This window comes from Phragmites australis, chromosome 21 (assembly GCF_958298935.1).
Source record: "Phragmites australis chromosome 21, lpPhrAust1.1, whole genome shotgun sequence".
Taxonomy (NCBI): Eukaryota; Viridiplantae; Streptophyta; class Magnoliopsida; order Poales; family Poaceae; genus Phragmites; species Phragmites australis.
The window spans coordinates 3093730-3235040 of record NC_084941.1 but is presented as its reverse complement, the minus strand read 5'-3'; the positions used below and the strand labels follow the sequence as shown (position 1 = coordinate 3235040).

At 44.0% G+C, this 141311-nt stretch overlaps 13 protein-coding genes, 2 long non-coding RNA genes and 1 pseudogene across 17 annotated transcripts; 7 read left to right on the top strand and 9 right to left on the bottom strand.

Annotated features, from left to right (window-relative positions):
* Positions 1–4037: 4037 nt before the first annotated feature.
* On the bottom strand, positions 4038–6085 carry LOC133903689 (AAA-ATPase At2g46620-like). The gene has a single exon (XM_062345129.1). The coding sequence runs from the start codon at positions 5702–5704 to the stop codon at positions 4199–4201; it is 1506 nt and encodes a 501-aa protein (XP_062201113.1). The 5' UTR covers positions 5705–6085; the 3' UTR covers positions 4038–4198.
* Positions 6086–21932: 15847 nt separating this feature from the next.
* On the top strand, positions 21933–25543 carry LOC133904094 (uncharacterized). Its single transcript, XM_062345577.1, has 8 exons — positions 21933–22274; positions 22415–22559; positions 22652–22820; positions 23531–23801; positions 24113–24375; positions 24463–24678; positions 24855–24966; positions 25073–25543. The coding sequence occupies exons 1-8, from the start codon at positions 22124–22126 to the stop codon at positions 25114–25116; spliced, it is 1371 nt and encodes a 456-aa protein (XP_062201561.1). The 5' UTR covers positions 21933–22123; the 3' UTR covers positions 25117–25543.
* A 977-nt stretch (positions 25544–26520) lies between these two features.
* LOC133902890 (mitochondrial import inner membrane translocase subunit TIM23-2-like) lies at positions 26521–27380 on the bottom strand. Its single transcript, XM_062344213.1, has one exon. The coding sequence runs from the start codon at positions 27240–27242 to the stop codon at positions 26661–26663; it is 582 nt and encodes a 193-aa protein (XP_062200197.1). The 5' UTR covers positions 27243–27380; the 3' UTR covers positions 26521–26660.
* A 1073-nt stretch (positions 27381–28453) lies between these two features.
* Positions 28454–29882, top strand: LOC133904013 (uncharacterized). Its single transcript, XM_062345501.1, has one exon. It carries the CDS (start codon positions 28564–28566, stop codon positions 29785–29787), a length of 1224 nt encoding a protein of 407 aa, XP_062201485.1. The 5' UTR covers positions 28454–28563; the 3' UTR covers positions 29788–29882.
* Positions 29883–36396: 6514 nt separating this feature from the next.
* Positions 36397–39614, bottom strand: LOC133903663 (plant UBX domain-containing protein 10-like). The gene is made up of 4 exons (XM_062345098.1): positions 38631–39614; positions 37631–37801; positions 37132–37335; positions 36397–36780 (listed from the first exon to the last, which is right to left on the bottom strand). The coding sequence occupies exons 1-4, from the start codon at positions 39462–39464 to the stop codon at positions 36553–36555; spliced, it is 1437 nt and encodes a 478-aa protein (XP_062201082.1). The 5' UTR covers positions 39465–39614; the 3' UTR covers positions 36397–36552.
* Positions 39615–54496: 14882 nt separating this feature from the next.
* LOC133904029 (5-oxoprolinase 1-like) lies at positions 54497–58639 on the bottom strand (annotated as a pseudogene).
* A 2049-nt stretch (positions 58640–60688) lies between these two features.
* Positions 60689–65712, bottom strand: LOC133904142 (probable trehalase). The gene is made up of 11 exons (XM_062345649.1): positions 64966–65712; positions 64246–64365; positions 63913–64028; positions 63722–63822; positions 63511–63620; positions 63224–63296; positions 62845–63012; positions 62661–62748; positions 61609–61726; positions 61286–61499; positions 60689–61054 (listed from the first exon to the last, which is right to left on the bottom strand). Exons 1-11 carry the CDS (start codon positions 65544–65546, stop codon positions 60956–60958), a joined length of 1788 nt encoding a protein of 595 aa, XP_062201633.1. The 5' UTR covers positions 65547–65712; the 3' UTR covers positions 60689–60955.
* Positions 65713–67823: 2111 nt separating this feature from the next.
* Positions 67824–69560, bottom strand: LOC133903281 (actin-depolymerizing factor 10-like). The gene is made up of 3 exons (XM_062344583.1): positions 69272–69560; positions 68755–69023; positions 67824–67994 (listed from the first exon to the last, which is right to left on the bottom strand). The coding sequence occupies exons 1-3, from the start codon at positions 69314–69316 to the stop codon at positions 67838–67840; spliced, it is 471 nt and encodes a 156-aa protein (XP_062200567.1). The 5' UTR covers positions 69317–69560; the 3' UTR covers positions 67824–67837.
* Positions 69561–70669: 1109 nt separating this feature from the next.
* Positions 70670–77642, top strand: LOC133903280 (mitochondrial inner membrane protein OXA1-like). The gene is made up of 9 exons (XM_062344582.1): positions 70670–71195; positions 71286–71376; positions 72730–72771; positions 72882–72940; positions 73358–73433; positions 73530–73661; positions 74085–74192; positions 76881–76935; positions 77036–77642. Exons 1-9 carry the CDS (start codon positions 70777–70779, stop codon positions 77281–77283), a joined length of 1230 nt encoding a protein of 409 aa, XP_062200566.1. The 5' UTR covers positions 70670–70776; the 3' UTR covers positions 77284–77642.
* Positions 77643–87589: 9947 nt separating this feature from the next.
* Positions 87590–89757, top strand: LOC133903279 (uncharacterized). The gene is made up of 4 exons (XM_062344581.1): positions 87590–88168; positions 88540–88751; positions 88877–89144; positions 89233–89757. Exons 1-4 carry the CDS (start codon positions 87833–87835, stop codon positions 89512–89514), a joined length of 1098 nt encoding a protein of 365 aa, XP_062200565.1. The 5' UTR covers positions 87590–87832; the 3' UTR covers positions 89515–89757.
* Positions 89758–91562: 1805 nt separating this feature from the next.
* On the top strand, positions 91563–93964 carry LOC133903344 (uncharacterized). The gene is made up of 5 exons (XM_062344669.1): positions 91563–91847; positions 91979–92244; positions 92759–92970; positions 93101–93368; positions 93479–93964. Exons 1-5 carry the CDS (start codon positions 91826–91828, stop codon positions 93776–93778), a joined length of 1068 nt encoding a protein of 355 aa, XP_062200653.1. The 5' UTR covers positions 91563–91825; the 3' UTR covers positions 93779–93964.
* Positions 93911–98381, bottom strand: LOC133903343 (probable E3 ubiquitin-protein ligase XBOS33). Its single transcript, XM_062344668.1, has 10 exons — positions 97996–98381; positions 97855–97914; positions 97381–97452; positions 97077–97285; positions 96847–97007; positions 96697–96755; positions 96538–96584; positions 96296–96439; positions 95560–95651; positions 93911–94827 (listed from the first exon to the last, which is right to left on the bottom strand). The coding sequence occupies exons 1-10, from the start codon at positions 98170–98172 to the stop codon at positions 94286–94288; spliced, it is 1563 nt and encodes a 520-aa protein (XP_062200652.1). The 5' UTR covers positions 98173–98381; the 3' UTR covers positions 93911–94285.
* A 1759-nt stretch (positions 98382–100140) lies between these two features.
* Positions 100141–101712, top strand: LOC133903671 (uncharacterized). Its single transcript, XR_009907322.1, has 2 exons — positions 100141–101290; positions 101394–101712. It is a non-coding gene; the product is annotated as an uncharacterized LOC133903671 (long non-coding RNA).
* A 2565-nt stretch (positions 101713–104277) lies between these two features.
* Positions 104278–108660, bottom strand: LOC133903322 (shaggy-related protein kinase alpha-like). Of its 3 annotated transcripts, none has more exons than XM_062344635.1 (13): positions 108260–108660; positions 107392–107649; positions 107218–107310; positions 106841–106897; positions 106467–106739; positions 106298–106372; positions 106032–106088; positions 105820–105960; positions 105513–105563; positions 105337–105432; positions 105171–105254; positions 104793–104895; positions 104278–104710 (listed from the first exon to the last, which is right to left on the bottom strand). In XM_062344635.1, the coding sequence occupies exons 1-13, from the start codon at positions 108317–108319 to the stop codon at positions 104649–104651; spliced, it is 1410 nt and encodes a 469-aa protein (XP_062200619.1). In that variant the 5' UTR covers positions 108320–108660; the 3' UTR covers positions 104278–104648. The 3 variants fall into 3 exon arrangements, with proteins under 3 accessions (XP_062200619.1, XP_062200618.1, XP_062200620.1); XM_062344634.1 differs by having other exon boundaries at positions 106841–106900; positions 108260–108659; XM_062344636.1 differs by having other exon boundaries at positions 106841–106900; positions 108124–108262.
* Positions 108661–111934: 3274 nt separating this feature from the next.
* Positions 111935–115404, top strand: LOC133903695 (uncharacterized). Its single transcript, XR_009907328.1, has 3 exons — positions 111935–112833; positions 113054–113126; positions 114363–115404. It is a non-coding gene; the product is annotated as an uncharacterized LOC133903695 (long non-coding RNA).
* Positions 115405–116233: 829 nt separating this feature from the next.
* LOC133903694 (uncharacterized) lies at positions 116234–117259 on the bottom strand. Its single transcript, XM_062345135.1, has one exon. The coding sequence runs from the start codon at positions 117121–117123 to the stop codon at positions 116701–116703; it is 423 nt and encodes a 140-aa protein (XP_062201119.1). The 5' UTR covers positions 117124–117259; the 3' UTR covers positions 116234–116700.
* Between the last annotated feature and the right edge of the window lie 24052 nt (positions 117260–141311).

The window sequence follows — 141311 nt, the reverse complement described above, 5'->3', positions numbered from 1 at the left end:
ACGCTGTCCGACTGCTAACCCGGTCCCTTTTGTAAGCAGAAGCAGGGACCCCGTCACGGAATCGGAATCCGAGCTTGCTTCAGACAGCGGTGGCCTTTGTCTGCACATCATGGCAAGGGTTCCCCAAAAGGCAAGCACTGGACTTTCTCTTGTTATTCGTCTCGGGTAAGGGAAGGCCGTAGCCTAAAATTCCTTGCTTTCAACGGCACAGACATGTCGGCATTGTACCACTCCCTCCGTTCACGTTATTTTGTTTCCAAAAAGTAAAATTTTATAAGTTTAACTGAAAAATAATCAAAATATACAAAATTTATTTTAATAAATTTGTATTTTAAAGTATTTTTATTATGATATTGATTTTATAGTAATTGATAATATATTAAAAAAATAACCGTTGAACTTTACTTTTTAATGAATTTTTAAAACAGATTATGACCGTTTGTACCGTGCTTGTTTTGTGCCTTGTTCATGATATGGTCTGTCCAGGATTAATCACTGATAATGATTTTGGGGTATGCTGAAAAGTGGATACGTAAACCGTGTTTTAAAAATTGATTTGTGCGCATACGATGGATTTATGGACACATGTAGTTATACAGGTTCAGTGCTTTCGGAGAATAATAGCTCTACGTCATGTGTGTTGTGTTATGGAGGATCTCAATTGGTTATAGAGGTAGTTTTAACTGGTTGTCAAACTTGATCTATCTTATCCTACAAAAAAGGTCCTTAGGCCATCTCCAGCAGATGTGGTAAATTTGCAGATTCGGGCGCTACAGTGATTTGCGGTGCACTGTTCATGTACTGTAGTAACTCCAGCAGAATTGGCACCGGTGCTACAGTGTTGCGGAGATAGAAAGCGGGACTGCAAATTTGCGGAGCTACTGTAGCACCCACAACACTGTAGCAGTACTGTGGCGACAGTGCTAAAAGAGACTGACAGTGGGCCCGGAGGGAGGAAACGATGCCTGTTACTGTAGCGGTACTGTTCGCAGAGGCTAACAGCGGGTCCGGAGAGAGAAAAAGAGGAGTAGAAGGTAGAAAATAGGGTAGCTGCTGTAGATGAAAAAATAAGGGATGCTGTAATAGTGATATGGGATGCTGTAATAGTGTTTTAGAGGATGAAAATTTGAGGTAGCTGCTGGAGATGGCCTTATTCCTTTATATAGTTGGAAAGAGAAGAACTTGCATGTGGGTTCAAACAAAAAACACCTGCTCATCCTAATATCTAACTAAAGTCATCATTACGGAGGACAATGTGTGTCCACTTGCTCGGAGGGCTCAGTATATCCCATCGTCATGCGGCGTTGTGCTAGTATGCAAAGTCTCACTTCGCACCATTCAATGCTACAGGATGAGATAATGCCCCTTTATGCCTCCACAACATTTAATGCTATGAGATGGGACAATATCCCTCTACGTCGTCCATAACTTCGTCCACTGGAGTTGATGCCTAGTGAAGAAAAACACTTAAGTGAATGTTTATAAATACGATTGGATAGGTGATGTCAGATCCGGTACTGCAACTAGTGAGACTAGTCACGAGTTTATGCAATGGTGCAGAGAGACTGGTCGTGTATACCTTATACTGGTCGCCAGAACCATACCTTGATCAAGTGTCTGATCAGTTCTATTATATCTCTCGCAAGACCCGTTTACCATAATATCATTTTCGATAATATCATTTACTCAATACACCGATATAGCCGTCTTGACACGACTGCGATAGTACACGTAGCTCGCTGATGAGTTCAGGTGTGAGGTGTGCTGCAGCGGTACTCTTATCTTCGAATAACGCAGCAAACGTCGAATTCTGGTGATACACTACTGCCACAATTCAAAGGTCGACGCCATGGCAACCTAATGGTTTCTTAGCCGTTTAAACCACACGGAGAATTGAAACAGCTATCAGAAAGTAGTACAACCTATTCTTTTCTCCCTTCTCTCATCTCTCTGCCTCTCTCTTTTGAAACTAATCATTTCTTCTTTTGTTAATTTCATGGGAGGGAAGTTCTTTTAAAATTCTTGGCCAGGCTCACGCTCATTAAGAAAGAAATAAGCACTCGAGTTCGAGCCCAAGTGAACGGAATGCTCGAAGGCATCTATTAACAAACCAAACCCGTGCTTGATTGCTCACCGACGTCGAACCGGACCTGTCGCCGGAGCGTTAGCTCGGTCTCCGGAGAGGGAAGTTTAAATTTGACATAAATTAGGACATATTCCCATAATGGGATGCGGCAATGAAGGACGATGTGCACGCATCGATCCTGTGAACCTCTCATCCTTTGCCAACCTCCATACAGTTCATCGACCAAGCTGGAACAACTGAAGGACACCTGTGCTGCTGTGCAGTGGCAGCCCCTTCCTAACTCACACACCTTGGATCTAGCTGTGCTCTGCTGTGCACAATCGTGTGAGTGAAATCATAAAAATTCCTCCAAACGGCATAGATATGCATAATGCAACAACAACAATACAATACTGAAACTGAAAGGCAGGACAGGACAGAAGTGCCCAGCACAATCATGAAATCTGGAGGTTCGCCAATGGCTGTACCTGTGCGCGCGCTTACCCATCATTAGCTCGCAAAACAATGCCCCTAATCATCATCATTAGCTGCTAAAATGGAAACACCTAATGAACATTCCCCCATTTCCATATATTTGTCCACATTCACCATTACACACAGACCAAAGATATCCAAAATCAATGCAAAAGATAGCAACAAATCTACCACAATTAGATGCCCACCCCACATGTAAACATATCCTAAGTGACTTACATGCATTGGTTTTTTCACTTTAAAAGTCATACTTTGCATTTAAAGTCTATTGGAATCAAGAGATCAACTATTATCATAAAGTTGGTGAACAAATATTGTGAAACGGATATTTTCGAGGTTATGAACAATCATAGTGAAGTGTAGAGAGCACATTGTTTTCTTGATCGCATTGTTTAACAAGCGCCTTTCACAGCTTAAGCCCATGCATATTTTAAGTTCTGAAGTATAAACAAACGCAATCTAATACCTGAAAGTGGTGTGATGGCGAGATTGCAACAGCAGACCCTGGATAATCAAATCGCAATGGAGATTTGGTTGGGGTTTGTATTATCAATTCTTTTCCTTTATGTAATCAATCATGATAACTCGATACAAACAAAGGGAATTAACAAGACCATGGCCCACTGCCAGCGGCTCATACATAGTAGGTAGCAAAGGAATCGGCGACGATTGTCTCGAGGCCGTCGCCGCCGGGCAGGCGGCCTGCCAGTGAGGGGGCTAGGGCCGCCAGCGTTGGTCCGGCTTAGAACTAAACACGGGCTTGATGACAACGATCTGGTACTGAACCACGCCGGACATAGCGGATTTGGAACTTAGGGTATGTTTGGCACAGTATAAATCTTTAGAGCTAGAGTTGTTGGTAAATTAAGCATCCGTGATTGAGTTATTTGTATTTGGACTAAAAAACATAGGTTTAAACTAATTTATTTTGTCCTATAAACCCTAAAACATGCATAGGTATCGGATGTAAAGTTCTACGAAACAGAGCCTCCCATTACAGCTCCTAATCAACGAAGCTCCTATGAACACTAGCACTTCCATGTTTTTTCAGTTGCAATTTGTCGTGCTCTGAGACCATGAGCAACTGAGAATTTTTTTTATTGCAAACGCTAAATTTGAACACTCAAAGTATGTCTTAAAGTTTTCTAAAACAATCCCTTTCCCAAACAGTCCCGTAAGAACGAGGGGTGTTTCATCCGAAAAGTTCCAATGTAATACCCTTATTACCATAAGAGAAGGTTTACTTCTGACGATTGGATGCCATGGACTCTCATATCTCACCGTAATTAGCCATATGTGAATCTTAGCTTTGAACATTGTGATAATCGAGTATGTCACCTCCATCAACATCGTGAACAGTTTTTTCTTGGATGAACAATTCATATTCTTCTTTTTTCCAATGTTACTGGACTTCTTTTTTTTTTTTGTCGAAGAGCAGTATTTGCCCATCCTACCAGATTTTTACAGGTTCCCCAACTTTCAGATGAGAAGAAATCTCCTACTACCAGATTACAATGTACAAGCCCCAAGTTTCAGATGAACAGAAAAATGCATCTAAAATTAAAAGATGAACAGAAAAATAAAAATCTTGATCAGAAGTGGAAAAAAAAGGCCAAAATGCATCCTTTAATTAAATAATCACCGGTCCTTCTCGGAGCTGGCGTCTTCGCTGCCCCGCCCGTTCGGCGACGCTGCGTCGTCCACCGGCACGACGCCGATGTCCTTGCGGCTCCTATACTTGATCAGCCCGTAGAGCTTCTTGAACTCCCTGATCGGCGCGTCCTTGGCGAACCCAGCCCCACCCCGTGGCGACTGGCTCGCCGCGCTGGCCTCCGACGCCGCCGCGCTGGCGTCGTTCAGATGCCCGGACCATCTCGAGGTCAGCCTGGGCGGCCGCGCAACGTGCTGCAGCGCGCTGATGACGGTGCGGAGCGCTCGGCTCGGGGACCCGCGGTTGGCGAGCATTATCTCCCCGAGCTCCGCGGGGCTGAGGCGCGCGCCTGCGTGGAAGCCTTCCTCCACCTGCGGGTACAGCTTGTGGTCCTTGAGCCCCAGGTAGTTGCTGGCCAGCGCCTTGAACCCCTCGAAATCGCACATGGTGAAGTGGATGTGCACGTCCAGCCGCCCCGGCCGCAGCACGGCCGGGTCCACGCCGTCCTTGCCGCCGCTCATGGTGAACACCATCACGCGCTCCTCGCCGCAGCACGAGGACAGCCCGTCCATGAAGCTGAGCATACTGGCCGTCCTCACCGCCGCTGTCTCCCCGTCACCGCCGCGCAGGTACCGGTCGAGGTCCTCCACGAGGATGAGCGACCGCGGGGTGGTGTCCAGCAGCAGCGCGCGGAGGTCGTCGCAGCCGCCGCGGGACAGGTCGATGTCGTAGATGTCATACCCCAAGAACCTCGCCATCGCCGCGGCGAAGGTGGACTTGCCGGTGCCGGGAGGACCGTAGAGCAGGTAGCTCCGGCGCCACACCCGGCCGAGGCGGTGGTAGTACGCGTGGCCCTTGAGGAAGCTCTCCAGGTCGGCGCGGACGCGGGCTTTGAGCTCCGGGTCCATCGCCACCGTGTCGATCGTTGCCGGGTGGGTGAATGGCGCCGATGCCCACCGCTGCGCGCCATCTCCGGCGCCGGTGTTGGCGTACAGCCTCAGCTCCCGCCGGCGCATCTCCATCTCGTCGGCGACGGACTCGAGGTGCTGCAGGTATGGTCGCAGCACGCGGGTCCGGTCGTGGCGGCGCACGCGCAGGACCAGGCGGTCGGCGCCGGCGTTGGTCCACGCGAGGCGCGCGCCGAGGAACGCGTCGCGCGCGGTGTGGCCCGGCCCCAGCTGCAGCGAGAAGTCGTTGCTCTTGGCCGCCGACGACAGCACGCAGGCGGCGTCCGCGTCCTCCAGCGACGGCAGCGACGCCACGTACGCCACCGCCTTCCTGAACAGCGGGTTCTCCGCGCCGTCGCCACCGAGCCGCGGCACCTCGTAGTACTGGTACGCCTGCGCCCACTCGTCCGCCCACCGCCACACCCGCCGCGCCGCGTGCGCCGCCGACTTGTACGACAGCACCAGCCGCAGCACCACCATCGTCATCGCCCCGTACACCACCACCCCGGCCGCGCCGCCCCACCCGCCGCCGTCGCCCAGCGCCATCGCGGCGGCGCCTCCCCTCCCTACCTACCCAGAGAATGCAGAAGCCGCCGCCGTGCGGTTGCGCGCCTTGATCCGGTCGCCCGTCCGTCTGTTCCGGCGAGAGGAGACGAGAATGAAGAGGAGGGGAGGGAGAGATCGGCGTGTTGGTGTGGGGTTTTAAGGGAGCCCAAGCCCGAGACGGCGTTCCTCGGGAGGAAGGGGGACTTCGTTTTGGTTGGGATGGGTGGGTGCTGCGTGGCGTGCGCGGGTCAAAGAAGGCGGGGGATTAAGAAGAGCAGACGGGTAGCATAGCAACGCAGCAGGCGTAGCCGAGGAGGATTCCTGCAGTCTCGGTCGATATCCCCTCGCGTCGCCTTTTCGCTGGTTCGAAATCGGTGCGAGTCCGCGTCCAGGTTCAGGAGGCGATCGGTGGTGGGTGGAACAGACAAGCCCGCCGAACAGGTAAAGTGGTTGATGAGTTCGTTCCTGAATCGTTACGTGCGGACGCCGAAAATAATTGAGTTTCTTTTTTCCTTAAGGATACATCGCGTATGCGTGTGTTTCTTAGTCTAACTCAAATTAATCTTAAACACTATAACTATAACTACTAAGAAAAAACCCATATGAGTACCCGTGTGTGAGTACCCATGTCGAGCTTCGCTCGAAAGTGGGCGGGCTCAGGTGCACTACAGCATCTTTGTCATCTGAGCTAGCGCTCGATCTTATAATTGAGTTTCTTTCTATAAATAGGAAAGTCGGTGTTGAGTGGTGAAGATTGAAGAAGATTGTAGGAGGATCAAACTAAGGAAGAAGATTGTAGGGGCCAAGCTTAGAGAAGATTGCAGGAAGGACACTGTTCCTAGGTAGGAGGGCCAGAGGGCAGGGGGCCACGGCCCACCTTGGTCTCCAAGAAGCTCCGCTCTTGTCGGTGTTCACGAGCGGTGTTATGTTTGTAACTCAACAATGATAGATGCAGAGGAGTAGAGCAGCTCATCCAACTCTCTTCTTTCTCTTCTTCTTATATCTTCTTTTTCCCTCTCCCTCGTGTATAAAATAAAATATTTGAGAGATTTCTATTCGCTACGAAGCAACAGCACTCCGCCCCTAAACTCGGGTACTCCGCACCGCACTAGTGTGGGCTATGGATTCGATGAGCCATGTGCTAGTTTAGTTAGGCCGTCTCCAACAGGCACCGTATCAAGTGGTATAGTACCCAATATGGTGCCCGTCCATCCACAATCGCTCTCCGATGGAGCCGTTTTCGAGTGCTATAGTGATGTGGTGAGAATCACTGTAGCACTTGAAAACGGCAAATTTGTCACACGTTTGGAGCTCCCTCAACACTATAGCAAGAAGATATCTATAGGCTCGAAGCGAAGAGAGAATAATGAAAGATAGTAAATAGAGTAGCTGCTGGAGATGAAAAAAAATAGAGGATATTAATAGTATTAAGGGATGCTGTAATAGTATTATAAGGAATGAATTTTTAAAGTATCTACTGGGTGTACTCTTAAGGACAGGTTCAACAACTACCGCAAAAGGGAGCCGCATCACTGTGCCGCTACTTTTGCCGATCGCTGCTAGTGACACTGTAGCAATGGCGGATGGCAAATTTAGGAGGAAATTAGTTAAAGTTAGAAAATAGAGTATCAATTACAGATGAAAAAAAAAATAAAGATACTGCAATAGAGTTATGGAATATTATAATTATATTATAAGACATAGATTTTTAAGTTTCTGATATAGATATTTTAAAAAAAGTCCATACCTTAGGGCAAGTATGGTATGTGCCTTTCCATTTCGGTTGCTGGTCGAATCATATCACATCGAATCGACAGTAGCAGCCGTTCCTGGGACAAATCGTATCTCTGCTCTTAATCTGGCAAATGTCCATCACAACTCTGCTGTATTTGGCTGTATGTCATACGACACCTTAGCTTTTTTTTTTTTTTTTTTTTGCTTGCGAGGAGGTACCTTTCCTTTGATACCAGTCCTTTTGGAAGGGCGTTTACAGAAGCTACCGAATAGTACTCGTGATGATTAGGACGCGTACCGCATCATATCTAACCTGTCAGATTGTTCCATATCGTTGCGTTGTGGACACCTGTTCAATTTTTTTTCTTAAAAAATGAATTACAACAGTAATCTAGTTTTTTAATTAAATCTGCAGCATTGTATTTACCTGCTGATATACCAGGCAACCAAGAATAATTGTGCCTAGTTTCCAGGGCATGATTATTTGAGTTTCTGCTTTTTAGTTTTTCTGAAAAGCTGTGCTTTTATTTTTTCTGAAAAGTTACTTTTGAAAATAGCATGTTGGTTTTTACAATAAATTTTTAGCTTCTTAGCATATAATTTCTCAGAAAATACTCTCTCAGCGAGCTTCTCAGTTTTAATTTATTTTCATCAGAAGCAAACTTCTGGCTTCTGCAGAAACCACTTCTCCAGAACCTCGTTTATTCTGACAGCAGCAGAAACAGAACCAAAAACAGAAAACAAACAGGACCCTAGTCATATACTGCTGCGCCGATTCAGTACTGTACTGCACCAGTTGTGATCTCCAATGACTAGTGTGATCCACACCTCTCTTCATCTCTTGCAGCCCTGAAAAGCTAAATTGGCGATTACCACGCTTGACTTTGTTCCGCACAATGTTTAAAGCAAAGTGGTGATAAAAATAGTCATATAGCTGTAACAGGTCTCTGCTTATCATTCCGCAAATTAACATTCTTCTTTTCTAATAAAGGAATGCCTTATTATTTCAGCCTCTACACAAGTTATACACACAACTATCTATTATTACATAGTTTCTTTGCAGAATAAGGAACATTCTTCTGCCAGATTCTTTGGGTATAGACTAGACAACAAGAGATTATTTACGTTAATGGCATGGGCTGGTGACTGCAAATAATGGACATCAAAACAGACGTCAAACTCCAGTCTGAAAAAAACAAACTTCAAACAAGTTCACCTGCTCAACTGCCAGTTTGTAATTTCGCTGCTGATTCCCTTTGTCATGACCACGTCGTTGTCTTCGTTCAAAAGGGGGGAAAACACGTCGTTCTCCGATCATCTCTAGTGGGCTTACAGTAGCTCGTATTTTCAATTCTTTTGCAAAAGAGATTACAAGAAGGAGCATATGCCTTGATAAACTTCTATTTCAGTAGCTGTGCTGGAAAAACATATTGTAGAAGGTTATGTCAACACATTGACAGCAAGTTATGGAGAGTTTGCTAAAAGGAATTTTGGCGTCAAACTACGTATCCATTATTCTAAAAACATTTTCAAAAACAAACACTTAGCGCCTGTAGGGCAAATTTTCTTTGAACTATCTCCTCTGTTCGATGCGCCTCCCGACCTTATTAGACCGTGACAATAGTCGCAGTTCATCGGCAACAAATATCAAAAGAAATGTCATTCGAGTGGTTTTCCTAGTCAGGGACGAACTTTTCTTTTGCCATTCTTTAAAAACTAAGTACATGCTAGCTTGATCAGCACACTCAAAATTGGTGGTTGAACTGTGGCTACCCAATGTTACCCGTACTACATGTTGAATACGGAAACTCTCCAAATCAACGTGGTCAATTTGCATTGCGCTATCCATAAACTAAGTCTTAGTTTGGGATGGTTATCGAAGGTTGTTGTACCTCCTATCTATTAAAAATTAAATCTTAAGTTTGCTTATTGTGTATTTTATTAAGATGTTTTTTTTTCCAGTGACAACCATATTTGATCTTAACGTTCATCTACTAGTGTATTGCGCCGTTGGTACCTCAACCGAACGGTGTCGCCAACTTGTTTCTTCCCGAGGAAGAACTGATGTGATATGGCGACGTTGTTTGGAGGAGGCATGGCACGCGATTAAAGTGGTCAAGCGTGACTGGTGTTAGGTATGAGCTGAGGCTCCCTTCTGGGCTTGTTAATACCTAGTCAGTCTTGGCTCTAACTCGCGCCGTGACATGGTGTACCCACACCGAACCACAGCATTATCCAATTGTCGAGTCCCCATCACACCACGTTACTGTGGCGCCTTGTGTTGGTCAAGGAGGATCAGAGTTATCCTCGTGCGGTTTAAGGTTAAACTGATGCGTGTTGGGCACTAGTGCAGCCGAGAAGGAAGCAACCGCGAAAACGCAAGCCCTTTCTCCCTGGTCGCTGAGGAAGCACCACTGTAGATCCATAGCGTGGTGGGTGTATAGAAAAGGTAACTCCATAGAAGGTACAGACACGGACTATCTTATCATTTATTCTTTCTATCTTATACTTATCTAATCGTTTATCATTGAATTTCTTATTTATCTTATAATTTTTTATCTATCTTTTTTAGTATGAATTTTAATATAAATAAATATCGTTATAAAGTTTGTATTCACATAGTCTGGTGGAATTCTTCGCTGGCGCCCTGCGCTGGTCAATCAATCCCGCGCGCAAGCGGAGGCGCTCAACAGGAGATGGGGGCCCTGGGGTTTGGACGGCGCGGCGCGGCCGAACCGAGGCCCGAGCCGGCGGATCCCCGCGTTCGCTCGGCGGCACCGCGCGTGGCGTACGCGTCCAGTCCCGTTGCGGCACCGCCGCTGCCACGTCCGGATTGCCGGTCGCTTTCTGGGTTTTCCGCGGTTGGCAGAGCGGCTCGGTCGTTTCGGTTGTTCGTTCCTTCGTTCCATTGCGCTCGATTTGCATCGTGTTTATCTGTCAACGCAAGTGTCAAATTTCTCAACCAAAAAAAATCAGCTTAAACAAATGGCAACAAAAAACTATAGTTCTGTGGAGAAACAGGTTCAGAATTCTAGTGGTTTGCTTTCTTCGAGCAAGCTCTTCATGGTGACCATAGAAGCTCATGTCGCCATCCGGTGACAAAGGTGTGAAGAGGGGATATCTAATCTTACCCGCACCGAAATCCCCAGAATATAATCTGCGTTCTGGAAAGATCCGGCCGCGCCATTGACGTCGCAGTTTTTAGTACGAAAACGATGAACAGCTCGTATACCTATCAAGCCGAGCAAACGATCAATGGGACTCGGAGGGTAAACTCAATCTTTTGCCCAAGTGAAACAGAATGTGTATTGTCAATCCCGATAAATGCACAATTTGAAGACATGCCTGCATGGCACTCCAATGTTAAGGGCTTGTTCTTTGTTAAATCAGTTTATAAATTGGAAATCCAATTGTGGGATAAACTTTTGCAGAGAGATTCTATGACTTCGAAGGGAGATAAAAGTACCTAATCAATTTGGACAAAAAATATGGGATATGCAAGTGCCAAACAAAATAAAGATGTTTCCATGCTAACACGATATGTCTAATATGCTGCAAATTGGATGAAGATGGGTCATCTTTTCTTAAAATGCAAATGGGTGAAAGAAGCATGGAGAAGAGAAAATATGGAGGAAGTTTGACTAAAACTGCTAGATTGTGAATCAGCGAAAGAAATGTTTAGAATTTTATGGACTCTAGAGCCAGCAATACAGATGAAAACTTGCACTCTGTTGTGGGTCTTGTGGTCGGCAAGAAACAAAATAAACTTGAGAGAGAGTACTAGAGAAATAATGATGCAGTCAACCATCGTATTGCCTACCTCTTGTTAGATTTTAACCAGCTGAAAAAGAAAGTTCTGAGCCCAACCGAGAAGCCAAAAGCACCATGAAAAGCACCACTTATCAGGCGCTGAAAGTAAATATTGATAGCTCCTTTAATGAGGAAAACAAATCAGGAGGATGGGGCTTTGTAGTACGTGATGAGATGGGCGAGATTCAAGTAGCTGATGCAGGAAAAATCAAAAGAATTGGCAATGCTTTCCATGCGGAACTGAAAGAAGTGATGATAGCTCTCCGTCAGGCGACTATCTGTGGTATGACAAGAATTATTCTTGAGTCTGATGCGTCGAATCTCATTGCTGCTATGAAGGAAACTAGTTTTGATCTTTCTTCTCTTGGTGTTTTGGCGATGGAAGCGCGAAGTTTGCTACCGATACACTTCACGGAAGTCAGGTATTGTACTGTACCCGTGATTATAACTCAGTATCAGATGCTTTAGCAAAGTATGATGCTAGTCTAGTTGAGGATTATCCTCATCTATGGCTCAATCATTTCCCATATTTTATAACCAGTCCTGTGGCCAGCGATTTAGCTGAGCCTAGGATGTAATAGAATCTATTTTCCACTTAAAAAAAGCCGAGCAATCAAACAGTTTCCAGGTTAGAGAGGCCGACAGACAAGTTCTTATCGAGCTACTACTGAGGACAAGAATATTCTTGTGTCTTGGATTCTGAGATGCATTAGCGATTTGGCATCAAATATATACTGATTTTGATCCCTGTTTTAAAGAAAAAACACCCATTCAGTGACGCTTGTTTGATCAGCTCATGGATTACACTGGGAACGTAAGGTTGTTGATGACAAAATCAACAGAAAAACGGTTGATTCTTATGCGTGCACTGACTAATAATGTGCCGAAAGCTCAAACTTTTGAGGAATTATATGCTTACAACTTAACCAAACCAGTACTTTCTCATATTCCTTTGCCATCTTTTGCTGCCTCATACTAAGTAGTTTTACTAAGCTACGGCGAAATGCTGTGCTATTTCTGTTCATACCAGGGACTTCATAAGCTACGGTCGGGAAACTTTGATGCTAATTTCTTAATGCAGAAGAAATTTTGCAGTTGGTTTTTGTTGCAACACGGATTGTTATTCCGAAATCAGCTCGTTGTGATTTTGTTCATGTCGATTGTACTAGATTTGGAAAAGTGTATGTCTAGCATCGATTCCCATTTGCACTAATGCAGGACCACACGTCTAGCTTTCCGCTGGTTTCTCCAGCAAAACAGAGCAAGCTTTGCAGCTGGAATTGCACTTGGACACACAGGAAAAGCGTCAAATGCACCGGAGCTTTTCCTAACCTAAGATTTTCTCATAGGGTGATATTGTACGCTGCAACAGCTGAACACAGTAGCTTAAAGGAATACACTTGGCAGACTGAATCCAAAATGGCCGTCCACTGACGAGCTTTTTGAAAGATGGCATACCCGTGAGCTTTGACAAGAATATATTCGCGTTCGGGAACCTAGAAACCGTCCTGTTGAGCCACGCACGGTCCAGAATTGTTAAGAAGAAAAGGGGACACACTTAATTGCCTTGGCTCGACGACCTAACATGATGTGTGAAGGATCGTCAACATTTGCACAGCATTGTTTCAATGAAAGCATGGTAATTTTCTGCAGTAATTTCACTTCAAAAGCAGACCTTTTTAACTTTAGATGTTACTTAGTCATTGGATCCGCCTATGTACGGGTGTCAGTCAGGAGCTGCGGGAGGTGGCCGATGTGCATGACGTTGGGCAGGCAGGCGCGCGAGCAAGAGGCGAAACGCGGAAGCAGGATTTTCGTGAGCGGAACATATGCGAATGGAGTAGTAGAGATTGAGTGGTATAAGGTAGGTAATTTCTGCGAAGTTTAGAGGTAGTCTGTAGGACTAAAGGTAGGATATACTGTCTGGTGCGAGAATCACTACGTATTTTTTACGTAATAAAGAAGAAAATGACAAATTTCTCATCACGGGAAGGAAAGAGCCGGCCAAATTGAAGAAATATTGGCCATCGTGACTAATACAAAGTGGACGAAGTCCTCAACTACAAAACACGCAAAACTTCCTAATGAAAAATTTAAATCACTGATCGGTGATCAGCGACAGAAGAAAAATGTGACCACGCGTAGAGAAAATAGGGACCGCATTCGATCATGTGTACCATACTCTCGTCATCAGAGGCTCGTAGCAACGCCTGATAGACGCGGCAGACAACATTAGCTGTTAGGAGTCGGCAGTGAGCTTTTGCTTATTCTTCATCTTGCTTTTATTCTGTTCACCATGACCAGTGAGCAGCTTAGTGTAGTATATTCTAAAGAAGCCTTTCGGCAGAAGAGCAGAGAGATGCCTTCTCCGGAAATGGCTTCAGGCAAACGCAAGGGATACCAGAGGCAAAGCTGCAAAAGCCTTTCAGCTAGGAACAGAACGATGGTGTCAGTAGCAGGCAGGAAAATGGTAGAAGTTAGCACTTAATCCATCAGAGGTAAGCAGGTCATAAGCTATTCTGGATAAGCATCAAATGACAGATGAAAAAAAAAAAGGTAAAGAACAAAAAGTTCATACGATGGCATTGCATAGTCGCATGTGCTAATTCGGATCAGTTCAGGAGGAGCTGCGTCATGCATGAGACCTAACCGCACAAACGCCGCTGTGGAACAGTATAGGTTTGTGACGCTGATGCAACACAGGGCGTCGTTACTTTCTTGTAAAGGGAGCTCGTCGTGTTTGTGTTGGCCAATGTCACATGGTTACTTCCAAGCCTTTATCCGGATGTGCTCACCTGAATGAGACATCCAAAAATGTTGAAGACTGAGAATGGCTGGTAGTGGTGAGTGCGAGATGGATTGGGGGGTCTTTGTGCAGAAAAGTTTTCGGCTTGCCTACCGTAAAAGTCTCTAGGAGCAAAATTCCAAATGAGAGTTTTGTGCTGTTGCCACTATTCTATTGTTTGATTTAATCCAAAGCAGAGTTCATGTGTTCTCACTCTGTCTGTCTCCTTTTTTTAGAAACTGCGGCAGGAGCTCTGCCGTTTTTATTAGACTAGAAGTAAAATTAGTTCAGAAAAAGGAGAAACACGGAAAAACTCGAAGAGAGGGGAAAGATCGACAGGTCCCTCCCAAAGAAAGGCCAGCGAACTCAAATTAGAAAGCTACTAAATGTGGCCTGAAGGAAGTCTACTGGGGAGGCGTCCTACGCTGAGAAGGTTCCCAGCAGAAACGGCAGCCATAAATAGCACCCAGGAGTGACATGAAAATCCACAAGCAGCAGCCAGTAGCGACCTGAAAATCCACCTCAACCTAGCAACAAAGCCCTTCGGAACTCTTCAAGTTGATCCAAAGTGCTTTGAGCCACTTGCGGTGCGTCTGAAGATTTGTTTTGGAAGATTCTTCGATTTCTCAAATGTTTCACCAAAAGGTTATAACCACGCCATTGAAGTCTCTTCGCAGCTGCTTGTCAATGTTCTTTGATGCTGCCTTCCTCCATCCGTTCAAGGTCTGGAACTGAGAGAACGGTGGCATTCCAATTAAATTTAGTCTTTGAGAGATAAGCCTCCACACCTCCTTGGTAAAAATGCAATCTTTACATAGGTGTACAGATGTTTCATCTTCTTGATTGCATAGAGTGCATGTATGATTCCGGAGCCAACCTCTTTTTGCCAAGTTGTCTGTAGTAAGAATTTTGTTTCGCAAAAGTATACATGAGAAGAGTTTGCATTTTTGTTGAGTTTTGGCCTTCCACACTTGTTGCATGTTGTTTTTTTTATAGCCCCACAAACTGAATTTTGTATGCACTCTGAGCAGAGTATCTTCCATTTGTCGTCCATCTCCAGGTTAAGGAGTCTTTTATACCTGGCCATAGCATCACGTCACGGAGCTCTGTCCACAAGCTGACAATCTGGTGAAGCTCTTAATCACTCCTTATAGGCTCAAGATAACCAATCCATCGTTGATCCGCAAGGCCATCCTTGACTGAAAAGTTTTTCCTTCTAGATTTTGCATAGATAAGTGGCGCGATGTTTCTTGGTGCCTTTCCTTGGAGCCAGCTTGAGTGCCAGAAGCTCACTTTTACACCATCGCCAATAGCTACTATGGTTGATGCGTGAAAAAGGTCTTTGTCTCCATGATCACAAGGCACTGGAAGGTCCTTCCACAGTTTATCTTCATCTTGCCATTCATACCAAAGCCATCGTAACCTGAGGGCTCTTGAAAATCATTGCATATCTTGCATGCCTAACCCTCCAAGATCCTTTGGCTTAGTGACGGTCTCCCATCTTACCAGACAGTGGCCTCCTGCAACCTTGTCTGGTTCCTCCCCTCGCTAGAGAAAACTGCACCTCAAACGGTCAGTTTTCTTTGAAATCCTTTTTTGAGAGGCAAGACAGTAAGGTGATATGTTGGTTGTGCTGACAGCACAAATTTAACAGAGTTTCATGGCCTGATAGGGAAAAGAACTTCCCTTACCAACCTGGCAGCTTATTGCTTAATTTGTCAAGGAGAGGTTGTACATCAATTCTTTTGAGTGTTCTTGTATGGATCAGAAGGCCAAGGTATTTGCATAGGAAGGCCTCTACCTTGCTAGGAAAACCTTGTAAAATGGTTTCTAAGGGGAGCTCGCGGCTTTGGATAGGATAAATCTATGTTTCACTTAGGTTTGTCCCAAGTCTGGAGCATTTTCCAAATATGTCCAAGATCAGTAGTATAGCTTCCAACTCCTTTCAATCAGGGTTCGCGAAGAGGGCGGCATCATCGGCATATAGGGAGTATCTGAGCTTTGCCTGTCTTAGGAGTAGAGGTTTAAGAATTTGGACTTGCTTCACTTTGGCGATCATCCGTTGCAGTGTGTCAATAGTCAAAATAGAGCATCGGTGATAAAGGATCTCCTTGTCGGAGGCCACGAGCATGTTTGATCAGTGGCCTCAGGATTCCATTTAGTAGGATCCTCGATGAAGAAGTGGCAAGAAATGCCGAAATCCAGTTTATCCATTGCCTTCCCAAACCAAAGTTATGTAAAACATCAATCAAGTAAGTCCAACTCACTGAATTGAATGCCTTCAAAATATCCAGCTTAATAAACAACGTTGGGCGTTTTCTTCTGTGCAACTCCTTAATCACACTGTTCACATACATGTAGTTGTTATGGATTGTGCGTTTCTTTATAAATTTACTTTGGGCTCTCAACACCAGAACATCGAGGTACCGTGCTAACCTATTGGCTAGCATCTTGGTTATTATCTTCGACAGACTGCTAACAAGACTGATCGGTCGATAGTTTGAAACCTTTGTTGGTTACGATTTCTTAGGAAGGAGTATGACATTTGCAGTGTTCACCAAATGCAGCTTGTTGGATGAGAACGTGTTAGCAGCATCTACAAGGTCTTCACGAATTACATTCCATCATTTTTTGTAGAAAATGCCAATATACCCATCGGGGCCTGGGGCTTTTCAGGGTGAGATGAGATTATTGTATCAAGAAGCTCTTGTTCACTTAAAGGTGTCTCTAAACTGGACAGATCGCTTCTTTGGTAACCAAGTGCAGTCCAATATAAGGCTAAATACCTCGGTTTGTTGGTGCCAGCTGATTAACAAAGTGGAGATGTATAACGGTTTCTTTGTCTTTGTGCGTTATAGCAACTCTATCAACTGTGTGGAGTGCCTGAATGTATTTCTTGCGTTTTCTAGCATTTGCCTTAATGTGAAAGAATTTTGTGTTTGCATCTAATTTCTTTATGTGAACCCATCTGGAATGGTGTCTGGCCCTAGTCTTCTCCAAATCCGCGAGGCCCGTAAGCTTCGTTTTGAGATTCTTCTTGAGCTCCAACTCATCTTCATAAAGGTTTTGGTCTTCCTGCGCTGCATCCAGCCTGAGGATCACCTCTCGTGCAATTGCCATCCTTAGCTTAAGATCTCCTATATTTTTCTTTTTCCATATTGTTAACACCTTGGCCATCCTGTTTAGCTTGACATGGAATCTTAGAATTGCATCGTAGACCAGCACCAGCTTAGCCAGGCCTCTTGAACAATCTCAAGAAACCCAAGTATGTTGACCCAGAAGGACTCAAAACGAAAGATCGAAACTGTTGGGAGTAAGGATTCCCCAGTTAAGAAGAGTGTTGTGTGGTCTGATTCATTGGAGGAGAGCGCTTGCAAGTATGACGCAAAGAAACAAAGCTCCCACTCTGGGGTGGCTAGCATTATGTCAATCCTTGTCTGTGTTGCGCGAGCTTGGTCATTGCTCCAAGTGAACTTGCGGCCATGGAGTTCTAAGTCTCTAAGCTGAAGATCATCGATCAGCTTACGGAAGCGACACATCATTGACATGTTTATTTTCGTGTTGTTCTTATCAGCCGTGTTGCTTATGAGATTAAAATCCCCTACGATCAACCATTATGGCCGCATCAAGTTTTTTAGGAGAGAGAGTTCTCGCAAGAACTCGATCTTCTCATAGTCCGACTGAGGGCCATAGACAGAGGTGATGCTCCAAGCCACACTGTCAGCCAACATTGAAATGGTACCTGAGATGGTGTGGTTTGTGTGGTGTTGATCTATTAGTGTGAAGAATTTGTGGTTGCAGGCAAGCAGAATTCCCCTGCTAGCGCCCTGAGCTTGGAGTTCAGCAAAGTTATCACTGAAGTCTGGTCCCAGGGTCTCCACTATAAGCTGATTGTTCCAAGATTGCAGTTCAATTTCCTGAAGACAAACAATAGTTGCCCCGTGCAAGGTCACCAGGTTCTGGACGCTTGCTCTTTTGGTCCGAGCATTAAGCCCGCGAACATTCCAACATAATATGTTACAGTTTCATTGTGACATAGGCGATAAGCAAAACGACACTCGAGATAACATAGGTGGGGTAGCCGCTTGATGGAGCCGTCCTAAACACCAAAGCATGAATGACATCGCAGCATGGCGGGTAGCTGGTACACATCTTGTGAGCAGAAGTACAGACACAACGGCGACTTGGAAAGGGTCTAGATGAAGTGAAGAGCGAACACGACAACAACTGGGCGGGTATACTACAGATCAACAAGCATGACATGATGAATAACAGAGATTGGTGACTTGGACTTGAGTCGGCAAACTACATCACGCAATGTCGACCTCCCCTACCGGCGTCGAGGAAGGAGCGACCCTGCCATGGTTCATCTTCTTCTGCTTCTGGAGGCCTTTGTCCACCAGCTCCTGGATGACCTCAATCGCATATTTAGAAAGTGGTTGGGCAAAGCGCTGCATGTAATATGCGCGAAGGTCAGAGATAGATTGAACAGTAGGTGAAAGCGCCCCAAGTTTCCTTGCTAGAATGTCTTTGGCCATTTGCATATGGTCTTTCCCTGGCGTGGCTTTTCTTGCAAGACGATCACTTCTTCTATTGGATTGAGGTGATGCGGCCGTGACTAGGTTCACGGCCGGTGAGTTAAGGATAATATGTGAAGGCAGAGGCCGAGTAATGTTGTCGATGAAATTTTGTACCTCATATGTTTTTTGTTGCCTACTGTCTGGAGGCGTGTTGGTGTAGGTCGTCGGTAGATGCACTTCTTCAGCACGCTGTTCAGCGTCTGTCTGCTCTAACGTGGACTCCACCTGCGTCCCCGCGCAATCTTCGAAGTTTGCGATGGCACACAGAGTAGAGTCGTAGCATATGGGTATTAGGGTTTGTTGGTGTAGATCTTGCTGAACCGGGAGTTCGACTGTTGCAGAGTCGTCGTTGTCGCCGTTAACTTGGAAGCTTGTGCATTCTGTTGTTGGTTCATCTGGATCTGACCGTCAGTTACTTCTATCTTCTTTTCTCATTGTTAATGACGAATATAATTTTTTTGATGGAATGCAGTGCTGATGACGAATATTTGACTTCCTTGTTGGCACGCCCAAACATGTTCTGACTTCAGGAGATGCAGCCCAGCTCTTTGTGTCCCAAATTGACGAGCCAAGCCCATTTGGACCGAAGCACGGGGGCCGAATGCACGACATGCCATTCCATGCCTTTCTGATATTTCTACGCTGGGCCACGGCCCAATGCAAAGGAAAAAACTGGTTTCTTCTGCAAGCAGTGAACACTGTCCTTTGTAGAAGCGATACATCTCAAAAGGGATCTTTGTTTTTTTTGAAAAGGCGATAGAAAGGATGCAAATCAACCGGTGCACGTATAGGTTCTCTTACTGTAAAGCAAGTTGGTTTTTACAACTTTTTTCGGTAGGCCGATGTGCCGACTGCTCTTATGTGCATTGCACGCTTAGCAAGTCCAATCTGCCATGCCATGGCCCACAGGGACGAAGTCGTAGCCTCGGCTAAGTCCATTTCTAATCATATTTTTTTATTATTTTGTTCACTTTCTGATTCTACTTTTCGTTCTCGTTCCTTTTTATTTCCTCTCATCTTCAATACTTTTTTTAAAGGATTCTTGAAGGAAAAATAATATCCTTTCGTGAAGGGATTCTAGACCATGACATGAATCGGCTAGAGATGATCTAACGTGACGATGCGAGCTTTCTGGCATGGTTTGTTTCCTCTTAAGGTCAGATCTGTCGCGAAGCTCAATCGACGTGGCAAACGAAAGAGGAGGCAACTAGTAGTAGGGATTAAAATTTAATAAAATTTTATGCATTTTGAAAATTTTGAAAGAGGATGGAATATCTAATTTCGAAAAATGTAGGATTTACAGAGTAGAGAACGAAAAATGACGTAGAATTTCGGTCTTATTACCGATAAATGATAAAAAATATAAAATAAAATTGAAATCGCTGAGTGGTGGTACCAATGAGCTGTTTGGTGCAATGGCCGAAAAAGCAAATTCCGGACATTATATTCGATACCCATCTAACTACAACTACTGTATAAAGTGTTGCTTTGCGATTTTGGATGGGTTGAAAAAGCTTGATGTTGACGCGCTCCTCGAAGGTGGAGTAGGCGCTGATCGCCATGGCGAGCTCAAGAGTAGACAGAAGAAAAAGGATAAGAGCTCCATTTGACATTGCTGTTTATGCATTAAAACTCTTTGATGTGGAAATCAACGTGTCGCAGTCTCGCAGATTACTAACGGGATCAACTTAATGAGTGACTTTGCATCCGTTTTTTATAGTTAGAGGTATAAGCGAACGACTTTGAAGTCGAAGAATATTTCCTAAAACAAGCAACAATGGACGAGGTAAACATCAAATTGTTCTTTTACCCATCTCAATCATACAAAACCAGTAGAAAAACCATCATGGAAGAACAATCTCACAGAAAAACCACTAAAATTAGTAAACATTTGGAAACCAGCAAGAGCAGATTTTCGTCAAAAATTCCAAAGCAAATCATCAGCATGTACGAGCACCCACCCCGTGTGGACCAGCTAAATGTTTGGCACGCGCACATCATACCCAGTAGGGCTATCTACTGAGCCGAGCTCAAATGAGCATGTCATCTCAAGATTAAATTTGATAGAAATTCAAGTCAAGCTTGATCCAAACTAAAGATATGTTCGAGTCTATAATTATACTTGAGCTTGATTTGTTAGGATTTTGAGTTGAGCTACAATCGAGTCTAGAGTGAGTCGAGTTTGAGTAACTCACGAGTCTCAAGTTTTTTTATAGTTCTATCTATAATCTATATATGTATATAGTCACGTGACTTTAAGGTTAAACTGTTGAACATTGGGTTCGATGATGATGTTAATAAAATAAACTCGGCTAAAGTGAATGAACACCAACTTTACCTCAATGGACAACAGTTAGAGTCGGTGATAGATCCAAAACTAAAATGACCGGATATCCTATACATGTAACTATGTATGTTCGACTCATCCGAATATCCTATTTGTTCAGATAGTGAGTGTCACATAGGTCTAATATACATAATGGATCTCTAGAAAATGAAAACTACCCGGTGTCCTATACACCCCTAACTTTTACATAGCTCCGCCCCTGGTTAGAGTTAGCTGAGCTATTCGAGCACGATAAACTCGTGAGCTTATGGCTAGCTTTAAATTACTTATTAGAGTCTCAAGCCAAATTTAAATTAAAACTATAACCAGTCGAGTTCAAGTAGCCACGAGACTCCATTTTTTTTACCGTCCTAACCCCAATGCCCACTGCCTGTCTCCGCGGTTATTTATTTTTTTATTATTTTAGCCGATGGCAGCATCTCAAACGATAACACCCGAGCTGCTGTGTCAAAATGCCCCGTCTTCGTGCCAAAACTTCCCAAATGGCAAAAAAAAAAAAATTGGAAAAAACTTCCCAAATGGCAAAAATATAGGGCTGGATTGGATTGAAGCCGACTCGTCTTGCTAAAAAGTTAATATTAATATTGACTTCACTCCACATAGTCGTTCAGATGGGACGCTAAGAGCGGGCTCGTCCCCGCCCCGGCCCCCACACCCAGTTTATTTTCACGTCTGTATTGAGCAGATCTCATGTGACTAATTACTCCACTAGGGCAGGTATGGGCTAAACTAAATAGAACTTAAGGTTATCTTTAATAGATATTTTAAAATTTTATTCTTTATATTGCTATTATAACATCTCTAATATTATTATAGTATTTTTTTATTTTTTATTTTTAACTGTTACTTTATTTTCTATATTTTTATTTATATTTATATTTTCAGATCTACCATCATTTAATGATAAAGGAGGATGGAGGGTGAGCAAATTTGAGACACACCTCTCTCTCGGCATTCCTGTTACATCACTATAGCACTCGAAGCTGTCACGGACGGTCGCCGTATCGGCCACTGTATCAGTCGATACAGTCACCGCTGCCCGTCTCCGTGTCTCGGAACCAGAATCCCCTCGAAACGGAGAGAAGCCAGCCGAGCCAATCGTAAATCTCACCACCCTTTCCTCCCTTCCACCTCGCGATCTCTCCGCCCCGCCCCGCCCCGCCATGGAGGTGTTCTACTACCTCGTGTTCGGCGCCCTTGCCGCCGTCGTGGCGGCGCTGGAGCTCGGCAAGTCCGGCAAGGACAGCGTCACCACCTCCCCGGCTTTCAACTCCTTCAAGAACAACTACATCCTCGTCTACTCGCTCATGATGTGTACGCCCCCAGATTCCTCCCTCCCCAGCCTCAAACTCCCGTTGCGTTGCGGCGCTGCCTCCTCCAGATCTGGGGTGGCGGCGCAATGCTGGTGGGTCTGATGGTTTCTGATGGCGTTGTGCTGTGGCGAATGGTTGCAGCTGGGGACTGGCTGCAGGGGCCCTACGTGTACTACCTATACAGCCAGTACGGCTTCGACAAGGGCGACATCGGCCGCCTCTTCATCGCCGGGTTCGGGTCCTCCATGCTCTTCGGCACCATCGTCGGATCCCTCGCAGATAAGCAGTGCGTGCCCCCTTCCGTGATGGGTGAAGTGCGTTGATTTTGTTGTGTTTTGGTGGGTATGGTGACGAGGTTGGAGGGTTTTGGGTGTTCAGGGGGCGGAAGAGGGCGTGCGTCACCTACTGCATCAGTTACATCCTGAGCTGCATCACGAAGCACTCCCCCCAGTACAAGATTCTGATGATTGGGCGCGTGCTCGGAGGCATTGCTACATCGCTGCTCTTCTCGGCGTTTGAGTCGTGGCTCGTCGCAGAGCACAACAAGGTAGCTGCCCAGATCTATCTCCCCGTGATACATATACCTTGAAGATGTCTTGCTTTAGCTTTAACCCTAATGAACTCTCCTTTTGCCTCCTCTTTGGACTGTTTTGCTTTCGGTTATGTGTATATCTGTGGCCAGTAACCGGTATATAGGTTGACTGAAGCTAACTAAATATAATGTATTAGGGAGGCTTGACTGTTAGTACAAGATAGCTTATATATAAAATGACCTTTGATGTATACAAAATTGAAGATACCTGGATTAAAATACAATTACGATGATCTCGTGAAGTCGATGCATAATAGAACACAGGAAGTTCATCAGGATCTTAGACTTGCTGGCTCATCAGCAGTCCATTTTTGTTTGATTTCAAGCCCTTATGTTGGCAGATCTGGACTATCTGGTGTTCCCATGGCATGGCCAGAACAGGCCAGCAATTAAACTGTGGCCCAGTTCAATTTAATTTTTATCAGGACGATGGATGACCCTGCTGATAATTAGCCCATTTCTGTATAAATTAATGGATATGTACGGATATCACGAGAAGTTCATTTTCTGCATTTCAATGCACTGCACTGTTCTTTTTTATTACGGTCAACATTGTACTTTAAAAAAAAAATGATGAACTAATCACGGCATTATTTTTCAATACCTTCAGGGAGTTCCCTTTTATTATTGCTGACAATGTACAAATTTATGTTGTTATTGTACAGAGGGGATTTGATCCACAATGGTTGTCGATAACTTTCTCCAAGGCTATATTTCTTGGCAATGGTTTAGTTGCCATTGTCGCTGGGCTACTTGCAAATTTTCTTACTGATAACATGGGTTTTGGCCCTGTGGCTCCATTTGATGCTGCTGCTTGCTTCCTAGCAATAGGAATGGCAATTATCTTATCATCATGGAGTGAGAACTATGGAGATTCATCTGACAGCAAGGACTTGATGACCCAGTTCAAGGTTGCAGCTAAGGCCATCGCTTCAGGTAGATTTAGCCTGTCCTAGCATAGGAACTGGTGCAATAAATTTTTTGAACTTAACATGGACAATGAAAGTTTGCAATCAATGTGCTATAACTATAACTTATGCATCAGTCTCCTTGTACCGTTACTACTTTTATTTTTTACTATTACTAGTATCTTTATTATCATTATTGTTTTTTCATCATCTTTTTAGTTGGATCTTGTGGGTTTCATCTCTAGCCTACCCCAACTTGTTTGGGACAAAGGCTTTGTTGTTGTTGTTGTTGTTGTTGTTGTTGTATTGACAATGGAAGGACTTCTCATGAAATTTCAGATGAAAAGATTGCATTGCTTGGAGCTATACAGTCATTGTTTGAGGGTTCAATGTACACTTTCGTTTTCCTTTGGACTCCTGCTCTGAGCCCAAATGATGAAGATATTCCTCATGGCTTCATATTTGCTACATTCATGCTCTCCTCAATGTTGGGTAGCTCAATTGCTTCTCGTCTATTAGCTCGGAAGCTGAAGGTTGAAGGTTATATGCAGATTGTGTTTTTGTTATCAGCCTTTACTCTTTTCCTCCCAGTTGTCACCAATGTAAGTCTGTTGATTACAACCGCTTGTATTATCTCCTTCTCTCTCTCTAGAATTTGGACATTAATATTGCCTTGTTATGTTTGACAGTTTCTAGTACCTCCCTCCTCGGAGAAAGGTGGTAGCATTTCATTTGGAAGCTGTCTACAGCTTCTTGGTTTTTGTACATTTGAGTCATGTGTTGGCATATTCTGGCCATCAATCATGAAGATGAGATCTCAATTTATTCCTGAGGAGGCAAGAAGCACAATCATGAATTTCTTCCGCATACCACTCAACCTGTTTGTTTGTGTGGTACTCTACAATGTGAGCAACAAACAAACTGACAATTAATTTCCAGTTTTATGTGTTTTTATTTACTAACCATGAAGGAAGCCGTAAACTCATTCAGGCCAAACATTTGGAGAAATAAAAATTACACTAAAAGTTGTTATACTAACACGTCTTGTCCCAATAATATTTTTCTTACAAATGTTCTGCAGGTGAACGCATTCTCAATCACTGTCATGTTCGGCATGTGCTCCATTTTCCTTTTGATGGCAGCAATCTTGCAGAGGCGGCTAATGGTTGTCTCTGACCTTCACAGATCAACAAGTATGTTCATCTTGTTCTATTTTAATATAATAAAGATCATTTTTCCACCTTTGAATCAGAATGTAGGAATTCTCAATTGCTAACTATGGGATAAAATTTCCTGCAGAAGCAGTAGAGATGACTGTAGAAGATGAGCCACTGAACCCTTAGAAGGCACCAGGACCATAGAAGTGAATCGGACATCAAAACCGCCCCAATCCTTAAGTGGTTTCCACCAGGCTGCTGAATAAGATCGACATCAGCAGGTTGGAACAGACCTCAGTTTAGTCACTGTTTGTTGGGATGGTGTTCCCACAGTTTCCAGTTTTTGTCAGGACAGAGAACATGATCTAGCGAGTCTCGACTCTTGAGCTACACACAGCAAAGTAGATCTTGGCATAGCTTCCCTATTTTTTCTCTCCTTTTCCCCCTTTGTGTTTGCTGATAGGCTTGATATTTGTATTAAAATCCTAAAAGTGTCTTGGCAGAAGCCTGAGCCTGTATCCTCCGTTTTGGATGCAAACGCTGAGTAATGTAAGAAGACGATTGACTCCATCTTTGTGTCACTAATCAATGATCATCTCAAATTTTGCTGCTACGATTTGCTGATGAAACGTCTTCCACTGGTACGGTGGTTTCGTTTTTGAGCTCAGATCCTGTTTCTTTGAAGATACTTTCTAAGAGGTGCCGGTTGCTCATTGAATTTTGCATTGTTTTCTCTCTTTTTGGCACAAAATATACCCAAAATTCGTGGTAATACAAGAAATTTCTCATTTGGTTCAAGCAGCCTGTCGTTGAGCGCTGTAATTGCTTGCCTTGAATTGATCATGGATATAGTACGCATCAGGAAGTGCAGCCCGTAATTTCTTCGTGGCGCATGGATTTTATCAGCTGATAATGGTACGCACGGGAATGAAGATGCAGACGTCCAGCCTGCCTCCCGAGAGCCGTGTTCCATCTTTTAAAACCAAGTTAGTAAGTTCCATAGCCACAACATAAGAACAAATCTTCCATCTCTGAACTACCACACAGGCTCACGCGAAGAATGCAGGTACTGAACCTGGGGCTGGGGGGTTGCGAAGAATGCAGGCTCACAGTGGTTTTCATTGCACTTAAACAAAACTATTTGCAGGTACTTAAGTCGTGGAAATAGGATGCTTCTGTTCTTCTTTCGAAGACATTTGAGGCATAACTGTCGCGAACTCAAATTAGCTTAGCAGTTACAAACTCATTCATAATCGCAGTCTAAGACATTTGAGGTACAGCAATACCCCGATTCACATACTAATATCATCGGATGGCAGAGAAAGAACACACAGAAAACATATCAAATGATCAACCGATCTTTATTCGACACTGCACCTTTACCTCAACATAAAGCACAATGGCTACTTAAGCAGAACTAAACTGCATGACCAAGTATGTTTCACAAGTCAACATGGCCTCAGACTCAAGGATCAGCTCTTATTGCTCAGCAACACCAGCAAAATGCATGTTATTAATACATTAATCATGATGTTACATTGCAATGCAGGTCAAAATTCTCCATTTTGATCGTACACATATGCTTAAGTGACTAACGTACCATAGATTTATCATTTTGGAGAAGGGAAACCCCTTCCCAAATACAGAAGCTAACCTGGAGACCATCAGATAAACAAAAAAAAAAAAAAAATGGCGACGGATTGATTCCATGTGGCAGCGCAGAGACATGATCATATGGCAGGCACGTATCGCCTGGCCAGCTGCTTGCCTGCCATGGCGGCGCCAGCGAGGACCCCACCGACGGCGCCCGCGACGGCAGCGGACCGCGGCCCGTTGGTGGCGCGGAAGAGCGCGCCGGTGCCGAGCCCTGCGGCGACGCTGTTGATCCAGTCGTCGCGGTCGCGCGCGGCGACCATGGCGCTCTCCATCCCGGCGTACATCAGCCCGATGACGCCCAGTCTGTTGCCGAGGCGGCGGCCGGAGCTGCCGCAGGCGTTGAGCACGCGATTGGCGCGGATCTTGGCGGTCTCCCCGGGCTCCGCGCCCGCTGCGGCGTCGCGGAGGCCGAGCGCGGCGCCCCCCACGGCGCCCGAGAGGTACCCGATGCCCGTGTAGAAGGTGAGGTTCTCGCCCCACGACCGGCGCTGCGCTTCGGCCTCCTCCTGGAAGAGGAACTCCGGCGAGGTGGGGAGGTCGTAGAGGGTCTTGTAGGGGATGCTGAGGTCCTGGTACGGGTTGTACAGCCGGCGCCCGGCGGCGGAGGCGTCGGCGCGGTCGTCGGATCCCGACGCGAACAGCCTCGGGTCGGCCATAGCGGCGGCGGGGGCTAGGGTTTAGGGCGCGCACGGCGGCGGGAGGTCCGGGGGCCGGGAAACTGTGGAAGGAACTCGCTTTAGGTAGCCGCCTTTTGCGAAGACGTCCCTAGTGGGAGTGATATTGTATTGGCAGCATCTAGAACACTCCAGCTGGGCCTTTTCTGTAGTAGATATTTTTTGAATGGTTCGAGAAAGAGAGAGGATTTTTTGGATGGAAGTAAAAAAAAAAGGTGCTTATGCTCATCAAATCATGAAATCGGCGGAGAACATAATGACCGATGATCCTGACATCCTAAAAAAACGAAGATGCCGATCGTTTTACACGCAACAGATCATCACGTATTTAGTTGGGATAAACTCCCGCATTTCAAACACTATAATCGTTAAGTTTGTTCATATCGTGCTTAAAACACTATGTATCTTCCTCTTTATCCACGTTTGTTCCAAAGCGCTCTAGTCGGATTGGCCGCCTTGCAACTTGCAGAGTCGCAAGCGGATGAAATTATGAAAACCTAGAACTTTGCCCGATGGCAGTTAGCACGTCGCCACTAGGCCTGAGAATATGTCCGAGAGAATTTCTTTTTTTATGTTCCAACGATTTTTTTTTACAGTTATGTCATTAAAAAAAATTTAAAATTATTTTTTAGATGAATTTTTTTTTCGTGATTTCATTCGAAGTAAAGTTGTTAGAGATGAAAGAAAATAAAAAAAAATAAAAATAAAAATGAATAAAAAAATAAAATAAAGAAAATATAGTTAAAGATGTTCTTAGCATTTTACGGACCGAGCCAACAGAAAGCACCGAGAACTGGCCGACGTATACAGAACTCGGCCCTACTCGTAGACTGGAAAGGTCGCCGGTCACCACCAAGCAAACCGGCTTGTGCAACGTACATCGCCGTCCACGAATCCGTCGAGTCCCCGAGCTCCCAATCGCCGTCGCGCGTCACCGAGGACACGTCAAATTTACGTGGAAATCACACGCACGTTCCGCGAAACTCCCCTTGGAGACGACGACCTGCATATTAATTCACACCGCACAACGGCCAAGACAGGCAAGCAGCCGTATTGACGAACAGAAAAAATCCACATCCTTATCACAACCGTTCTATTTATTTGTATTAAAATTTATATTAAAGATGGTATGTGAAAATAAATTATTAAAAAATATAAAAGAATCAAAAAATAAATAAATATAGAAATCTACGATCAAAATAAATCTCGCGTGCGCAAAGCATAAGATAGTTGCATTTCTCTATGTTGACTTGCGCACTTGGCTTTCCCCCATTGTTTGCTTCCAAGGCAAGCAAGCAACCCCATGAAGAAGGCAGTCAATTCGTTCGTTAGCTCACCCCGGCGCATGGTGTACCGTATGGGCGGCATGGAGTGGTCGTCGCTGCCGGCCGACCTCCTGCTCGCCGTCTTCGCGCTCCTCCCCTCCGACGCCGACCGCATCCGTTTCCGCGCCGTCTGCGCAGGGTGGGCCGCCGCCGCCGCCGCCTGGCGCCCTCGCCCCTGGCTTGTCGGCTCCTGCACCGACCGCTCTGGCCGGGGCGCCCACGCCATGTCGTCCTTCTGGCTCTCCCCCAGTGGTAGCCTCGTGTCCTTCGCCGCCGCCGTGCCAGCGGGGCTCGAGTACCTCTCCTCGTCCAATGGGTACCTCGCGCTCTCGGACCCAAGGACCATCCCCAAGGCGATCGTGCTCGTCAACCCCGTCACCGGCAGGCGCGTCCCCCTCCCGCCCATCGGGTTCTTCAAGAAGTGGATCGACGTGACCACCGTCGTGCTGTCAGCCGACCCGGACACGGCCGTCGGCCGCTGGGCCGCGGTGGTCGTCGGGTTCCCGACGACCTGCCTCGCGTACTACAGCTCTGCCACCGGGGCGTGGACGCAGCTGGACTTCAGCGTGGCCGGCTACGCGGCCGTCGAGCACTACAGGGGGCGGTTCTACGTGGCCTTCAAGTCCCAGATCTGCGTCTGCGAGCTCGACGGTGACGCGCCTGCGGTCATCCCGCTCGAGCATGTTAACGCAGACGGCGACGACTCGGACGACGAGAAGGTCGCCCGCAGCGGCAGGCGCGTCGTCGAGACGCATCTGGTGGAGTGCGACGGCGAGCTGCTGCTCGTCTCGGTGCTCGACGACGTGGTGCACAACTCGGACGACGATATGGGCTTGGGCCTCGCCGTCGACGACGATGGCGACACCGGCGGCAGATGGTACGCGCCCGTGGTGGAGGTGCACGGGGTGGAGTGGCTGGGGGACGGGACGGTGCGGCTGGTGCGCAGGGTGGACCTCGGCTGGCACGCGCTGTTCCTGGGGCGGAACCGCGCGTTCGCGCTCTCGCCGGCGGAGTTCCCCGCGTGCCGCGCCAACTGCGTCTACCTCGTTGACCGGCAGGGCCACCCCAACGGGCTCGTCAAGGTGGTGGACATGGAGAGCCCGTGGGTGCGCAGCGAGGAGACGATCTTCCCAGTCGACGGCCGGCGAGAGTCCCCTGCGGCAGGGTGGGCGCGCCGTGGCTGGTTCTTCCCCAAATACTAGTCATTGTTCTTAGGGACCGTTTCCATCCATACGATCTGCATCGGACGGACGAGATTCTTTCTTCGACCTTTCAATCAATGTGCACTTTTCTTCTCCGTGATGGCAACGTCGCCCACCCTCTTCCTGCTGTCTCCCTCGGCTAGCTCGCCGTCACACTAAGATCCTGTTTGTTTCAATTTTGGATTGTTTCAACTTCGGATTCTGACTTTCAGTTTTTATAATTCGAAGTTGAAACAAACAGGCAGTTTTTTGTTATAGTTTTTTAAAATCTGCTGGTTGGATTGTGAGAATCTGAGAAGCTAGTTTTTCTCAGCTTTTGATAGATTGTGAAAGTCTATTTTACTAAACTGTTTATTAAATTTTTTTAAATCTATATTTTAAAAGCTTTTCACAATTCAACTTTTATAAACTATTTTTCAGAATCTCTAGTTGAAACAAACAGGTCCTAACCCCTTCGTTTTTTCTTTCCCACCACCGACGGGGTATTCGTTTTTTTTCGCCATTGATGATCTGTAGATTTAAGACGGTTTGTATGTCATACTCAACCGTAATTGTCATTTTTTTTTACGGTAGCAACTCAATGATTATCTCCGCCACCGACACCTCCCCGCGTGGGTGCAGTACATTTTCTCTCCGTGGAACGCGACGCTCTCGACGCTCCGAGCATTCAACATATCGTAGAATGTCCAGGCGGCCAAACGAAGAGCTCGTGCCAGTGAACTCTAGACTGAATCGCGATCGCCATACAGGCATCCATCCCGACAAGCGACAAGGCCATCGGGTCGCCGGAGAGGAAGACCTGGATCACGGAGTCTTGGCACGGGAGCTGCTCCACCAGATCTAGCATGCACCTGGCACCTTACGAGCCCTGAGCAATTTTGGCGTGTTTTTTTTACTGATTTTTTGGGGGATTTGTGATGGGGTTTCTGTGGATTTGGTTGTGCAACTGAAAATGCACTCATTCTTAAACGAAACTGGGTCCAAGTGACGGAGAGCAGATCAGCGCTGTTCGGGTGCGGCAACTACTCGTTGAACTTGAGCACGGCAGTAACTGTACCGGGTTACTGCTCTGCTCCACGTGGCTCAAAATTATTTTGTTTTTTTTACTTACTAGTTTCACGTAAGAGCGTTGCAACGGTATTATAAATTTATATTAAATAATATTGTAGACTGAATATCTGGTTCTTGTTGTCATATGTGGTACCCACAGATGTGAATCTTCTTGCACGGTAGCCCAAAGGCGAGTATGGTGATGGCCGAGGTGATGAGAGAGGACGTGGCGTCGGTGGCATCGGTATCGTGGCGCCACACGCAGACATGTTGCATGCCTAATTTGCATGGTGAACATGGTGTACATGCATTCAATTGTACATCTAATTTGCACACACATACACTCAAGTTTTAGAAAAACATAGAAATTATTAAAAGTTATTGTACATATGGGCTCTATTGGGCTCAATTTTCTTTTTCTTTTTTCCCTCCCTTTCTTTTCCCTTTTCCTCGGCCGGTCAAAATGAGCACTGCCCATTCTTTCCTCTCTATCTCCCTTCCTCCTCTCTCGGGCTGGCAGACCGAACGGGCCGACCCAATTCCCTCTCCCTCGTCCCCTCTCTCTCTCTCCTTCCCCCACCCGACCCTCTCTTCTCTCTCGTGCGGGCGGTAGCTAGGGTTGAGGGTGCCGGCGACGGTGCCATCGTTGACCGGGAGCAACAAGAGGGAGGTGAGCTGGCGGATAATAATCCTATGTTCTGTTTATTTTGTATCAATTTGAGCCTGTTAAAGTAAGTGTACCTAGTATAGATGGATCTAAATCTAGTCGGTGACTTCTTTCTTAATTTCTGTTGGCTTGTACGGGCTTGTAGAACTTGTATCGTTTGTGACGACTCGTTTTGGCTTGTCCTCCACAGGGCCATTTGGTTCTGTATATATATATAGGGGTATCGTACATCATCTGAACTCTTACTTCTTATTTTTGGAGATAGACATTCCCGGATATGGGATGCATTGGGTACCTGTGAGTAGTTTTCTTTCTTTCAAGGATCTCTTTTTTAAAGATAAAGATATGCTCTGAGGATTACGAAACATCATGAGATACATAGATATGATGACTATCAATTATTCATCGTCATAAATATTCCTAATCGAATATGACTCCAAAAAGCGTATGTCTTGTATTTGTTTCCCGTTGGTTTTTACCTCTATATTGGAATGTTTTTTCATGTTAAATCGTTGTCTCACGTGTCTAATTCCCTAACATTAAAATGTAGCTGTTCTTGATCACAGCTCAGAAGGGGTGATGAAGTTAAACTCACCACAGTATAACTCCAAGCAAACTAGAAATAGTTCCAGACTTATGTTATACAAGAAAAATCAAACATGAGACTATTGTACTAATGAAGCCTATGTTGAACTGGCCTGGGTTAGCGCATCTCCAGCGGCCTCGCTATCCTGCTTGCCATCATCATCTTTCTCACCATACCAAGAAAACAAGTCTCCAACAGTCTCGTTATCTCACTCGCCATCCCTATTCACTGGCCATCCAACTAGAATGGATCGGCAAATGTAGTGAGCGCTCCTCCCTTGCTATCGTGCCTTGCTGGGCTCCTGGACACGTCGGTGGGAGGAGAGAAGACAACAAGTTGACCAAATACTTCAAAACTACATTCCTTCTCTCCTCTTTCATAATTTCAAAAGTAATTTTATAGAGCTCCTAAAATCACGCTAATTTTTGTACTAATAGAATAAATAACAAAGTTAATTGGTTCCAACTAAAAATCACTTATAAATTTTAAATGAAAATTCTCCAAAATTGACTGTGTTTTACTTTGCTTGAATTTTTAAGCATAAATTTAATTCTCAAAATCAGGAAAAATCATGAATTTTCATCTAAACTAATGCATTAATTTATAGCCATTGCAAAGAAAAAATAACCGTTTTAAAAAACTAACCGTTACGAATAAAATATAGGTAAATAAGATATAGAGGGTGTGATTTAGCTAGTCTGCTGTAGTATGTAGAAATATAAAAAAATCTTTTTGCAGTAGATAGTCAAATAGAAATATAAAAGATGATATTTAGCTAGTGTGTTAGAGATGATTTTAATACCTGTCCCGGCTAGAGGCTCCTAGGCAACCCAACACACACTGATGATTTCCAGAGACGGGGAAAACCAATGAGATGGCCTTTTGACTGAGGGGACGGGAGCAATCAGAGGCGCTACAGTTTTGGGCTTGGGCGGCTTGGGCTTGCACGTGAAAGATTTTTCCTTGCAGTGCAACGACTCCAACTTTGACCAGGAAATTTCGAATGTGAGAGCTCGCGGTGGAAGAACAGAAGAGCATAGGAGATGGCCTTGACATAAGTCGTGGGCCTACGATTTGTAATTTAGGTGTACATATATGACGCTGCGGGCAGACGACGACTTGATCGAGGTTGAAGACGACAGAGCATAAGGTGCCGAAGAGCTTGGAGCTACGACAAAAGAACTAGATTCTGTTTAGCATAGCTTCAACTTTAAAAATTTATAGAGCTAAATATTTTTATATTTGTATGAGCTATATTGTTTTTATTTTAAACTAAAAATAGACTTAAATTACTTTATTTTAACCTACAATTTTAAAATCTGATGTGGAGTTAGAAGCCCTCCCCGATCCCCAATGTTGCACGCAAGTTGCTAGCGGCGGTCGTAGGCAAGGGAAAGAAACCGGGCAGGGGAGCAGGAGACCGGTGGAGGAGGCGCTAAGGGATGGAGCCAAGGAGGATGGCGACGTTGGAGGAGGTATGGGAGGGATTGGCCTGGGCGTAGGAAAATTGGTTTGCACGGGCAAATGCATCACATCGGCCCACGTACAGTGGGTAGCCATAGAGTTCCATCACTGTCTAAGGGCATCCCGTGAAGACGTTTTTTCAGTGCTACAGTGATTTACCGATCTCGCATTTGGCTCCCGCAGGAGCTGTATCGCTCTCTACAGTGATACAAACGAAGGTGAACAGTGATATGGAAGAAGTAAATTTGCTACTCCTCTCTACGTCCCTCAATACTATTCACAGAGTATGTCTATGGATTCGAGGAGAGTAACATAAGGTAAGAAATACGGTAACTGCTGGAGATAAAAAAAAAAAGATAATATAATAGTGTTAGTGGATACTGTAATAGTATTAGGATAAATTTTTAGAATATCTGCTGGAGATGAACTAACAGATCTCTAACTGCTGATCCGGTATCAAGTCCAATTTGTGTCGATATGATCCGTACTTGCTTTCTCAAAGCAAACTCAAATTACTCCTTCCTCTTTAACAGTCATGGGATACACTGAATGTCATTTCTTAGCAAAGATCTGCTCTGAATGTACATGATTGTGAGCACCTTACTATATCGTTATATGCTGAATGCATTCATTTCAGGTATGATATTTTTTATGCAAAGGCCAATCAGATCTGACGCAACACAAACACAAGTGTCCTGCCTTCCGATCTCGAGCAAAGAATTCCATGATAATAAACATTGTAGGCGCTCCTAGAATTGTGGTCATCAAAGGCAATGCTTTGGACCTCGAGCAAGGAATTAAGGAAGGAATTCCTTTAATCTAAACAGTGACTCAGAATCTCAAAAGGAAATTCCTTCCCGTAATAAATATATTGTGTGATGATGCAGCAACCTCCCCGGCCGGCTCCAAAGAGGTTAATGATGATGACCGAGACTCTGAGAGGGAGGAAGACCAAAGCTGAAAATGCCTTGATGTAGACTTAATGCTGGCTGTTGTGTGAACGTTTCGGTCTGTCTTTCGTCAGTTGGTTAATTTCTGCTTCTTAGTCCCTGTCATCTGCGTGTGTATGGGTCTAAACCGATGTCCTCCGTGGCGTCCGGTGTGAACATGCGCCGGCGTGATCCAGCGGCGGTTCCTGATGGGGATTGATTGGGGTTCCTTCTTTGTCGGCTTTAAAGGAAGTTTCGGGGAGACAGGCTGGCCCGACGAAGGAAGCGGGTGCGGGGCAGCGAGGCGGCAGAGGATGACTGGTGGGCCAGGGTGAGGCGAGGGAGCATGAAAATAGAGAGGTTAGCGCGATAGGGGTGGCGGGTGCGGATTCGGCAGCGGAGACACTATCGGAGACGGTTGGGGGCGGGCGGGAGGTGGTGGAGCTACGCAACATGGCAAGGCGGGGTGAGAGGTTGAAGACGACTGTGAGCCATTAGATGGGCATCTACCTGATTTTTTTTTTAATTTCAATCGTCTGAAATTTAGCATCTGCCTTGTTTTTTATGTGGTTGAAATGTTTGAAACTTATTCATTTTTATTTGATCCAAATCGAATTAAACTTGACTTTACCCTAATGTTGCCGCAGCCACCCCGCTGTGATCAGGGTCAGGGGAACCTCTGTCCGATACGTGGTGCTTGACCGAAATGTCAGGAAGAATCTGTTTGGTAGAACTCCTCTTAATCTAAATTTTCTGAGATAAGTCTCTGAGAACATGATTATGTGGCTTAAAGTGATTTGCTAGTGATTCTCTATGGTAAATTTTATGAAAATAGTGATTTTACAGGAGAAATAAATCAAAGAAAGCTGATTTTTACAGCTTCTAACATCTATTTCATTCTAAAAAATCACTCACGAACTCACTCTGAAAATTAAAAACTACAAACTACTACTTGACAGAGCTTCCATTAATTCTACTCTAAAGAGCAGATTTAGAAACTCTACCAAATAAACCCAAAATATCATTAGCAGATGGCAGCTTATAATCGAATCTATGTGAGTCCTACGTTTAAGAGCATAGCAAATTCCACACCCTCAGAGCACAACGGGTAGAGAAGCATCACCAAATAAGAATCTCTCCTTCTGCCACCTGTCCTTCCTCCTCCTCTATTCTTCTTCGTCTTCTTCCTTCCTCAACTCACCTCCATCTCCGCCCCCGATGACCACGTTATCAAGCTCCACGCGCACCGGCACCTCCCCCGCCCCCGCCCAACGGCCCATCCTCCCCACACACCGATCGACGCCACCAATGGCACCTGGCCACTTGCCTCGCCGCACGACCATTCTTCCACCCACCGCCCCACCTGCTCTACCCTTCACTAACCCCTCGCCAATGTGCAGTGCCGCCGCTGGGTCGACCAGCCAACCTCGGCTTACCTCTAAATCTGTGCGGCGGTGGTGAACCCCATCCCTAACCCAAACCCCTGTCCCTAACCAAAACTCTCATCCCTAACCCGGCCACGTGAGCTTGAGGATGGTGAAAGACGGCTCTCGGTCTCCCAAACGGCAGTGTAGATGGAGGGAAGGTGTCCGGAATCGGGAGGCAGAGTGAATGGATGGGGATGGAATGAAGAGATACGGAAGCAGTGCACCATATCCAACCTCGTGTCTATCTTCACATGCTTCTTCAGCACCGGAGCAATTAGGGATGGATGTAGAGCGATCTGTGCATCAACTCTAATTCAATTTAATCAACTAACAAGTCAATTTGACTAGTCAAAATAGTTAGTTAAGATGAACTAGAATGGATCCACATATCGATGTATGCTTATCTCTATCTCTAGAAGCAATCATCTAAACTTTTCGGTCTTGCATACCGCATAGTAACCTCCCATAACTACTACAAAACTTGGCTGTGTCCAACTGCTCTTGGTGAAGGTGAGTTTATTGACAGAATGGAGCACAAACGAAGCATGTTGTATCGTAATACAAAGTCATCCACTGGAGTTAAACGAACTGTGAAAGGGGCACCTATACTTGCAAGTTTCTTCAGAACTTGCAACAACATCATTATTCTATCTCTATAAACAGGCTTGCTTGCGGATGCAAACCTGCTTCCTCCAGCGTCAGGGAGTGCTTCTCTGGACCGTATGTGATCCGCGGGAAATTCGAAACTAAGCTGTACTTCTCTGCTTTCAAGCAATCCAAAGAATCGACGTAGTCATAGAGGGCAGTGATGGTGGAGGAACTGTGGAATCTTCGTTCTTTGCGCTCTCCAGCTGGAAATCTTATGAGAACCTGCAACATCATCAGCATGGCTCCCAGTTAGTTTCAATGAATTTGCACAGGGATGAGGGAAGGCCAATTACATAAACACATTATTACTACTAGCAACATGTAACTCCTGTTCAGAGAATGCAGGGTGGGTGTAGGTAGACATCAAATTCAGGCACTATGTGTTCGTATCTAGCCTTTCTTTTCAAAACTAACAAGCTTCCTACTTTGTTTACAATACAGCATAGCATGTATGGTATAAGAAACAGAAAAATTGATGGTACAACAGTGATACTTGTACATCAAATAGACAAGCAAACAATCCAGAATTGGACAAAGGTTGTTAAAAAGACAAGCAAAGAATGTTGAACATACTCGAGTAACATCAGGTCCTTTCTCAGGTTCAGCTCCAAGAGCCATGGCCTTCTCTTGCCTCCTCCTTGCAAGAGCAGCTTCTTTATCTGCTGCTTCTTGGGCTGCCCTCACTAGAGCTTCCTCTACTTCTTTGCGCTTTCTCTCAACCTCTGCAGCCTCTCTTTCGCGTCTTTCCAGTTCCTCTATCCTTTCACGTTCCCTAGCCTGGTAATTTCCGAAAAGAAAAGGTGTGAGAAGTTAGTGTTATCATAAAAATTACAATACTATCAGAAAATTTGGATGCATGTTTCTACACTCTGCCTGAGTTGGCACCTTAATTGATGTATAATGGAATAGTATACTGTGCACAAACACAATACTTGATGGTACAATTTCCTTCACTAGTGGAATGGTTGACCAACCCCACCTTACATTCCTTTCATTACATAGAGACGCATACCCTTCTACTGTCAAGTATCAGCAATATAAGGATGTACACTGACCACATAGATTAGGATACCTGATCAGCTTCAAGTGCATCTCTGTAAGCAGCATCTTGTTCCTCACGCAAGCGTTGATTGTTTAGTCTTTCTTCAGCTTCAAGCCTGGCAGCAACGAGTGATGTAGCACATTCTTCAACAACCCGTTGAAGAATTGTTATCATCCCTTCAGGTGATTTGGGCCCTTCAACCTTAGGAACGTGGAAATAAAATGCATGATCAATACTATTCAAATTTAAATGGCAAGAGAAGAAAAAATGGGAAATGCGCGATTGGAGTTGTTAAACCCCATGTTTAGTTTCTGGATATATGTCTGAGGGGTTTCAAGGTCAAGGAATTGAAACAAGTGAATGGGAATGGAGACTATTTTCCCTTGCCCGATCCCACCCCTTAACACCACTTTCGATACCCATTCCACAGAGCGCATGTAACCAAACATGCCATAGGTAAATGAAAAATCTTGAGAAGATTGCTTTATCATATACATGCATAACAAACAAAAGGGGCGGAATATAGAGCACTCTCTTATAGAGGGAACATTAAACTTGATCAGGTTTTTATCCTGAATAGTTAAGATAACATCTATTTAAAGAAACCAAACTGTAAAAATCCTAAATATAGTTATCACAACATAAACAATCCCAAACCAATCAACTTCACTATCTTGCAGGCGGCAACAACATTATCACATCTTACTACTATAACCAGCATTCTCACATATTACTAATTAGTAATTACTATAACCAGCATTGTAACATCTCACTATAAGCATAGAAATAGGCTAACTCCAGTAACCAATATGCATATTAAGTGTTCTGACTACAGAAAGGACAAAGCACTTTCAACTTTAATAGGATGATCTAATAATGGTAAGCATTGTCGATCTAAGTCCAGCAGATATAATGGTTATGTGCTAATCAACACAAACCCAAACCCCATATCTATGGAACACAGAGGCAAAATCCTAGATAAAGTTCAATTTATATTTGAGACCTATTGAGTGACACCACAACACCATACCTGCTGCAATAGCACGATTCTCTGGTTCGTAGATGCCATGACTACCGCACAAAACGGGAACCTCGACGCATTCAGGCCGTTACTCATCTTGAACCCTTCAGTCCTTCTGATGCTACCACCCCATGCAACAAAGTTCTCATCTATGAAGGCCGCGACAGGTTCAGCGCAGAGGCAGCCGCCGCAGAAGGCAGGGGTGTCCGGGTGGTCAGGTGAGTGGAGATACACGAATAGAAGCTTGTACTCGCGCTGCGCTCGCTGCAGCGCATCGGCGAAGCCCTCAGCCACGAAGCGCGGGACACGGCCGGCGCAGAACTCGCGCTCAAACTCCGCGACGAAGTCAGCCGCCTCGGCGGCGGAAGGCGATAGCTCCAGCAGCCGGTCGCCGCCGCTCTGCGACGCGAGGCCGAGGAGGGAGAGTGAGCGGGACAGCACGCCCCCGGCGACCCAAGCGCCGAGACGGAACGAGCCAGCGATGTGCCCGACCCCGCCCGAGACCACGTAGAACGGGAGCGTCACCAGCTTCCACGCGATCCCCGGGTGTTGCTGCTGCTGCTGCTGAGGCGGCGGAGGCGGCGCGACGAAATTGGCCGTGATGGAGGAGTCACCAGCTTCCACGCGATCCCCGGGTGCTGCTGCTGAGGTCAGCAGAGCGGACGGGACCGGATCGCTCGAGGAGGTGGAGACGGAAGGGGAGGACGGATTGGCCGTGATGGAGGAGACGGCGAGCTGCAGGTCCCAATTGTGCGCCGCGAGGATCTCGGTGCAGAGGTCCGGGTCCGATATGCCGGTGACGGCCTGTAAGTAGCTGACCTTGTCGTCGACGGTCTCGGCCATGGCGGCCGGCGGCGAGGCGGGGCTAGGGTTTGGGGAAGCCGGTGGGGGTAGTTAGGGGGAAGAGGCTAGAAGACGAGAGATGTGGTGGCCAGCGGGGAGGGAGACGGGTCAGTGCTGACGTCTTCTCTTCCTCTCTCGGGCGGACCTGATCTGATCCGTTCATTCTGATGACAGTTTTTTTTTTTTTTGAAAGTTCATTCTGATGACAGTTGAGAAGGCATTTTAATGTATTTTACTGTAGTCTTCTGTAGTTGCTAGTTGCAACTGCAGATGATCCCTATTGTTCTCGGTAGTCGCGATAAGGCAAAGTCGTCAACAAGACGGAACAGAACGGGACGTCACTACGGTATGCAGATATTTGTGCAAGCATTTACTGTACTGCACACGTCCGCACGAATAAGCCCAAGTTCTTTTTTTTCTTTTTACGGCCGTCGACAAGAAAACGAACGGAATTCTTAGAACAACGATAGATACTGGACTCGGTTATTCTAGCTTATTAGAGCATGTATGTCGAAGGGTGAACTCCTAAAGTAGAAATTCGGAGGGACTCCTTTGAGATTCGGTCGGGGATAATTTTGAATCTACTTGCGGGTGAAATAAATGGACGTAAATGCGATGGCAGGTGGGGTGGAATGATCGAATGCAGAATGCAGTAAATGCACTGGGGGTTTTAGACAGGTTCGAGCCGCACTGAGCGTAAAACCCTACTCCTGTGTGGATGCTATAAATGCACTGAGAATGTCTCTCGGGGATGTTGCTGGTTACAAGAATGTTTATCTATCCTAGAGCTTCGAGCTCCTTGTTCTTTGGTGGTCTCAGTTTCTGTGCTTGTACTAAGTGCTCCTCTGTCTTCGATCTTCGTTCGGAGAGAGAGAGTGTGTGAGAGTTTCCGATGTGTCCGGCTTTGGCCTCTGTCTTCTGTGCCTACCGGCTCCTCTTAAATACCCGTCAGCGGTAGCGTGCCCTGAAAGGGAGGGCACGAGTTCCAAGGCACCATAAATGCAGAAGCAGATGTCATGGGCTACTGCGCGAAGTGACGGCAGGGTTGAAAACGCGCCCCCCGCTCGGTCTCGGTCATCATGATGGCGTTTTGCAACGGGCGCCGTGAAGAGGGCCCACCGGGCAGCCACCGACCGGCCCGGCGTGCCCGCTCGGTCTTGTTCGCCTGCCACAGCAGGCCGGCAGGCGGAGCATCTCGGGCCTCGCGATGTTATCCCGAGGCGCGCCGGATGACGCGGGATGGGACCCGTGCATTAAATATCCCCATACTTCTCTGCCAAGCTGCAGCAGGGGTTGACACCAAGCATGGCAAGAGCGGTTAGAAGTGACATGCCACACGCCCTCTTAAATGCGGCATCGAGCCTGTTACTGGTTGACACCTCATCGCTGGGCCTCTGTGGGGGCCACCAGCGAAGGACTTCTGAGATCCCCGGGGAACCAAGTGCTCGGGGGCCACTGTTCACAGCCCCGAGCGATCTCTCCCGGATATGCCCCTTCTTGGTCCTCGGGGGACCGAGTGCTTGGAGGCCACAGCTCGCGACCCTGAGCACTCTCTTCCAGAACTTAGCTTCTTTTGGGTCTTCGGGGTACTCGGGCGCTTGAGGGTCGCTGCTCACGGCCCCAAGCACCCCTTTCTCGGAACTCGGCTTTCCTTGGTCGTCGGGGGACTCGAGTGCTCGGGGGCCACTGCTCGCAGCCCCGAGCACTCTCTTCCCGGCACTTGGTCTTCTCGGGTCATCGGAGAATTCGAGTACCCGGGAGCCACTGTTCATGATCCTGAACATCCTCTCTCGGGACTTAGTATTTTCACTCTTTGGGGAGATGATCCCCTGGGAGGTCGCCACGTGGCAACCTGCTGATCTGATCTCGGGACTCGGGATCCCTAGTTTCTATGTCACCGATAATGTATAATTGGTGCTTAAAAATGTGCTTATGAAAAAACTGAATTTTATTTCTCAACTATGTTGGCATAGGTATTTAAACGAAGGGTGATATGCTTATTTAAACACCGTTATTTATATTAATGCTAGCAGGATAATTATTCATATTTAACTACATGTAATATTTGTTTATGTAAAAAATATAATTTTTATATAGGTGTTTAACAATCTCTTTCTTTAAATATTTAGTATTGTTTTTACTCTTATCAAAGATAATTCGATCAGAAGATAAATACATATCGTTTCGAATATTGTTTCGACTCTAATACACGACTTTGACTACTAATCCAGTTTGCACGGCGAAACCGATTTGCAAAGAGGCACAGTGGTTCGTTGGCTCTGTTTCATGATCGTGTACCTGATGTCCTGCCGACATTTGGCCGATTTTTAACGGCTGAAGCTTGGCTTTCAGCATCAGAAAGCAGAGACCGCAAGTGTCACGACCTGCTGCGTGCTTGCTGTCTATAATCATCGCTCTTCTAGATTGTTCGTCAGTACTAGGACAGAGATTAACAATCATGAACACGTCTTCGTAAAACTGAAAAACTAGCCCTGCAAATGTATGAGGCCATAATTGCCATATGGCTCACAATGATGGACGAGAGACGGAAGTCACAGGAAATACTTGCAGAGTCTTACAATAATTAAGGATCTCTGGGTATAAATTTCTGGACTGCAGCATTTCCACCGTTGGAACTTGGAAAAAACATCGGTCTGCATCTTTACACAAAAACACGCATCATAACGTAAAAAAGCACAAAATATGATCAGTCAGGGTCACTTGTAACAGGATTTCGGAATTGTATTCAATTTTCTGTAGCATAATTAGAATTTATACATAAAAACACTGCATTTTAAGGTGAAGATCGTCTCGTTGGGTGCAGCCTGAGGGACACAAAGGCTACAGTGCGTCGTGTTCCAGCATTACCCTCATATGCCTACAGCTCCTCAATGAGAACCTTGGATTGTTGGTTGCTCTTTCTATCTGCCTTTCGGTTCCCACTGTTCAACTCTTCGAGAGATGCTTTCTGCACCTGTACGATGCGAGCTAAAGACGGCCAGGCCTCATTTGGCCACTCATGAACCCAAACAAGTCATGAAGTATAGCCGGGAAACCATAGGACAGGGCCGAGGCTTACACACGGCAGATGACCCTGGTCTCCGCGAACGACGGCGGCGACGACGACGCGGAGGAGGCCGACGACCCGACAGCCGCATGCCCGGAGACCGCGACTCCCCACTCCATCGCCGTCGCGCGGCGGCAGATCCCCTGCTCGCGCGTTTCCCACTCTCTCTCTCTCTCTCTCTCGGCGGTGTTCGCCTTCTGGGCGCATGCGGGCGCGGAGCTTTCCTTTCGTCGGGGCGAAGGGACACCGGAACCGGGTGGGAATGGGCTTGGAACTGGAACCGGGTAAGAATGGGCCTCGGGCCCATAGATGATGGCCCAACCAAACCATAGGATTGGTATTTGGGCTTGAAACTGGAATGGGCTGAAGCTGAACACCCAATCAAAGTAGGCCGTAGATGTTGAAGTGGCCAAGTTGGCTACTGTTTTCGTTGGGCTAGGCAGTATAGCTTGGTCCGTCGGATTTTCACGTTACGAATACCCGTTTTTTTTATTTTTATATATTTTAAATCAAAAAATTAAATATATACATTTATTTTAAAAATTTGAAAATCTCTATCCTCTGCTCAAAAATTACAGATCTAGACATACCTTCCAACGGGGCGATAGGTCGTCTGTCGCCCTACCAACAGATGACCTAAGTCTAAATCTGTATTTAAAAAAACATATATATTTATAATTTTTTGTTTAAAAATATAAAAATAAAAATTCATGAATACCCTATCGTTCCTTAAAATACCCTATCATGAACAGTTGAATGGCCAGCCATGTGTAGGGTTCCAGGACACTACGCAACCGAAGAATTAAAATAAAGATTTGTTTGGCAGAGCTCTAGCTCCAAGAATTTGTACTGATTGTCTATAATTTTAGAAATTTTTAGAGCTGAAGTTGTGAAGATTTAGAGGGTATTTAATTAAGATATCTTATTTTTTATTTTAGATTAAAAATAAATATTTAAACTACTTTATTTTATTCTACAAATTTTAAATTTTATATACCTATCAACCAGAATCTAATACTCAAGGAGGACAGATCTATGTGGGAGCACGGGACTCAAGCCTCCTAGCTTCACACGCACGTAGGAACCCTAAATCCTCTTTATTTTCTTTTTGCAAGAGAAAAATAAGAAGACAAGGGACAGGTGAAGGAGGAGGGAAGAGCAACTCCTCCTTGCTTCCCTGCCTCCGTCACTTGCAGTACCAGTGCGTACTACGCCATGGACCGGACACTGGTCGAGCCACCTGCCTTGCAGGTAGCTCCAAACCGAGTAGTACGTGAAGGTGCAGTTCAAAGCTACGGAACTAGGACGGACGTGATGTTTCTGAAATACTACAAAATTAACTAGCTGGCACCCGCGGGAGTCAAGATTCTAAATAGATATCTACTATGTATTATACATACTATATATTGTTAGTATATATCTAATATGAATATCAATATGTATCCATATTGTTATATGTATTATGTAACTATATTATATAGTACATATGCTATTATAGTTAACTCATATCATATATGTTAACTAATATGGGTTATATACTATATGTATAATACTGTATCAATATTATATAACAATATGTATATAAATATGGTAATATAGTAATATAGCATATGGTATATATGGATACTGAACCATATATATGTATACAACATATTACAAATATATGTAATTACATGGTATATACATATGTATCCATATATTATATACTAACAATATAGTATTCATATTATATGTGTAATTATATACATATGTATGGTGATGCATATGGATACCATATTTATGTGTATCCATATGTATATAATGTGGTAATCATTTATGTTATACATGGTAATGCATATGTTACTAATTTATTGTTATTATCCATATGGTATCCTATAATCATATATTACTACTTTATTATAATGATATGTATACATATGAACACCATATACATATATATTATTATGCAATATATATATCACATGAGTATATGGTAATATGTACACATTTGTATGTTACCATATGGTACATACATGTATACAAATGTTATCATATGTTATATGTACATATGTACAAACTATAATCAATGCACATATGTATACATTTTATATCGTGTTCTATACTATATGTTTGGATACATATATGCACATATTTATAGCTATATATGCTATATATGGCAATATGTAATAAATATATATATATATATATATATATATATATATATATATATATATATGCTATACACTATGGATACAATATATATATATGTTATACACATACATATAATATGCTAGATATAATAACCATATATTAGTTACATATTATATATTAATATATATGGTACTATATTATATGTTATATAGATGGAAGTTGTTTAAATTGGCTTGAAAGAACAATTTGAAACCATGAAGATTAGCATGCATAGAGTAAGAAGATCTACAGATTTGTAACACACATTAAAATATAAGGGAACTGTAGTCATATCCAATCAAATTATTTTTCAAATATTTTTTAGTAAAGAATGGATGAATATTTTGTGCTGTATTTTGGAAATATAGAACATATGTAGTATTGTTTGTCATAGAAAATACATAATGGTGGTTTCTTCATAGCCCATGGCCTCAAGAGCATGAATATAACAACATATATGTTAGTATACATATATACGCATATATAGCTATAAATATATGTTATATATGGTAATATGCAATATCCATGCATATATATTGTAGCGGTTATTGTAACAAGGTTACTGTAGCAGGTAATGTTTATATGACCAGTATAACAGTAAAGAGCACGTGTCGGTTTGTATGATGTGGGTAAAAGCTATAGATATAGTATGATTTCATAATCTATAATCTAATAAAAAGATTTTTTATAGAATTTAGATAGTGATAATTCACGTGAAAACAAACACGACCTTTCTTTTAGTAAAAGAAACAAACACGACCTTAATACGATACTAGGCTTTAAAGTGATGGTGCGGTGCAGAGGTGGGGCCACGGATCCCGGATGATTAGACGAGCCACCTGACCCCACCCAGCGAAATGTAATCACGCCCAGTGCCCGCGACGGCGACACGGGATCTCTCGCTCGTCCTGTCCCTGCCTCCCGCCGCAAACGCAACGAACCCGTGCCGTGCCGTGCCGCGAGAACGCCGCGGAATTTAACGAGACGAGACGAGACGGCGCCTCGCCTCACGGATGATGACACGGGGCCAGCGGGCCACGGCGGGCGCGATGGAGGCGGCGGCGGGGAGGCAGCCGACGGCGTCCGAGCGGCGGCGCATGTACCGCGACCTGGCGCTGTCGCTGCGGTGCGGACTCCGCGACGCGGCCGCGGGTTTCTCGTTCCTGCGCCTGCGCGGCCTCCGCGGGCTCCTCCGCGCCCTCCGCTCCGCCGCTGCCGACGACGACGCGGACGCCGGCGCGCGCCTCTTCCGCGACTCCCAGACCCTCCGCGACCTCCAAGGTTGCATCTTGCTGTCACGGTGACGGCCACTTCTCTGTTCCACTACTCCCTGTTCCCCTCGCTTGCTGAAGCAACGGTTTGTGGGTGGTGTGCAGTGGTGCCGGTGCTGTTCAAGCACAGCCTGCGCAAGGCGAACGGCGACGCGGTGATGACGGTGGGGCAGGTGCTGGGCATCGAGTCCGTCAAGCTCAAGAACCCGGCCACAGACTCCGAGGTCGTGCTCGCGCTCAGGGTGCTCGAAGGGTGCTGCCTCCTCTGCCCAGACTGCGCCGCCGCGGCGCACCGGTACAATGCTGTCACGGTACGAGCTAGCGATCGCCGCAGCACTGCATTGTTCATTTAGAGTTGTTGAGGCATGTCGTTGTTCATCTGGAATGCCATTGGTGTTAGTTGGAAATATTCATATCAGATATCACATAGGAGTATGTTTATTTAGACATGGCATTGTCTGAACTCTGAACAATACCAAATTTTCCATGTCTAAATGAGCATTAGTAATGGAGAGGTGGATCCAGCACGTCAGGTTCATGTCCCGGCATGTTTTCCCTCAGGGTTTAGGTGAATGTCAATACAGTCTTTAATGTTGGACCAGAAGCATTCCGTGGTCCTGGGCTCCAAGCAAGGCACTCAGGCAGGAGGCGTTCAGTTCAAGTTTCATGAGTCATGATTCCTTGCATAACCGGAACATTTACATGGGGTTAATTCATGTCACTATGGACAGAAAGAATCGTTCTTGCGATAACCGGAACATTCTTAGCATGGTTAGAGTTGGTTTTGGATTCCTTGAACACCAAAGTTCTGCTTCGTATGTTGCTGCTTGCTTTATTGCATGACATTTCTTAAAACTGCATAAATTGTTCTTATCATGGTCATCTCATCCTTGTTAGATAACTTACTCAGGTCATTTTGGATATGCTGATGACTCGGGGTATCCTTGAACAAAGAGCATGTTTGGACACTCTTTTAGCATTGTGTCATGTTCAAACAAGTGTACACCAGGCGCCGTAGGGCCCGTGACATGCGCCGAGCCCAGGAACGCGCTGCTGCACGCACGGCAAGCACGCAGGGCACGGCCTCCAGCAGTGGCTAGGAGGGAAAGTAGGAGATCTTTTAGCTATTTTGGTTAGTCCTTAATTAGTGGAGTTTGTTACTCTTTTTGTTGAGCCGGAGGCTATAGATATGCTGTAATCAAACGCTTGGCGATACAGGAAGACATTACCATCTAATCCTCTCTCTTCTTCTACTTAAGCCGGCGGCAGGGGGAAATAACCCACCGACGAAGAACGGCGGCAAGGGGGTATAACCCGACCGGCCATCACGGACAGCGGCTACGATCTACGTAGCCGAGGTCCTCCTACCCTCGGGCTCACTGCCCTTGACAACCTGGTATCTCAGTCTCGTCGATCCTCTTCCACCGCAGCCTCACCACCATTCCAGCCGCCGCCTCCATCTCCTTCCTCTTCGTCCACGGCAACGTCCGCACCGTCAACCATGGGCGATGGCGATCAACCAACCATGGCCGATGTGATGCAGATGCTCCAGTCCCTGACCACCGACATGTCGAAGATGCAGACCGACATGGCGGGCATGAAGGAGAAGGTCGGCTCGTCGACCGACTCCAGCACCCACCACGACGGCCAGCACCACACGGATCGCCCCCCGCGGTTCCAGAAGATGGACTTCCCGCGTTTCGACGGCAAGTCCGACCCACTGATTTTCATCAATCGGTGCGAGTCGTATTTCCGCCAGCAACGCACCATGCCGGAGGAGAAGGTGTGGATGGCGTCGTTCAACCTGGAGGATGTGGCCCAACTATGGTTCATCCAGCTTCAGGAGGACGAGGGCACGCCGCCATGGGGGCGCTTCAAGGAACTCCTAAACCTGCGTTTCGGCCCGGTGCTGCGGTCCGCCCCGCTGTTCGAGCTCTCCGAGTGCCGCCGCACGGGGACGGTCGAGGAGTACTCCAACCGCTTCCAGGCGCTTCTCCCTCGCGCGGGCCGGCTCGAGGAAGGCCAGCGGGTGCAGCTCTACACCGGCGGCTTGCTGCCCCCGCTCAGCCACCAGGTGCGCATCCACGCGCCGGAGACCCTCGCGGCAGCCATGAGTCTGGCACGGGCGTTGGAACTGGTCGAGCTCGACCGTCTCAACTCCACCCCCGGCAAGGCTGCGCAGCGCGCGCTCGGGCCACCGCCCGCTCAACGTCCAGGCGTCTTGGCGGCCCTCCCTGCGCCCATCCGGCCGGCGCCCGCGGTCCAGGCACTGCCAGCACCCCAGGCGCAGCCCCTGGCACTACCGGCGCTACCACCACCACCAAGCAGCGGGGGCAAGCGCCTCTCGACGGAGGAGCAGGCGGAACGGCGCCGCCTCGGCCTCTGTTATAACTGCAACGAGCCATACTCACGCGGCCACAACAGAGTCTGCCGCCGCATCTTCTACATCGACGGCGTCGAGCTGGCTGCGGACGAGCCCGCTGAGGAGGCACCCGTCTACTCCCTCCACGCCGTCGCCGGCGTTCCAGTGTGCGGTACTCTCCAACTCGAGGTGCAGGTGGGCGCGGCCACGTTGATCGCCCTCATCGACACGGGCTCCACCCACTGCTTCATCGGCGAGGTGGCCGCACAGCGGGCCGGCCTGGCCGTCGAGCCCCGGCCTCGGCTGACTGCGACCGTGGCCAACGGGGAACGGATCGCCTGCCCGGGCGTTCTGCGCCAGGCGCCCATCGTCATCGACAGCCGGCCGTTCGCGGTCGACTTGTACATCATGCCCCTGGCCGGCTATGACCTGGTGCTAGGCACTCAATGGCTGGCTACCTTGGGTGATATTGTCTGGAACGTGGCCGCCGGGACCATGGAGTTCAGGGTGGCGGACCAGCAGGTCTGCTGGCGCAGCGTCGCACCGCCAACACCGCCGTGCATCCACTCTGCCTCGGTGGCGGAGCCCCTCCTCGACGAGCTGCTTGCCTCCTTCGCCGACGTGTTCGCCGAGCCGAAGGGCCTGCCTCCCGCGCGTGGCCGAGCGCACCGCATTATCCTCAAGCCGGACACCGCACCAGTGGTAGTGCGGCCCTACAGATATCCGACCGCCCACAAGACTGAGCTGGAGAAGCAGTGCGAGACCATGATCGAGAATGGCATCGTCCGGCGCAGCGACTCCGCATTCTCCTCGCCGGTCCTTCTCGTCAAGAAACCGGACGGCTCGTGGAGATTCTGCGTCGACTACCGCGCCCTCAACGCGGTGACGGTCAAGGACGCGTTTCCGATCCCCGTCGTCGACGAGCTCTTGGATGAGCTCCATGGCGCCAAGTACTTCACCAAGCTCGACTTGCGCTCGGGATACCACCAAGTGCGCATGAGGCCGGAGGATGTTCACAAGACGGCGTTCCGTACACACGACGGCCTCTACGAATTCCTGGTGATGCCGTTCGGACTCTGCAACGCCCCGGCCACATTTCAGGCGCTCATGAACGACGTCTTGCGCCCATTTCTTCGCCGGTTTGTACTTGTTTTCTTTGACGACATCTTGATCTACAGCAAGTCATGGGCCGACCACCTGCGTCACCTCCGCGCCGTCCTCAGCGAGCTTCGTCGGCACACCCTCTTCGTCAAGCGCTCCAAGTGTGCGTTCGGGGTCACCTCTGTCGCCTACCTCGGCCACACGATCTCGGAGGCGGGGGTGGCCATGGACTCCGCCAAGGTGCAGGCCATTCACGACTGGCCGGTACCTCGCTCGGCGCGGGCGGTGCGCGGCTTCCTTGGGCTCGCGGGATACTACCGCAAGTTCATCCACAACTACGGCTCCATCGCCGCGCCGCTCACCGCGCTACTCAAGAAGGAGGGCTTCGCGTGGGGTCCTGAGGCTGCCTCGGCCTTCCTCGCCCTCAAGGAGGCGGTCACCTCGGCACCGGTGCTCGCTATGCCGGACTTCGACATGCCCTTTGTCGTCGAGTGCGACGCGTCGTCCCACGGGTTTGGTGCTGTCCTTATCCAGGAGGGGCATCCGATCGCCTTCTTCAGCCGACCGGTGGCACCTCGACATCAAGCCCTGGCAGCCTACGAGCGTGAGCTCATTGGCTTGGTCCAGGCGGTGCGCCACTGGCGGCCATACCTCTGGGGGCGCCGTTTCACCGTCAAGACGGATCACTACAGCTTAAAGTACCTGCTGGACCAGCGCTTGGCCACCATTCCGCAGCACCACTGGGTTGGCAAGCTGCTGGGCTTCGACTTCTCCGTCGAGTACAAGCCAGGCGCGACGAACGCCGTCGCCGACGCGCTGTCCAGGCGCGATACCGTGGAGGGAGAGCTCCTTGCCCTCTCTGCTCCGCGCTTCGACTTCATCGCCAAGCTCCGGCAGGCCCAGCTGGACCACCCGGCCCTTGTCGCTCTCCATGGCGAGATCACAGCGGGCACCCGACCAGCTCCCTGGGCGCTGGTGGACGGCATGGTGCAATTTTCCGGGCGGCTGTACATCCCGGCCGACTCCCCGCTGCTACAAGACATTGTGGGGGCCATACATGAGGACGGACACGAAGGCGTACAGCGGACGCTCCACCGGCTGCGCCGTGACTTCCATTTTCCTAACATGAAGCAAGTTGTGCAGGAACGGGTGCGCACGTGTGAAGTCTGCCAACGCTACAAGTCCGAGCACCAGCACCCGGCGGGTCTCCTTCTTCCACTGCCGGTTCCCCAGGGCGTGTGGACTGATGTCGCGCTAGACTTTGTGGAGGCGCTGCCACGGGTCCGCGGCAAGTCGGTGATCCTCACCGTGGTGGATCGGTTCAGCAAGTACTGCCATTTCATCCCATTGGCACACCCGTACTCCGCTGAATCCGTCGCCCAGGCTTTCTTCAACGACATTGTCCGCCTCCACGGTGTTCCACAGTCCATGGTCTCCGACCGGGACACGGTGTTCACGTCGACGTTCTGGCAGGAGTTGATGCGGCTAATGGGGACCAAACTGCAGATGACCACGGCGTTTCACCCCCAGTCCGACGGGCAGTCCGAGTCGGCCAACCGCGTCATCCTCATGTACCTGCGGTGCTTGGCAGGAGACAGGCCGCGCGAGTGGCTCCGGTGGCTCCCATGGGCGGAGTTCCTTTTCAACACGGCCTACCAGACGTCCCTGCGGGACACCCCCTTCCGCGTGGTCTACGGGCGTGATCCTCCTTCCATCCGGTCCTATGAACCCGGGGAAACCAGGGTGCCGGCCGTCGCCAAGAGCATGGAGGAGCGCGCGGAGTTCCTGGAGGACATCCGCTACCGTCTGGAGCAGGCACAGGCGTACCAAAAGCGCCACTACGACCGTGCGCACCGAGACGTCACCTATCAGGTCGGTGATTGGGCGCTGCTTCGCCTACGTCAGCGCGCGGCGTCGTCTCTTCCTCAGGCTGTGGGCGGCAAATTGAAGCCGCGCTTCTTCGGGCCGTACCGCGTCGTCGAACTCATCAACGAGGTCGCCGTCCGGCTGGAGCTTCCTCCCCGCGCCCGCATCCACAATGTATTCCATGTGGGGCTGCTCAAGAAGTATCAGGGGCCGCCGCCAACCGCGCCTCCACCATTGCCGCTCCTGCATCATGGCGCCATTAGCCCAGAACCCGAGCGCGCGGTGCGGTACCGCCTGGCTCGCGGCGTACATCAGGTGCTCATCCAATGGAAGGGCACGTCGGCAGCATCAGCAACCTGGGAAGACGTCGCGCCGTTCCGCACCAAGTTCCCCCACTTCCAGCTCGAGGACGAGCTGGCTCTCGACGGGGAGGGAGATGTCATGTTCAAACAAGTGTACACCAGGCGCCGTAGGGCCCGTGACATGCGCCGAGCCCAGGAACGCGCTGCTGCACGCACGGCAAGCACGCAGGGCACGGCCTCCAGCAGTGGCTAGGAGGGAAAGTAGGAGATCTTTTAGCTATTTTGGTTAGTCCTTAATTAGTGGAGTTTGTTACTCTTTTTGTTGAGCCGGAGGCTATAGATATGCTGTAATCAAACGCTTGGCGATACAGGAAGACATTACCATCTAATCCTCTCTCTTCTTCTACTTAAGCCGGCGGCAGGGGGAAATAACCCACCGACGAAGAACGGCGGCAAGGGGGTATAACCCGACCGGCCATCACGGACAGCGGCTACGATCTACGTAGCCGAGGTCCTCCTACCCTCGGGCTCACTGCCCTTGACACATTGCTGGTGGGTTGCACAGAAAATCTGATGGTAAGATCTGCTTGATGAACATGAATACCTTTTATTATTATTTTCTACAGCTTGTGTGCTGAATTTATCTGTCTGTAGCTCGCCTTTGATCTCTTATTGATCTCTTTGTAGGATTTCAAGGAACAAGAGGGGCTAAATAAAATTGCTGACCTTGTTAAGGACACAGATACGGATGACCATATAAGGTCTGTCCATACTCCAGAGTCCAGAGTCCAGACACATTTCATTGAGACTAACTTCTTTATCACCGTAAATTAATTCACTTGATATTTCTTTTTTCAGGTTAAGATGTGCAGAGTTTCTGCTTCTTTATTACTCTGGAAGTACAAGAGAAAATTATGGTGCAGCCTCCAAGTCCAATATGCAAGAAGATCTGAAAAAACTCTTCGGAGAAAAATGTGCATCCTTTATCTACTCAATGAACCTTTTCAACTCGACTCTAGATTCACAAGTGAGGCAATCTGAGCTACGCTTTCTTGCAGAGCATGTGTTGGATTACATGCAACCATACCAAAGAGGACCATCAATATGCTAGTGCCTCCACACCCACACACATGCAGTGATTTAGTGTTCGAAAACCGGGCTCAGATACTCCAAAAGTTTAGTCTATTGTTTCCTATTAATCTTGGTAATTATTAGTCGTGTGTTTTGTCTATGTTACTTCCCTTTGAGAGGATGCGATATCACCTCCACTCTGAGGATTCACCTGATGTAAAAACCATTGTACTGAGTAAACCAACTAAAAGGAAAAATGCATCAAGTTAACATATTTATGCTACTTATGTGCACATCTCAGTTGCTTTCTATTGTTCTATTTCTCATACCAATTTATTAGTCTTGATACCCGCCTTGAATTCTCCGTAGTTCATGATCGAGGCTCCTTCACAGGTTAGGCAACCTCTGTGCATGATATCTTCTGAGACTGCTCGGTCTGGTTTTGTAAAATTTTAACACCTCATGCATCCTATAATCAATCTGTTACATTGAAAGAAGAGAGTGCCAATCAGTTTGTACTATAATTTTTTAACACCTCATGCATCCAATGATTTTTCAGCAGTTGTCATGCCTACGGCAGTCTAAATGCAGTACTTGCCATTCATAAAAAAATCTTCTCTCTCTCTATATATACATATTGTATATCTATTACGTGCTTAGACGCAATGCAGTTTACTGTTGCGTCACCCTAATTACAACGCTAAAAATAGTATAGTTACGATCCACAAGATATATCAATTACTACTAATATGTATGGTCGTAACTATATTACTTATTCACCTTTGCGCACAAGCAGTAACTTGTTCACCTCTGCGCACAAGCAGTAACTTATTCACCTCTGCGCACACCCCCAGTTACGATCTCAAAAGCAGTATAGTTACGATTCACAAGATAGGTTAGTTGTGATTGTAACTCAACTATCTGTACCGTCGTAACTGAGTATTTTCTTAGTCGTAACTGACAGATATGACAGTATAGTTTATGATCGTAACTATCTATAAGATAGCTTAGTGTAGTTATGATCGTAACTATCCTCAAGATAAGTCAGTATAGTTGTGATCGTAACTAACTATTTTCTTAGTCATAACTGACAGTCTTTTAAGTTATAACTGGAGGTGGTGCAACACAGTTCACTGTTGTGCCTAGACATAGAATAGACTCATCTTATATATATAAGAAAACTACTCTGTACTCCCGAGAGTACATACCCCATACTATGATATACCATATAAATAAACTGAATATATATATCAATTTTCATGTATATTCTCATGTGATTCAGAGATCCACTATTTGCATCTGAAAAGGGATCAGCGGTTGATGTTTGTTTTTTGAAACGTGGGATCAAGGGTTGATCTTCACAGTTAGGTGTAAGACTGAAGGGAATGACTGGCCAATAATGTCTGTTCCTTATGGAACCGATGCAGTTCTGAATTCTGATAAAAAAAATTGATGGGCACCAAAAGAAGTCCACGGAACAAAGTATTCAAGATGGATGCAAGAAAGCATTACATACTGCAAAATTCATGTGTAGCTTGCTGTATTTTGTGAGACTGGATTCGCATCGATTAAAACATAAAAGCGTATGAACAGTTGAAAGTATACATTGTACTTTCCTATGCCCACAGAGGTCTGATCTTTTACGACAAGAGGTTTCAACAACAAAGTGGTACAGATAATACTGACTAGTGACAAACGGTAGCATTTTAAGGCAGTCAGGCTAATACTGGAAACAGTTTGGCCTTTGGACCTGGCACGCAGGCACGGTATAGACACAAACACAAACTAAAACATGGTAATTTCCAACTAACAGCAACAAGATACGAGGGAATCAGAAGCAGAACTGTATATTCAGCTCCAATGCCTCAGGAGCAACAATAACATCTGAAATGTCCACCAGATGGCATTTGTATCAATTTTGTTCTGTTTTATTTTAGAAGCAGATACAAATAGACCTACAGAAGTACAAGAGGTAGGAAACAAAGCAAGGCAGGTGTACATCCACAAGAATGTCATCAAGGAGAGCCAAAGCCGCCGCCGCCAGGAGTGAAATCTGAAGAATGTCACCAGCACTAACCGTTACAGTGTTCTTTCCTCCAAGGTATATTTGGCGACCATCTTTTCTGACTAGATAGTTTGCACCGCGAGCCCCATTTTCCCCTCCCTTCAGTCCCCTGGGAGCATGCACCCGTCTCTCAGAAAGAATGCTCACAACAATAGGCAGGCAGAATTCGATCTCCCTTACAAGGCCATCACCGCCTCTGTGGAAACCAGAACCTCCACTGTTCCCCCTGATGCTAAATTTGTGCAAAAGAATAGGGTACCGCTGCTCGAAGATCTCAAGGTCAGTCATCCTTGTGTTTGTCATGCGACATTGAACACCACTTGAGCCATCCCAGGTTGGCCCAGCTCCACAGCCACCTCCTATAGTCTCGTAGTAGCCAAAGTGTCATCTCCAAAGGTCAAATTGTTCATCCAGCCCTGAGAGCAGGCAGAAGCTTGGAATGCCATTAGGACAACATCCGTCACTCTTTGAGAGGTTAGTACAGTGCCGCCAACCACAGCAGCCTTATCACTTGGGGACAAAAAAGATCCTTTAGGGACGAGGATCTTCACAGGAGCTAGGCAACCTTGATTTAGCGGTATATACACGTCCACCAAGCATTGTAGACAGTATATGACAGCAGCTGTTGTGACTGCTTCAGGAGCATTCCAGTTGCCATAGACCTCAGGACTGATACCCTCAAAGTCAAATGTAGCTTCACCTTTACTAGCATCAAGGGTGAGCTTCAAGTGGAGCACAGAACCATCATCCATATAATCTTCATCTTCGATAACACATGATCCATTCTCCTTTTGAACTCTAGACGCAACTGTCTTGAGCATCTCTCTTATTAGTTCTTTGATAAGTGATATTCCTCGCTGGTTTGCTGCGACCTGAGCATGGAGATCAGAAAGATTATCTTGGATCCTACGTGTTCCTGGGATCTTATAATTAGCAAGCTCATCTGAGCAAGGTGACTGCAGCAGTTGGACTATTCCTTCCTCTTGAAAAACACTCCTTTCAACAAGTTTAAATACTTTGATGGCAGCACCTTCCTCCCAAATACATTTTGAGAAAGGAGCATGCTTCCCGGGGTGATACCACCTATCTCTGCATGGTGGCCCCTACTAGCAACAAAAAAGACAAGCTTCCCATTATCAAAAACTGGCGTGACAACTGTTATCTCAGGCAGATGGCTCCCCCCAGAACATGGATGATTTGTTACCAAAACATCGCCCTCATGCAGGTTATCACCCCAAAAATAAGCTGCCAGCGTACAGTACTAGACATGGCTCCTAGATGCACAGGGACGTGAGGTGCATTTGCAACAAGGCCACCATCTGGACCAAAGAGAGCACATGAAAAGTCTAGCCTTTCCTTTATGTTTTGTATAAATTGAAGTTCTTTGAAGTGTCCGACCCATCTGTTCAGCAATACCCATGAATCGGTGATTGAAAATAGAAAGTTGGACCACATCTGCGACTTTTTCTGCTACTTTTGCAGTGCTTGGAGATGCACTGATCTCAATTTTTATGTTAGCATACTTGGTGATGATGGCTTTACAGTTCTTTTCTATGATCACTGTACTATTCCCATTCATAATAACTGCAGGGCCCTCCAAGACATGGCCATAACCCAGATTCTCAAGCTTGTACAGTGGAGTTTCTTGCCATCCATATGAAAAATAAATCCGGCACGAGCTTTCTTGCACAGGTTTGGTTGATATTGGTATCAATTCACAAGGCTGCAGGATGTTTGTGGCACCAACACCCTGAACTCTCACATCGCACACGAGTATCTTTCTGTGTAGCAGTTTGAAGCCATACTCTTGCTGAAACAGTTTCACAAACTCATCAGCATAGTCATTTCCAGATCCTCTCTCCGGCTGTTTAACCATGATAGTTGTATCAGTTCCCTCATACCTCAAGTTCAAGTATGAATCTGTCCTGATGTTCTCCTCTCCAAAACCCTGCTCTTTTAATTTTTCTTTCACCTGTTTTACTAAAAGAGCTTCTCTTCTAGATGCCTCTGCAGCAGAATCAGCATTATAAACAGCAGAGTATGGTTCTTGCAAGTCTTCAATGACATCAGCAAGGCCCATCCCATATGCACTCAATATTCCACAATATCGGTGAACAAGTACCTCAGACATACCAAGGGACCTTGCAATAGCACATGCATGTTGAGGACCGGCACCACCAAAACATGCGAGGGCATGGTTCTTAGTATCATGCCCCTTCATTTCCGTCAACTGGCGTATAGGCCGACACATTGTCTCATTTGCAACGTTGACAAACCCAAGCGCAATCTCCTCAACTGTCATGTCCTTTGCTGATGGGTCCTGACTCTTCCGGTGAGAATTAATCTCAACAGCAAGATTCTCAAATTCCTTTCTTGTAGCCTCATGATCAAGGGGCATATCTTCATTTGGACCAAATATTGATGGAAAGTACTCAGGAATAACAGTTCCCAGAATCAAATTAGCATCTGTAATCGCCAGCTCGCCACCTTTCCTGTAACAAACTGGACCAATATGTGCTCCAATAGATTCTGGCCCAACCTTGAAAGCACCAAACTGAAACTTAAGCTTTGATCCACCAGCAGCAGCCAGTGTTTATGTCAAGCTGGGGAGCTTGAATTACTGCCCCAGCAATCTGGGTCTCCAGAACTTGTTCGTAGCTTCCATCATAGCGGCTCACATCTGTGGATGTACCTCCCATGTCAAACCCAATCAGCGGTTTCGATGTCTCAAGTCCAAACAAGGTCTGCGAATAGCCAACCACACCACCTGCAGGACCTGACAATACTGCTTTATGCCCAGAGAATCTCCTCTCCGGTGCAAGTCCTCCATCTGATTGCATAAATAGCACATTCACTTGCTAAGACCCCCCTTCAAATCTTGACATGAATCCTGATAAATACTCTTTGATGACTGGTGTGAGATATGCATCCACACTGGCTGTCAGTCCCCTAGGAACTGCACGAACCATGGGTGTCAGGGACGAAGACAAAGATACATGCTTGAATCTCATCCCCAGAGCTAACTTCTCAACAAGGAGCTCATGGTGAGGATAAGTATACGAATGCATTAACACCACTGCCAAACATCTAATCCCCTTGTCAAGCAAACCTTTCAACAAAGGCTTCAATGCTTCCACATCAACAGGCTTCGCCACCCTGACCAATTCCCCAGAGATCCCTTGAACAGATGACCCACCTCTCTCACCATCCCAGGTTTTGGAATTTTTTATTTTTAAATTTCGAAAAAGTGCAAAATTTAACGCTCATTTCGAAAATTTGCACGCCACTTCAGTAGGCGAGCAATATGGATCGCTCTTTCGGTGGACCAGAAATGGCGTGACATGCCAACGATGGTTGCGCAGAGATTCATATATTCTCTCCACGGTGCGAGATCCATATTTCTTTCTTACTAAGAGTATCTTTAGCATACTAGTTAAATTTAAATAATTATATTTTTATTTGGCTATTCACTCTAAAAATTTCTCCCTTCATATTTCTGCATACTCCAACAGACTTGTTAAATCTCACTCTACATATCTCGTATACTATATTTTATTTACAACAGTTGTTTCTTACCACAGCTTTATTCTAACGGCTATTTTGTTCAACGGCTATATTCCAACTGCTATTTTATTTAACGGCTATATTTCAACAGCTATTTTTGAGAATTAAATTTATATCCTAAAAATTTAAGTGAAGTACAAAAACAATCAAATTTGAGAAATTTTCATTTAAAATTTGTAAGAGATTTTTAGTTCGAATCAGTTAAAATGGGTTCTCTATTGTATGAGCACAAAAATCAGTGCAATTTTAAAAACTTTAGAAGTTCATTAATCAAAATTAGGAAATAAATTGGAAAAATAAACATACACGTAGCTTTCTACGTTAGGACCGAACCCATCGGTTCTTCGGAGTGAACCGATCGGTTTCGGATTTCATATTTTTCAATTAACTTTCATTTTATTTGAGAGTATAAAATTAGTCTAAAATTTCTAAATGTGAGCTCACTAGCAACATGTTTTAATTGGTTTGATTAAAAAACCCAAGTTAATATTTAATTAAGATTCTCTAAAAAAACTTATTTTTATGATTCATAACAGTCAATAATTAGGGATGTCAATAATTTTAAAAATTAGTACATTACCTTAGATGAATATTCATGAATTTTTTCTGATTTTTGGGAATTAAATTTATGTCTAAAAATTCAAGCGAAGAAAAAAATAGTTAAATTTGGGAAATTTTCATTTAAAATTTGTAAGAGTTTTTTTAGTTTGTACCAGTTAAAATGGATTCTCTGTTATTTAATCTACGGGCACAAAAACCAGTGTGATTTTAGAAAATTCAGAAATTTACCTTTTGAATTTACAGAAGAGGGAAGAAGAAATGAATTTTTAAAGCATTTGGCAACTTGCTGCACAGGAGCTGAACGTGGGAACGGACTGGTCCGAACGTATGGAGGTCGGGACGGCGAGAGCAGGGAGGATCGCTACCTTTGCGGAGCGAGGAGGTCAGCGTGGCGTGTCTATAGGAATGGCGAGGTAGTTGCCGTATCTGTTGGAGAATGTATTTTCATATCTTTTGGTAAAAATAGCGATGGCGAGTTGTTATTTGTATCCGCTAGAGATGCTTTAAGAGTGAGAGAAGAACACGAGAAATATGTATATCTATTGAAGGGGTGATCCATATCACTTTCTACTGAATGGGTGAGAAATGTCTATTTTTGTAAATTTTCAAAACAGATGTATATTTCTATATTTTTAAAATTAAAAATATAAAAATAAATAATTTCAGATTTTGTAGTATAATCCCATCGAGCTGAAGCTGCAGTTAGGACTGGACTTCATTTCTATTGCGAGAGTCAGAAGCCCATACCTCGGATTTGGGAGCATCAATAGTAGCCCTGATTGAAACTTCTGTATTTCTCTGATTGGTAAGAAATCTGGAGTTTTATAACCGAGTAGAGGTTCATCTTGATCTTTTAAAAGTTTCGATTATATCTCTTAGGAGTTTTTGATATTATATATATACAATGTAGAACTCTTTATTGTAAAAAAACAGATAAAATAAAGAGAAAGATTTTCTCCTACATAGTGTCTTTTTTTGTAATTATTTTCTTCAGGTATCTCTAGACTACCATCGGTAGCAGTGGTTCTTCAATACGTTAGCAGCATGAAGCTCTGTCGGAGACAAGTTAGCGGAACATTACTGGGGGAATTGGATTGTCTCGCTCACAAGAATTGAAAGGTGCGAGATCGATCTGGTATGTTTTCTCGTTGTTACTGTTTTTGCGTCGGAATAGATCTATACATCGCAATACATAGTAGCATAAATTGCAATTCGAGTGTGTAGCAATGAACAATCGCGTGATTACAATGAACATGATCTGGTGGGGCCTGCCACCACCACCACCACGCCACCGTCCGGGAACCGGGGGCCGACTCTTTGCACAGATCGAAAGAAAAAAAAAGTTACACGGCACCTCACCGGCATGAAAGCCGACGGCCTCCCCACCAGTTCTCGCCGCACTGTCACCACGCCGCCGGCCGGAAACCCGTGGCCATACCCGAAACGCCGGAATTTTTCTGATCACTAGAGCATGTTTGCTTCAAAAAAAAAAAAAAAAAAAAAAAACTAGCGCATGTTTGCGTTTTTTTTTCCCTCCATAACAGGTCAAAGCGCATGTTTGCGTGTTTTGACAAAATAAACACTGGAGTTTTTCTCAAATTATACGGGAATTGAATAGTTTCCAACGGAGCACCCATAGAATCCATGCATGACCCTAGATGTTTTCTTTATAACACTCTAATTCTCCAATGGAATTCCTGATCGTCATAACGAACCCAATCACCCAAAAGTCATCATAGAAACTTCAGTCCTCTTGTATTAAAAAAGCGACTCTATTCATGAAATGTGACTGTTGTAATCGTCAAGAATACATTCAATATTATGAGGTGCCGAGTATTATTGTTATACAATGCTAATCAATACTGCGTCACTGGTCAAAGAGTGTGCCATGCCGCATCTTGCCCAAACTCATAATTCTGCTACATCCTCCATACTGAAAATTTGGGAAACGCTTGCCGAACTGCTGAATGTAATGCAAACGCTTGCATGTATGCAATGTGCAAATGCCCAGCGCGTTACACCGCTCGCGCGCGTAGCGTAGCCATGTATGTGTAGTTGTAAACCTTCCTAGACAGATTCCACTCCTGCAAGGTTAACTTCGCCGCCGTGAGCAGTCTATCTCCTTGTCCTCAGGCCATCCGAATTCTTCCAAGAACGACAATATCACACCGTTGGACCAACCAAAACCAGTCTGCGAAAAGATGTCCATGAGCTCACATTAGAACAGAAGAAAATTGGATGCTAGATCTCTGGTTTTATTGGTCATAAGAGTACCATACGACGATTAAAAAGGCTCACAGTATCACAACCCTTATTAACTACTATAGAAGCTATCAAGGCGTAAATTGTATGAGGTCACCGTTTATCAAGGAACGGAGACATGCTCGTGATTTGTACTTTTATTTGTAACTCATGACCGTACCTGGGGTTTGTATTCACCGCCTCCTCCAGATTTTCCACAGGCCTCCACATCATATTTCTCATGCATCGCGCCGGTTGCTTTGTATGCGGCATAGTTTGTTCTCACCCACCTCGTAGCAATATCCTCAGCTAACTTTCTCGCCTCCTCTGAACCAGAATTCAACAACCCCTCAGCTATAAGATGCTGCAATGGGGCCCATCCATCCGGAAAATCCCTGTTCAGTTATTTTCTCAACTGTTAAGCAAATGGGAAGCAAAAATATTTGCTTGTACAAATTTTACCTGGTGGAGTTTTACCATCCATAGTTTCCAGAGGGAACTAACCATTGTTGGCCTGTGTTTGACAGGGAAGTTGCTATTCCTGCGACATGAAGTAATCCAGATGTTTGGAGGCTTCTCATGACTCTCTCTGATTTTGCCTCGTCGACAAATTGCACCGATCCTGGTTAAGTTTCAGACAACCAAAGTAAGTTACCATGCAACGAAAGGGAAAAATATCATAAGAGCAAGAATTTCATATGTGATTATTGTTCTTCCAGTAGTAAGAACAACTCAAGAAGTTTGGCAAAAGGCAAGATTAGCTCTTGAGGTGGAATTAATGTGAGAGCACGGTAAGAAAAAGGGTTGTATCATGATGCTTCCTTCACATTAAAATACCTTCGGCACCCATATATATTAGGATTTAGGAAGAGTACAATAATGAAAAGTTCAAGAGATTTTCTTCTCCTAGAAAACTTGCTTTCATTTTCTTAACAGGTCTAATGAAATCAAATGATTGTTTTCTTTTTTTTGGGAAAATGTGGCACGAGCACTGCCAATATCATCAAGAATAATAAAAAAAAATATGTTGCTGAACGAAAGAATTGCCAATACCATGCACTTTCTAGTGTTTTGGAAGCTAAGTTCACTTCACAGGATACTCATTAGACCACACAACAGAACGAGCTTCGGAACAAATACAAACGAGTCGGAACTAACAATGTTCCTAGATATTGTTTCGGATACTGTCAGAACAAAGCACTGCACATTCAAGCATTAGAACCTGTCATGGGCAGGAGATCAAGATTTGCCATGTAATTGTGAGATAAATTTGGTAGGAGTCGGATTTGATTTAAATTAGGAGATGGAGTTTGATTAGTTTCCAATTTAGTTAGAGATAAATTAGGTAAGTTAGGATTTGGATTGTAATTCCCCCTCTATATAAAGGGGCAGCCACACATTATTGTAATCAAGCAAGAAGAAGAAGAATTAATCTAAGTCTCCCAAATATATAGTCTAATCTCTCTCTTAGAAGCCGATGTCGCCCGGCTATCCTCCCGGCGGATGTTTATCACTGTTATGATCCGAAACAAACATAGGGAGTCAAGGACACACACCTGAATGGTGTGCATTTAACCACAACGGAATGAAGTTAGAAGCAAATATGTTGCGGTTCTGTGAGTTAGACTTCCATTGGTAGACTCCCTGGAATAATATTGTGTATCAGTTAATAGCACCAGAAAGTGTTAATTAAAATCAGGTAAGATCATAAGAGATCAAAATGCTATCACTCGTGAGCACCTGGCAATTTCCATCAGTAGGAAGCCAGTAGTCAAGCCACTGTTCCATCTCGGAGTTCCATAAAATAGAGTCAATTGCAATATGACGTGCTTTTGAAGCCTCTAAAAAATTTTCTGAGGTTGCATTATCTCCAATGAGTTTAGCAAAGACAGCTATGTCGCGCTCCATCTGTATTGTGCATAAAGATAGTAAGGACTTAGCATTATTGACTTGATCTAGCTACAAACTTTTCCTCCCAACTAGCTTCCTAGCTATTGTGAATGTTATTGTTGTAGACATGAAGTGAATACAATGCTGAATATTGTGTATCCAAGCCATGCTAAATCCATATATCATGCCACATCGGAACTCAAATATCATAACAAGCTCCATATCTTACCTTGAATATGAACGTGTTCAAGTCCACAGGTATAATGAAAGTTGTTGCCAGTGTTGCCATGTCAGTAGCATTTCTGCATAAAACAGTGAAACCATTAGAAACAACATTTGGTACACATTACAATCATGAATTTGATATCATTGGAGCTGCCGTGTCTTCAATTAGCAGTATATGTTTTAACCAGTGTACGTAACAGCAAATATCTTTGACTCATCAGTTTTTTTAAGGTCGTGTAAGTTATCTTTTTTTTTAGCAAATAAGGACATGTAATTTATCAAACATCCAACCTCATCCATCGAGAGCTAAAATCCCATCCTGATTCTGCTGTTGAAGCAACTTGGTGGTACAATTTTTCCTTAGCGGCTGTAGAATTAAGCTTCAAAGCCAGTTCCTCATCCTTAAAGAAGAACAGACTATATAGTTAGTTGATCCATTAAATGGCAAAAAAAAAATCACTGCCATCAGCAAGTTAATAACATAACTAAAGTTGGACATTACAATTGTTGCACTTTCCGGCCTAGGTTTGTTCCACATTGCCTGGTACCGAGACAAATTATGGACCCGACCATGATTGTCCATTATAGCTACATTATGAATCTCTGCATAAAGAATGAATGTAACAGGACATTGCTTTTAATCAAGTGAAAACATAAAAACAAAGCTGAACGGCTGCTTTCTTCATTGTATACCTGACATCCAGAAGCTGTGCTCTTTCAGCAGAGAGGGGAATGCTCTCCTAACAAAGCCCAAATCATCAGTTTCCCTGTATATGTCTAAAACCATCGAGCTTAAAAGTGGCGGTTGACTGCAAAGAGAGGGCATCTATCAGATGACCTTATGGTAATATATTGCATGTGCAAGTTCTATGCACTTCATTGGCAGTACCACGACTACAACTAGTTTTCATTAATCAGCCTTCTCATCTTCTCATGATGCTATCAATTTTAGAAACATTGGACAGACATAATCTAAACAAGGCAGATGCAAACTACAGGTCCCTCTGGTGCAAGCAGAATTATCACCTTCGGTTAGTGTAGTACGATCTTGCACCGTTCGGAACAAAACCATATTTTTCTACCAGGTATACAAGATTAAGCACGATTTCCTTTGCCGTGTCGTACATTTTGCTCACCAGTAATCCCCTGCATGAAGCCATACCATGAGAAACAAAAACAAGAGGAACAACACCAATATTAAGGGTTTGTTCATTCCGAATGCATATTGGGATCAGCACGTAGTTGTGCAGTACATTATAAAATATAATAACATTTTAGGAATCAGGATCTGCTGCAATGTTCGTTCTCACTTCCTCCAGAAGGACAGATAAACTAGAGGACTCTGTCAACGCCGTCATCGATCAACAATGTGGTCTCGGAAATCGGAATACTAAATCTAATAATATGCCCCCCAGAACACCGGCCGGCAAAGCATCACCACCCATAGAAAATTCAGCCGCCCCAGAATTCAGATGGTGCCATAAGATACGTGACAGGCCGACGAAACAGAACAAACATGCTGACGAAGCGTACAACGAACGCAGGAACAGACAAGTGGATTCATCAATTATGCTTCTCCCAAAAAAAAAAAAGATAAATTGATTCTGCGTGATCTAGCACAGTTCGAAGATAGTTCGAAATTAAAAATAGTATTGTTCGATGGTAGGAGACGACAACGAATGTGTAACAGTAATGGAGCAAGGCGGAGATCAAACCAAGGGGCGGAGACGGAGGTAGGAAAGGGACCTGACGACCCAGTAGGAGTCCCAGTAGTAGACCTCCCGGAACCTGGAGCCCGGCACGACGACCCTGCCGGGCAGCGGCAGCAGCGTGTGCCGCTCCGGGTGCGTCGCGACGTCCGGCGCCACCCGCCGCGCCAGGTCCTTCCAGAGCGCGTGCACCTCCAGCGCCCACGCCCGCGCCTCGCGGCTCTCCACCCGGGGCAGGAACCCGCGCGGGTCGGCGTGGAAGTCCGGCGGGTCGGCGGCCACGAGGTCGGACCCGGCCGCCCCGAAGTACCGCGCCAGGAACGCCTCCAGCTCCGCCCGCGACGGAGCCGGGCGCGGCAGCGCCGCGAGCGCGGCCGCCGCGGCGCCCTCGTCGGCCGCCAGCGGCAGGTCGACGTAAAGCTTGGGGTCGAAGTCGTTAGGCCCCAGCACGCGCAGCGCCTCCGACTGGACGCGTTGCAGGAGCCCCAGCAGCGCGTGGCCTCCCTCGTCGGACCCACCGGCCGCGGTGGCGGTGGTTGCCGCCATCTCGATCGCACCGAGGAGCGGGAGGAGGACGAGAACAAGGAGAACGTGGTGAGGGTGCGGAAGCCCAACCATCCGCCGAGGTTTTTAAAAGGAGCTACGTACGGTGCGGAGTTGGTAGGGGCTACGACGCGGGGAGGGCTCGGCGGCGAGGAGGACGAGCGCGCGGCGGGTCTCGTGACTCGTCTCCTCTCCGCGCTCCCGCGATTGGCTGCTGGAAACTGATGGAGCGGTAGGGGACCGGTCGCTACTCGCTACTGAAAATAGCTCCGCGCTCGGGGCTGTTGGGTAGAGGCCTGATTCAAATTATTTGAAAAGAGTTATTTTATAGAATTGTATGAAATAAATTAAAAGTATCTAGTTTATTTTAAAGAATTATTTTTATATATTATAATAAATTAAAAATTGAAAACTACTATTTGATAGAACTTCTGATTCCACTCAAATCTGCCAAACATATCAATAGCAAGCCCCACTGAAATCAGCATAGCCAAAATACTCATTTCACATAGAGGAAGTTTATCTAGGTGGCCTATGCAATTGCACAGCTAAATTGTTACCCACTCGTTCGTAAGGAAAATATTAGGTATAAATGAGCTATATGATGCGCTATCTGGTGTAAAAATGCAAACATCAAACTTTCGCTATCAGATTTGATCTAAAGGCTAATGTTCATCACACCATTCCACTTAAATGCACCTAACCATGTTTTGTCGTCGTGTGAGGGGTTAACAACAATGACACATAGGGAATGCAAAAACTGAAATTTTTATACCTTGTGTGCCACTGCCGTCAAGTATGTTATGACAACAGCAACATCTAGCATGCAGTATCAAAAAGACTGATCCACGTCAGATATCTTATTTAATTATCTAAAGCATGGCTCTTTTAAAAAATTAGAGTTGTATTTCAATATTATTGTTATTTATATCAAATCAATCTCAACCCTTATATTCTGGACTCACTACAACTAATGGTATAGATCTTTATTTTTTCTACAATTAACATGGTAATTTCTATCCCTTAAGAACAAGGAGAAATATTGGGTGCAAATGGGTATCTGGTGCAAAGATGACCCAATATTTACCCTATTATGACGATGGCAACGCATATAGGATGAAAAAACTATATTGATAGTTTAGGAGGGACCATGCCTTTTAATGGCCAATAGAGAATTCCTCTACCATTCTAACATTCGATTGAACAGAGAGAATTGTCTCACCCTATTTATAGCCTAGATCGACCATTGCAGCGTTGCCATATAACAAGATCTTGCCCTTTTGTCATTTTTCTTAATAGTATTCTAGATTTATTTTGTTGAGATAAATACTTTGGAGAATGACTCATTTGGAATGAAATAAGATCTTGGGAAAGAAGGCCACTCTATTTCACGGATTAATTTCATGTCAAACAATTGGATAACTATGAAATGATATGCCCTTTTCAGGCTTCTTTTTAAGTCACGTTTATAGAAATATTATGAACCCTAGATGATTATTGGACTAGAGCTTCTACCGCTGTCGGTTCGATCCGGTGCATTGAGATGGCGCTGTTGGAGCGCCACGCTTTCACGTAGTCTTCCAGTTTGTCAACTCATACGTACCATAGAAATCGACGTGTTCTCTTTCATTTCATATTCTTGTTGTGTTAGAACTGTTCCAAGTGGTTAAAATCAATTTTTTTTGTCTGGGAAATACCCCAATTCTATTTGTGAGGTGCGTCACGGAAATTCTAGAGTTATCACCCCATCCTAGATGGAAAGCATATGAAACATTGAAGAAAAGCAAGTATAAGAAATCATGAAAATCAAAACCATAAGCAATATTCATGATTTATCATGTATCAGGATTCAGTGTAAGAAAATAGTGAAAGCAGTAACAATTCAAACTCAAAGCAAACACAAATGGATTTAGTAACATATCCAATTGGGTGTTATACACGTCATGTCAGACAGGGTTAGTAGCTTGAATTTTAGTGTTCACGTATTCGAGAAAACGAGAACAGCAACACCATAAGTAGCACTTATGAATTGTTGTTCATTACGTGTCACGATTCAAGAGTGAAAATACTGAAACCAGCGGCAGTTGAAACTCAAGGAAACACAAATTGACTTAGCAACAGAAAGATATTACATAGACAAATAGATGTAAAACAAGGAAGTTTTCACATCATATTAGAAGGAACTTATCTAGTTAGACAAACATCACAGAGGCACTATCTCAAAAAAAAAAAGGGAAGAAGGAAAGAAAAAAGAAACACTGCATGCTCAGGTGTGAGGTGTGATCAGCAGCCTACTTGTACATCATGCCTCACACCAATGGACCCGAGCTGCATTTCCGTATCATCATGCTATCAAAGTCAAGCGATCAGGTTCTGTTAGCACGGCCCCTGAGAACTTCCAAATCCATGTCATCAGGGTCAGTTGCTTGAATCTCGAAGTGCACCCCATCAAGCTCGTGGCGGAATTGATTCCTTGACACCGCGTATATGATCTTTGCGCGGATCCGAGAATCAGAAGGAGACCTGCAAAGAAAGCAAACAACGGTAACATGAATATGTTCTAGAATTTAGTTGTGAAATGGAAACTCCCATCACTTCGTACCCTGTTAGTGTGATATTGTCAGAAAAACTTCAGTTTTACAGTAACATGTGAACACTTTGACGCAGGCAATCTCCCCTGGGCACTTCACAAATTCAAATATTACTTATACTTGCTCAAAGCAACAAACATGAACTGCTGTATTTGTTAAGCTAGAATAAATTTTCCCATCTGTACTTATTCTATTGTCTAAGCTAACAATGCTGTTTCGTAATGAGTCTGCTGCCAGTAGTCAGTACTAACAGCTCTGTTTGTGGCTGTGGAAGTGCAAAACTTTGGAAGTTTATGAGGAACCAAGATGCTAGTTCGACGAGCTTGAAACATACTATAAACACATTCTAACCATTTGTTGGACCGATCATCATGTCATGAATTCACAAATTCAGACCAAAACGAAAATTTGTACATCTGCTGTCAGCCTGGGTCAGCACTCCAGCTCCAACAAGGCTGTGTTTTTGTGTCCCACAACAGTCAAAATGGAGACAATCGAGTCTCAACCAAACGATCCAAATCGAGCCAGTGGAAGCACTCAGGACTACTGCATGAGCAGATCATAGGGCTTTGATCATACCAATTCACATCATTGCTTGTTCAACAAATCAGATGCGTAGACAACAAAAGCACATGCTGCTGAAGCGCAAGCGACGAGAGGAGGAGAGGAGAGGGAGACAGCACTGCACTGACCACGAGATGAAGAATATCTTGCTCTTCCTGCAGTTGTCGTCGCTGACGAAATCCAGGTCGTAGACGGCGTACCGGCAGTCGTTGGCCGGCAGCGACGCCGTGAAGTCGTCGTAGCTCTCTCCCGGCGCGCCGGTCTTCTCCACGACGATCTCCTCCCAGCTATCGTCGATCTTGAAGATCACGTACCGGTGCACCTTCCTCCTCTTCAGCTCCATGAACGCGCTCTTGCTCCGCTCCGGCACGTCAATCCATGCCGGCGAGCAGCCTCCCTAAACAAATAACCATCTCCCCGTCAGGCGTCAGCCCAACACGAACAAACATTCCCCCAAGCTTGCCCAGATCGGAGGAAAAGAGAAGAAGCAAAAGAAAGCAAACGACCATGGACGGGAACCCAAGAAACTCCATGGACGGACGGACGGACGGTCTGATCAGAAGCTGCGTACGCTATGGCAAGCGCGAGCGAGTGAAGCAGAGGGGAGGGGTTAAAATTAGCTGAGATGAGGCATGGGGAACTCACCCATGGCAATGCGGCCACCGCCACCATGCCCCGCGCCCTTATCATGATCCCAGTCTCCCGGCGCGGTAGAGCTGAGCTGATCCGAGGGCGGCGGTGGAGGGGGAGCCCACGGGCCGAGGAGATCGGGTTCGATTATTTTAGCCTTTTCACTCGAGTTGGAATTGAAGGGAGGCATTGATGGGATCATGAGATTCGTGCGCGGCGGCCCGCCGCGTCCAGTCAAATTTCTCTTCCATCTCCGCCGGCGCGGCCACCCCGCAGCGTCCATCTCCGACGCCAAAGCCGAAACGGGTTGGGATATTTGAGGCTGTTTGGTTCTGGCCCTTATAAGGCTATCTAGCATGGCGTTTGGAGGTGGTTACATCGATTTCTTATTAGGGTGGAGCTAGCACGGACGTCGAGTGGCCGCTTGGGGAGTTGTTCGACGCTTGGACAGAAAACTCACGTGGGAAGCAGTTTTCGGAGCAGCAGCGCTTCAGCCGAGTAGAAAAAATCGTTGAGAATGCATTGTGGTGGTAGATGCTTGATGGACTTTAAACTTGTCAAACTATATATCTAAGCGCTGCAACATAATTGTTTCCATTGCACACTGAGACTCTTAAGTTTATTCTCTCTCTATAAGCGCCTATCTAAGCATCCTTGCATTGTACATACCTTAAGCCAGCCAAAATTTGATCATGTCAAAACTGAATTATACTAAAATTTAGTTTTTTTATTGGCAAGAATCAAATAACCCAAAAAACCCATTAATCGGCCTAGCCCATGGTCATGGATGGGAAGTAAACGATGCAAGGTGCGAAACTTTTTTATTTTTACATTTTTAAATAAAAATTATAAATATATACTTTGTTTTGAAAAATTGCATATATAGAAACCTGTCCCCCACATATCGTCTTTTCAATGAGCAAAATGTTTAAAAATAAACAAATATTGCATTCAATGCTCACAAAATTCAAAACATTATCGAAATTATCATGAAAAAGTATGGAAAATATTATGTGGTGTAGATGATGCTATCATCTAGCTCTTTAAAAATTTCAACTAAAACGATTACTTGTGCAATGAGAAAAAAGTGCAATGAGAAACAAGTCTTTTTAGTTTTTTTTTTCAATTGCACAAGTTATATTTTTGTGTGAATTTTTTTGAGCTAGATTATAACATCATTTACACCACATAATTTTTCATGATTATTTAGATAGTGTTTTAAAATTTGAGATCATTGGAACGCAATATTTTTTATTTTTAAATGGGTGACACATTGGAGTTTAGATTGCAATTTTTAAAAATGGATACATATATTTACAATGTTTTAATTTAAAAAATATAAAAATAAAAAGTTCGTAAGGTGCAAGAAGCTCTAATAGCAAAAGGCTGGCCCAACTAAATCTAAGAAGCCCAAACCTGAGAGGGCCTAGCCCAGAGCTGGTCCTTCGGGCCTTCACTCTCCCGCGCCGGCGTCGTCAGCCCCCGGCTCGCCTCCCACTGCGAGCCGCCGCGCCCCAGCCATGGCGGTCGCCGCGCGGAGGAGCTTCGCCACCCGCCTCTCCCACCACCTCACCCGCCGCCTCAACCCCTGCGTCACCCACGCCCTCACCTCCCACTCCCACGACGATCCCCCAAGCTCGGGGCTCGCGCCGCTCCCGCTCCCGCGCACTTCTGGAGCGGCCCGTACTCTAAGCTTCCTCCCCTTCTCCCTCCACCTCGCGGGGCCGACCCGACGCAGCTTCTCCTCCGCCCCCGACCCCGCGCCACCCGCCGATGTTGATGCAGCGGGCGTCCTCGTTGACGCCGCGGATGCGGTGGCTGTGTCAGTGCCGGCGCCGTTCCCGGGGGAGGTGGCCGCCGCGGCCGCCGAATCGTTCCTCCCCGTCGCCGCCCTGCAGCACCTTATCGACGCAGTCCATACATTTACTGGACTGAACTGGTGAGCTTTGCGATGAAGCTACAAGATTCGGGATCTGCATAGTTTGATCGTGTGCTTGATTTGCTAGCCTCTCCTGTGCTGTGTGGTTAGGTGGGCGTGTATCGCACTGACGACACTGATGATCCGGAGCGCGACGGTCCCGCTGCTTCTGAACCAATTGAAGGCCACGACAAAGCTAAATGTAAAGTGATCTTAATACGGTTCAGCTAGTCTCTTTGTAGCATTTACTGTTTGCTTGATTTAGTGTATGTTTGGCTCAAATCCGTCTTGTGAAGCCATTTCGTCAGATGTTGAGAATGTTAGAACATAAAATTCCATATTTTCATGTGCGAAATGTTTCACAAGGAGCCAAGGGCACAATCCTACTTTCTGTGCAGACCAGTAGTATTACTCGGTTCTGAACAGTTGACAGCATGCGCTAAGCTGGCTGTTGGCTTACCTTGTGGTATGTCACCTTTTATGTGCTTCAATCAATATAATCAAATACATTTAATTATAATGGTATTGCTTTTGTGCTTAAAGCAAGTATGAAACTAAAGATTGCCAATGCACACACCAAATAAAAGAACGGAGCGATGCAGCATGTGACTTGTGTCGTTTAGGAAAATGCAACCGCTATATTGCCTACATGACCAACACATAAGCAGTTGAGCGCATAGCTGGACATTGGACCTACCTCTAATACTTATGTGCTTGCAAATATTGCTCAACAGCCTTGGTTTGAAGGACTAGATTGAGGCCCCGTGGCTTTGGTGGACTGTTTAGGGGTTCTTAGATGTTTGGATTATGTTGCCATCACATGATACTTGATATACTTACCACTCTCTGAAAAAAGAAGTGTGTACTTACTATTTACCGCTGTGTAAATTGCTTCTTGGTTCTCATGCATGTGATTCTTATGTGTTACCAAAATACATCATCATTTCACAAAATGTTGGAGGCCTAATTTCTTGCATGTAATCATTTGATGATGTAATATGCTACACCCTCCTGTACAAATACTTGCCTCCCGTACCTGGTGCCATTAAAAAAATTCTAATTTTGACCACTTACATGTTTTAAGTATTTTGGTTGGCTACATGAAAATGTGGTCACATTATTGTAAAAAATATGTCCGTAGTATTTTTTCTGGAATATTTTAGTGGTATTTTAGTAAATAGTAATGGACAAATCATTATTTTGGTGGCACTTGGTTCATGATTGGAGAAACAACTGAGTTGGAACTCTGTTTAAATAAGGTTAAGTTGTCCAATTTCTAATTTTATCTCATTAAAGTGGTCAAGTTAGAATTCAAATACCTTGATCTGGAAAATGGTACTGTGGTTCCAATTCCAGGATTCCAATCAGCAGGCTAGACTATGCATGGTATAGATGGTATTTTAGAAGACATTTGCAACAACTCACATTAGATCATTGTATCTAGCTCCTTACTTTTCCTAGTGTTATGTTATTTGAACTTCATAGTTTCCTCATGATTCTCCTTAGGCAAAATTCTCAGAAATTCTCACCTTCTTTTAAAATGATGTGTTTGCAGGCAATAAAGCCAGAGATGGAAGCCATTAAAGATCAGATGAATGTGAGATCCTGTTCTTATCTTATCTAGAGTATACTATTTACTCACAGACTATTGTTAGTCAAGTGCATCTTATGCCTAATACTTTAACCTTTCAAGTTTATATCCTGTAGGCTATGGATCCAAAGTCAGCGAAGGAGGGGCAAGATAAAATGAAAGCACTATTTCAGAAGTATGTAATTTCAACTAGACTACTATTAGTTATGTATATTTTAAAAATCTGAGCTGTTATTTCCTGGCTGATACATGGGCTCAATATCTGTTAAATAGCTTTGTCTTGCTAATGTCCTGACTGATACATGGACTCGATATCTTCGATATCTGTTAAATAGCTTTTTCTTGCTAATGCATTATGCTTCTTGAAGTTTTTTGGTTTCTTTTTGGTGAATGACTGAGTGTTAAATGTTGGAGAGCTCATTCCCTTATTTATTGCTCCTCTTTCTATGTACTTGTGATTGCATACATGACGAAATAATGAAACACTGAAGCTCTTATCGGACTTTTTTTCTGTTGTGTGTCATGTATTCGAAATATTGCTTTTTGCTCCAGTTTCACTGACTTATTTTGGCTTTCTTCCCCTCCACTTTAGGCACGGTGTTAGTCCATTTACTCCACTGAAAGGACTCCTGATCCAAGGGCCAATATTCATGAGCTTTTTCTTTGCTGTGAGTTACACATACATCTTCCTGCCTCCCAATTCTTCCTTGCACATTATTTACCTTATTTTCTTTAGTGGTAGTCTTATTCACTTCCAATTATAGATATCAAACATGGTTGAGAAAGTCCCTTCATTGAAAGGAGGTGGAACATTGTGGTTTACTGATCTGACGACTCCAGATTCTCTTTACATCTTTCCTGTGTTAACAGGACTGACCTTCTTGGCTACAGTGGAGGTATGCACTTTGTCTGGTGTGATTCAGTTTTATGATTGTCCTTTTGTCATTGTGCAATTAACTTGGTGTACCTCTATTTCTTTCTTGGATGCTTATTTTTCTAGTGGAATAAAACTGTCTCCACCAATAAAATGAAGGTCCTACGAGCAGTTGTGGATGATCATATATACATGTCATATATGTTTTTTGATCTGGACCTGAATTTACTACCATCTGGTCCCCATAAGCATTTATGTGTTCGTTTGTTAAACTCACCCAGGTAATTACACTCTGTTGAACTATTCTGCTTTATGGGCAACTTTCCTCCTACTCAGCATGCAAACTTATAAACTGACAAGTTTTTGAACCTGAAACATACACTGTGTTGGCTATTTTGTTTGCCAATTCAGCAGTGAAATCTAACAAAAAATTGTTCTATTGCAGCTTAACTTGCAAGAAGGAATGGAGGGAAATTCTATGGCCGGTAAAATGAAGAACTTCTCTAGAGGAATGGCTTTTATGACAGTCCCATTTACAATGAATTTTGCCAAGGTATGACAATATTACTATATGCTGATGTTTTCTTAGAAATTTTAACATTGATCTGTTCTTATTTGAGATGATCTGCAATGAATCACATGAAAATACCGAGAATGTGTTAGCAACCAAGATTCAGAATACTTAAGGAATATGTTGTTGCTTCTTAAGTGACAGGCACTTGAGTCCAGATATTTTTGAACAAGATCTTCTATGAAGTTTCGTTAGGCCTATGGTTTCATGGGTTTAAATTATGTGAATACCAACAAGTTTACTACATAAACTATGGTTGAGAATGTGTTGAGAAAATTAAGAAATTAGTCTATTTTTCGTCTCTCAACTATTGTTGTGGTTTAATTTTCGTCCTTCAACTCCAATACCAGAAATCTTTCGTCCCCCAACATTTAAAACCGTCCGGAACTCGTCCCTCGACTTGTTTCAGATTGGTTTTGCACATGTGACGCTGCTAACTTGCATCCCGCATGGCCTGTCCATGCTGACTTAGCCTCTCCCACATTGGGGGTCATCTCTCAACCAATTTCAGTCGCAAGCCACAGAGGAGAGCCGTCGTCGTTGTCCTGCTTCCACCGTCGCTGTTCGTCGTCGTGCCATCACTACAAGCCATCGCCGGCCAATGAAGACGACAGGAACGTGTTCCACACCTTCCTGGGGATCCATTTTAGCCATCCGTGGCGGAGTGCAAGCTTGTCAAAGTCGCGCGTCATCTTCCTCCGCTCTGGCACAAACCGTTGCCGCCACACGCGATGATTCTTGCAGCCCGGTGAGCCAATCCCCGTTCTTTCTTCTCTGTGAGCATCACCTCCCCCTCCCTCGCCATCTGTCGTGCTCAATTTCAGTTGGACTCAGCCAATTGTCCCTGGCATCGACGCCCTGCTTCGGCCGCTGCCTCTCTCTGACAACCCGTCGATCCAAGGCGTCTCTGGCCAATCCACCTTGCATGCACCTTCCTTAGGACCCCGTGGAGCTTCCCCAAGCACCAATTTCAGTCACGAGCTACCGAGGTGAGCCGCCACCGTTGTCCTGCTTCCACCGCTGCCGCTTGTCGTCGCACCGCCACTACAAGCCATCGTCGGCCAATTCCCCGCTCTGACACCATCACTATGACCCTAGGAAGCCGCCTGAACTGCCGATTGTTGCTGCGACTCACCGTGGGAGGTTGCCCATATTTCGACAAATCGGGCTCGTCGTTGCCCGGCCGCCTCACCGTAACCCTGGTCGATTGCTCGCGGCTGAACCCACTCTAGGCCATCTTGAAGCTGACTGTGGCGGCCGCTTGGTCGGAGGAACTTCGAGGAGGGCTGCTCGCGTGGAGCCCCTTCGCCTTCGGGAGCTCATTGCTGCTAGGTCCCCGCCACCGCTCCCCGCTGCTGCCAACCGTTCAGGTAGCCCTCTAAAGACCCCTGTGTGCTTGTGTGTGCGCCCATTTGCCCTGGCTTCGCCCTGCCCAAGCAACCACCCTCTGCCCTGCTCTGGACACCGACATGACCGTCACAGCGCCGCTGCCTCGGCTGGGGATTAGGGACCCTAGTCATCCCTTCTTGGCGCATCGCTGGCGGTTGTGCCGCGCTATGCTGGTACCCTAGTCGTCAAGGACCATCCAGTCAGCGGGTTGTGCTGTGCTATGCTGGTACGCTGGAGTGATAGACGAAGGGGCGGCTGACTCAGCATGTTCGGGCCACGTGGGATCCTAATCATACACGCCACTTGTGCAAAACTACTCAAAAGTGGGCCGAGGGACGAATTCTAAATGGTTTTAAAAGTTTGGGGATGAAAGATTTTTGGTATTGAAATTGAGGGATGAAAATTAAACCACATCAATAGTTGAGGGATGAAAAATAGACCTTTTTCTAAAATTAATGACTATATAAGACAAGTTGTCTCACGCAATGTACTAAATACTTGAAGTGGATAGCAGGTACATAGAGGATTTGCTTCAGTCTCAGTGTAGTGGGTAATGGGTATTGGGTAGGGGACACTATATTCCCGTAACATAATCTAAAGATACACACAGTTTAAGTTTCACATGTATGTAGAAGGCATTTCTTATAGTTATAGACAAACTAGCATGTAATTAATGTTGTGCATAATTTACTAGCTTTACATGTATGTACATTCCAAATATTTGCAAATACATCTTGCGACTTTATTACCTCAGTACCACCACTATAACGGACACCATCACTGCAAATAGCGACCCGTACCACTGCTATAGTGGCTGCTACTACCGCAATAGCTCCAGCCGCCACTGCCATATTGCAAAACCCTATTATGGACCGCTTTGTCATATTGGTAGCGCCTAAACCTTGCTACTGGTATAGTGGGCACTCTAGTGGTTGTTGGTATTTAGTTCTGTGTTATGAGATAACTTTATTGTAGCTCAGAGGTACTAAACAAACAGTAGGAATGGTAACGAGTTAGAAATTTATCAGTAGTCACAACTCACAACCTCCTTCCAGTTAGAAATCTTTTTTGCTTAGGGCTTGAGTAGATTCTTCATTTTGATATGTATACCAAATTTACAAAGATGCATGCCATTAGTCTGCATAGCGAACAAAAATAGGCTAGAAGCCTGGAATATTAAGACAGTAGCATGAGTTATTCCATCTAGTCCTCATATTAGTTAGACACGTGATATATCCATTTTCTCTGTACTCACAACTTTGTCCTTTTTCTTTTCTCCAGGCAATTTTCTGTTACTGGATCACGTCAAACATGTTCTCCCTTGTATATGGTATTGGTAAGTATTGTCCCAGCCTTTAAGACAAGATTGCTCTAAGACCTGTTCTGTTTCATGGTCTAGTAGTTTATAATTTATGCCACTTCATTTTTTTCGTCAGTTATCAGGCGACCAGCTATCAGGAAGCTTTTTAATCTTCCTGCATTGGTAGCTCAGCCTTCACCTCCAAAGATGCCAACCTTCAATTTGTTTGGTGGATCCAAGGCAATACCTGCAGCAGAGTCACCTGTATCAATGAGAGCCCAGCAATCTGCTTTGGGCCAACCTGATGCTGCTGCTCTTGGCTATCGTGTCCAAAATCTCGAAAAGAAAGCCAAATCGAAAGGCAAATCCCAGAAACGCAGGTGAATTGTGGGCACTCGTGCGCCTTGTTGAGCAAAGTACCCTTTGGCCTTTGGGTCGGTGGAGATTTGATTTGTACTGATATGGTGCCAAGATCAGATTTTGCGTGGGGCTCTCTCTTCATCACATGTTACTGTTGTTTTTTTCTTGGGTAAAATAGGCCAGAATAATTTTGACTTACGGAATAGTTTATACACAAATGTAACTTCAGTATATTACGATAGTTAACATTCTTCGTCTCTCAAGGGTTGAGATGACAGCAAACTGTTGAAGTTCAGAGACCAACTCAACCTTGTATTATCATTGTGATGTTGATGTTGCAGAGACAACCTGAATAAGATATACTAATACATACATTGCACAAACCTTAGACTATGCTAAAAGGATTCTTATCGCGGGTGAAAATCCTGTCGTGAAGGGATTTTCGTTCTTTTCAGCGTTCCAACGGTTTTTCTTCACAGTTTTTGTCACGAAGTGATTTCTATGATCATTCTTTTCAGGACGGAATTCTCTCTCCTTTTCCTTCGCGATTCCCCTCGAAGGAAAGCTGTTGAAGATGAGAGAAAATAAAGGAAATAGAAACAGGAAAGAGAATCCGGAAGGGAATGAAATAAAGAGAATATGATTAGAGATGATCTTAGACGGACTGAAGTGGAGGTGCATTGCTCTTCCGACTACTTGTCATGGTAGTTCAATCTACCGCGCTTGGCTAACTCGAGCTCCCAGTTAGGTGAGCGCGTAGCCTCTAGTACTAATAAGATGTCTTCAAGTTTTCTATAGATGTTATGTAAGTATGTGTTACGTTTATAAGTTATACTTTATTTTATAAAAAATACGAGGGTGTGCCGCAGCAAATGCAGATCTGCCCTTGCCTAGGTACGCCACTCTGGCCATCTTCCTCGAGGGACCATGGCCGGTGTAGATGCACTCCCAGTGAATTGCCTCCCTCCGTGTGCTGCTAGACCGGGATCCCGGTCTCGCCGATGAATTCGTACGAGCACAAGAACTGGGTCCCGGCGGTGAGGCCAATGAGCGAACCAAGCTCCGGCCCGAAGAATGCACGGCCCTCCAAGGGCAACTCCTGGGGGAACTCGATCTGCCACGTACCCTGCGCGGGATCAGAGAGAAGGTGCCCCTGCCGGTCACGCAGATCCACACGCGGTCACACCTACACAAGTACTCCGTATGAGAGAATGCGGTCACACCTACACAAGTAGGTGAGATTTTTGCTTATTTTTTGTTGGCATATCCTCTGTTCTGATGTCTAGAATGATTGAATGAACTAGTATGAATCTAATGCAGAACAAAATGCGGTGCTTAGAAGAACAGCATACGATGCAGGTGTTCTTCTCCCAGATTTTGTCTCATCATTTACATTATTTTCTGAGTCGAACTCGTATTTACATGTTGGGGGAAAGCTGATAACTCCTTCAACCCAACAGTCAAATGTGCATCCTTTCCTTGATTCTCTATTCAGCTGCCACAGGAGAAGCATGAGCAAGAAACTCTACGAGGTTTACTTCACCTGAAAAAACAGCAGCAGCCTCATGTGATGAAAAGAGAGCCTCGGCCTGACGCAAAAACTGATCTTAGCACCATATCAGTGCACATCAAATCTCAGGCAGTTTGCTCATTAAGGTGCACGATCCAGCTAGCGCAGTGTGCTACAGTACCAACGCAAATAGTTACGGCAATCCTGATTAACAGTTTGCTACAACCTATGCTGCAGTAGTACCAACACAAATAGTTCCAGCAATCCTGATTAACAGTATGCTACAAAATCTGCTACAGTTGCCGCGCAAAGGTTACCCATAGCCTCCACGAACATAAGCAAGGCCGTAAGGCTGCTTCTGTCCATGATGAGGTTGGGGTGCCCGTGTCCTTGTTGGTTGTGGGACAGAGACGCACCATACTGTTCAATATGAAAGGGAAATTTTCACACGTGTTGTATACACATCTATTACGAGTATGCCAGTTTATTTTGGCACATTAATTTTAAAACAAACTAAATAAAATGCTGAAAAAGATAGGTGTGTAAATATATCGTTATATTCTGGTGGAATACGGTATTAGTACGATTTAATCAGTCATACTTTTCGATTTTTTATGATACAGTCATATTTAAATGAGATACGATAGTATTACGGTTTAGTCAATCATACTTTCCGATTTTCTTATAACGCAGTCATATTTAGATTCATTAATCTGAATCTCAAAACACTCTAACGACTTAGGTAGTAGATATGTGCACATCACGTTATTATCTTACATTTCTGTGCCCAACACCGCCCCCAAGCAGACTGGGTGGCATAGCCTGGCAGCGGTGGTGGAACAGCATATACAGTTGTCGATGGTGTAGTCTGTTGCTGACTAGTACGACCAGAGTAGCTCGCAGCAGCTGCGGTCGAAGAAATTTGTTGCGCTAGAGATACCAGACTGATGCCCACCATAACTGAAAGAATGGTAGCTCTGCTGGTGGTGCCCTTGGGTTTGATAACCAAGTGGGGTTGGAGCTTGCTGTGCTGTGGATCCCTGACTAACTGTGACCACCATAACCTGAGTACTGATGGTTATAATAGTCACGCCCAGTACTGGATGATTTTGACATTATTTTGATATTTTGACATTGTTGGACGATAGCTTGTAAATTTTTTTCTTAGTGCGGTGTGCTTGTATGACTCGTTCTTTACATTGTTATTATTCATCATTACGTTCATATCCTTGATCGGTATCTTTAGACTCATAACCATAGTCGATAGGACCTATCTAGGAATAGTAAGTTGTCGTCCAATCATACCATATTAGTGAAAACCAAGCCTGATGAGTACATCAGGAACATGAGGGGGGCCGGGAGGGGATCAAAACATGCCAAAATAGAAGGTTATAGAGAAACCGGCTATAGAGAAAAACTCAAAATCAATACGACTTCTAGGGGTTATGCAATTTTTCTTTTTTTCTCCCTTGCGTTCTTTCTTTTCTGTCAAATGGACGTTCACCTACTCTGGGATGTGATGTGAATACTTTCCAATCCAAAAAAAAAAAAGTGAGGCATACACATCAGCTTAACTCTATGATGCTCATTGGTTACAGAAGCAAGCAACGACTTTACCTGATAAAAAAAAAGCCTTCACTGTCAGGTTGGTATCCAGTCACACGAGCAATGATCCTCTTTCGATACTCCTATCTTCCTGGGCCGGTTGGAGAGAGCACAACACGCACCGCGCAACACCATCAGCAATAACACCGGCCACCAACACACCCCTGCATGTAGAGCATCGGTCAGCCCACCCTCACACCAAATTGATCGTCTCCATGTGAGACCGACCACCACAGAGAGGAACCTAACCGCCAACATACTACGCCAACCACTACCTTCGAGACTGCCTCGTCGCCCTAGGGACCAAGCTGGCCCCGCACCAAACTGGCCATCGTAGGATCGAACTAGGCCACCACTCCCTACCTTGCTACCACAATGTCTTTGGCTGCTGTACGATCTAACTCCTACTATGCTAGGCTAGCTACCGCAGCTCGCCACCCGCCATCTTGCCACTGCGCCGAACTAACCGCCACATCCATCACTTGTTGTCTTGCCATCGTGCCGTCCTTGGCCGTCACAACGAACTAGTGAAAGGATCTAATAGCCCTAGAGAGGGATTAATAGGGCTCTAATCAAACCTTAAAACAATTATTGATTCGTAGAACAAGGAGCAACCTTAGTCTATAAGAAAGAAATACAACTACTCGAGCAAGCAAGCTAGAATATGGAGAACAAACATGCAAGCATATAACTTAAGAGTAAATTCCGGAATTAAAACTTGCACAAAAGTAGATGCTAGAAGTAAATTGCAGAATAGAAAGAAAGTAGGGAAATATGACACTGGTAATTTTTTCTGATGTATCGAAGAGTTGGCACTCTCCTCTAATCCCTTTGGAGTATCCACACAAGGATATCACTCCCTCTTGAGTCACCAAGACTCAAGTGCTCACTAGTGATCGCCAATTCTCTATCTCTGAATTAGCGGACATTAAACCAAGTACAAGCTCTTCCTGTAGTTCCCACAAGAAGTCCAAGAGCTCACCGAGAACATCTCCAATCACCACGACAGGCTAGGTGTTGTCAACCACCAAGAGTAACATGCTAACTGGTTCATTTGATCCTTATCAAGCCTAAACAACAGCTAGATGTACACTCGTTACTCTTAAAGCACTAATGAAGTCCTTAACACTAAATTAGGGACTTGGAAATCAACTTAAATGCTCTCCTTTATTTTTTTGATAACACACACAGTGTATGAACTCCTCTAGGTTGCAAGAGAGACAAATGAAACCGACTGAGGGGTATATATAGGCTAGAGGTCCAAATCTAGCCGTTGCCCAACCATCCACACTTTATGTGAGCATCGGATGGTCCAGTACACATATCATTATACATATCGGATAATTCTGTGAGTAACCTTTTCCAAAAGCTAGTCTGCCAGCTGTCAGTAGTCGTTGCCTGAAAAGTTCCGATGTTCTTCATACCACATTACCGGACAACCCGGTGAGTTCATTTCCCATGCACTGAGATACCAAGTCTGAAAATGCTCTGGTGTGTTACACATCTCAACACCAAACCATACGGTACCTTAAATTCCAATTCCTTTGAAATTCCAACTTTTTGTTAAATGCTCCGGTGGTCATCTTCTCTGAACATTGGATAATCCGGTGTACTTAACTTCAATTTTCCTCAAAAAATGTCTTTTCTGTTTAATATTCTGGTTCGCATATTTACTATCACCGAATAATCCGGTGAGGTCATTCAGTTTCTGCTCAGAACAAGAATAAGGTCCGATGAGTACAAGTCCTTCAGCATCGGACACTACGGTAAGAATAAAAACTCTGAGACTCATCCAATTCAATCGACTTTAAGCACTAACTTCTTGACTTCTCACCCATGAGTTTATTTGAGATATCTAGTGCTAGATTTTTGCAAGAGGGGAAAGGCCTCAGCTGGCCCAGCCTTTTGGCCTGAGCCGGCCCGTCTCCCCTTCTCCTTATCTGTTCCACCCGAGCGGACCTGAGGGGCGCCTCCTCCTATTCATCTTCTCCACTTGTGCCTCTCTCCCGAGCACACCGAGGGCACCGCCACCCCGCCGCTACCTCGCGTCGCGCCGCCCCTCTCCCGGGCCCTAGCCACCCCACGGCGCTGGCGGCCTGAGCTGCCACACCACTCGGCCCCTGGGCCCGAGGCCTCCTGAGCGCATCGCCATACTTAGGCCCGCACCGCCTACCTTTCTCTCCATATCCCCTTTTATCTCTATCCGATCCCGTTCCTATCTATAAGCAAATTCGGCTCAGTTGCTTTTGAATCGGAGTCCGACCGACCGAATCCATGGAAATCCCAACTAATTCAAGTTTATCTCCTCCCGTGGGAACCCCGAGCCACCCCTATGAAAGGCAGGGAGGGGTGCTCGGGAGAAGGGAGAGATCTTTGGAGAACAAGCAGGAGCCTTGCCACTTTGCGCCACTGCCCTTCGCTGCTGCTGGCCGACGCTTTTGCTGTGCGTCATCGTCGTTGCTACACCGACACACCAACACCCCCGCTGATCGCCATGGTCAGCCTGAGTTCCTCCATTGCCGTCCCACAAGGTGAGGCTCAGGTGTGATCCTTTCCTCCCTTCTATTCTCTGTGTGCCCGGCCTTCGTGCTGGTGTCTCTCTAGTGCTCTGTGGTAGCCCGGCCGTCGTGCTTCTCGTCGTGGCCAGTGATGATAAAACTGAGGCTCGGTTGCTGCCCTTCTCTCTGATGATGGTGCAACTCCAGCATGGTCCCAGTTGTTGTTTTATTTTGTAGCTATCTTTGATTATCGGATAAATGTGGTTGTTCTCTTACGGCCCATGAATTCCGATGTTCTGTGATGGCTTGTTGGTGAGCATATGTTGCACGGAAGAAAACTTTCAAAGGGCTTTCTTGCCGATTGCCCCAGTATTGAATTATTGCCAGATACCTAATCTTTTTTAAGGATGTTCGGTGCTATGGCTGCTGCCTGGTGGTGATCATTTGATGTAAAAGAATACCAAAGGTGGGCTTTTTCTGGTTGCCCCAGTATTGAATTATTGCCAGATACCTAATCCTTTTTAAGGATGTTCAGTGCTATGGCTGATACCTTTGTGGCTCACATGTTATTACCCAGCCTGTGTGGCTTTTGCCTTTGTGGCGTCGGCGGATGATCAGTTTTGAGGCCCAACCCTTTCTGCTGCTTCTATCTTATGCCTAAGACAACGACTTGCTGGTATCGCCTGCGTGGTGGTGCTGCTCGCCCATAGTCGATGATGAGTTTCGGATCTCGATCACTGCTATGTTGATCAACTTTGTGTTGTTTCTGCTCCTTATTCATCTAGGGCCTGAGGGATGTTGTGACTGGCTATGGCAACCTGTAATGTTGCTGGAGATGGGTCATTTGCTAGCTGCTCTTTGTTACTAATCCACTTCTGGTGATTTCGTTGCCAATGTGCTAATGTTATCACTAGTGGTGTGGCAAGTTTGCTGCTGCTCTTTTCCATCGGCAATAGTGATGTGGTCTTGACTCCCTACTGTGGTGGCTCTCTTGTTGGTTGATACTGTCGCTATGCATATGTGGTTGTCCACTGACGCTTATTGCACAAAAGAAACAAAGTGCCTTTGTGGCCTATTGTGATCACTGGCCTGTGTGGCTTTGCCTTTGTGGCATTGTGCCTAAGTGGCTGGTTGATAATACTGATCGCAAAGGAAAATATGTACCATTATGGAAAGAGCCTTCGTGGCCCAACCGTGATTACCCTCGCCTTTGTGGCATGTTGCATTCGGAGACGGTCGATGAGGACACGTCCGAGGCCCGAAGAGAAGTTTAGTGAGTCAAGCGTGACGTCGAAGCTCCTGGTTGTGGCCACGCTGTCGCTTCCAGTCGAAGCTACGCGGTGTGCTGCTCCTAGCTCACCTCTTCATACAAACACAATTCCGAGGCCATACGTGACCGATGATGACCTGGGATGCATAAACAGTAAAAAAAAAAAAGAGCTCACGCTAGGCTGTTATTCCGTTCTCTACTGCTTTTGATTTCTAATGCTTACTTTACTTGGTCTGTGTTGCTCGTGACTACAGCCTTGCCGACTCAGAGACGACTTGAATACGATGACCGCCAACGCAGTTTAATCGGGGGTAACCCGAAGACGGACGTAATTAACCGGAGAGCTTTATGAAGCCCTGGGAACCAAGACAAAGCAATCGCCAAAGCATATAAAAGAAAGTCAGATAGCGTGTGCGTTGTGGAGTAAAACTTTGTAATTGAAAGATGCACTTTATGAATTCGATATGAATGAATAAAGTTTACAATTTCATTACATTGTCTCCCTTTTTCGTATACTCTATATACTGGCCCGCCCGCAAATACTTCATATAAAGTTACAAAATACAAACTCGACGCGAGTTTCCCTCGCACAAAACAGTATTAATGTGCACAATGTGTTGCTGCCTTGGCGCCGGGCATATGCGCCTGCTATCCTGGGTGTGTTCGTAGGAACCTCACGCTATTGATCATTGTTACCTTTCACCGAAGCATGCGGGGTTGCAAAGCTCGCAATGGCAACTCCTCTGCGACCAGACCACATGATCGCGTTACCGTTACGTTTGCTTAGTGTTCGTTTAGTTGTCAGTATGGTCATAACCTGGCTTATATTTAGTGAGTCAGGCTTATTTGAGTCAGGATGTATGTATACAGTGCTATTTGTTTGAATGGCTGTATATTTTAAATCTAGTTGAGAAGAGATTAGGTTTAGTTACCCGTATAAGTATGTATTGTATTTGATTGAAATAAAAAAAACAAATGTTAATGTGACATTTATTTTATATAAATACACTCTATAGTATTTAATTTACCATATTAAACCTTAATCTAATTTAAAATATACTAATATAAATTAATACTCACTAATTATATAATAATACTATCACTGTTGCAGCCTACCTCGGAAGAAATCCGTTTCCTGAGAACCTTGCTGCAACGGTGATTTTGTATCCACTATCCGGAGATGCGAGCTAGGGCTGGTGCAGCTACCGCCCCTTAGCCACTCCTACTAAGGATGCGTACGGAACACAGAAATTCTCGAGTTTTAAAAAAAAATCTATATCTAGAGAAATTCTTGTGATTTTTTTTTTTTGCGTTGTCAATGTGATGCAAAGATGACGTGCGCCATGGTGACATAAAACGGCACTATTATCTGGATATGGTAAAGCGTGTTATGGCTCGGTTCCATTCCCGCATTCCAGTTCACCAATAGATGAACCTTTGTATCGGGGAAATATGTAAAAAAACCTTTAAAAATCACTTAGATTTTGATTTTCCTCTAGAAGTTATTTTGTTGCAGAAAATACCCCACGGTTCAGTTTTGTTTGAAAAACACCCCCAAAGATTAAAAAAAATAAAAAAATCACAAAAAATAAAAAAACTAGAGATAATTCTAAGACCTTATATGAATTTTTTTTCGAAAATAATATCCTTTGCATCATATTTCATAGAGAGGAAGTTTGGAAAAAAAATATGTAGCTCATTTATCAATTCGAGTTAAATGCATAGTTAATTATTTACTAATCCAAAAATCATGAAACCAATTTTTTTAGTCTTCTTACATGATCCTCTATCTTATAAAAATATATGAAATCTTGAAATAGTTATTGTAACGTGCAGGATTGAGTAAATGTATTGCAGATAGATTAATTCATAACTAATACATAACACCTAAAATTAGTGAAACCACTTTTATTAGTTTAATTAAACAATGATTTGTGTAGGAAAAATAATGGTAGATATGACAAAGTTAAAATAACATGAGTTAATAAATGAGTTGCATGTTTTTCTTTTTTTTCCAAATTTCCTCTCCATGAAATATGATGCAAAGGATATTATTTTTGAAAAAAAAAATCACAGAAGGTCTTAGAATTGTTTCTAGTTTTTTTAGAATTTTTTGTGATTTTTTTATTTTTTGAATTTTTAGGGTGATTTTTGTAACAAAGCCAAACTTAGGGGTTGCAACAAAAACATTTTTTGAGAGAGAAAGTCAAAATTCAAGTGAATTTTGAAGGGAGGTTTTGTATTTTTTTCCTCATATCTGACTTGAGCGTGACCTTGCTAGAAGTGCAAGAGTCGGACCACGGGCACGTAAACTTATATAGTATACACGTATATCATTCTCACCTAACTAAGTTAGGCTAGTAATTAATTTAGTTCAGAAGCAGGCACCTCTAGATCACTCCAGCTGTGCGAGATGTGTACATGCATGGACGAAATTGCTTGTGTACAGTGCACGAGTGCACCGCCTGCACGCAAGGTTTCGCTGCCCTTGTCTCTACATGTTGTCTGACAAAAGGCTATTGGACAAGTGGAGCTTTGTCGTGGAATCGGTTTTGGCACAACTGCCGCCTCCCGGAATACGCGGAGCGCGTACGAGTTGGTCAAGGTTGGGTGCGCGGACTGGTAAGTGTTTCTAGCAGTTTTGTGTAACTCCGGTCACTGAAAAATGGGAGCAAATAGGAGAACAAGGCAAAAGACAAATCAAACAAAAACACATGAAGCATGGAGATATATATATATATATATGTATGTATATATGTATATATATATATGTATGTATATATATATGTATATGTATATGTATGTATATGTATGTATATGTATATGTATGTATATGTATATATATATGTGTATATATGTATATGTATATGTATATATATACATATATGTATATATATGTATACGTATATATATATATATCGCGCGCGCGCGCGTGTGTGTGGAGCCTCGGCCCCAACGAACAAGTTGTTCAAGTGAATACGGTAAACTAATCTCTTTGTGGAACAGGTGCAAATAAACTAATCAAAATGTTTTGTTTCAGAAAAAGATAATCAAAAGGAGTATCCAAAGAACTTTATACTCCACAGTCAACAGAAACACAGAATCTGATTACTCAATCCAAGGCGTCCGCGTAGGTTCCGTTCCGGCTACCCGTGCAGCGGCGGCGGCGGCGGCGGCGGCGGCGGATCCACCGGGGTAGTAGGAGTGTTTGAGCCCACTTTCTTCTTTAATTTTTGGGCATGAAATAGAAAAAAGAAAAGGAGGAGGAGCCAGAGGAAGAAAAAAGAAAAGGAAGAAGAAGAAGAGAAAAAAGCCCTCTACTTTGTAGCTCTGCCACAGGCTGCGAACCTGCGTTGGTCATCACACGGACACGGACGCGCGTGGCGAAATACCCCGTAAAACCGCGTCGTTCTCAGCGAATAAACAAGCCAAGTCGCCAAGCCGCAAGCGAAGCGAACGAGCACGAAGCCCGACCACGTCCACATGCACGTACGCCTCGCCAGGCGGCCGATAAATAGCACCAGCGCGCGGATGCTTGCTGGCCACCTACCGCTCCCTCCCTCCCTCCGGCTGTACCAATCATCCCTCGTTGTGTCACAGCGCAACGTCAAGCCGGCAGGAGAGGCGAGCCCGGACAAGCTAGCTGCGCAACCACCGATCCCAAGGCAGAAGGCGGCAGCCTGATCGGTCATGGACAGGCTGATGTGGACATCGACGCCGGCGGCGGCGCCGAGCTGCGGCGGCAAGAGGGGCGAGGGGGGCGGGCCGCACGACTACTCGCTGGGCACGGGCCCGCTCGTGGGGCAGCTCGGCGAGTGGCTCTGCCGGGCCGTGCTGCAGCCGCCGGCGCCGCGGGTGTGCGGGACGCCCGGCGGGCCGCCCGTGACGGCGCGGCGGGTGCGGCTGAGCGACGGACGGCACCTGGCCTACGAGGAGTCCGGCGTGCCCAGGGAGAGCGCGCGGTACAGGATCGTCTTCTCGCACGGCTTCACGGGCTCGCGCCTTGACAGCCTCCGCGCCTCACCGGTTAGTGGCCTTCTCCTCCTCCTCCTCCGGAGCATTTCTTGAGCCGTCGAGTCGTGAGGCTCCAGCGCGTCTCGTCGCCCCGCGCGGCTTTTCGTTCTGCGGCCTGCGATGCGAGAAATGGCGCCGCGGATTTGCTGATCCGTTCATCTCTGCATTTAGAACATCAGTTCGATTCAGCATACGCTGAACTGTTCCATTCCACTAAACTTTATTGTGTTGTGTCATCATAACGTCACAAGTCAGAATAACAAGTCAGAACTATGAACGATTCTCGTTACTGCTATTTTTTTCCAGACATTGTTTGAATTTTTTTTTTTTTTTGCCGTGCGTAACACTGACGAATAAACACGTATCCCATCTGTGTAATACAGGAAGTGGCTGAGGAGCTGGGCGTGTACATGGTCGGCTTCGACCGCGCCGGCTACGGCGAGAGCGACCCGAACCCGAACCGCTCGGTGAGGAGCGCGGCGCTGGACATCGAGGAGCTCGCTGACGCTCTGGGCCTCGGCGACAAGTTCTACGTCGTCGGCTTCTCCCTCGGCTGCCACGCCGTCTGGGGCGCGCTCAAGTACATCCGCCACAGGTACGTACGTCCACGTCAGCCACTACCACTTCTCTGGCACTGATTTTGCTCATCTGGTCATGTCAACTGGTTTGTGTCGCGACAGAGTACGTGGTTGTTAACAGTGTGATGGCACGTTGTTGCAGGATCGCCGGAGCTGCGATGCTGGCGCCGGTGGTGAACTACTGGTGGCCCGGGTTCCCCGCGGAGCTGGCGGCGGAGGAGTACGGCAAGCAGGAGTACGGCGACCAGTGGGCGCTGCGCGTGTCGCACCACGCCCCCGGCATCCTCCACTGGTGGATGGAGCAGAGCTGGCTGCCCACCTCCACCGTCGTCGACAACACCACCCACCTACCCAACAAGCGCGACGCAGAGATCCGCCGCACCCTCACCGCCGACGGCACTCTCCAGAAAGTGAGTCACTGTTCTTGAAGCTAGAACAGTAAACGCAATTGCTAATTACGCAGCACCTAACGAGAATATTGCGATTTCTTGCGTGCAGAAGAGGGAGCTGGCGACGCAGCAAGGCATCCACGAGTCGTACTACCGGGACATGACGGTGATGTTCGGCAAGTGGGAGTTCGACCCGATGGGCATGCCGGAGCCGCCGTGCCCGGTGCACCTATGGCAGGGCGACGAGGACGGGCTCGTGCCGGTCGTGCTGCAGCGGCACATCGCAGGGAAGCTCAGGTGGGTGAACTACCACGAGCTCCCGGGCACCGGCCACTTCATGTCCGCCGTCCCCGGGCTGGGGGACACCGTTCTCCGGACACTTTTCGGTTGAGCCGCCGCAAAGGCGTTGTAGTATCAAGAAAGTACATGAGTGTTGGTTTTAGCTTAGCATGATGCAAAGTACAGTACAGTGTTTGATTAAGTTGTCATGAAACATGGGGACATGAGGCAGCTTGTAGATTTTGTTCTTTCTTTATTTCTTTTTTAATGAAATTTTGCGGCCAAGAAGCCCTGCAAAGTGAAAAAAAAATCTTTAGCAGAAAGTGATACTATACCACTCTGATCTTTTTTTCAATTTAGGATGTGGTAGAGACTGCAGAGTTCACCGTTATTGACCAATAGAGGAAATAATTTTGTCTAGTTAGGCCATCGTTCTCAAATGAGCATCAAAATACCAAATCATTGATCTCGCTCACTCATTTATTCATAATGTTATATGAATCAATTGAGACCGGTGTGAGTTGCACCCTGGCAATTCGTAAGGAGGAAAGGAGAAGTTTTGCCGAAGTGACACCCTCTTATCTTCGGAGTAACTTATGGAAGAGCGAAACCGAAGAACTTTTTAAGGAGAAGTTTTGCCGAAATGCCATCCTCTTATCTTCGGTGTAACTTCTGGAAGAGAAAAACTGAAGAACTTTCTAAGGAGTTTTGCCGAAATGTCATCCTCGTATCTTCGGTGGAACTTATGGAAGAGCGAAACCGAAGAACTTTCAAACACTCATACCACACGATAATGAGAGTAGTGTAGTGCTACAGCAAGCTGATTCTGTAGGTTTCGCTACAGTATTGGGCACAAGTCTGTCTCCACGGGCTTTTTCCATTTGGCTCGGTTGTTTTATTTTCCCAAACCATTTTAAATTGAACTAAAACTGCCGTACTCTACAAGTCAAGCCTCCGGCTATGTTCCTAAAAAAAACTCCGGCCATATTCTTTGGTAAAATCAATTGAGATTGAAGTTTGCACAAATGAAGTGAATTCATTTATACAAAATGGGACTTGGCTTGGAATGACATCAGGTTCAGGGGAAGATTCAATTTTCTGGTGACAAAATCATTGGTAGCATACTACAGAACAACTGAAATGAAGACCAGCCAAAACATGGTAAAGGGTGATGAAGAATGGTTCCGAGATTTCACAAAAATCACAACAGGTAAACTGATAAAGCATGTCGTTCATTCTGCCAAAAATGTCAACACACTGTTCTTGACAGAAATATTGCATCATTGACGATGTTACTGGCTCTATTCTTCGGCTTTAACACAGAACATATATACTGCTGGAATGACTTGGAGATGCGAAATCAGAAGAAAATTGGCATGAGACAAGGAGCTAACCAAGTCTAAAGAATGATTCTAATATGCAAACAAGTCAGGTTATACCGTGGTTTTACCACATCCACAGAACAATGTGCATTGGCAATAATGCTGTACAGCGTCTAAAACAAGTCTTTACCCACCAAGATCACTACCGACCCACACAGGCGACTATCATCTCATGGTCACTGGTCTACAGGCTCTCACGAGAGGTCAGCGTTTGGAGTTGGTGAGGAGATTCTAGAAAGGTACTTTGACATGAGAAACCAAAGGGATGAAGATTGTTCTCCATTCATACTTCTCCAACAACCCCAACTAAAAATTTGAACTACTGAAGGAGAACCATGGGACGTAATTCAGAGGGAGCACAATAGACTCTTGGTGGCACCACGCCTCTAGGAAAGCAACAATGGATGCAACTTTTAGCAAAACATCATCACCTATGTCATGCTCATGTAAATAAAAATTTCAATTCACAAAGTTTTTCAAGTTTATGAAACCGTCACCAATTACTGAATAATTTGTAGTCAAACCGGAGTAGCATATCCTAGTATGTGTTATGATATCATAGGTAATATGTCTATAAAACCATGGAGTTTTCATTAATCATTAGTAAAAGAGACTAGAACTTGTGTAAACTCGATCTTTTATATCAAATAACTGCAATATCTGACATTACATGACCCACTAGTTGTTATTCATTTTCAGAGAAACCAAAGCTTTTCAGGATCGGGAAGACCACTTTCAAAATGGGCGGTGGGTGAGATATTTCTTATTGGCAATTGGGCATGACCAAAAAAGCACGCACCAGTGAGATCTATCGGTCGATAATGTAGCACATATTTGTGCAGAGACAGACGTCGGTAGGTTGGTGAAAGGCTTGCTCCTCCACTACCGCATTTCAGCAAAGCGTCATCACTATTCAGCTAGCAATAGCTTAGCCCAATACCTCAGACATTTTCAGCACCACCCTCTCCCCACAAGCCCTTCCTGCACCATCAACACCACATAACCCAACCCATTTCTTTCCCAACTCAAACTCCATTTCCAATGGCTGCAGCTGCTTCCACAGGTAGACGCAGTAGCACACACAAGAATGAAAAATGCAGCAGCTTTTGTGGCGTGTGATCGGTGCAATGCGTGCAAGCATGATGTGTTGGCTTTCTTTAAATTTTGATGCGTTGCAACTGGTTGGGCACGCAGGGACCGGAAGCACCCCGGTGGGGCTGCTGGTGCTCATGGTGGCGGCATTGGTGGTGGGGTGGTTCGTGAACGCCGTCCGTCCCCCGCCGCCGACGCCGTGCCGGACGCCCGGCGGTCCCCCGGTGACGGCGCCGAGGGTGCGGGTGCGGGACGGGCGGTACCTGGCGTACGCGGAGTCCGGGGTGAGCAGGGACAGGGCGCGGTTCAAGGTCGTGTACTCGCACGGCTTCTCCGGCGGCCGCATGGACTCGCCCCGCGCTTCCCAGGTTGGTCTCGCGCGCCTACACCACCGCACCGCCCAGCACAAGATACGCGCTTGCGCTTCCGCGGGCGCATGGTGCTTCCGGCTGTGGCAGCCACTAGTGAACCGGCACCGGCTCGCGCTGCTGGTGGTCATGGCCAGCACCAACTCCACCACCAACCGCGTGTTTCGTCCAAGGACGTACGCCAAGGCAGATACCAACGCCCAACTCCGGCCTTGAGGACTTGACGGTCCGGCCGGCTGCTACGTAGCGTACGTGCCGGCGTCGTGTTCGCTCGCCTAATTTCCGTCAAAAACACGCATCGACGTTCGGGCTTCGGCGAACCTGTTCCACGAAAACGGCTAGGCACCGTAGAATTCTCGCTGTTTTTCCTACCTGGAGCGTGTGCATGCGCCGGTAGATGCATGGCTAATCATTTTCAGCCCATGGCTCACAGCCTCACATCACGCCGCCGTAGAAATTGTACATGGCAGCAGTGTGACTAATTGAACTGCTGAATGGACTACCTGGCACGCAGGAACTGTTGGAGCAGCTGGGCGTGTACATGGTGGCGTTCGACCGCGCCGGGTACGGCGAGAGCGACCCGGACCCGCGCCGGTCGCTCAAGAGCGCGGCGCTGGACATCCAGGACCTCGCCGACGCGCTCGGCCTCGGCCCCAAGTTCTACCTCATCTGCTCCTCCCTCGGCTGCCACGCCGGCTGGGCCTCCGTCAAATACATCCCGCACAGGTAAACCACTACTACATCACAGTTGACATCGCTAAAGCGAGCGTAGTCTAGAGCAGTCAAAGTTACGTCTTGGAGACCGTGGAAATGTCTAAAAAAAGACCTCCATTGGGGGGTGATGATGGCGATGCAGGCTGGCAGGGTTGGCGATGATGGCGCCGGTGATCAACTACCGGTGGTCGGGGCTGCCGAGGGGGCTGGCTCGGCAGCTGTACAGGATGCAGCCGGTCGGTGACCAGTGGTCGCTCAGGGTCGCCTACTACGCGCCGTGGCTGCTGCACTGGTGGATGAACCAGACCTGGCTGCCCACCTCCACCGTCATCGACGGCTCCGCCCCCTTCCCCAACGCGCTCGACGAGAAGAACCGCGTCATGGCCCTCTCCAACGGAATGTTCCAGAAGGTTCGTTTGTTCGCCAGCTCAAGTCGATCCTTCCATCATGACATCTGTTTGCGTCTGCACTTGCAGAGGCCGTGCTCATCTTCAGTGGTGTGTTCTTGTGGCGTGTGCAGAAGGCGAGGCTGGCGACGCAGCAGGGGTTGCAGGAGTCGTTCTACCGCGACATGGCGGTGATGTTCGGGAGGTGGCCGGAGTTCGAGCCGACCGACCTCAAGGAACCGCCGTTCCCGGTGCACCTGTTCCAGGGCGACGAGGACGGCGTCGTGCCGGTGCAGCTGCAGCGGCACATATGCCGCCGGGTTGGCTGGGTCCACTACCACGAGCTCTCCGGTGTGGGACACTTTTTGTCTGCAGTGCCGGGTCTCGGCGACAAGATCGTCAGCAGGCTCCTGCCGGCGACGGCGTCCGCGTAACATGCTCCAAGACGGCATCTTGCGGGTAGAAGTACATGGCAGGTCTGCCGTAGGTAAAGCAATGCTAAAGAAAAGCACTTCTTGTGAGAATAGGCTGAACAGCTGAGCCACTACTGTACAGTACAAAGGTACTGAAGAGAAGAAAGCAGATCTATTTCTATATATCATAGAGGGTTATTTGACTCATTTTACATAATTTTTATAACCAGAATCAGAAAGCAATTCAATCCAAGTCCTGTAATTTACATACAGCTACAAAGAACTGTAACTGACTAGCGGCTTTGAAGCTATCTAGATTCACAGGCACATGACCAATTGTAACAAAAATGTTACAATACAGTACACACTACGGCAGCAACGGCTGCAGGATTCACCAATCAACAAAATGTTGGCTGTAAATAGGAGAAAGGAACACAGCTGGGGAGGAAAATTAACCTGCGCTCATCTCCCACATTGAGCTGCTAAGAATCCAAATATATTCAGTTATTCACAACCAGAAATAAAGAATCATGCGTTGATTTCTGCATTACACTGCTGCTCCCTGTGGCAGCTCCTTCGACTCCAGAACATGCCTGAGCAGCTGGTTCGGTCCATATCCTCCTCTCCCCTCTTGTCCAATTCCATACTTGCACTGTGCGAGGGTCGAGGAGATTGGATCTCAGAACCATCCTGTGCTTCTGTAGCACTACATGGATCATCATCGCTGCACCTGCAGGTCGGGAGGGCTGACGATGGGAACGGGCTGCAGGTGAGTGGACAGACTAGCTCAGAAGAGACAGCTGCTACACGGTTGCGCCTGATTTCGGATTTGCACACAGTTGCTGGTGAGTCCACAGATTGGGTGTTTAGAATGCATGGATTGCATAATGCGAGCGATGAACTTGATTTTAACCCCTCTGTTGGTGTGCTCGGTAACTTGGTGAATGACATTATTCCATTCCGACAGAGAGGGCATGGGATCGACCCAGGTGGGCCTGTGAACTCTACACGGATGTTGCTGGTGGAGCAAAGATAGAGAGCACATTTGATGCAGAACTCATGACCACAACCTGAAAGAACAGAATACAGTGTTAGGATAGCATGTACATTTTTCACATTGTGGCATGATGTACATGATCAAGAAAAATTCTATTAAAAAACATACAGCTTTCTGAAAGCGTAAAGGCACTCCAAACAGTCAAGTTCAGCTTGTGCAACAGCCATCGGTGTTTTAATATTTTACTTTCACTTTATGTTACTCTCACTGTTTCCTAAGGTTTAATGACATAAATATAATTCAAAAATGGTGGCATCTAGCATCTTATGCAATTCATCATATTAACCAGAAAAAACCATTAAAGAAGAGCAATTATTAGGTAAGTAAATTTCAAAAATTGGAAATTCAAAATCATTGCGCCATTGAATGATCGCCTAAAGGTGTATCATTACAGCAAGGTCTACAACTGAAGCAATTCTCGTTGAATGTTTTGAGTTAGTTGTGAAATAAAACAGTTCAACTGTTCAGGTATTCTTATCAGATTATATAATAACTACAAGGGTTGAAATACAGTGTTGTTCTCCTACGACAGTTGCAAGGGTAGAGAAGATGAAGCACTGGTGCATCTACAAACCAGGAAAATAAATAAACATGCAATGCCAAACCAAAACAAAACAGAGCTTAGATGAGATTAGATAGCCACCTCCTCACGAAATTATAAAGAAAGTAACCCAAATAGGCATCAATATAAGTGAAAGAATGGGATAATATTTAAGCAAGTGTGTAATGTGAGCACAAGCCACACCTTCCGTAGCTACGGAACAAGACCTTTCAAGGCAAACTGCACAAAGATCGCTATCATCCACAGAGGGTATTGTATGCTGCAAACCAAATTCTCTGCAAATACACATCAAAGAAGATATATAAGCAAACATTTGATATGTTTTGATCATTTGAATATTTTAAAATGAGTGCTTATGAGTGGAATTGTTATCAGTGGAAAAAACACCAAGCATCTCCAAGGTGAAATTGCCAAGTTAGTGAAAGCAGGTGAGATTCAGCGGAAGCGCTTCCAATTCAGTGTAGTCAATTAACTCGATTTCAGATAATACCAGACATAATCAACGGCGCAGTGAGAGAGCTGACTATACCATGAAAACTTAAGGCGAAAAATGGAAAGAAAAGAAAAGGATGAATGACAATATTTGCTACATACCCAACCCAACCAATGATATATTTCAGTAGTTGACTTAATGAGCGTAACCATTTCTGGAAATATTGCAATCATACAACAGACTAAGAGGCCTATTTGTTTGCAAATATTAGATCCCCTGGTATACAGAATGAAACTGCTCTTATTGTGTCCGTATTTACTTTTTCGAAAAGCACTGAGCATACATTCACATATCCAAAGCCTTTTAGCATAGAGAATACATGCACACATCAAAAGCCAGCACTCATTATTGTCCACAAAAGTAAGAACTCTAATATTTTACTTCCGACATACGAAATCAACAAGTGATGAGTTGCTAAGCACTAACCTGGCTATATTAAGTATGCTCATGAGTGGCAAGGCAAGGTAACTGGATGGTTGAAATACAGGAACACTTGAGTTTGAATTTGGAGAAAGTAATGGCTCCACAGAACGCCGTCCAAATATTCTAGCAACATCAATAGGAAGCCACCTAAACACAAGATGATTGTTAATATAAAATAAAACTAATCAAGTGAATTTAGTAAATAACTATAGTGGTAAGATTAATCCATGATTTTAAATTCTTACCCATTGCAGTTGAGTGTCAACCTGCTAGCACCTTTTGATATTAGTAGCTGCAATAGTGGCATCATCGAATATCAGAACAAATCAATTCCACTTGGGACAACTGTAACTGGAAACAGGTATTTGTCCAAAAGGCGATGCTGCTTTATAACATTAACTTACCTCACAACACTCCAGGTTCCCCCCACCAGCTGCGTAATGCAAAGGAGTACTGCCAGCTCCTGTTCCACCAGCATATAGTTAAAACCTCATTGATATAAGGTAATTAGAATTATTTAACACATGCCATCCAAGCTGAGAATCACCACTTGCCTATCAAATTTGCTGTAGTACCGTAGGGAAACGTGACAGCTGAGACATTGGCACCTAAGTCGATCAACAATTGCATGCAATCGAAATGACCATTCACCGCCGCCATATGAAGTGCTGTTACACCGCCATCAGCAGGCTTGTTAATGTACCTCACACGGGCACTAAAACAAACATTGTGTTAATGGCAGGTCATTTCAAACAGTAAAGCTATATCCATTGACAATACGTACGATTCATTAAACTTGTGTCCCGATGAAGAATTGGGACTGCCCCCACTATTCGTCTGACAATCACCACCATACACCACTGAGGAGGCAATATCCTCCAAGGAAACACTTGGGACAAAGTCCGCAAGTAAAAGCCTTACACACCTAACAAATCCATCATGTGCTGCAAAATGCAATGCCGTTCGACCACTCAAGTAATCTGCCCTGGCAACCTTCCAAGCAACCCAAACACACACAACAGTCATCAACCTCCTTGTGTCAAGGCAGAAATGTAGCACATGAAAAGTTATATGACAAAACGTCATACATTGCATCTGAAGAGTAGAAGCATCTGAACCACCTCCCAGTGCCCATGCCGACAAGCGTGCATCAACGCGGTCTTGATCCATCCATCCAAGAAAACAAAACCAATCAATAAAGTATTCAATTCAGATAAATATTAATGAAACAAATAGAAATGTGACAAGTATCCATGGCCAAGCAAGGAGCAGTAGCGCCACAACGCACTTCAAATTGAATCAAATCTTGGTTCGGCTCCAGAGCACGAGTAAAAATTTATATAAAGAAAATATGGAGTCTTCTTGTCCTATCGCTGAACAGAGCAACATAAGAAATAGCCTAAAAACTGAATCTTCACACCATTTTTTGTTTAAGATGACATCAGAGTAGTCAAATTGATCAATTCTACATGACAGATCTTAACATTTGTTCGATTGGCATGCATAAAGAAGTGAAACACAAAGAGAAAACTTTATAACCCCGAAAGTCCAGAAAGATCTACCTGGCCGCAGTAGTTCCGCGCGTTAACGTCAGCACCTTTCTCCAGAAGCAGCGTGACAATCTGCACGGGAAACCACAATTCGTGATCGAATCGAATGGAAACACTCAGAATACAGAAGGGGCGCGAGGGAATTGCACGGACGTCGAGGTGGCCCTTGGCGGCGGCGAAGTGGAGCGGGGTGTTGAGGCCGCCGAAGGTGGAGTAGCGCGCGAGCGCCGGGCTGAGCTCCAGCAGCATCCGCGCCTCCACGGCGTCCCCGTCGCGCGCCGCCGACACGAGCCGCTCGCCGGAGGCCGAGCACCCCAGCGAGTTGCCCATCGCCGGCGACGGCGAGGTGCGCCTCCGCAATCACGCGGTACGCCGGCGGAGGGCGCGTGGAACCCGCCGGAGTCGCCGGCGGCGAGGGGCGCTTTTCGGGGGCTGGTGGGGTGGGTGGTCTTCGCTTCGTCTGTTTGGGGTCTCAAAATTTCGCAGCTCCGGAGGAAGGGGGAGCAGAGGGAGTGGAAATGGAAGGCCTTTATTATTTTTTCTTATCGCATTTTATATTCTTGATTTGATTTTTTATTTGAACTGGGCTTTTAAATTTGGTTCACTCATGTGACACTACAGCAGTAGCTAGTAGGCAGGTAGGAGTAAGCTATTCTAATTATAGATTCTAGTCTAAAATTAAAACTAAAAATAAATAGTCGTATTTTAAAAGTTGATTCTCATAATCCATAATTCACGTTGTACTACGAAATTCTATAATTCACAATTTGATGAGATTGAGTTTTAAAAAAAAATGAAATGAACTAAATTCTTACAATCTGAAATTAAAAACAAACACGCCATAAAGCATGTGCGGATGTGATCATGTGATTGTGCTTAGTGACTGACACAAGTTGATTTGCATGATAACACTCACGTGCCAACGCTCACGGCTTTCTCACTTTTTGTTTTGGAGGAAGAAGTGGTTGTTTTCTTATCTAGAAAAGATGAGCCAAAAAGGTCTCTTTCATTACGTGTTCAACAGAAGTTGGTTTGAATTTGCTTCATTTCATCTTTTAATCCTTTTCCAAATCAGTAAAGATGTTTATCCACAGCTGATTATTAATATCTACCAGAGGATTTGATAAGATGCATGATCTTTGTACTTGCATGTTAGGACTTGGATAGGGAAATTGGAACCAAATCATCAACATTTAGTTTGATCTTAAACTACTTCCAAAAACTGTATGACCAATCCATCTTATTCACAAAGTCCCTTTCTGACCACGATGTGTTTTTTTAGCCACCTTCAGAGAAAAGGATGCAAAAGAAAAATCTCTCCTACTTAAAAAAGAAATAAGGCGTGATCCGTCCGCCGTGAAATATTCCTCTGCCTCCTCCGCGCGATTCCTCTGCCCGCCCCATCCACTCGCCCACGTGCCCATGACCATTCCTTCTCCATCCGCCCGCCTGCATTCCCCGGTCCCCTCCGCGCTCCTCCTCTCCTCTCCTCCACACCGAAGCCGTCGCCTCCTCCGTTCCCCGTCCCGCGTGCCCGAGCCGCCGCCTCCTCCTTCGCGCCCGAGCCGCCCCGACGACGCCACCCCCGCTCTCCCTCCGCTCCCCCCTTCCCTGACTCCCTCGCACTCCTCGCCTCCTCCCCGCCACCTCGCGACTCCGCTGCCTCCCCGCCGCCTCTCGCCTCTGCCTCATCTCTCAGCGCCGCCGCCCGAATCCACGCTGCCGCCACCGGATTCGAGCCGCCACCGCCCGGATCCGCCTCCCCGACGCCTGCCACCGCCCTTCATTGACACCGCTGCCACCATCTCGACCGCGCCGCTTCCGACCGAGGTGAGCCCACCCCGCTGATGAGCTGCTGCACCAGGTGGATGCGCGCCACCGGATCCGAGCCGCCATGGCGGCGGCGCAGCAAAAGCCGGGCAAGCGGCTGGGCGGCATGGCAGATGCGCTCGCCATCGCTGCCGACCTCAGATTCCCCGCTCTGAACATACCTCTGAAGTGTTGTGAGTTCACCCACTACCGCTTGTAAATTGATAGGCAAACGTGACATCAGATGTTAATTGAGCTGAAACCTTGACAGGTAGGGTTCTCCGCAAGATGACAGTGGGGTTCTCAAGGCTGTGGAAAATGTGCACGCCATGATAGACAGGGAAGCAGCAGATGGTATCCACCTGAGAATATATATGTTTGTGGGTTTAGCCAAGGAGGTAAGAGTATCATTGATGCGTTTGGATGGATCGTTTTGTGGAGAAGGAATAATTTGTTCTATGAGCTAAGTAGTGGAATGTGATTCTGCAGGTGCTCTGACATTAGCAATTGTTTTGCTCTACTGAAGATGCTAGGCGGAGGTGCCATTTTCAGCGGGTGGGTGCCTTTCGATTCGTCAGTCATTCAGAGGATTTCACCTGAAGCAAGGAAGGTAATCAATATTTTTCATCCCTGTTTCCCTTTCCTTTAGCTTAATGCACAAACACAACCTTAAGGTGTGAGCAAGCATAAATGTTGAGGTTGATGAAAATTGCTGAACAACAAGAGATGTAGCTGATGATGTTTGCTCTCTTGGGTTCTTGTTGTTGTCTTTTGATTTGAAAGAACTTTTCGTATGCATGAACAAACACTGCTGGAACCTCTACATGCGTTGGCATGGCCATACCTAGGAACCATCAGGTGATAAGTATTAAGTATTTCTCTTATTCGAGTTGGATTACATATACACCTAAAACAAAACCATTTAAATTGCACTGGCTATGGATTGATGTGTTTCAGTGAGCAATCTGGATAATTATGTAAGACATTGAATTGTAGCGCTAAATTTTTCCAGCACTTGACTTATTTGGATGTTATCATATGAAATTCACTGTCTGAACTTTACGTATTCCTAAGTATGTACTTCAGATTTAATATTCACAGTTCCCTCCTAAACATCAAATATTGCAATATGCCTATTATGGCGCAGCCTTACCTATCAATTTGGGTGCCAGTAGAATTAAGTCAAGTAGGAAAAAAATGTGACCCTGCGGCTCCATCTTAGGACTTAGGATAGGAAAAATGTTATTTTACAAATTCAATAGAACATTGCACAATGGAAGTTAAATTACGCACGTAATCTCATATTTTAGCCAATCAAGTATTATGTTTATTTACACAATAATGATGATAGCATAAATCCTTGTGGGTGATTTACAATATTTGAATGAAATCAGGCAGACTGCAGTCACTTGTCAGACTTGCTGAAAAAACTAACCCAATAGATTAAGGAAAGTAGTGGCCTCGTAGTTATTCAACCTTGAAGAATGTTAGATGGACCATCTGGTCTCTGCTGTAAGAATATAATTTTGAAAGAAATTTGGATTCTTAATATGGTCTAGCTGACAGAACGGTATTATTTGAAGATGGTCAAGCTGGTCCACCATTTTTGCAAAGTGCAGGTGTTAATTGTGAATTTAAGGTAGATTTCTACATGGTCCTTTTATCTCCCGCTTCAGAGAATCTTTGATTTCGACGTGTGCTCTGAGTATCCAACTTATCAAGCCATCATATGCATTTTACAGGCATATCCAGATCTTGGTCACTCAATTTCCCAGGATGAGCTGCAATATCTTGAGTCCTGGATCAGAAGTCGTCTTAAGGCCTCTCAGGAGAAGGACGGTTAATTTAGTCCGCCATCGCTTCCCCAGTATAGCAACTTGGCGAATGCCGCCATGTTTGTATTCAATCTCATATTTTAGCTAATGGTTCCTTGTGGTTAGATTTCGTTTCCCGTGGCTGATAGCTGATACATATGGAAAACATTATTGAGGCATAAAACTCTAGGTGTATGCAGTTGTCTTTAGCATCTTTACTTAATTTTGAGCATTGCCATTTTCTTCTTCCATGGACCTAACCGTTATTGATCTAATATTGGAGTTTTGTTTCCAACCTGAATATTGGAACTTTTTTTTTTATATTGGGGATGTTTTTACTAGCTCTCTTGCAGGATCACATTGAGGTGGTGAAATATGGCAGAATGTCTGCTTCTATAGGAGTCATTGTTTTTTATGTAACCTGAAAACAATTTCTTGCATCAGCCTTCCTGTGCTTGTTTTATTCTCGTTACAGTGAGAGGGCATTTAGTTCGGTATGTATCATATGGCATAAATTAATCAACCATCTATTTTATAGCACGGTTTTCTTTTGGATGAAGTCCATAACCTCACCTAGATGAATAAAGACGATAGCAATACTGAGGCACATTCAGGCTTCCAGCGGTAAATTCACCATTGTGTGTGAGGCATATGAATTGACAGGTCTTATTATATTCATCATTGCACTCTGTAATAACATGCATTAGATATATATATATGATGACGTAGCCTCTCATTGGCTATTGGAGCTTTACGACAATATGAATATCGACAATTTCTTGCATTTGTGGAGCTGGGAGCTGACACAGTTTTGTACATCGAGCTTTATAGTGATATCTTCATTTTCTTTTTGATATTTGCAATGTAACCAAGTTTGAATGTTGTGCATAAGGCTGAAATCAAATATGGGAGTGTTCGTGGGATGGATTAGTTTAGTTAATGACTGCAGTAGAATCCTAAAAGATGTTAGTGTCGAGCCAATTTCTACACAGAAAGCAGACTTTACTTTTCTGTTTTAGATGTTAGTTTTCTTCTTTTTATTATTTGTAGTTTCGGGATTGCATATCAGGATACTTCTTGGTAGATGTGATCATTTTGATATTGTCTGCTCTTTCATCCACCATGTATGTAGGTTAAGCAAATGATGATACCAGCAAACAAATGAGAAACAGGCTTCTGCAGCTTGTTCTCATGCTGATATATTATGCTTTTGTTGCGACTACTTTTAGCAATCCCGTGGCAACAGCTTTCTTATCTCAGAATTGGAATTAATGATCATGATCTATGAAATTTTCTTTTTATTTATAGTTATATATATATGTACCTATCAATATATCTTATTATAAAGTATTAATAGTCATACCATATTCCTCTTGTCTTATGTTATTTTGGAATCTAAAGTATTTATAGCGGTAATACTATCGTGCGTTATGTTATTTTCAATATGTTTCACCTGGTTAAATATATTATCTCGTGAAAAATTTTAGCGTCCATTGCAACGCATGGGCAGATAGCTAGTCTAGGAAAAAACATATAGCACCCTTTCATTTGATAGTGTGCCTTCGCTTGTCTCCTCAACGAAATTTGTGAGACCTAATTTGACCTTTGCCATTTTAACCTACTGTTTTCAGGGTAAAACAAAATGTTTACAATGTAAAACGAGAGTGGGGTCTGCGTTGCGTGTTTGCAGGTCACAGGTTTTGATATGGACGGTGGGTCTGTCTGTCCTCCGGCGAAAATGGGGCCAAAGAGCAACGCGTACAGAAGGAAAGATACAATTTTTTGGTTCCGACATGTTCTCTCGCAGAGACCGGTAGACGGCACTTGCTACCTGACGAACGCTTGGACCCAAGATCACAAAACAAAAATCTAATGAAGTTCTAAACGCCCTTATTAAACAAGTCATCATCATTGATAGTTCATGGGTAGGCGCTCCATCATGTTTTATTAAGAACTGAGTGACTCCTTTCATCACACTGATCGGTGCGTGCCACTGTTGGCTTGCACCTTTCAAGTGAGCTCAGCGTGTTACCAACTCTTGTGGTTCTTGTGGATGGTTGGAAAGACTAGAACTCAAGCATTTCTTGGACGTAGTGCATCTCCACTAAACACTCAGTATTGCACCCTTTATATGAAAATATAGAGTGCCCTCCGACAAAATTTATCATAAATATCTCTACGCAGCCTAACAAACTATACATATTCCACCCCTTATTATTATTATACAGACATGTCCTCTTTACATGCTGCTGTCTTATCTAACACAGGATAATATCAGCATTAGCACCGTGTCAACATGTCACCAATCCTCTCTTTTTTATATAAAAAAAAATCAACTTGTCACCAACCCACAAATGACATGTTCTTGTGGGGTTCGGTTCAGCCACTCATTGCCTACCATGTCCAGATCGGTGACCGGAAAGTAGATTGGGCAAACAAACATTTTTTTCTTGCATCTCTTGCTCATACGGTCATAACCAAGGCACATGTAAGTAGACAGTAGACTCGGCAGTTGTTTTTTAAACGGATTCCAATTTGTCAATACCAGATCTGGTCACGCTGCCTTGGTGGCAGTAACGCAACTGTCGGCAACTTGCTCAAGTCAAAGGTATCAATCATGAAAGATTCAGAGATCTTCAGAAAATGGAAGCGTCAAATAGGAACCTGGAATCTGGGACACTTGTATGACCGTATCGTCCTACGTGGAACAATCCATTTGTAGTGAGCATAAAAGAGATTGTCCGTTAAAACACGCAAGTCAATAATTGGCAGAATTTGATACTTGTCAGACATCAACGGAGAAAGAGAGACGTGCAATAATCAAAATTGACATATTCTGGGATTTCCAGCTACGAAAGCAAGCAAGCACTCTGAGTTCTCTTATCACTTGTTCAGCATGAACCTGGTAATACAGCAGCCTAGTAGTTGATACACATCTGAGGGCACAAGATAAACATGCGCAAGGTACGGGTCGGCTTCAGAAATTTACCATGGGCAAGAAGCAAACATTAGGTTTGCCTCTACGCTCACTCTTGGTGAAGCGTCAACGAGGAACTTCCAGCCCTCTTTACGTCTAGCAAGGCATTACCTAGCTATAAGTCTACTCCATATCAGTCCATAGCATGCCCTGCACTTCTCAGCCGAACTAACAGAGAAACGGATATTTCCAGCCAGTCCACCTCTTCACTTCCTCATATGTTCAGGAATGATCCGGTGGACGAGCTCAATAGGGAGCCCTTCTAATTCTGCTTCACACAGTTCAAAAGGTAGGGTTAGATAAAAGGGTGCAGTGAAACATCAACAATACTAAGTGCAGTGAAATGTTACCAGCCGCTGTGAAGTTGAACAACGGTGGTAGTGGCCGTCCATTTGGCAAGGAGACCTTAGGGTCCCGGAGCTCGTCGAAAAATGGATGGGCACAAGCATCAACCTAAAAGGATGAATAAATATGTTTAATCAGAAAAGTACTCAAGTTTCAAAGTTTTCTTATTTCCCCCCAAATTAGAAAGGTCACTGACTAATGGTTCTTAATAGTATGAACATGATGGTGCAAACATACTACTGTTTCAGATGACAACTGGCATATAGCAGAAATAATTTGTTTAGCTGAAGGGGAATGTAAAGCTTAGCATCAACAACAATTCATCTATACTATTTTGACTTTACTAATTGGTTCGAACAGTTGAGATCTCGAATCAGTCTTACAGCTGTGCAGCGCAGATTTGGTGAGTACTGAAGTAGCCTTGACACAAGATCAACAGCTTCAGGTGGCATACGCTTACCAAAAAGCTACATGAAAAACAAACTTAGGTGAGCAGGTCAACTGTCTACAGCTGAACTGAAAAGGCATAGAGATTAGAGATCCACTAACCTTGTGCCATGGATGAGCTTTTATCTGAGGGAACTTGAATTCAGAGTAATTTGGGTTCATGCACCTGATTTCTTCTCTTGTTGGCGTACCCAAAATCTTGAATAAGAAAAATAAAACTTCAGTCTACAAAGTTATGTTAATGGATTTTATGACAAAATTTGACAGCGGATACAAACCTTTATTATTTCCACCAGTTGATCAACACCGCTTTCACCAGGAAACAGAGGCTGCAGTTGGGGGATAAAAGAGACGTCAACAAAAATTGTCAGCTGATACAGGAAAGAGTATCTCAATGAACAGTCAGCTGATCAAACCCTAATGTCCACAAAGTCCAAGATTGTATTTTTGTAGTTTAGTACTGTAATTTTCAACAAAAAATTGAGGCCAACAGATTCTACAATGGTAGATCAAAATTATCTCCTCGGAAAGCAAGCGGTATAATTGGCTGGAAGAAAAGTGAACATACAGAATGAGACTATATACCTGACCAATCAGAAGCTCAGCTACTACACAACCAACAGACCAGATATCAATTGCGGTGGTATACTCCGTAGCTCCAAATATTAGTTCAGGAGCCCTATAATACCGCGAGCAAATGTATGATATGTTAGGCTCACCAGGGACCTGAAATGGAGTTCGTACATTGTTAAATGCACAAAGATTCAGCAGGAACAAACCAAAGGAGAGAAGCATACCAATTTCTTAGCGCTCCCAAAATCGCAAATTTTAAGTTGATGTGTATGAGGATTAACCTGAAAGGATAATCAAGTTGCAACAAGAAACATGCTCAGCAGATTGAATAAAACAGAATAGAACTTACACTACACCTTTGTATGACAGGTGCTACAAGCAAGATGATATCCAAATGATAAAAAAAGGGGAAAAAGAATACTTGAAAAAACAACAACCCCCTCAAACTGCCCCAAGAAGAGAGAGAGAGAGAGAGAGTAAGGAAACTTACCAGTAGATTTTGAGGCTTAATATCACGATGACACACGCCAACAACACGATGGATGTATGCAAGCGCACGGCACATCTATGACAAGATGAAACAACAGATCATTCATCAACAATCAACAAATCTAAACTGTTGAAGAATCTGATAGATGAAATGGAACATCTTCACAAACCTGATACGCATACAACTTCACATATATTATGGGTACACGCTGGTTCATCCGATTGTAGTATTTGGCAACACGATAAACTGTCTCGGATACAAATTCAAGTACAAGGTTGAGGTAAACTTCTCCCCTTTGAGTTGTTGAAAAGAAGTGATGCTTTAGCTGAACTACATTTGGATGGTTAAGTAACTGCATTGTTTGGAGCTCTCTGTTCTTGTAACGCTTATCTTGTAGAACCTTCTTAATTGCCACTGTTTCTCCCGTTTCCAAGCATTTTGCCTGTTGTACCAGATGTGTCCAGTGACTTTGGCTTCATCATTGTAAATTTCCATATAAAGAAAGTAAGTGTTAATGAGGCCAAAAGATGCCACATAACATACCTGAAAAACTACACCAAACGAACCAGTACCAACGACTCGTTCAGCCATGTATGAGACCTTCTGTAAGACAATTAGCATCAGCATCAATGATTAAATGTTTGGGTTTGACCATAGGATGTAAAACAAAGAATGTAGTAGGACAATACATTCAGAGGAATTTTTTTCAAAGCAAAAGTTCGCAGCCATCATGAATTAAAAAAAACTACGAACCATATCCACGAAAAACAGCAAAGTGCAATGTCCTCCCTGGAAGAGTTTTGAAATGAACTGGCCCTGTTTACTTAGCGTGCAGGCATTTTTTATGCTAATGCGCTGTAATTGGTATCAATGCTAGAACACATATGAGACAGTAGTGAAGATATAGGTTAATACATCACCTGCTTTGGCTTCCCATTATGACCTCCTATTGTTGTCACAATGATCTGTCCTGTCTCAGTTCCATTTCCATCAAGAGTAACACTTTCACTTTCCTATAGTCAGAGAAGACATAAGTACCAAAAGTAGAAATGGTATGAGCTCAACAATCTATGGGTGAGTGAAATCGAAATAACCTTATCATTATGGCCATCAACTTTATCATCATTAATTGTCATATCATTCATTTCTTTTGGAAGAAGATCTGCCCCTGCTTCTTCAGTTTTAACAGGCTTCATGCTGGTAGAAGTGCTTGCCTCAGCATCTCTGTTGGATGATGACGATGATTCTTGGTCAATCCGCATAGGTTTGTCCTCAGTTAGGTGCGGTTCAATAACAATATCTCCTGCTCCATCCTGATCAAATTTTGGCCTTTTGGAGCCAGAGTCACCACCCTAACAAGAGTAATAAGCAAATTTTCGAAGCAACGTTAGCAAATAGCCAATGAGAAACTGATTGTTTTTTTCGTGATTCTTTACCATTTATAAAAGAAGAATAAAGCAAAAGCTTCTTCAATTTAACAACCACTATTTCCCATTTCCCTGTTTTTTGAACGGCAACCGTTTCATGGTTAACCCGTAGAGTAAACTATTTCCGTGTGAATAATCTTAAGACAACTCTGAAGCTCACATGACACTCTGAAGCTCACATAACTACCGCATTACAGCCAAAACCGCATCTCTTAAACTAGCTGGACAAAATAAATAGTTCGGCAGAAACAAACAAGATGTCGCCTTTAAAGAGCAAGGAGTTCAATCCCAAATCCACTAAAGCAAAACAAAGCACTTGCCACCTGATGCGGCAACAGGCCGTGCAACGCTTTTCTAAGACAAGAGGCGGCCGCGACCAAGCAAAGAAACGGAACGAACCAGGACGCTGCTGCAAGAGACGATCGAACGAATCCCACCGAAACGAACCCGAACCTTAGCACCGCGTCATTAAACACCCAATGCGGGTGCCCGAGCAACCAGCCGCGGGTCGATGGCGCGGAGATCGAGCTCTCACCGGATCGGAGACGGATGAGCGGCCGGAAGCGATGCTCTTGAGCCGCCGCATCATATGCATCCTCCTCCCTCACCAGGCGCCGGCCGCCGCAGTCCGACCCCGACCCCGAACCCTAGCCTCGCCTCGCCTCCGTCGACCCCCGTCGCCCGGCTCCTCCTCCTCCGCCCTCGCGACGCAGCCTCGCGGCTGCCGCAGGCGGCGATCTGGGAGGGAGGCAGCAGGAGAGGACCCTAGAAGCTTCGCGAAGCTTCTTCGGGGATCGTCGTCGCGGGGAGAGGAGAGGCGTGAGGTGAAATTTTTTGGAGGAGTGGGAGACGGCGGAAGGGAAGGGAGGGGGGAGGGTTCGCTCGCTGCACCACAGATTTCTCGGTGCTTTTTTTAGCTGTGTGCCTCGCGCTCTCTCTCCTCCGGTTGTTGCTGATGGTCGCCAAAATGGCAAAGTTGGGATGTCTTTGCATTCAGCACCCTGGATTTTGTGGTATCATCAAATCGGTCTTGCTTTTCAAATGGTTTTGGGTCCATTTGTGTACTAACCACTTTTTCTGTTTCTATTAACCACTTTGTGTGTGTGTGTGTTACCCGATTTTTTGTGTCATGGTCTAACAATATGTTGGTATGCACATACAAAACATGTTAACGAATCAAACAACAGTCAAAGTATGTCCTAAACTAAAGTAAATAAAATTTAGCACATCCATGACAACTTGCACCTCATGAAGAGAGAAAGGGAAGAATTGTTGTACCCAAACTTCCTCTGCAGCTCTGCGACCCCATCTTTTTTTACCAAAGTTTGGCTAGAGCCTTGCCAGATCTCAAGTTTTATCAGACTTTTTGTGTAGGCTTTGTTTGGTAACCAAACAATCCCATTTGATTTGTGTTCAACTAGCTAGGTATGCTTTGTTCAGCTAGCTCGGTATGCTTTTATATAGGCTGAACTAATGGTCTAAAACTAGCATGGCTATTAGAATTCGTGTATACCTTGGATACACTCTAAAGTAACGATTCAATGACATGGTGGTGTGGCATTCATTCTGATAGTAATGGTGAACTTATCTCGCTGCTACTTATCTCACTGCTAAGTGATGGCAAGATGCTATAGTAGTTTGACATTGGTTTTAGTATACATTTATCTCACTACATGGTGACGTTAATATGCTATAGGACGTGCGGCTTATTCTAGTAATATTCACGGTAGACTACTAGACTTAACTCTTCGCAAACTAATGGCGAGATGTTATAGTGATTTCATTCTAGTATTATCAATAGCAGACATAACTCATTGCAACTACAAATTGCTATAGTGATAGGTTGTTCATTTTAGTACTATTGATGATAGGTACAACTCACAACAAAATAACCAGTGAAATGGTATTGTAGTGTACCAAAGTACATTTGATGGTAGAAGTGCATGTCCCACAACAAAAGTAATAGGTGAGATACTATAGCAACATCGTCAACATGCCTTTCTTTTTTATACTAATAGTGGTACGCTTAATTTACCATATAATCACAGTGAGATATTAAGTGGTGCGCCATTCATTCTAGCACTGTTGATTATAGACATGACACCACTTTTGCATGATGTTATATATGATAGGATTATATATATTAATCTACATATTTTAAATGTTATCTTAGAGTACAATGATGATAACAATTGTTTATTAGTAATCTAAGTCTATAGGACCGAAATACTAACTAAATGGTGACACCGCTTCTATGGAGACCGAGGAATGCGATAATGAATGTACCATTGAATCCAAACTATGAATTGTACCCTTTTATTTGTTTTGAGAAATTTGAAATAGGTTGGTCCACCGCTACTGGGAGCGGGAGAAATTTACTTTTGATTGTTTACACTTTGAAGGGAGACAAAGATCCTATTAGGTAATTACACAATCTCCGGGGTCCAAAATACAAAAGAGACCCAACCGAGGGGAGTCACCGGTCAAAGCTCCCCGGGTGCGAGCCCAATCATTGTCACCACCGTTGGGCCCCGCGTGCCGGTCCCCTCTCCTGCCTCAACCGTCCGATCCTCCGGCCCAGCTGATCGGACGTCCAGTAGCGGGGGAGAGCGAGCGCTCGCGAGGCTGCCACCCACGCGGGATGTCCGGGCCGCGGTCTCCCGCCGGTCGCTCGCGATTTGGGCTCGAGACCGGAGCGCGCGTGGCGGTCACTCCGCAAGTCCCGGTCCGCGACCGGCCCAACGAAACCGACCGCTCTTCTGGAGCTGGTGGTTCTCTCATCCGGAGCTGGAACGGAATGCCGTCGGAATTGACGCCAACCTTAGCTGCACCTGTATCAACCATAGGATAGAGTGGTACTATAATAAACACAGACCATGAACCACCGAAATGTTGGTTAGAGCAGTAGCTAGCCTAGTTCTAGCACCTACATCCATGATTATCAATATGGCTGTCCAGCCTTTTTACGTATTAATAATAAGGTTAATCATGTTATTAATTTTTATTAAAAATAGTCTTTTATTAATAATTTTATTTTATTTGGATTCTTTATTTAAATATGTTGCTTTTTAAAACTATCTAAAAATTAAATTGGTATTTTTTATAATTTTTAATTCTGAATTTAACTATTTATTAATCGTATTTGATATGTACTATTGGTTTAATATAGATACTTAGAGGTTCGTAACGATGAAGGGTCTAGATTTTTTTTAATGATTAACGTGGTAATTTTATAATCGTAACAGCGAATATGATGATTCCTTTTAATATTTAAATAATAATATAATAGATAGATGAACCGCTCAAGTTTATCTCAACTTCTTAACTTCCAAGAACCATATTTTCTTCTCTGAATTGTAATCCATGTTTTGCCGGGAAACAAGAGGGCAGGGACCTTCCACGCCGAGCTCAATGCATATCTGCAGTCCTCACAGCAGGAACACTGGAGATGTTTCAAAGCATCGCCATCACAATGCCAGAAGCAAACAACGCATCCGATCAGAAAACGATGGGGCGCGCGAAATGCCCGGCGATAATTCTCTTGGCGGCAGTTGATTGCGACGAGCAGGTCGCGCACTGACATGGCCTCTTTGAATTGTAGGATTTTTATAGGAATTTTGGAGAATTTTAATATTTAGAAATTTTTCCTACGAGGATCGTTTTGAATAAAAGAATAGATCTGTCAAAAATTCCTATGAAGATCCTATAGAATGGTTTCTTTCATCGAAATTTTAGAGGAATGGTAACATGAGATCTGACCTTATAGGAATTACTTTATGTCTATCTCTAATCTGATTCTTGTGTTTTCATGCACTCCATCCAAACGGTCATCCCTATAGTTTTTCTATATTTTTTCGTATAAGATTCAAGGTAAAGGCATTCAAATCATGTATTTTCGCTATTCCAGTGTCTTCAAAATCCTGCATTCAAAGATGCGAAACTTATTCACATCGCGTGAAAAAATTGTGCCGTGCATTGCATCTTCTACACTAATGTCGCTGTTTCTCTGTAAGCCTTCCCCGGTTCTCCCTCCATCGTCCTGCGTCGGGCAGCCGCCGCTGCCACCGCCGCCATCGCCGTCACAAGTCAAGTCGCCGCCACCACCATCGCCGTCACATGTCAAGTCGCCGCCACCATGATAGCTCTGCATTGTGTTCTTGCATCATGCCTGCTTCAGTGCTTCCAGCCTGATGCTTGGGCCACCCACGAAACGAACGGGCCGGAAGAGGCATTCTCCGGGAACCTGTTGTCTCGTGAAGAGCGGCGCAAGCCCACAGGAGGGCCGGCCGTGTTTCTCCCCTGGCCCGGCTAACTCCGCGCCGTCTACCGTGGGCGCGTTGCCGCGTTCCGGTGCCGATCGAACCGCACAGCCGCGTTCCGGCGCCATTTATTTACTCGCGTCGCCTTCCACGGCTCCACCCCTCCACTACCGCCGCCACCTCGTCACAGCCGCCAACGGTTCCATCTCCCCGATCCTGATCCTCATCCGCGTCTTCCATCGTCCGCCTGCACGCATCGTCCTCATGGGTACTCGCAAGTATCGAGCGGCCGCACTCCCCTGGCTTGACCCCAACGCCGTCCCGTCAGGCTCCTCACCTCGCTCATATCCGTGCCGTCGATCTGGGAGGTGAGGCGTCGAGGCACTCAGTTCAGAAGGGAATGGCTTCGATTCGGGCAAGGGGGCTTGATTTCGACGATGAGGAGTTTGATTCGCGCCGCGATGCTTTTGATCCGGGAGAGGATGGTAGCAGTTCGGGTGTGGGGGATCGATTTCGATGACGAAGAGTTTGGTCTGTGACACGAGTTGATCGATCGAATGGGGAGGCATCGATTCGGTGGGGGGATCCATCCGTGCCTGTACCTTGATCCTAGATGCCGCCGGACCCCATCAAGTCGGAAGAGGTGAAAACGGGATCCCCTGTCTCTTAACATTCCTCCAGTAGTTCTCCCTATTGATCGATTTCAGCAAAAGATTGCATTTTTTTCCTTCTTCTTTTCTTGCCGCCACTAGCAAAGCAAATCCGATTTTGTTCTGTTGGTCTGATCTGCACACTAGCCATGGCCGCCCCGCCCTACAAAGCTCCGCTCATCGCCACCAACAACATCCAGGTGCGCTGCACTCTCTCTCTTTTGAAGCCGGCTACTCTCGTGAGGTGTTAAAAAACTGTATAAGACTTCAGTTATCGGGGGGCAAAATACATGCTATTCGTTTTCATCTATGGGTGTACAGGTTGTTGCTAATAAGTTGATTGGATGAAGCCTGCATTTTGTTCCTATTTTGAAATTAACTGATTGATCTATCACTTCTTTTTGTTGTTTGTGGCTAAAGAAAATGCAGGTTGCTGCTCAAAAAGAGGTAGATTGAGGTTGATCATGGAGAGTTTTCAGTGATAAAATGAAAGGTGTGTTCTTCTCTCCGGTTGCATGACTAATATTGTTCTGTTTTTATTAAAATAATTCATGCGTGTTCATATAGAGTTGTAGACTAATTCAAGAAGTGCTACAAGCATGCATCATCAATACATGGTCTTCCAGCGGATGCTCTGAATCATTCTTCTTTTTCTGTTTGCATCTGCTTGTTGTTTGTATTAAAGAAATTAGTATGAAAGAAAAGACGCTAGAACACAAATCAGGTAAAAGAAATTAATATGAAAGATTTGACTATACATGTTGTGTTAGAGCTGCTAGATTGTAACTACTATTCATCAGAGTATATCGGCACGTCAAAAAAAATTGCAATTCTTTCTTTCTTTCGTTTTCCCCCTATGTTTTGGTTGCTAATTACAGCGATTGGATACTGTTGGCCAACACTGCACTCCTGACCGTTCTTTATTGTTTTTGTGATGTTCTTTTGTATGTATAAAAAAATGCAGTTCTTTTTTTCTTTCGTTTTTTCTTGGTTTTAGTTGCTGATTACAGCAATTGGATACAATTGGCCAGCACCTGCACTACGGCCCGTTCTTTACTGTTTTCGTGATATTCTTTTGTATGTATGAAATTATGGTTGAGTTGCAATTTGTATTTTCGTTGTAACGCACGGTACTCACCTAGTAGTTTCAAATAAGAGTAAATTTTATAAAACTACAATTATTTTCATGTAACAATCATAAAACTACAACTTCTGATATAAGTTTCACAAAGTTACAAGTACATGTGCCTCTAGTAACATAAAACTATATTTTTTTGCACAAAACTACTTTTTTATTTTATAAAACTACAACTATTTTGCGTAAAATAGTTGTACTTTTGTGAAAAAATATAGTTTTGTGTTACTAGTGACATAACATAAGTACATATAGTTTTGTAAAACTTATTTCATAAATTATAATTTTGTGATATTTAGATATAAATAGTTGTAGTTTTATGAAATTTACTTTTCAAATAAGTATGTTATGCCTACCTGATTGATCGATAATTCATTCTGTTAATTTCAGTTATATTTGAAACGCGAGTGCCTTGAATCTTCCGCCTTCGCACGATTGCTTTGATATTTGCATTCTCAGTCGTGTTCTCTATCCGCAACCAGAACCGATTTTCCCAATCATCACCATGGTTTAGTACTTGTGCGAGATTCTATTAGGTCCAGAAATAATTTTGGTGTTGTTTTCCGACATGAGGAAACTCCATTTCCATTACAGGATAACGGAAAAGCAGGCTGTGTACAAAGATTAACAGACTAGAATGAACCGCGCCGCCGAAGTTGAAGCTCAACGCTGCTCCAGTAAAATGCGTTTTTCTGGACAAAACCTGGAACACGGCCACCATTCCCTCCAAAACATCCGACTCCAGATCGAGCACGAAAGCCCAACTTCGGTTCCTTCTGCAAGCCCAAATTTCGTTTCTTCTGAGAATGGGCTTTCCAGGACAAAACCAGGAAGCCGGCCACCATTCTTTTGCAGGGTTCTCCATGTGCTCCGGAGGAAACGGGAATTCCTCTAAAATACAGGAACTTTTTATCATTAACCTTTGGAACCTTTGAAACCTATTTGACTAATTACAGGAACTTTTTCAGGGTTCTAACAAATCAAAACCTATTTGACTAATTATAGGAACTTCTATCAATTTACCTTTGGAACTTTTTTGAGTAACCTTTGGAACTTGTTCAACTAATCTGGGAACTTTTTGTCACTAACCCGTGGAACTTAAATAACAGGAACTTGTATCACTAACCTTTAGAACTTATCTAAATATGTGATTAACCTTTGGAACTTGTTCAACTAATTAGGAAACTTTTTCGTGGAACTTATTCGAATTGTTGTGATCGTGGGAATTGGAATCACACCACAGTAAAATGAGTACATGGTGTAACTGAATTTTCTCTTAACATTACACAAAAGGTGCTTGGTGTTTATAGCCATACCTCAACCACCCAGATCTACATTACATGGGTACGCATATTCTCGGAATATCCTTAAGGTGTTACAATCATTGTACCAACACAGTAATGCTAGCACATTTGAATTTTGCATCAGCTGAACCTTTGGGTCTTGTTGGCTCCTTCAACGGTCTTCGACTTCCTGAAGGTCTAGCCTTCGGGGTCCACTCGTTGGTCGCCCTTCAAATCCATACCTGCAACAAAAGTAGCCTAACAAAAGTGCTAGCATTATTTTCCTATCTTCAGGGTTGCCTGAGGCCAGCCGAAGCCAAGGAGGTCAATGTGGTACCATCCCCAGACACAAATAATCATGGGAAGTTTTTTCAGTACTATTAGAACTTATTTAATCGATTACATGAACTTTTGATAACCTTTGGAACTTATTCAACTAACTACAGAAAGTCTTTGGCAATATCCATATAACTTATCAGATTCCTTTTTTCCTTTACTTGAAAACACCATGATATTTTCATGGAAAATCAAAATATACTATAATTAAAATGAATGGATTTATTTTGTTTGTTTTACCATCCCATAAAACAACAAAAATAGAAACATAACACAGACAGTAATTAGCCCAGTCATAACAGCAAGGCCCAAATGAAACAGTAAGCCCATCGACCTCACGTGGGCTCGCCCGTTTCCGCAGTGCACTTCAAACGCAGGCCTTTTTGTCCGGACGGCCCGCGTCCGGTGGCGGTGCATGCCGCGTGGCAGCCGCCGCGGTGCGCCATGTCTAATGCGCGCGCCGAAGTGCGGGAGCCGGCAGCCGGCCGCGCCGCGGCAAGCGTGGCCGGGACCCGTTGCTCCAAGGCGAGAGTTCGAGGAGCGCGTCCCCCGGTCGACAGCTTACCGAGGAGGCGAGGACGCCACGTCGCCACGGGAGGGAAGCTCCGCGCGCCCAGCTGCCTGCGTGCTGTTGTCCCGCCATCGGAACAAGTAGGCAGCGACCGTGTCAGATTGAAGTCGCCGTCGGGAAGAAAACAGTCGCTGTTCTTCAGACACCGAGGCTGAACGATTCAAAGTCTTGCGATCAACAACTGGAAACCTCATCGATTCACTGCACACCGCTGTATCACTATATGCAGATAGGATCACGTCTCCAAATACTGGAAATTTTCGCAAAAACAGAGGGAGCAGCATATGCTTTCGTCTAGCTCTGAACTCTGAACAAGATAGCACGATACAGTAACCACCGCAACTCGCTAGAAAATGACATGCTACTATACAAGCCACTGATAATTGTGGTGGTTTCGTACGCGGATGTGTTCCTCTGTGTGTCTGAATGAAAATGTCAACTCGGCTTTGGTTGACGAGGTCACCGGTTGTCCTCGCCGGTGGTCCTTTCTTGATTTGGTCGCCCACTAAAGTGGAGAGCTGCCGTCCGAGCATGCGCACCACACTAAAAGAAAAGAAAAAAAAATCCGAAACCCTCCTCGGTTGGATCAACTAAACACCAAAAAGTCCGTGTCTCTGCGAAGACATTTTTCACATAAGTCCTCTTAATTTTGCACCCGAAACAGAGCAGACGACCATGCGTTGGCTCCGACGTCCAGAGCGGCGCGCGCGGAGGCCGGGACGACCCGGAACACGGCGTCGACCTACGCGCGGACGGCGCCCGCGTCCGTGAACCGGAGCTTGTCTCCGCCGGCGGCCTCCGCGGCCCCACGGGCCTCGTTCCCAGCCCACGCCACGCCGCGCAATGCCCGCCTGCTCGTAGTCGTCGTCGCCGCCGCCGCCGCCGAGACGGAGAGCCCGGCCGCCTCGGCGGTGTGGTGCGCCACGAAGTCGAGCGGCTCGTCGGCGCGGGCGTCGCCCCCGCAGGACTTGGCGCCGGGTACGACTGCGCTCAGCCCGAGGACGCGGCTGTCCGCGGCGCCGCGGCTGTTGTGCCATATCGCCAGGCAGTAGGACGCGGAGCAGAGCGTCGCGGCGAGGAGGAAGGTCAGGAGGTCGACGTGCGTGAGGGTGCCGCACCTCCTGCCGGCGCCGGCGCGTCCGCTTGGCGAGCCGGTGTTCACCATGGCCGGCGAGGGGAGGAGGACGACGACGGCACGAGGCAGAGGAAATGGGAGAGAACTGGCTCGGGCCTCGGGGATACGTGCGTGCAGGTCGCGGGAGGGTGGTGCAATAAATAGAGAACCGAAGGTTTTACATGGTGCAGGCTCCAATTAAGAGGGGAGTTTATTTGTTTTAGCTGGAGATAGTGAAAAGCAGTTTATAGATTATAGATTGTAAGAAGCTGAATTGTAAAATTTGGATTGTAAAAGTTGTATTGTAGATTGTTACAATCTGGTGGAAGGTGAATTATTTTTATAACCAGTTGTTTGTTTTGGCTTTTAGATTGCGATCATAATTCAACTTTTACGATCTAGCTATTTATTTTAGCTTTTGGATTATAATCACAATCCAGCTTTTACAATCCGAAACAAACAAGTTCTTAATCCATAGTTAACATCAGCACTTCTATGAATCCGAGACGAATCTAGACCCTCTGATCTAGATCGAAAGGTCTAAAATCCGATAGATTTAGAGTGACATGTACACATATCCCTAATATCTATTTATTAGGTATTTTCATATTAATCACAAGTATTTTTAGTACCAATATGGATTTCTTAATGGAAACATACTTATATCTAATGTTAACATATTTAGCAACAATTTTATCATAATAATAAACTGGTTGATACCCGCATAATTATTGTTTTCGCGAGGCATAGAAAAAACTATTTTTCCAAAAAACTATTTTTTATCTCAAAATTGACTCGAAAGATTCTGAAATAATTCTCGATGTGACTTTTCTCCAATCGAGGGCCGCAAATGCTCTTCTGTACAAGGATATTTTTGCTGATCTTTATAGCATATTGAAGAAAAATATATGTTTTACAGGATATTCAGTAGCATACTAGGTAACAACATTCAGTAGTATTCAGTGATGCTATTCAGGATCTTGCAGGTTGGCGAAACCAACAATTCAACCGGTTGCACAATAGTCGTAAAAATCCTACTCGACACTTACAATTCTTATTGCTAGCTTATTTCAGAAGTAGCAAAGTTTTCCCTGGATATCCCTAATCATTAACATATGTGATAAATTTTATCATCACCCCACGCAGTTCCACCTAAAGGGAACACTTCTCTACAGATATAGAGTTCTTCTTACCCTATTATGGCTATGCCAAATACAAGAATTACCTGAGAACTATCGAAGATGTTTCTCCTATAGGATACATGGTATAAAACTCATCTTATATAGACAAACTAGAAGACCAAAGAATTTTTAAAGACAACACTACTTCATTTATACAAGCATAGCTTACAAATGATTTTCCCTTTCGGGAACCATAAATACTCACACATACGGAGGATTACCATATAGCGGTAGTAGCACAAATCCTTCCTTCAATATAACTATTTTACGAGGTGGATTTAATACTAGAAGTGTGTGAGAGAGAGTCCTAAGGACGCTCTCGCTCTTCTCTGGATGTCGCTCGATGGCTAGTGGCCGGTGGCTGATGATGTCCTCCCTTATGCTGCCTGAATCAATATTTAATCTAGTCTAGGTACTTGAATAGTAGCTTGGAATCTCAAGATACATAATATATTCTCTACCGACGGAACGTGAAGCCATCTACCAATTGTCTTCTTTTGATGACAGAATATGCACTTTTGGCCTTTTCGGAACATGTGAGCATATAGTCTTCTGAGCATGTGAGTATGTAGACTTTATTATGTCTTTTTCTTCTGCATGAGTTTTCCACACCCAAATTATTGATATCACCTTATCAACACCATATCCCTTTCGAAGGACAATATTCCCGACATCATTCGTCTTTTCAACAAATATGTCTCTTTATATAGTTTTCTTTTTTTTAAAAAAAATTCTTTATTTTGGATTTTACGCATGTCTGATAACATCCATAGTGTCTTCATCCGAGAATATGATTTCAAATCTTTCATCATATGCTTTCTTCATTTCTTTAAACTTATCACTTATCTCCTTTTTAATTCTTTTAGAATTTTTTCCTTCATTTCTATCTTCCATTGCGGTAATATTGATTCAAATTTTTCTTCAACTTTCCGGTATATGTATGGACCATCCAAAGGATCCACATCTTTCATTAAACATTCTTTATATGTGAGCTTTTTTGAAGACTTTTCTTCCTTGATACAAGATGATGCTACTGGATTTTTTTTTTATTCTTGCTCTTCTAAATTTCTGAATATAATCTTTAGCAGCAGTTTCTATGTAATAATTTACTCCTAATTTTTTTGGGCTTGATTTAATTCTTCATCAATATTTGCATATTTTTTCCATGACATTCCACCTGTCAATTTTGAATCTATCTTTTGAGAGATTATTTCTTGAAATGATATATGTGTGTGTGTGTGTGTGCGCGCGCGCGCACGTGCGTGCGTGCGTGCGTGCATGTCTGGTACATTTCCATCAAATACAACATATATAGTCTTCGGCTCTATTACCTCCGGATTTTCTGATGTGGATAGTAATTTATTTATCATATGAAAATATTCAGTAAGACTATTTAATATTGATAGCATATATCCCCTTTCTTCTCGCTTATTGTTATATTAAAACCAAAAGTTATCTAGTATGCATTCTTACCTTATTTTTAGCTCCAAAGCTAAATGGTTCAACTCTCTAAAAATCATCAATCTCTTCATTCCTGTAAAATAGATGAACAAGAAATAAGTCAAACAACTTATTATTCTTTCCTTTTATATATTCAAAAATTACTTTATAGCCATTTCCAGTAATAATATCTTCGAAAAAAACTCATCTTCTAAGTAGATCTCTCCTTTCTATTGATTTAATTATAATGTCTGCATATAGATTCACAATCTGTTCTAACCATAAATTCTTTAAATCCTATATACAGTCGAAAAGAGTTTATTATATATATTATTGCCAAAATTTCTCTATCAGTATTATTTACCGTTTTTAACTTGTAACTTCATGAAGCATATCTACATATTTTTTCTACTATTTTTGGGAATATTTATTAGTTTTCTTCTATTTATGGGGAATATTTATTAGGTTTTTGCTTTAATATAGCACCCCATCCTTCTTTAGAGGTGTTAGTTTTGATAATGAAATAATTATCATCTAAAGGTAATTCTAACGGTTTTAAATCCTTAACTTTTTTACTTTATCAATTTTACTAAGTTTATGTCTTCCGAGTTGAAATACTTTTGGCCTTTTTTCTTACTTTGCATATAATGGCCCAGCAAGCTTAGCCAGATTATCTATATAGTTTCTCGCATAATTTACAATTCTTAAGAATTATATTAGAACTTTTTTGTAATTTACGGTATCTGGGAATTATAAGATTTTCTTTGCAATATGCTCTTGTAAATATTTTTTACCATCCCCTATCTCATGTACAAGAAAATTAATTTTTTCTTTACAAATTTCTATTTTCTTTTTAGATAATATCAACCTATTTTGTTCTACCTTTCTAAAGAATATTTCAAGGTGGGTAATATGTTCGTTATAAGTTTTTGAAAATATTAACAGATCGTCTATATAAACCAATATAAACTCTTGGTTTTCATTAAAACATATTTTGCATTTCCTCTGAAATAATGCATACGCATTTTTTAAGCCTAAAGGCATTACAAGCCATTGAAAATGTCCTTATGAACATATGAATGTTATCCATTCTATGGATTCTTCTGTCATCTTGACTTGCCAAAACTCGACTTCCAAATCAAATTTTGAAAAGTATTTGCTGCATTGTATCCTATTAATCTATTCTCATTTATTTTGAATATTATATGCATCTTCCATAGTATTATCATTTAACCTTTTGTAATTTATCATCATTCTTGATTTACCCCTTACTATTTCAAAATGATTTCTTACTATAAATGTTGCTGATCTATGTGAATTTCTACTTTCTCTTATAGCTCCTAATTTTAATAATTCTTCAATATGCATTTTAAACTCGTCTATGTTCTTTGGAGTGGCTTCTATAGGACATGTCTTGATTATATAATCTGGATTTATAATATTTATCTTACATACAATAGAATTCTTATCTCAGTGTTTCATTAGTATTTCTCCAATTATTTGGATGTCTTCTAATCTTTGTATAATCTTCTCTATATTATTTTTAGAATTTCTGTCTCTATACCAATTTGGTGCGAATGATTGTAATCCAATGCATTCTATATAAGAATTTACTATGTAATATTCTTCTATATTTGCATTAGGCTCGTTTTCTTTATGTTTGTCCGAGAACTCATTGTCTATACTACATTCAATATTACAATTTTCAAGATCAAGATTGAAAACTTTTTGGTGTTGCGTTCCACCACGCTTTCGTACTTCTGATATATATGGGATAATGTCTTGATATGGAATAAATGTAATACATTGGTCATGTATAATTGTGGTTTGAAAAGAATATTGTAAAAAGCTTAATCCAATTATCATGATATCGTTTATCATAGATAGGTCTCGTATTGTAATTTCATCTATTATGTATTTTGTGCTATTTATTAATACTCAATATTGTATGCTAACTGGTTATGGATCTTTCTTATTCCTGACATATCAATGGATGCCTCTACTTTATTATTATCTATCGTATGTGCTATTTCGGGATATTTTACAAAATATTTATCATGAATAATATTTTTTGTACATCTCGTGTCTACTAATGTCAATATTTTATAGGTAATATTTGGTCTACTAAAAATCTTATTTCTAATATTTTCTTTAAATGGTAACTTAACTATATACTTATTTCCAAAGTTTGTTATAATATCTTTTAACTGGATTATCTTGTCACCTCTATTATCTTTTAGCGTTATAGTTTGCTCCTGGCATTCAGTATTTTCTATGAACTCGTCTTCTTCAAATCTGTATGTCAATTTGGTTTTCAGGTCCTATAATTCTACTTCAAATTTATTTACTCTATTTTCTAATGTTCTTACTCTACTGAACATTATTCTTTCATCTAGTTCTAGTTCTAGTTCCTTTCTCTATCTTTGCTTTTTTGCTTTCAAACATTCAGAGCATGCTTGTTTTAGACATATACTGCATGTAGCTCTATTTTCTTGACTTAGGTAGTATATATAAAAATCACATTTTATATTATAATCCCTCTTTCCTCTAATCCAATCATGACCACAACTTGCTTGATCCATCATTTCTATTGTTAAACCTGCTATTTCGTCTATTAAGTTCATTTCATCATTACTTGACTCGTAGTCAGCATAATTATTTTCAATCTCATCAATTTCTATGATTGAATATATTGACTCATCGTCTTTTATTTCATCATCACAAACTAGTATATTTTTATTTACACTATCTATTATTAAAACTCTTTCTTGTTCTTCATATTTGCTAGAATATATTTTCTGATCCTTATTAGGACAAGTCCTACTTAGTTGGTCAGGTGAACTGCATATGAAACATCTACATGTCTTATCGTAATTTTTCTTAGGATTATAACGTCTTACATTCCTCTTATTTTAAAATGGAGCTTTATTATGTGATCTTCTAAGAAAATATCTTTTCTTTGTTTTATAACTATTATTATTCTTTCGTTGAGGTCTATGATATATTCTATTCTTGTGTCTTTATTGTCTATAGGTTAATGATATTTGGACTATTTTATTGCAAAAATTACAATCCAAGTGTTTTATGGATCTCTGAGCTTGTATGTTTATGCATAATTTCTTCAGCTATTTGAATACAAAAGTTATGACTTGAGATATATTAATGATTGCCCATTCAGTTTCTTTCTTATACTATTCAAATATCATACTTCCTAAGGGATCAAATAGTTTATTAAAATATCATTCAACTACTCCTAGTTATAAACTTGGTTTGCGGTAGTAGCATTATATAAATAATGTTATGAAAATTCTTTTATTCCTTTCCAGTTTGCTAATGTCAGCTTCTCTATTTCTCTTAGCCTTTCATTTTATAATGTAGAATAACATAATTCTGGGTCATCTAATATTATAATGTTTGATATTATATTTGCAAAATTATTTAGGTTGCTACCTGCTCTTTTTAATTCTTCATAAAGGTTAGAGTTATTTTCTACCCATTGTTCCCATAAAACCTTTGCTGACTCTCTAAAAATGTTTCTAAATAAGTTATCATGTCTTCTACTTTATTTTTGATATTGTTTTGATTTTGTATATATTTCTGAACTATCAAACCTTTCCATATGCTTATGACAATTGGTCAATCAATAGGATCATGTGCAGCTAAGTTTAGTATTGTACTGTCACTCTTATGATTTTAAAACCTTATAGTCTTTTTAAATTATCTTCTCTTAGAACCCATATATGTATATTGCCCTGAGATATAATTATATGGATAGTCTTCTTTTTCTGAAGGACATCTTCCTGATACTTTAGATGATCTCTTCATTTATCCTTTATTTTTTACTGAATTTTCACCATTTCTTCTCCTCTTTCCCTTTCCTATGTCTACATCCATTGCTTTCATTGCATTATCTAGATTGGGCAATCCTACTTCATCTAGCGAGTCTATAAAATCACTATATTGTTTTGAGGTATCATAAGTATTGCTTTCAATATATATTTTATTAATTACTCTATCCTCCTCTTCATAACTTTCTAGTAATAAATTATCGTTTATATCCCACTGCTCATCTTCACTTATAATTTTACTATCAATTATTTGCTTACCTTTATCATCGGCATATTCTCTATTATCTTTAGTTAGTTTATTTATTTCATTCTTAATCTCTAAACTTTATGAAATTAACTTCTTATCCTTTTTTAACTTTTATAATCTTGCTAATTCTCTATAAAAATAAAGTTCTTTATCTCTTAGTTTAGACCATTCACTTGTCATGGTGTACTTATATTCTACTGATAATTGTTTTAACTTTTTCTCATATTAATTTATTTCGGTATCTAGGTCCATTTTTTTTCTTCATAAATTTAGATACACAATGCCACCTATTATCTTCAATATCTTGTTCTGATATAAAATAGTCTAAATTATTCAAAACTCTTGGCTTATAATTTATGAATCTGATATTAGTATCTCCTTTACTATTTTGGTAACTTATATAGTTTTCAGGTTGTTTTAAAGTCTTGCTTTCTATTAACTCGCTTATATTTCATTCTTCTCCTACTCTATCTTCAGAGTCTATCTTTAAAGGACTCGTAAACTTTATTCCCTTTGATTGCATGTTTTCAATTACATCGTTCACATTCACCTTATATCTAATTCTACTTCTATTAGTAAATCTTTCTATAAATTCTATGCTTACTAACAAATTTGTTCCTTTGAATTCTTCGTATCCTTTGGTCTGAAAGCCAAAGCTCATTTTTTCTATAAATTCTTTTATATGCATCATAAAGTCTGGAGCTATATAAGGTATTAATCTATTTTCATTCATATCTCCTTCTAATAATCCTAATGTGGCTTTATATACTATATCCCATCTTTTATATAATAATGTTATCAGAACCTTTGCTCATAATTTCTTCCTTGTCATACCTCTAATTCCTATGATATACATTCCTTGGTGAATATATTTGCACCCCGAATACTTTAGATCATTTTCAAATTGCTTATTTACAACTCTTAATTCTACTAGTTATTTTAAAATACTTAATTCTACTTCTTTAGATATCCTATATAACTCGTTCTTACTTTTAAACATACATATTTGATAGAACCGTCGAGGCTTTATTTTTCTTAAAGTATCCTTCTGATATCTCTTAAAGTGTCCTTCTGATATCTCTCAACTTCCATTTCTATATATATTTATGTCTTCACTTTTACCCTTTAGCCTATCCATTAGTGTTAAGAGTCTTGCATCTTGGTTTACGAGCTGGAGTATTTTGTATCTTCTGACGAAGCTTTTAGATGTGTCCATGTTTGTAAATTTATAGCCTTAGTAGATGCGAATATTCCAGATAAAGCTAATACGATCTTTTTGTTGTTTTTTCGATATTAATTATATTTAAAATCTAGATCAAGAATTGTAGAATGATATTATTCTGTCTTATTATTACCTTAGAGTCCTCTTTAGGTGATTTGTAATCAGAAAAACCAACAGGGTCAACTAAGTATTTTTCTGTTTCTCTTAAGGCTTGGTTATATTCAGACATATATTTACGAGAGAACTAATGTCTTGACTTCTTCTAAAAGTCTTTTAATATTAACTATATTTTTATCTCAAGACTTTGATTCTTCTAAAGCCCTTATAACTTCTTTCTTATCAAATAATTTATCTAGAATCAACAAAGAGTCTAGTTTCTTATATAACAGCCTAACTTCTTCTTTAATATAATCACTATTTTAACTTGATTTATTTTGCTCGGTCTTGATTTCTACTAAGACTTGTAAGGCCAAATTTATTTTGTTATGTATGAGGGAATATTTTTCTTCTAGCTGCTTATGTTCTTTGTATAATCTTTCTAATTTTAAGTCCAAATCATCTTATCTTTTACTCTAAGTTATATAAAAGTTTTGTAATAAGACAACAATTATATTTAGTTGGCTATGAGATGAATACCAACTATGTTCTTCGGAGAAATTAAATCTGCACATAATATTAATATTATCCTTTGTATGGACAATCTCTCTTGTACTAACTTCTAAATTCAGATATTTTAGTTTTTCAATGATGACCAGACTCTAATACCAATATAATTCTCTCAAAGCAGAACCTTGTCCAGATATAAAAATATAAATTTGACTATTCAAACTAAGTTACTATTCACTATTAACAGAATGAATAGCAATATTTATCGTTAGCGTGCTACTGTGTAAGGATATAATATTATAATATACTTCAACAACTCGTTCACTTCCTGTGTGCAATTTTATATTCAAGAATTATTATTTGAATACTATTTGATTATTTAGATACTATTTAGAATTGTTTGCACATCATGTGAATAGTAAAAATTTAATTTAATATTATTAAAATGCTTTTTGAACAGTAACAACAATATAAGATATTGAATGTTGAAATCGACCTTTCTTGATTCAGTAGTATTCAGTGATGCTATTCAGAATCTTTACAGGTTAATGAAACCAACAATTTAGCCGGTTGCACAATAGTTGTAAAAATCCTATTCGGTACTCACCATTCTTATCGCTAACTTATTTTAAGAGTAGCAAAACTTTCCCTGGATATCCCTAGTCATGAACATATGTGATAAGTTTTTATCATCACCTAGGTAGTTTCACCCAAAGGGAACACTTATCTAAGGACACGGAGTTCTCCTTACCCTATTATGGCTATACTAGATGTAGGAATTACCTGAGAACTACCGAAGAGGTTTCTCCTATAAAATAAATGGCATAAAAACTCGTCTCATATAGACAAAATAAAGGACCAAGGGATTTTCAAAATCAACATTACTTCGTTTCCACAAGCATAGTTTACAAATGGTTTTCCCTTTCGGGAACTCCCAAATACTTACATACACGGATAATTACCTTACAATGGTAGTAGCATAAATCTTTTCTTAAATATAACTATTTTACAAGGTGAACTTAATATTAGGAGTGAGAGAGGAGTGCTAAGGATGCTCTCACTCTTCTCTGGATGCTGCTCGATGGCTGGTGGCTGGTGTTTGGTGGTGTCCTCCCTTCTGCTGCCTGAAGCCTCCTTTTATAACCGCGAGAGGAGCTCCTTTTCTCCTTTATTTAATCTGATCTAGGTACTTGGATAGTAGCTTAGAATCTCAAGGTACATAATATATTATCTACCGACGGAACGTGAAGCCATGTGAAGCCATTTGCTGATTATCTTTTTTTACGACGGAACACACACTTCGGCCTTTTCAGAGCATGTGAGCATACAGTCTTCTGAGTATGTGAATATACAGAGTTTCTTCTATCTTTTTCTTCTGCATGGATCTTCCACGCCCAAATTATGTGTATATATATATATATGTGTGTATACATGTATGTTTATACATATATACATACATGTATGTATGTATATACATATATATATACATACATATGTATATGTATATGTATACATGTGGGTATATATATATATATATATATATATATATATATATATATATATATATATATATATATATATATATGTGTGTGTGTGTGTGTGTGTGTGTGTATACACTCTACCTTAATCCCCACCCTAACCCATCTCTCTCAGCCTGACTCCCAACTTGGCCCCCCGCGTCGCCACTGCGCCCGGCTCCGAGCTCTTTTTCTTGATCTCCCCCGCCACCGTTGCCACCCCGCCTAGCTCCGACAGCGCCATCGCCACCAGAGCCACCGATGCTAACCACTCCAACCTCCACGCCCCCGCCACCATCACCGGTCCAACCGCCATCCACCACCACCGCGGCGGGCAACACCCCTACCACTTCGCCGTCCCGCCCGCCGCCCGCCACCACCATCAGGCTGGTGAGCTCCCTGTCCATCTTCTAGAGCCAGAGGCCCACAAGTCCCCCCCAAAAAATCTCGAACCCTAATCCTAACCCAAAACCCTAACTTTATCGGAGTTCATGGAGCTCGTCAGAGTTCATTGGAAGTGGAAGAGGAGGAGTTCATCACGAATCTCAACCCCGATTAGAAGGTTAGAAATTTGATAAATTATCCTCTAAAATCTGTCATCAGATATTTAGCATTTCTCATTTTTTTTAGAAATACCTCTACAACTCGTAGACGTACGCACACACTCATACCACTATACGCACATACTCACTCACACAACGCTGATTAAAGACTAAAAATATAGAGTTTAGATATTGACGAAATCACCACAGACACCTCGCTGACAACGGAAACATCACCTACCACTGAAAGAAATGATGAAATCAATGTTTTCCATGGATGCTTCCTTTTGTATATACATCATACCACAAAATTTGCATAGTTACTATAACCTTTTTTTTTGCGGTGATAGCTACTATAACTTTGTATACATGGAAATTTAGCAAACAGTAATTGTTTTATGCGTCGATATGAATGATTGGGTCTCCATCCGTGCGAATATCCGCCAAATTGGGGGAGCATTTGGGGGATTCTTATCCGTTACTCAAGAGTTGTGACCCGAACGAGTCAGTGTCCGCACAAAAACAATTCATTTTGCATTATTGGTCGCTCTCGATGAGTTTGTAATTGGATGTGCAATTGGTCCATCTTGACGTGCTTCATCTTTTGGGAGTGTGTGTTGACTCGATTTGGGTCGAGTGCTATCCCGGTGGGCTAAGAGAGCTAGTAAGCACGCGTGACCTGTTTAGGCACGAACATATCAAAATATCAGAAAAGAAAATTATAAAAAAAACAAAAAGATTCAGATTGTTGACTATGTAAGTGTCAGATATATATGAGCAGTGATACATCCAGAGGATAGTTCAAGTAGAGTTGAGATTATCTTGAGATCTGATTCAAATTTGATTCAATATACGATCTAGCCTATGATTCGTCTAAAAAAAAACATAATCAAATACATACTCAACGTTACGATACTGGATCCACCACTATATATGAGTTGGATACGTCACTGCAAATTGTTGACTATGTCTCACAAGTTGTTATATATGGCTTCTGTAAAAATGCTGAGAACAAAGTTTATTTGCATACTGTTGCACTATGTCTGTTCAAAAAAGTTAACGAAGCTGAATGAAACAATATAGAATAAATAAGAAATATTGGATGGATGGATGTATTAAATGGTTAACCGTTCTGGTCAAATGGCTGTGCGGTGCGGGCCGCCGATGACATCGGCTGCAATCTTCTTGTGTTCGCCGTCCCGGATGGCGGCCCGGCCGCCCGCGTGGCAGTTGAAAGCTCGGTAGACGGCTTCAGAGCTAGATGTTGGTGTTTTCCCTAATCCTAACCGAAACCTAAGGGTCACTTCTCACGTTCTGATAGGAAGCGTAGCCTATTAATAACTCTGGTTCCATTTCACATCGTGTCATATAAATAGGAGAGCCAGTACCTCACGAACTAAGTTTTTCCATGAGGTTTAGCTTTCTTGAACACATTTAAACCTTAGCGATCATAAAAGCACATAAGTGAGGCGAAGTTTACCGTCATCGTCGTTGCCATCAGCTACACCAGCACTTCGGCGACGACACCTACACCTAGTGGCGAAGCTAGAGCTCCAAAGATCTGAGTGTACACTTTAACATATATATAGACCTAGATAATGTATATGTTTAGGATTAGATTATTCACATGAGGTGAAATTAAATTGTTAATAACTGATGAGGATCAGTAGCACACACTAGATTCTACGAGTTCTGCAACATGCTCGCTATCGCGCATGCGGCAGCCGCGATGACAGTCCTATGCCTGTACCAGTTAGCAATGGTGGCCACCCTCGTATCCATGGTGATGGAGTTCTCCGCGGGTAGCTCTGAACATTGGCGCCGGGCAGCGGCCACGTTCTTGGGCGTTGTTGCGATTGCGGTCGTCACCTTTCTTTTCGTCATTGAAAAACTAAACGAATCTGTGCTGAAGATTGGAAAGGCGATTGGTTGCTAAGCACCTTGCAGCGATGTCATAGCGGTATGCATCGTCTTGTATGGTCCAGTTAGGGATCAGCCATGTTGCTTTACTTAGTTCATTTATGTATGTTTGTTTGGTCTTTTGTTTCTAGTTTTTTTTTTGAAAATTGTGTTTTTGGTTTTTTTAAAAACTAATTTTGGATTTTAGCTATTAAATTTTACAATATTTTTTTGTCTTCTCAGCACACTATTTATCAGAAAAGCTACTCTCGACTAGTTTCTTAACTTATAGTTCATTTCCGCAGAAGCAGGTTTCTGACTTCTTCAGAACCTACTTTTCAGTAAACTCGTTTGTTTGTACTTTTGGCTTTTAGGCTCCTGACAGAAGCAGATGCTAGAAGCAGCCTGAAATAAATAGGCTCTCAGGGCCTATTTATTTGTGCTTCTGCTTTTGAATTTTTCTGAAAACTATGCTTTTAACTTGTTTTAATAGCTGCTTTTGAAAATAGGCTATTGGTTTCTACAATAAATTTTTAGCTTGTCGGCATATAGCTTCTCAGAAAAGTGTCTCTCAGCGAGCTTCTCAGCTTTAGTTCATTTTCCTCAGAAACAGGCTTCTAACTTCTCTAGAAACCACTTCTTCAGAACCCATTTATTCTGACTTCTAGCTTCTAACTTCTAGCAGCAGCAAAAATAGAATTAGAAACAGAAAATAAACAGACCCTTAGTCTAGCGTGTTCCGCTATGTGACTCTAACGAGGTTGGGATGCCTTCAACGATTGCAACAAAAGGGAGTCCACGCAGCCCTCTAATAACCTAGTTGTATACCTCTGCTATGTTCATAGTCATGACGCCATACCTAACAAATTATAGTAACAAAAAAATTAGTTACAAACTGCAAAATATATTTGTACGAGAAATACATTTTCAATAAAGAGGTGGTCCAGGAGACGAACCTAGCACCTCTATTGCCGTAGATCAAGGATCACTTCTGCTTTGGCTCTGCCTCAATCAAGTGCGAGAAACATTTTATATTTCTTGCCACCCTTCTTCTCACATTAGGAGGGTTAATACCTTCTCCAATAGGATGCAATGCCTACGGTATAGTGTCATCATCGGTAGGCGGATTCTTACTTCTCTCTTGCACGTGCGTCATTGTGCTCTTATCCAATTCCTTCCACAAAATATCAAACTTGTGACTTTGGTTCTAACCACATAGCCTCTTGAACATGTCCATCAATGTATTGCTCTTTAATTACTTGTAGAAATTTGCTTCGAGGTGACGCATGCACCACTAGTTTTGCATGTCAGACCATGGGAACAACTCACTTGAATCCTCTTGTAGTGTCTTTATAGCAGATAATCCCAGCATGCCGGTTATGTATGATGCAAACGTTTGATCGCTCACAGACAATGCTAACCTTAAGATGCCTAAAAAACTAGAGCCATCGCTACCTGCTCTAAAAAATCAGACATGTCCCATGATCTGGGATGAGAATATTAGATGACTCATCATCATCACTCATATTTACAGATTGCAACAAATATTCCTTCTCATGGACTGTGTTACGGTCTACGTTCTCAAGCTCAATAACAATTTCTTCAATTTTCTCCCCTGCGTCATCCTGACCCTCAATGTCTCACACCTACCTATGCACAAGAACCTCTGCTTCAACTGTCTGCCGTTGCTCAACTTCCTCCCTCGACACTGCGTGCCCCCGCCTATCCTCTTCTTCTACCTGTGTTGCTACACTGGTACTGTTATACACTTCTTTTTGACATGCCTGCACCAACATATTGTACCTTAGCCTCACATCACCTACACCATTCCAACCATTTCAACCACTTATCCGTCCGATACACCAGCTTTAACTCTAAAAAATTGTATCTAAAGTACAAATCCACATGCATTGTATTGTAACAGAATAAATATCGGGTGAACCATATTATCATCTCCTTTAACCTTGTACCCTCAAGGTTTTGATACTCAAGGATGGTAAAAGGAAAATTACTCAAATCAACATGAGATGGATTATTCCGGATTCGACCATTTTCATAGAAAACTCTAAGATTTATAGGGTTTGACATAACTGCGACGTAAAAAAATATACAAAAACATATTATCAACTTATTTTCCTGTTAACTTCAAATAAATTTCTTCAAAACCTAACTTTTATAGCATAATTAAATATTCGTAACCTAAAATGTAACCACCATTAATTCTCCTAATCAATAATCTTACATACATAATGAACCAGCATAACCTAAGTCCTATTTTTCTATTCTCTAATTAAAACTTAAATAGATGTATACACAGAGACTACTAAAATTACCTAAATCTAAAACAATATTAAAAAACAAATAAATTTTACTTACAAAATGTTTACTCTAAGGCTTATAACATTTCACGGATCTGCGACATGACATAATTTACAACGTACTAAAAAATATTCTTAGACTAAATCATAAATGATATCGACTAAGATTATATCAGTATAGATATTCTAAAAATACATAATTCAATATGTATAACCTAGACCAAATATCGCAAATTAAATTGTACATCTACATTTTACCTACACATTTATCCTAAAGTAAATCCTGCATCCTACAAAGATCTAAATTATTTTAATATAAATCATTTCTGCATCCTTCTAAAACTAACATACATTTCTACATACATCTAAATTTATCCCCTACTCATTTACCCTAATAAAATTTATTTCTACATACATATAAAACTAACACATATTTCTACATACATCTACAACTAACAAGTATCCAACTAAAATTACAAAACCTAAACAATAAACAAAACTAACAAAGCATGCTACAAAGCATGCTAACATATTTTTTTACCTTCTTCCTCCTCCTTCTCCCTCTTGCCTTCTCCTTCGTCTCCCTCCTCATTCTTCCTCCTCCTTCCCCTTTCTCTCCTTGCTCTTTCTTCCTTTTCTTCTTCTTCCCTCTTCTCTCATATTCTCCCTCGTCTACGCATGGCCTCTTCTGCTCCTCAGGCATGAAAGATAAGCGGAGAAGTCAAGCACGCACGGAGTCACCGGCGCACCGTTTTTGCATGACTGTTGTGTGAAAATTGCACTTTTCGCACAACGTCCAACGAAACTGTTTTCGCACAACCAAACTGCGAAATACAATTTCCGTTGAACCAGAGTGCGAAAACTTTATTTTTTTTCGCACTTTCAAGCATAAAAAATATTTTCTATATTTCCCTGAGCGAAAAATCTAGTTTTCGCTGATTGTAAGTGCGACATTCATTGTGTGAAAACAAGATTTCGCTGAATGAATGTGCAATAGTTGGTTATTTTTGTAATTTTTCGAATTTGTGTAATATTATAGGAATTTCCGTATAAAAAGGTAGCATTACAAAAAAAGTCATAGTTTGTCCATGGTCAGGGAGCTCCATAAGCCTCCTATGTATCTTCGTATTGTACTCTCTATCTGCAGATTTGGGTTGGTGATGAGAGTGACATGTTGGGATTTGTATATATATATATGTTTTTTTTTTGTCCGGATCGACATAGTTATTATACCTGTACAGAACAAACCAGTCTCGTCCCAAGCCTACACAACGGCCCCACCGCTGCGATTGTTTTGAATGCTTGATGCATCAAGGCAGGGCGTCGATCGAGCAAGCGCAGGAGCAAGGCTAGCCGAGTGCGGATCGCCTACTGGGTACTGCAGGCGAGCTCAGCGAAGCTTACCTCGTTCGCCTGTTCCTCCGTCCCTGGAGTGTGTATCTCTCGGTCTGCAAGTGCCGAGCGGCCAAGCTCGAGGGGTGGGAGGCTGCACGCCTGCAGTGCCCAGTGGAGCGGAGTAGGTGCGCACGCGCGTCGCAGCAGTCGGGCGCGCCGGGCATTTTAGCAGCGGAAGCGACCAACTGAACAGGAGGTCAACCCAAATGCTTTGTTTGTAATGAACTGAAAGCCCATAAGTGAACAGGCGAACGAGGTAAGTGAACAGAATCCTATCTCGGGCCGAAAGCGCCCAACAATCGTCAAGATTCAACGAAGCCCACAACATATTTTGGACCTCTCTTCTCTCATGCTATACTCGGCTGAAGTGCGGCTGTTGGAACGGGGATTAAAATTTTGACTCACTACGAGTAAAAAATGACTGAAATTTTGATGAAGTTTTATGAATTTTGGTCTTTTTGCTGGTAAAAAGAAAATTTTAAAACGAAATTAAAATCCTTGGTTGGAATATAATTTGGGATTCCAATTCCAACTCTCGTCACTTCAAGTGACGAGGAAAAATCTGATTCTGATGACGCGTTGAGCTGGGGGCTCTGAGCTCACAGCTGAAGGGAGGAGGCAGCGGTACACGTTGGCGATCACGCTCGAGCAACGATGAGGCAAGCAGGACGCGCGAGAGTGAAGGCCTTGCCGTGCCTTTGAACGAACGGCAGTCCCTTGCCGGCGCGCTCGTCCCGTGCGGGAGGAGTGGAGGCCACGCAGACGACGCTTATCCTCCGCGCTCGCCTGTCGCCACGCAAGCAATGGACCGGCTAGAGCTTCCGTCCAAACCAGCTCGCCGCCTGACGTTTCACTCGCCCGGCCGCCGCCCGCGTCTGGACGAAACCAGGACGGCCGCGCCAGTTCGCCCGTCACGGTCTGTCGCTCCGCCGCGAGGAATGGGCAGGCCGGCGCGCGTGGGATGCCGCCGAACCCGTACCTTCCACCGCACGCAAGTGGGTGGGGGTGTGGCTGGTCCATGCCCGTGGTGTCGTGATGAGACGCTGGCGCGGCGATCTAATCGTGCGCCCTCTTATCACAATCATTGCGCGTCACGGCCGGCCGGCCTCACAGCCTTCATCGTCGGCGGGCGGTCCACGCATGTCTGCTGCTGGCGTGGCGTATCGTTCCGTATCTTGCTCAGCTCGGCTTCGCTGGGACTGCTCAGATCTCGACGGATCGGACCGGCAGAGCAGTGGACCATTGATAAGCGTAGTAATATTTTGTTGCGTTGCGCAGAGGCGCGCTCCTGCTGTCCGACATGCTCGTTCCTTGCTGGAGAGAAGGAAATATCTCACGGTGAATTGCGTGTTCGCGTGCGTACCGCCAGACTGTGTCAGGTCCTAGGATGGATGGATCGACGGCGATATTGATTCTGTTCGATCCTGCGACGGAGGTACCAGACCGTGACAGCCAGCAACGAACACTTGACCACAAAACCCTCGCTAGTCGCTACCCAGGTGAGGTGATGGTGGAGTGTACAGATTGACAGATGGATAGATGCCTGCACCACAGCACAGGTAGCAGGTCCAACGAGTCTCGGGGGCGATCGGCATCCTCTGCAGTTGTAACTACCAACTGTAAAGAGCTACAGTAAAATGCATTATGACCTTACACCACACCAGATGCTACAGTATAGATGAACAATAAAAATCGCACTACAGTATAACGAGTACTGTTGATACAGTATTTATCTACAGTACAACTGCAAACCACTGTTCCACTACTCACATTTACTGTTCAGTTGCTACAGTAAATGCATTGTCTTTTCCCCTGCAGCGGATCAGGTCCGTCTGGGGGACAATTGGAGCCCGGAGCACTACTCATCGCCTTGTATTCCATCCAACGTGCACTGCAGAGGTGGTGCATGCCCCCATGCGAGGTGTCGACGAGGTTGGGGTTGCAGTGTTGGGGGTGTGGGGCTGCAAGAAAAATGTAACTCCGCTCCGGGGTGTAGGCACTGGTTATGGATGTGTTTGATTGTAAAAGGGAGTTGTATGGTATAGTATAGTCAAGTGGAAGTAGGTTGGGGAGTTTTATATTTTTTGAGAAGAGTGTTTGGCTAGCTGTATAAGTGGAAGTAGAGTGGGGAGTCTTATACCTCTTGAGAAGAGTATTTGGTTGGTTATAGGAGCGAATACAGTAAAACTATGAAGGTGTTAGTTGCTTGTATGAACAGATACAATGATCCTATGGTCTGAGATTGATGATTGGGTACTATTGATAATGTAGCTTATGCAGCCTAAATTCACCCAATCTGGATGCGAGTGAAGCTCAATTTGAACGTATCGTATAGATAGGATGACTCATGCAGATAACAAAACAGATTTTATACGAGAATGCATGAGTAAATACAAATTTCTTGTATACGTAGACTCGAATGTAACGAACCAAACAGACCCAACCTGTGCCATTCATGTGATTTGAGATCAAAAAACGTAAAACAACAAAAAAAAATCATCCAACTGGAACAAATATATAAAAAACTAAAATACTTACACATCATACAAAATAAATCAAAAAGTATGGTCATCCCATCAGATAAATGCATAACAAACGGAACATTACAAAACCAAAAAGTGTGGCCATTCTACTGAAATAAACGAAATGAAAACTAGAATATTTACACATCGTATGAAAAAATAAAAAAACGTGACTGATAAAATCGTAAAACTACCACATCCTATTAGAATATGATTACACCGATATGTAAATTTACAAATGTGTTCTTTTCGATACTTTTCTTTAGTTTGATGTATAAAATTTACGAACGATCTAAATAATCTGTGTATGTATATCCCGTTCCAGAAATTTCCCTTTGCAGGCTGCTAGTGCTTGGCGTCATGTTTGTGCTTTCTCACTTCAGTTGAGTTTGAGGTGGTGCTTCATCTTTGCGTTAATATTTTGCTTAGAGTTTTGGTACGTTGCGGTTTTCTTTTTTATCATGATTCTGGACCTGAAGCTCTGTATATGTGTCTGTGTTTTGGGGATGTGCACGGCTTGATATTTGCCGTGTTGCAGGTTAGTCTCGACGGCCTGTCTGATTTCGTTTGGACGGTTCCAGGATCGGTTATGTGGTGATAAATTAAACGAATTGAGTTATGGTTTTCAGTAGGTGGCACGAGCTTGTTCTGGTGCTAACAACCGTGTTGTGAGAATGTAAGATTGCTCCAACCACCTGATTGGAGCAATGCAAGCTGCAGTGTTGTACTAGTTTTAGTGTCCACATGCACGGTACACGTATTGATGACCAGCTGTCTAGCGGAAGAAACGAATCAGCTCGTCTCACATAAACTCCTGTCACTACTACACAAAGTCACATATCAATCGGCTCTAAATCTTCACGTTAGACGATATCTCATCCGTCTGTCAGAAAGTATTTGTGATGACCTTTTGATGGCCTATGGTTGTCAGACGTATGTGAAACCGCATATTAAAAACATATAATCAATAGTAATAATATATAATGACACTCATATGTGTTACATCACGTAAAAGCAACCGTCTAGCAGACCATAGGATGGTTGCTAGGACACATCTCACATAGTGCTAAACAATAATAATTTGTTTTGTGTGTAGAGGCTGGAAAAAAATTGTTATCCGATTCTCACCTCGTCCACCACCAACTTAGGGCTGAGGCCGCCATAGACAAGGAGCCACAGCTCAGGTCCGTCACCGCCGAATCACGGTTGCTGTTTTGGGCCTCGTATGGTCACTGCCAAATATTGCACAAATTGTGTATACCTGGTCAACACGAAGACCTCGTCATAGCACACTCGCCGAGAAAACAAGAAAAAATAGAAGAACACTAGCATCCATCTGCACGTCATGGTCAACATGCGTGCCACCGCAAACAGACCACCATACCAACCTTCTTCCTCCTTGGTGCGTTGTGCCCTCCTTCCTCTATTTCTATTATTTACCCCCACGGAGGTAATAAAACCCAATATATTAGGTAAATAACACATGTAAGATGGATACCTGTTCTAACTATGTATTATATTTTTATTATATATATATAATTATTAATTATTTATTCCTCGTCAAGATCATCCTCCTCCTTAGGCTCCTCCTTGTCGTAGCCCTCGTTGCCATCACCCTCTTCCTTGGGCTCCTTGTCGTCATTCCTGTTGTAGCTGTGCTTGTCACCGGCATTGTCGTTGCCTTGATCTGCCTCTTTCTCATGCTATGACTCCTCTTTTTCCTTGGACTCGGGCACTTCCTCTTCCTTAGACTCGGGCACCGGCGCTGGGCTTGGCGTCAGACGCTGGCAACTTGTCATCATCTGCCACCCATTTGGTGTCGGCCTCTTCGTCGCAATCAGACGAAAGCGTGGACGACGACAACCAGAGTGATAATGATAGTGGTGACGACAAAGGGGCAAGCGGATAGGGCGACGATGATGATGAGACCATGACATGGATTCAAGAGCGAAGTGAGATAGAGAGAGAGAGAGTGATGATAAAACTCTAACCGGTTGGCTCCCCACGTGCGAATATGTAGTGGGAAGCGTCATCTGCTCGGCTTCCTGACTCTTGATATTCCAATCAGTTATACAACAAAACCATATTTTTCATTATCATAAAGTAGCTGGCTTGCTTTGAAAAAGCATCTAGAAACACATTGCTGTTGGTTCATATCGAAAAGATTTTTGTGATGTTGTTACATATCACAGATGATTCTGAAGATGAACTATCTTGCGTTATGTTATGAACGAGTTGTTCAATAAAACCGTCTACGGTGTGCATAAATTTGATACTGTTTTTACCCTGTGCTCCCTAGAGCTATCGGCAGGCGGTTCATTTTAAGAACCATTTGTCTTATCTAATTCGTAATTAGTTTTTATTTTGCGTGTGTGATATCCAATCACATATATGGCATGCTATAGTAGTGTGTTTTTTATCTCAATTATATGTGTTGGATGATATGTCATACTTTCTTCATAAATCTGACCAGTCTTTTTTCTAAATAAAAACTTGTAAGAATGCACCTTAATATTGCAGCTGCTTGAAACGGTGGTTGTATTTGATGCTTAAAAGATGCGCCCCTGTACGTGCTGGAGCTGCTTCACATGATAACGTGATGAACTCACACATCAAAATCCATGGCATCGTACGTACGGACGGACGCCCTTGAAGCCCGACTAGTCTGTCAGCTACAGTGGCCGCCGGGAGCAATTCAGTCGGCTTCAACGGTGAGCAAGTCGTCCGGTCAATTCCCGTCGCCTCGATGAGTATTCCGCTCCACCGGATACCGCGGCCTGTGCTCCGGTAGCTAGCCAGCCACGCCTCGCGTTCCCACGCGCCGTGCGCCCGCGCTGACTCGGATCCACGCTGTAGCTGCGTGCACCGCGGGACTGGTGCTGGGATATTTGTCAGGCACCGGAGCACACCGGCGAGTGAGACAGTGGCGTTCGGGCCCGCCGGCGGTGACGGCGACCCGGCCTCTGCCTGCATGATTGCTGGCATGTGGGCTCGCCGGGGATCCCCACGTGGGCTTGGAGAAAGAGGATAATGATAGGAAGGATCCGTTCTTGTTTGCTAATGCTTGGTGTGGGGTTAAAACTCAAAATTGTTTGGAATTTTGTTGGAAATGTGGGGAGCGGACGGCATGCCTCTGATCTAGTCATTCGTTCAACTTAAGTCATGTTTGGTTCATGTCTAATGGTGCTAAAACTAATCTTAGTTAAATGTGATTTGCTATAAAAGTATGGCCAATAAATTTTTAATTACATGTATAACAAAATTAGTTAAAAATTAAGTGTATGAGGTGTAAATTAGGAGGCTAAGAAACGTATGGTTTAACATAGTTGTAGCAGTGAATCAAACAGTTATCTCAAAATATATGACGCGACTAAAGTTAGATGTAGCAAGGTTAGAGCATCTCTCGGAGATTACCAATAAGCCGTCCCCAATAACATTTTTGGTCAAAAATTGTGATTCACACGCATCCACGAGCGACCATTCGCGCACCATGTGTGGCCCGCAGAAAAAAATTTCTAGATAATTTTTTCTTAAATTCTTAGTAATTTTTCTTGAAAACTTTGTTCGGTAATTTTTTTCCTCGGTAACTTTTGAGCTATAATTTTTTTAAGAAAATTTTTCAAAAAGGAAAGTTGTGAAGGGAAAAACTTTAAAAGAAAGATAAGTTTTCGATTGTCGGGGAAGGTGCGCATAGATTAGCACAGTCCCCTAAGACCCCACAGAGCGATTCCTGTTCTGCGGTTGCACGTGAGCAAGCCTGCTTACGTGTCGGCTCATAGAGCCCACTAGTAGTCTAATACAAATTTTTCTTGTTAATTTTTTCTCAAAACTTTTTTCCGCATACTTTTTTCTCAAAAAAATTTCCTCAAAAGTTTTTGAGCTAAAAATTTTTCCTAAAAAGTTTTAACAGAGAGGTTTTTTTAAAAAAAATCTAAAAATAGAAATATGCGGAAGGAAAAAGTTTCCTAAAATGGAAAGGAGGGAGCTACCACGGTGGTTCGCGAGCAAGCATGCTCGCGTGCGCTGATTAGAAACGTCCATTTCAGCACTATTGGGCTGCTTCAGCAGACTACCAATAATCATCCCCCTGATCTTTCATTTCCTTTTATTTCTCTTTACTTGTGCATGTGAACTCTATTTTTAACTCTATTTTTACATCATAATAATTCAAACTATTATGTTTCAAACGCACACAATTCAACAACATTTTAAATCCATAAAGAAAATTAAATTCAAACATAATTTGCCCAAAAATTGAACCAAATTACGCCACATATCATCCCAAATAGTTCATCATCATACCACATAATTCATCCAAAAACAAAAGATCATGAAAACACAAATACTTTTGCCTTTGCCCATTTTTTCTTGGTAGGAGTAGTAGCAATTTCAATTAGATCTTCATCCGAACTTTTTATATAACATTGTGATGGAGATGTCATCTATGCCAATAGCCTCATTCATCATATTGACAAAGGAGTCGACACTAACCACCGATTGACCACTACATTATTCACATGCACTCAACTATAAAAAACCACACCAATTTCTGCCCAATTTTTTTGAAATGCATTAAACTATCACAAACCAACCACATTCATTTGCAATTTATCAACAAAATTGAAAGGAAAAAAAAGAAAAAAATTATACCTTTCGGCCATTGTGCCGAACTGGTTGTGGGCAACCTCCATGGACATGTCCCCGTTGGCGTTGGGGACGGTGGCGGCCACCGACGGGTCGCACAGAGGAGGTGAAGTGGGCCAGGATGCTGAGGGAGTAGCCGCCTTCACCTTCTGGGCCACCGGCTGCATCTTTCACGTCGCCGCCTTTCGTCGGGTGCCAGGCTGCGCAGGGAGATGTGGCGATTGATCGGAGGCGACGACTGGCGTTGCAGTAGGGACTGAAGACTCTAGAAGGTGCTGCTCCACACCACTGACAGGCTGCAGCTCCTCCATCGTGGCTGGAGGTGGCGGGGGAGCCGTGGGGGTGGTGACAGGCTCCATCCGAGCTGGGTGTGGTGGTGGATGGCTAGTGGCGGCCAGAGAGGTGGAGGTCAGGACGGAGAGGGGAGGTGGACGGGCCAGAATGTTTACCTACCAAAATGTTTGGGTTTTTTAGGGAGGGGAGTCTACCTTTATTTTTGGGGGAGGGGGCTGGTTTTTTTATGGCAAAAAAAAGGGGATGGAGGGTTTGGTAGTTTTTTGAGCCCAAAAACCTCAATAATAACAGTTTTTTGATATTGGAGGGCTATAAGTAGCCTCCTGAAGATGCTCTTAGGCTCAAACCAAACATGCCCAATTAAGCTAGTCTACGACTCAAGCATTTCAGTTCTCACAACAGTAACTAAAATCTTGTACCGCTCATCACCTAATGTTGCGGTAACAATAAGATCATGTTTGTTTTTTATTCAGATTATGTTTTCTAGCCAAAAAAGCAAAAACAAACAATCATAATATAAAAGCTAATTCTCATAATTTAAAACCAAATTGTACTACAAAATCC

Excerpts from the sequence above, each read along its gene's own strand:
- LOC133903689 (XM_062345129.1), bottom strand. The coding sequence starts at position 5,704 with ATGGCGCTGGGCGACGGCGGCGGGTGGGGCGGCGCGGCCGGGGTGGTG.
- LOC133904094 (XM_062345577.1), top strand. The coding sequence starts at position 22,124 with ATGGAGGTGTTCTACTACCTCGTGTTCGGCGCCCTTGCCGCCGTCGTG. Across the intron at positions 22,275-22,414 it reads CGTCTACTCGCTCATGATGT|CTGGGGACTGGCTGCAGGGG; the intron begins GTACGCCCCCAG and ends GAATGGTTGCAG. Across the intron at positions 24,376-24,462 it reads TCCTCCCAGTTGTCACCAAT|TTTCTAGTACCTCCCTCCTC; the intron begins GTAAGTCTGTTG and ends TATGTTTGACAG.
- LOC133902890 (XM_062344213.1), bottom strand. The coding sequence starts at position 27,242 with ATGGCCGACCCGAGGCTGTTCGCGTCGGGATCCGACGACCGCGCCGAC.
- LOC133904013 (XM_062345501.1), top strand. The coding sequence starts at position 28,564 with ATGAAGAAGGCAGTCAATTCGTTCGTTAGCTCACCCCGGCGCATGGTG.
- LOC133903663 (XM_062345098.1), bottom strand. The coding sequence starts at position 39,464 with ATGGCCGAGACCGTCGACGACAAGGTCAGCTACTTACAGGCCGTCACC. Across the intron at positions 37,802-38,630 it reads GAATCGTGCTATTGCAGCAG|GTTGAAGGGCCCAAATCACC; the intron begins GTATGGTGTTGT and ends CACGTTCCTAAG. Across the intron at positions 37,336-37,630 it reads ATGCACTTGAAGCTGATCAG|GCTAGGGAACGTGAAAGGAT; the intron begins GTATCCTAATCT and ends GGAAATTACCAG.
- LOC133904142 (XM_062345649.1), bottom strand. The coding sequence starts at position 65,546 with ATGGTTGGGCTTCCGCACCCTCACCACGTTCTCCTTGTTCTCGTCCTC. Across the intron at positions 61,500-61,608 it reads TCAAACACAGGCCAACAATG|GGATTTTCCGGATGGATGGG; the intron begins GTTAGTTCCCTC and ends ATAACTGAACAG. Across the intron at positions 61,055-61,285 it reads GCGGTGAATACAAACCCCAG|ACTGGTTTTGGTTGGTCCAA; the intron begins GTACGGTCATGA and ends ATCTTTTCGCAG.
- LOC133903281 (XM_062344583.1), bottom strand. The coding sequence starts at position 69,316 with ATGATAAGGGCGCGGGGCATGGTGGCGGTGGCCGCATTGCCATGG. Across the intron at positions 69,024-69,271 it reads CGGTGGCCGCATTGCCATGG|GGAGGCTGCTCGCCGGCATG; the intron begins GTGAGTTCCCCA and ends TTATTTGTTTAG. Across the intron at positions 67,995-68,754 it reads AAGATATTCTTCATCTCGTG|GTCTCCTTCTGATTCTCGGA; the intron begins GTCAGTGCAGTG and ends CTTTCTTTGCAG.
- LOC133903280 (XM_062344582.1), top strand. The coding sequence starts at position 70,777 with ATGGCGGTCGCCGCGCGGAGGAGCTTCGCCACCCGCCTCTCCCACCAC. Across the intron at positions 72,772-72,881 it reads CCATTAAAGATCAGATGAAT|GCTATGGATCCAAAGTCAGC; the intron begins GTGAGATCCTGT and ends TATATCCTGTAG. Across the intron at positions 76,936-77,035 it reads CTCCCTTGTATATGGTATTG|TTATCAGGCGACCAGCTATC; the intron begins GTAAGTATTGTC and ends TTTTTTCGTCAG.
- LOC133903279 (XM_062344581.1), top strand. The coding sequence starts at position 87,833 with ATGGACAGGCTGATGTGGACATCGACGCCGGCGGCGGCGCCGAGCTGC. Across the intron at positions 88,752-88,876 it reads CTCAAGTACATCCGCCACAG|GATCGCCGGAGCTGCGATGC; the intron begins GTACGTACGTCC and ends ACGTTGTTGCAG. Across the intron at positions 89,145-89,232 it reads CCGACGGCACTCTCCAGAAA|AAGAGGGAGCTGGCGACGCA; the intron begins GTGAGTCACTGT and ends TCTTGCGTGCAG.
- LOC133903344 (XM_062344669.1), top strand. The coding sequence starts at position 91,826 with ATGGCTGCAGCTGCTTCCACAG. Across the intron at positions 91,848-91,978 it reads GGCTGCAGCTGCTTCCACAG|GGACCGGAAGCACCCCGGTG; the intron begins GTAGACGCAGTA and ends TTGGGCACGCAG. Across the intron at positions 92,245-92,758 it reads ACTCGCCCCGCGCTTCCCAG|GAACTGTTGGAGCAGCTGGG; the intron begins GTTGGTCTCGCG and ends CCTGGCACGCAG.
- LOC133903343 (XM_062344668.1), bottom strand. The coding sequence starts at position 98,172 with ATGGGCAACTCGCTGGGGTGCTCGGCCTCCGGCGAGCGGCTCGTGTCG. Across the intron at positions 97,915-97,995 it reads CCGCCAAGGGCCACCTCGAC|ATTGTCACGCTGCTTCTGGA; the intron begins GTCCGTGCAATT and ends TTTCCCGTGCAG. Across the intron at positions 97,453-97,854 it reads CGCGGAACTACTGCGGCCAG|ACCGCGTTGATGCACGCTTG; the intron begins GTAGATCTTTCT and ends GGATGGATCAAG.
- LOC133903322 (XM_062344634.1), bottom strand. The coding sequence starts at position 108,319 with ATGCATATGATGCGGCGGCTCAAGAGCATCGCTTCCGGCCGCTCATCC. Across the intron at positions 106,373-106,466 it reads TGAAGTTGTATGCGTATCAG|ATGTGCCGTGCGCTTGCATA; the intron begins GTTTGTGAAGAT and ends ATCTTGTCATAG. Across the intron at positions 105,433-105,512 it reads AACTGGTGGAAATAATAAAG|ATTTTGGGTACGCCAACAAG; the intron begins GTTTGTATCCGC and ends TTCTTATTCAAG.
- LOC133903694 (XM_062345135.1), bottom strand. The coding sequence starts at position 117,123 with ATGGTGAACACCGGCTCGCCAAGCGGACGCGCCGGCGCCGGCAGGAGG.